Source organism: Homo sapiens, chromosome 4 (assembly GCF_000001405.40).
Source record: "Homo sapiens chromosome 4, GRCh38.p14 Primary Assembly".
NCBI lineage: Eukaryota > Metazoa > Chordata > Mammalia > Primates > Hominidae > Homo > Homo sapiens.
The window spans coordinates 117,045,063-117,189,241 of NC_000004.12; the positions used below are offsets into that span (position 1 = coordinate 117,045,063).

The 144,179-nt window shown below is 35.3% G+C and overlaps 1 protein-coding gene and 2 long non-coding RNA genes across 3 annotated transcripts, besides 1 other annotated feature; 2 read left to right on the forward strand and 1 right to left on the reverse strand.

Annotated features, from left to right (window-relative positions):
• The first annotated feature begins 5,873 nt into the window (after positions 1-5,873).
• Positions 5,874-28,004, forward strand: LOC105377387 (uncharacterized). Its single transcript, XR_939101.2, has 4 exons — positions 5,874-5,954; positions 6,335-6,379; positions 27,221-27,261; positions 27,923-28,004. It is a non-coding gene; the product is annotated as an uncharacterized LOC105377387 (long non-coding RNA).
• A 7,186-nt stretch (positions 28,005-35,190) lies between these two features.
• Positions 35,191-60,469, forward strand: LOC105377388 (uncharacterized). The gene is made up of 3 exons (XR_939103.3): positions 35,191-37,761; positions 41,263-41,414; positions 60,263-60,469. It is a non-coding gene; the product is annotated as an uncharacterized LOC105377388 (long non-coding RNA).
• TRAM1L1 (translocation associated membrane protein 1 like 1) lies at positions 38,492-40,514 on the reverse strand. The gene has a single exon (NM_152402.3). The coding sequence runs from the start codon at positions 40,329-40,331 to the stop codon at positions 39,222-39,224; it is 1,110 nt and encodes a 369-aa protein (NP_689615.2). The 5' UTR covers positions 40,332-40,514; the 3' UTR covers positions 38,492-39,221.
• Positions 78,782-79,290: an enhancer, noted in NCBI's record as "NANOG hESC enhancer chr4:118045000-118045508 (GRCh37/hg19 assembly coordinates)". NCBI's record gives its function as "activates a minimal SCP1, AML or CMV promoter by ChIP-STARR-seq in primed H9 embryonic stem cells {active_cell/tissue: H9 hESC(primed)}" and the evidence as "EXISTENCE:reporter gene assay evidence [ECO:0000049][PMID:30033119]".

Here is a 144,179-nt window from a genome sequence, read left to right on the forward strand (position 1 = left end):
GATATTTCTTTGTGGTTTTGTTTTGCATTTTTCTAATGATTAGTGATGTTGAGCATATTTTCATATGCTTGTTCGCTATTTGTATATTGTCTTTAAGAAAATGTCTATTCAACCCTGTCTATTTTTAATAGGGTTATTTGTTTTTTATTGTTGAGTTGTAGAAATTTTTTAATATATTCTATATATCAGGACCTTATCAAATGCACGATTAGCAAATATTTTCTCCAATTCCATATGTTGCCTTTTCACTCTGATGATTGTTTCCTTTGAGCAAAGAAGATTTTTTAAAATTTGGTGCAGTCCCATTTATCTATTTTTGTATGTTACCTGTGCTTTTGGTACAATACTTAAAAAATATTGCTAAATCCAATGTTATGAAGTTTTTCTTCTCTGTTTTCTTCTTGGGATTTTATAGTTTGGTCTTATGTTTAGGTCTTTAATTCACTTTTAGTTAATTTTTGCATGGTGTAAGGATCTAATTTCATTATTTTGTATGTGGATATCCAGAATTCCCAACACTATTTGTTCAAGAGAATGCCTTTTCCCTATTGTGTGGTCTTAGCATATTCAACCCTTATTGAAGATCCTTTGTCCATATATAAAAGAGTTTATGCCTGCTATTCTCTTTCATTTCTCTATATGTCTGCTTTTTATGCCAGTACCACACTGTTTTTATTACTACAGCTTTGTAATATGCTTTGGAATAAGGAATTGTGAGATTTTTAAACTTGGTTTTCTTTCCTTAAAGATTGTTTTGGCTATTCAAGATCCCTTCAAATTTCATGTGAATTTTAGGATTTTCCCCTTAATCTGCAAAAAAAAAAAAAAAAAAAAAAAAAAAAAAGAATGCTATTGGGATTTGATAGGAATTGGATTGAATCAGTGGATGCTTTGGCTACTATGAACATTTTAATAGTAATCCTTCTGATATATTAACATGGTCAAAATAGTCAAAATTCTTAACCTATTCTGCAACTACTACAAAATGAATGGTATTTCAGACACTCCTAAGACTAGTCATTCTCAAATTTTATGTAATTGTAAAATACTTACATGGAACCACAGTTACATTTGGCTAAGTAAAAGAAACTTTGGAAACCTATCCAGTTTTTATCCATAAAATATGCATATTTGTTATTTAATTACAGTTTTAAAAACTTCTCAGCATGATAAACAAAGCCAATGTGAAAAGATCTCAACACACACACACACACACACACACACACACACCTGTGTTTCTTTCCCTCTCTGCATATAATGTCTATAGGTATGTGCTATATGTTATATGTCTCATATATATACACGTACATTATATATGCACAGATACATATTTTTTAAGTGCAACTTTTAAAAACCTCGTTGTTCAGCTTTAAAATAAGAAAATTTATCACCTTCAGAAGCAAAATAGCACTCAGAAAAGCCAAGGTCATCAATGAGAACTGAGGTAGGAGGACACAAATGATTATAGGAATCAAATATAAGCCTTGGAGATCAGTTTTAATGACCACACGGACATGAGATAGACACTAAGGCTCATCACTGTAAAGCTACAGATAACTTGTGGATAAATGAAAAGCCACCAAGGAAATGTCTGGACTTTAGTCTTGTTTCATATGTATTTTCTAGCATTGTAAATAATACTGCTACATAAGTTTCCTAGGGCTGCCATGACACAATACCACAAATTAGGGGCTTACAACAACAGAAATCTATTCTCACATGGTTCTGGAGACCAGAAATTCAAAATCAAGTGTTGGTAGAGTTTGTTTCTTCTGTAAGCTCTGAGAAAAAAAAAAAAAAATTGTTCCATGATTTTCTCTCAGATTCTGGTGGTTTCCCAAGAATGCTTGGCTTGTAGATGTATCCCTATAGTCTCTATCTTCATCTTCACATCAGATTCTCCTCTTAGTGTCTCTATATCTGAAATCTGTGTTTTATGAACACACAGGTCATTTAATTTAGAACCCACACTAAATCCAAATAATTTCATCTTGAGATCCTTAATCCTATCTGCATATATGCTATTTTCAAATAAGGTCACAATCACAGGTTCTGGGAATTAGGACTTGGACATGTATTTTTGGAGTCACTAATCAACCAACTACTGCTACCAACATAATTTTGGAAAAGAAATTCAAATTAAATCAGTCTAGATTAAGTGAAACTTTCAGATCCTGGTAACGGCAAACTGAAAACCTTCCCTGGACAAGCCAGGTTGTTCTGGATGCCAATGAAAAAAAAAAAATAAACACAAACTCATAATTATAACCCACGTGAGAGATAGAAAATGACTAGCTCCACACATTTAATAAAAGAAAGATTGTGTTTCAAATAGTCAGATAAAAAATGTGTTCTACTGTCAAAGTGTACCCTCTTCTAATTGTCAACTGAAATGAATAGGGTAAGAGGGGCACATTAATCTCTCTTTATCATTCTTCTTTTCTTTCTGTTATTTTAATTCCCTGTTCCATTTCTGCCCCTCTCTTCCTGCTTCTCCTTGTCCTCCTTTTTTCCTCTTCCTCATTTGCCTCTCTCTCCTTTATTAATTTTCATAATGCAATAAATAATCTGAGATTAGCACTATATGATTAAAGATATATAACAATTAATGGCAGTGTACGATTCTAATAGTTTGGCTCCTTTCTTTCCTCTTAGAATATTGTAAGATTGGATTCCTTTTGAATGAATTATTGCTGCATAATATCTTACTGACATCAAGAGAAGTTAGAACTTCTAAAATAATACTAAGATTTAAACTTGTCTCAATATTTAAAGGTTTTTCATGGTTTTTGCTATAATATTCTGATCAATGTCCATCCTATGTATCTTTGACACAATATCATTTAATTTGGATTTAGGTATTTATAGTACTGGTCATTTTTGTTTAGATGTGTTTTTCCCTAGGTTATGGCAATGATTTATTTTCCCAAGATATAAAATAGTATATTTTACTCAATTTTTACCTCATAGCTATTTATGGATTTATAGTCAAGTGTTTTATTTCACAACTTCTGTCTGAGTTTCTATAAATTTGAAATTCTATTATTTTAAAAATGGATATGCATACACATACACACATACGCACACATTCTCTAATCTTACTCCACAAGCTACAAATCTGTTGTAAAGTGCTGGTGAAAAAAATAAATTTATGATTATGACTTTCAGAGGATATTATTCAAAACTCTAAACATCAGAATTCTTTCATAAAATTGGAAGCAGGGTTTTTCAAGGAAACTCCCTAGTCTCTGTGCCACAGCTGCTGCCTTTCTGGTGTTAACCCTTAAGCCAGTGCCTTCCTGATTTTCCCAAATAAACAATTATCTTCTACAAATTACTTCTCTTTAAAATAGCTAGAATTTTTTGTTATCTGCTGCCAATTGTCATTTGCTATACTATCTGCTATTAGTAGCAATTTGAGTCTATGGACCTTCTAGGCCCTTTTGTCAGAAATTAGAGTTTATCCAATCATATAGTGTTTGAAAGTGATGAAGCTATGTAGTTAGTGTTAAAACGTGAGACTCAGGTTGTATATAATACACAGTACAAATATTATTTATATCATTACCTGTGTTTGTTATAAATAAAATCTCTTTTATGGCAGGCTAAAGTACACTAAATGGAGACAACCATCACAAAATAAAAGTATTGTAGGATTAAATGGCTTCTTTAACTGCCATAGAGCTCTGAAAAAAGAAAGCACCTGCTTAGGACTTAAAATGCCTGGCTCAGAGCATGAAGACTTATGTCTGCCTTTAAAAAAGGTCACTTAAAGTCACATAGCTGGCGTACCAAATTAGATATAGAATTTCATTTCCTGGGCTGCTGTGCTACAAAATAGATCAAATTCAAATTCATAGCCATGATAAAATTATGGGAAGCTAAGAGCATTGATTGGCAGAGTATGACGCTCCTGGGGGGCAGAATCAGTGTCTTCCTGTTATGTGAGCTTGGCCCTCTGTTTCATCAGGATCTTCTTGTGACATCACAAGAGAAAGGCTTTTTGCAAGGTAATACCAACTTTCCTTATGGCACTTTACCAGTTACTAGAATCAGAGGATTCATTTCAAACCGAGGAATAAGTTATATAACAAAAAGATTACAAGATTTTGCTGATTTATACTGGTGAAGCTGGCACAGGGATCAGATTTTAATGAAATCAAATGAAAGAGGGGAGAATGTATTTTAAGTAGGCTTGGACTAGTACATTTGTTTTTGTTTTTGTTTATTTTGATTGTTTCATTAAATGATTCCTGAACCCAAAAGTGGCCTACATGTAAAATGATATGACAAAACTTCTTTTTTATAATACAGAAGAAGGTATCCAAAGGCCTGGGTAGATAGGAAGGCTAGAGAATATATCTATTACATATGGCTGCTCACACATCACTTAAATACATGTTTTCCTCACTGCAATAATGCTTTCCCTAAATCTCTATCCATAAACTTAACTTTTAAAAAATCATTATATTAGCCAACACTGATTTTGATTAAGAAATACATCCGGGAACAGCGCAGTGGCTCACCTCTGTAATCCCAGCTACTCGGAAGGCTGAGGCAGGAGAATCACTTGAACCCGGGAGGCAGAGGTTGTAGTGAGCTGAGATTGCACCCCTGCGCTCCAGCCTGGGTGACAGAGTGAGACCTCTCAAAAAAAAAAAAAAGTACATTTGATTAAGAAAGTCATTTTACATCAGTATTTAGACAGTAGGCTCAAGCTTATTTTACATCAATATTTAGACAAAGCGCTCAAGCTTATGAAATTCACTAGGATTTATCATGTATGCCCCAAGAAGAAGTCACTGTCCTGATACACGGGAGATATGGCCTGCTATTATGAAAACATCCATACTTACGCTGTTACATGGTAGGCCACACTTAAAATACTGGCGTTCAGACATACAGGTTGGATTATATTTATACCAAATGCCTATTGCTTTGGAAAGCTAATGCCATTTCCACTCTCAAAAACCATATGAGAATTGAAAAGTTTTTTGATTTTTTTTCCAGAATCCAACTTCTGCTAGCTTCTAGACATTATTAATTTATTAGAAAGAAAACAAAAAAGAACACATTGTCATTCTGTTTTATATAGTATATGGATTATATTTAAATTTTACTATGAGGTTTAAAAGTGCTTAGCTAAGAAAATGTTAAGAATACATAAATAACTTAAAAAGGAACAAAATAATGTTCAGAATAATTCTATCACTTAGCCGTAGAGCATATGGCTAGAGGCTTTAGTTTCATTCTTCAGTAAAAATATACAAGTCTGCTATTAAATAATTTCCCTATTTCTCAAAGTTTTAAAGTTTATCAGGTATATTCACATATTTAATGACCAAAAGTAATTAAAAGTTTATAATTCTTCAAAAGTTAATTGAAAGAAACAAATATATTTAAATAACTATTTTTATTCATTGTTCAGACTGAATGATAATAATTTTACCATGATTTGAGTATGTTGTTCTATGTTATATAATCTTTAGCAGAAAAAAAATTTCCCCATAGGAAAGTATTGAAAATTAAGTTACATTATGTTAGTGTTACGCTTTTCTCTAAAATATCTGGTCTCAGTTTTTTTGGAAATAAGTACTAAGCATATATATACCCAACTAGATGAACTATTGATCTGTTCCACTGTGGAAACTCCTTATACGTTTGTTGTTACTGTTAATTTTAGTTTTCTCTATTGTTGTCTAAGTGAACACTCAATTGTCAAAGCCTTTGTTCAGAGTAACACAAAGGCCAATAGGTTGATACATGACACAGAGATTTTTAACACAGATATTTTAAATTATCTGTGCTACACAAAGTTGGCTCGTATAATAAGTGTGTTTTCTCCCATCCTGAATTAATCATTGCCTTATTTTGATAGCACCTAGCACTATTACTGTATAGAGAAATGCTCATGGGAAAAAAATCAAGATTCAATAATGCGGTGATTTATCAAGGTAAAGACATTGTGAATAATTTATCTTTGTAGCATTTCCCAGTGTTTTCACTTTGCCTGACACATAATAAATTACTGACTAATTTTTTTTGAATGTTTATGCGAGCGATGTTGTGAAAAATAAGGTTTCTCTCTCCATATTTGTGACTACATAAAGTTAACAATTGATTAATATGATTAATTTTCAACTTGATTCAAGCAACAGTGTCTGGCCTGCATAGGCGCTGAATAATTCACGTTAAAATACAGCTTATAATTCACAGAACTATACTGTTTTATTATCTTTGCCCAAATATTAATGTAAAAAGTCTTCTTCCCTAAATATTTCAATTAATCTTCTAAGAAACCCACATGACCCTTACTCTACTCTAATTTCCACAGACTGTGAAAATATACCAAAAGTTGAAGAGCAGCTGAATTCCAACTGTGAGTATTTATTCGCCCAAATGAGTGATTAGATATTTAAAGTAAGCTGAGGAAATAAAATTAAGAATGCAGTCTGAAACACGAAAGTTATCTTGTGAAATTGAATATCAATGATATAAAAACTAATGAGATTTGCAAGAACCTCCCTGTCATTTTTAGGCATACATTAATGACACGGAAATATTAAAGTAGAAAAATGGTAGGGCATAATTAGGAAATATTTTTATTTAAAGAGAGCCATGAAAAATAAAGAAGATTATATATCAGTAGAGTAATTTTATGCAGAATCCATTTCATTTATGTAACACAATTTGGTTTTATCTTTTGCTTGGCCTGTATTACATCGGACAGATTAGGCATTTATAATTATCAGTGCAGATTGTTACAAAGTAAGGACTGAATATTAGATTTTAGATTAGGAATAATAAAGTATGAAAATAAAGGATGCTCAAAAAAGTAAATATTTACTTTCTTTGGGTGGTGACGTAGACACAATGATTTTAATACATCATGTTTTTAGGAAAGGGAATAGAGGAAATCGGTAAATTTTATAAAATAATAAATACTACTGTAGCTAATTTTTTTCTTAACATATGAAAGTGTTGGTGATACTCTGTATTGTGCTTTTAGCACGTTGGCAGATACTCTTATTTAGAGATTAAACCTATTTTGATCTACAGTAATCCAGTACTTAGACACATGCACCTTCTAAAATGACTACAATGCAGAACTATTGGTCAAATCAATTTATTTAGCTAGAAACCACTCCGTCAATCACTCCATGATTTTAAAATCATGTAGACAAAGAAAGTGATATAATTCTTGCTTTAATTTTGTAAAGTAAAGCAAATTTATAAATTTTATTAATAATTAGTTTAAACTTTTAAGTTTCTGATTTACAATTACATTTAGGTTTGGAATAGATGTTTCTTTTCTTTTTCTTTTTTTTAAGATGAAGTCTCGCTCTGTTGCCAGGCTGGCTGGAGTGCAGTGGCACGACCTCCACTCACTGCAACCTCCGCCTCCCAGGTTCAAGCGATTCTCCTGCCTCAGCCTCCTGAGTAGCTGGGACTACAGGTGTGCACCACTACGCCCAGCTAATTTTTGTATTTTTAGTAGAGACAGGTTTTCACCATGTTGGCCAGGATGGTCTCAATCTCTTGACCTTGTGATTTGCTCACTTCGGCCTCCCAAAGTGCTGGGATTACAGGCATAAGCCGCAGAGCCTGGCCTGGAATAGATGTTTCTTATAGCTGCCATTTGCTGGGTCACGAGTTTCTAAATTTAAAACATGAGATAGGTGTGGAGGTGTATCGTATTCCCCAAGACTCTAGTTTGAACATTCTTTTAATCTCCAAATAGAAGTGTTAATTCTATAAGAAGCTTTCAAATACACAGTTTTTTCATATAAAGAGTTGAAATGAAAAGAAGTATGACTACACAAGGGCATTTTACAGTTGACTAAGCAGTTCATTTAACCCAAACTGTTTATACAAGAAATAGATTTTAACCAAGAAAAATGTACATTAAATAAAATAATAATTTCCACATTATCTTTATTATAGGTCATATAAAGAGCATACGTTCTGAGGACTAACTCTGGAAAATATTTCCATTGTATTTGTTTCTATAGATTTAATGTTGTGATCTATTTCTTCTCTTTCTTCAGACACATACCTAAAACCTATGTTCCCTCTCCCAAAGTACACAATCCCTCACCAATTCACCCAATAATTTCCAAGTATCATATTTAGCTAAATATTTTAGGTAACATAGGACTGCTGTGATAGTTAAAACTAGATCAATTCTCATGTCTTCTACATAGTTCACATGTATTATTTATAAGAAAAATATTTCCTGCTCCAGTGACTATTTAGTACAGTATTCTCTCCACCCAGAATTGTTTTCCTAAGTTTTCTAGAGAAATTTCTCCTTCTTTAAAACTAAAGTTAAAAGTTACCTGTCCTGAGAAACTTATCTGCACATCTCCAAGCACAGGAAATACCTCCCTCGCCTAATTTTTGTTCTCTTAACACCCAAATGGTCATTGGCGTAAGTGTACAGTCACAACTGTGATAAGTTTATGTCAAAGTTATTGTCATCTTTGTGTCCACAGCACCTAGAAGTCCCTGACTCTAAATACTTAATAACATTTGAGATAAATTTTTTAAAATAATATGTTTATAATAAATGGTATGTCTCCTCCTACAATAAATTCTGTTATAAAATAACTTCCATTTCCACACAAGAACTGGGAAACTGAATTTCTATGTGGGTTTGGGAAAAGAAGGAATACCAGATAGTATCTCTTGTGGAAACCACTGTTAGCCATATTTTTGTCAGCTGTACCAAGGAATATTCCGGACATGCTAAGTTTGGATGCAGCCAAATATGTTCATGTCCCAAGGATATCAATTTTGTTTGTGAATGCGGCTGTGGTACTGTCTTTTTATTGGTTCCTTTATCCTTGTTAGGCAATACCTGCACCATTCCCCTCACGTTGCAATCTTAGCAGATATGTTCAGTTCAAACAAGGCTTCTTATTGAGGCATATGGGCATAGGCATAACTTTACTGATGTAATATTGATTATTTACTTATTAATTCTCTGCTTATGATAGTTCCTTAATAAATTCACTCTATTTTACCATCAAAACTGATCTCAGTATTCAATGCCAACATCTATAAAATTTATGACAACAATTTCATTCTGATATCCCTGCCTGACTAGCTTCTAATTTCAATACACAATTAGCCCCAGCTAGATTCTTTTACAATATCTTTTGTGTTATTTAATTATCTTGCATAATTTCTAATATTTTACATTCTGTTAACTTAATGTCTAACAATTCTAACTTTCCTTTAAAGCCTCATACTCTTGATTAATCTAAATTTCAGCTGGTCTTTGTTGTTTTTCTGAAGTTTCCTCATACTTCAACTAGATTTCTCACTGGCCTCTGACCAAGAGTTATGCATGTATTCTCTAAGACTTGTTTTATGTTGTTCACCTGACAAGAAATTTCTGTTGATTATGCATCCTAGTTAAACAATCATCCTTTGATTCTCTACAGAACTCATTATGTATACCACTAGATACTTATAATTTACTATCTACTACAACTTATTTCCTTCTTAGGCATACAAGATTTATCTTTAAATTGGATTTTAAATAGAATAGAGTCTTATAACTGTTATACACGTTAAATCTATCATAGATTTTGTACAAAATTGGTATTAGTAATATCAGTTTATTCCATAAAAATTATTTTCAGTTCCCTTTATTACATATCTATAAATTATTCTTTCTCTTGTACTAAAATTTATGTTTCTAAAACCCACTGATTTCTGAAAAATATTTCTCATGAAAAATACCAAAAATGCACATTTAAATTGATTTTATTTCATATTTTCAGATTAATAACTGCTGTAGCCAAAATTGGAACATTAGAATACAATAGTAGTTGTTATAAGCTTATGACAATCCAAATATGTGTTACTCTCTGTTGTAGTAGTTTTCTTATACTTTTTGACCCATAGAGATGGTTAAAATTACATCGATTTTCTACCCCTCCTTGTTAGTATTTGGTTTACAATGTACTTTGTAGTTTATCTATTTCATTCCGGTCTCACCTTGTGACTGGCTTTGACCTGTAGAAAGTAGAAGTTATACATAGCATGCAAATTTGTAGTCTTACCCTCAAAAGACATTGCCACATCAATGTAAGCAAACCTGGGCTGAGTGATGGGAGACCATATGAAACTAAGCCACATTATCCCAATCGAGGCATCTTAAACCAGCCAACTCACAGTGAGCAAGCCTAGCTGAGATCAGTTGAATCTGCAGAGATCAACAAAACGGTGGAGTAATATGGACTGGGGAGCTCCTCCAGGGAGAACTGGGTCCCACTGAAGGAACATGCACTGTCCGCAGAGGGGAGGATCTATGAATACCTTCACAGCAGGATTTCAGAACTGAGAGGAAGAAGTGAATGCTGTGTGCCTCCTATCTATCCTCTTTCTAATGGAACTATTTCTTTCTCTACTGTATATTGAAAATGTGGCAGTTATGTAACTTCTTATGCTCCTAGGCCTCTGGATCAAGAAGATTCATATCTGAGGAGGCACATTCACATTTGCTATAAATAGATTCTGACATTGGAGCCAGACTGGGGACAGGAGTTGGGTTGGGGTGAGCCTATTTTGCATATGAGAAGGGACATGAAAAAGTGGTGCCAGTTGGACTATGGTAAGTTAAAAAATGGCCTCCTTTGCCATCTATTCAGTTATCCACTCTTTTTTATGATGTGACTTTACAACTTTCTCATTAAAAATTGGTCTGCACTTCCTTACCTTTTAAATGTGCGTTGGCCATGTGGTTTGACTAAGAGGTTTAATTGGAAGTAAAATTGTACCAGGTGTGACACTACTTTTTCTAAGACTTTGCACACTTCTGCTCTCTCTCAGCAGCTTTTCACTAGCATGAGATCTAGTCTTTTAGAAAATGAGACCACATAGATCCAACTTCTGTCCCAGCAGAGGTTGTTTTCGACCAGCCAGTCCCAACGCAACTAGCCAGTAGACAGCAGATATAACTGGCATTAGCTATGACTGGCTCTGGTTACCAGAACCACCTACACACCCTTTACACTCCTAACTCAATAAATCTTATTATTTTAAGCCACAAAGTTTGTGGTTAGTTTGTTACATGCCAACAGATAACTGATAACTTTTCTATAATTAAAATTATTAAATGTTTACTAAGCCCTTGATAAGAGAAAGTTGTTTACTAATTCTTTTTCCCAGTGTTTTAATCAATATACATATTTTTCATTAAGTATTGGTAGACTCTGGGTACTCCAGTTTCCTACTGCAGCCCAAAGATGTGCATGTTAGGTTAAGTGGTGTGTCTAAATGGTCTCAGTCTGAGTGTGTGTGTGTGTGTGTGTGTGTGTGTGTGTGCATCCTGCCATGGAATGGCTTTCTGTCTAGGAGTGGTTTCTACCTTGCACGCTGAATGCTGTAATAGGCTCCAGCCACCAATGTCCTCAAATTGGAACAACTGGGTAAATAATTATCTTACTTGTTTCCATTAATCTTTTTAAAATATATGTATAACTCATATTTATTCCAATGTTTAATATTTAAAATGTTTGATCTTTATTTAGAAGCTTGGTGATGTTTCTGTGACCAGGAATACGCTACAGGAATTAACTCTTGTTTATATCAATTAGCCTATGGTAAACTTGGTTTGTTTATATCTTCTTTCACTTAGAGTAACAGTTTCCAAGAACATACCAAGATTGTTAGTGAGGGCTGGGCGCAGTGGCTCAGGCCTGTAATCCCAGCACTTTGAGAGGCCGAGGCAGGCTGATCATTTGAGGTCAGGAGTTCAAGATCAGCCTGGCCAACAGGGTAAAACCCCATCTCTATTAGAAATACAAAAATTAGCCAGGCAGGTGGCATCACGTGCCTGTAATCCCAGCGACTCAGGAGGCTGAGGCAGGAGAATTGCTTGAACCAAGGAGGCAGAGGTTGCAGTGAGCCGAGATCGTACCATGCACTCCAGCCTGGGCGACAGAGCCAGACTCCGTCTTAAAAAAAAAGAAGAAGAAAAAAGAAAAAGAAAAAAAAAAAAGAAACATTAGTGAGGACTTCTTGTATATTTCCACAAAATCAATTCAAATCTTAAAAAAATCTACCTACATAAAGAGCTCTCAAAATTCCTGCCACTAAGAAATATTAGGAAAATATAAACTACAGACTGTATCTCTATAGAGATAAATTATATTTTTTAAAAATTACCATTATTTTTGGGAGAAATAAAAGTAATAGGTCTGTTTCCAACTGTTAGAAAGTCAAGGAGCTGGGCCAGGCACGGCGGCTCACACCTGCAATCCCAGCACTTTGGGAGGCTGAGGTGGGCTGATCACCTAAGGTCCAGAGGTCAAGATCAGCCTGGCCAACATGATGAAACCCCATCTCTACTAAAAATACAAAAATTAGCAGAGTGTGGTAGCAGGTGCTTGTAATCCCGGCTACTTGGGAGGCTGAGGCAGGAGAATCACTTGAACTGGGAAGGTGGAGGTTGCAGTGAGCCAAAATCCACCACTGCACTCCAGCCTGGGTGACTGAGACTCTGTCTCAAAAAAAAAAAAGTCGAGGTTGAAATCCAATCCAATAGATAGATATATTTAGGAATCAGATAATATTATAAACTTCTAAATCAACAAGTGCCATTTAGTTTTCAAAAAGGTGAGTTAGGAACAGACGACAATTGGGACCAGAAGGAAGGTTTTCAGGCATGTATGAGTGGAAATGAGCAAACCAGGTACCATGAATAGTGAGTTGACTGTCTTGCCTTGTGTGTACAAAGAAGGTTGGCTGACACTGATGAGGAACATTGACAGAAAGCAGAGGCCCTCATCATCACAGCAAACAACATGCAGAGATATTGTTTCAAAGAACAAGAATCTGAAACTGTATTCAAAAATATAAACTTATTTTAAAATAAATCTCTCAAGTTGATCCTTAAATTATTTTAAACCATATTTTAACAAAAGAAATTTGCATTTTTATACTAAATACACTTTTGTATTTTCACGTGAAGTTGATAAATACCCAATATATATGAACCAAAATGAATTTAACTGAATCTACTTGCTTTTATTCTAGAGGTTATAAAATTTTTAGTACTTTTCATTAATAAAATGATTTATCAACTAGTTAAAAATTGACTTTTTGGAAAAACTCTTAATTTTGCAAGGATACTTTTGTAGTATCAAGACAATTTTCTGTTTTCCAAGCTGTAATTTTTTCTGACAGTTTTAGAAAATAGAAACAGAACATGGGGTAATATTCTATATGGATTTGATTACTATAATATGTTATATAGTCTAATTTCATTTTTTGAGCCCAAACATAATTACTATTCTTTAATTTTTGTGTTTAAAAACTGCATTATTTAATTAATTATAAAAATAAAGGCATTTGTCTTTGCATATCATCAAGAATTATTAAATATATGTATGTTTTTATTTTAATTCATAAAGATTTAAAATGTATTTGAAATAATTTAGGCATTTCACGACTTTTCAAGGAAAATGTTAATAAAGAGAAAAAAATTATGAAAACTATGTTCCCTTTTTCTGTTAGGAACATCTATTGAAACCCTTAGTGATTCAATAACACAGAAAACGACCAGTGGTCTGAGGTGAATCTATGTTATTTATGTATTTATTTATTTATTTTTGAGACAATTTATCCCTCTGTCACCTAGGCTGGGTGATCATGACTCAATACAGCCTCGACCTCCCAGGCTCAAGCGATCCTCCCACCTCAGCCTCCTAAGTAGCTGGGACTACAGGTGTGCACTACCATGCCCAGCTAATTTTTGTACTTTTTGTAGCAACAGGGCTTCACCACATTAGCGAGGCTGGTCTTGAACTTCTGGGCTCAAGTAATCTACCATCCTCGGCTTCCCAACTGTTGGGATTACAGGCATGAGCCACCACACCTGGCCCTGAGGTGAATCTATAACAAGCCCAGGCCTAGCTGTGAATTGAAGAACACCAAAGTAGAAGTGAACAAAATCAAATGAAGTTTCAAAAGACAAATTATTATTGATAAATAAATAGCTAAAAGAGGAAAGACAATAAGGCAATTGTAGCTCAGTAATTTGTTAGAAATATTGATGAAAAATTGTCATGCAATCCATACTATTTTTTGGTTTAAGTAAATTGGGTATAATTTAGCTATGTGCTTTTCTTTGAATACAGAGAAAAATTAGTGGCATCTGCATCTCCCTTCCTAGGTATACTCAATATTAGGCTTATCTAAATAGGAAGAGAGTGGCTATAGCTAATGAAGGAGAATTTTCAGCTGAAAAAGAAATGACCCTACAATTATCAAAACTTTATTTTCTAATCTCTACTAATTCTAACCCTGGCCATGGGGACTTACATGATTTAATTACCTGCCACAGCTTGCCATGGTTCTCAGGCAGAAGCATCTGCAAGTACACAAGCTTGGACACTAGTAAGAGTTATCAAACTATGATCAAAAACCTGTGGTTAAATGTCACAATTCTTTTTTTTTTTTTTTTTTAAGACGGAGTTTCGCTCTGTCGCCCAGGCTGGAGTACAGCGGCGTGATCTCTGCTCACTGCAAGCTCTGCCTCCCGGGTTCAAACCATTCTCCTGCCTCAGCCTCCCGAGTAGCTGGGACTACAGGCGCCTGCCACCACGCCCGGCTAATTTTTTGTATTTTTAGTAGAGACGGAGTTTCATCGAGTTAGTCAGGATGGTCTCGATCCCCTAGCCTCGTGATCCACCCGCCTCGGCCTCCCAAAATGCTGGGATTGCAGGCGTGAGCCACCGCGCCCGGCCGTCACAATTCATTTCTACTCTGCATTGTCTGAGAGAGAAAAAATAACTAGAGAGAGAGAAAAAATAAATAGTAATGAATATTCTGCATTATAGAAGCAGAAAGCAAAACAAAGAACAAGAAGTGTGAAATGATCCAGGTCATTATCTGTCCCAATATCTCACTCATTGCCAAAGTTATTTTTCAAACATCCACCTGCAGTTGGGCATCAATTTTATTTGTGGCTAGATTAGAGATGGATATCTAATCATCTCACAGGGCTATTCATTTACAATTTGTGTAGTTCCACTAACAAGAAGTTTCTCCTTTCACTTGAGTGGCAGCAAACACAGGTTAAAGGCAAGGATCCTAAAGACAATCTTCCCAGACTTTGTGGGTTTAAATCAAGGTGTTACCATTTATTAGCATCATACTATGTGTATCACATTACCTTTCTGTATATCAAGTCATTCATCCATAAAAGCGGGAAAAGAATAATGCCTTTTGGGGGAAACTAGTATGAAGAATAAATGTGACATACCACCTAAATCCTGAAGCGCAATTTTTGGATAACAATCCATGTAAGAAACTTTTTTGTTATGAATTATTCTAAAATAATGTTTAGTCACTTGTCCTAAAATATCCTATGCCCAATCTGACTGTCACTGGAAAGGCTTTCTAATATTTATTCCTTTACTTTTACAAGGGAAAATAATTCTATGTTTTCGAGTTTTCTTTGTAAGATTCATTTCCTACCTTCATCACTCTGTTTACCTTCTAGACACAAAACATTTGCTACTGTGTCTTCTAAAATATGGTGCCCAGAACAAAAAGAACGAAAAGTCATTTCAGATACGCTCTCACAGGAGTACAGAATTTAAAGGGACATTTTTTTTTCATAGCCATAAAATACTGATGGTTTGTATTAAGTTGTTTTGTTTTGTTTTGATTCACATGAACTGTAGTTAAGCTAAGTCACTTATTGATGGTTGACTGTGTTTGCTGTGCAAACAGAATAAGGTAGGAGTTTCTAGTTGTCCATACGAGGTGCCATTATTTTAGCATGGATCAGGTTTCCTGCTGAACAAATTTTTTAAAAATTCTACTTCTATAACCATGCTAACATTTGCTCCATTTGGTAGCATAGGTTGATGAATACCTTTTGTACTTTGAAATATTTAATGAATATAGGGTCAAGTCTGAATGTCAAGGAACATCACTAGAGACAACCCAACAGACTAACATTGATGTTTTGATTGATGTGCTTTGGATATGGTTGTTATAGCAGGTATTAATTTATCTCACTTATATGAAACCTGCTTCAGGTTTCTACCTTGTAAACAAAATATTTTTTGAGAAACTTTGCCAAACATCTGACAAAAATAGATACATTTTGTCTACATTATGTTTCCCAAATATCTAACCTAAAATGCTATTATAAAAAAGAACTAGAGTAATCAAAGAGGAGTAATTCATATTCATAATAAATCCATAATTATAACTCAGCAATAACTGATAAGTTCACAAGCATTGGTTAGATATGGCACATGGATTCACGTAAGGGAATGTATATACTTTCTTAATATCTCATATCTATTCCTTTTTCTCATTCTCATCTGCCATTGCCCTAGTTTAGGATATACTGTTTTTACCTGAGCAATTGGAATAACTTCCTAATAAATCTCATCCCCATTCTTGTTTTCCCAAAATCCACCCTTCACACAATAGCTGAGGTGATCATCCTGTAATGTCTATTGGTAAAGCTATTTCTGTTTATAGTTTTTCAGTGAATTCCTATAAGCTCAATTACTATAACATGGAGCCAAAGGCACTTCATGTTCTGTTAGATACCAACTTCTGTAGTGTTGTCATTTGCCAGTTCCTCAGGTTTCTCTTCTTCAGCTACACAAAACTCTCTATTTTGGTGGAATGACTACCACTGGGAAAGCATGTCACATTTCACTACTCTTCTCTTTCTCTACCTATTTTCTGCCCCACAACTTATACAAACATTTGTTGGATAGTCAAACAAGCTCCCTAACATGTGTGTGTGTGTGCATGTACTTAAGTCATATTTCTCTTATTCCTGTCATATTTATGTGCATACTTTATATGTGTACTTTTTTCACATGTGGCACTTACCTGCATATCCCTGATTATCTCTTTACCATATTTGAAGTACCCTGAAAGCAAACATATTTTTTTCTCCAGCAGTGTTAAGTATATTACAAGATGCCAAAAAATTATTTGAAAAGAATAAAGAGTAAAACCTTACACACACACACAGACACACAAAAACACACACACAAAAAAAAACCTGAAGATTTATCACAATATATGATGATATAGTTTGGCTGTGTCCCCACCCAAATCTCATTATGAATTGTAACTCCCACAATTCCCATGTGCCATGGGAGGAACCCAGTGGGAGGTGATTGAATTATGGGGGCAGGTCTTTTCTGCACTATTCTCATGATAATGAATGAGTCTCATGAGATCTGATGGTTTTAAAATGGGAGTTTCCCTGCACAAGGTCTCTCTTTTTGCCTGCTGCCATCTATGTAAGATGTGACTTGATCCTACTTGCCTTCCACCATAATTGTGAGGCCTCCCCAGCCACATGGAACTGTAAGTCCATTAAACCTCTTTCTTTTGTAAATTGCCCAGTCTCAGGTATGTCTTTTTCAGCAAAATGAAAACAGACTAATACATGTGATATCTAAATATTTGCTGAATAAAAGTAAACAAGGTATGGTTTTACTCATCTGTCATAGAAATACATCCCTTCACACAAATGCCAACGATGCCTTTTTGAATTTATTTACCTCCTTGTTTACATAAGAGTTGATGAACTCATTAGTGACCACCTGGTAACAGTAATGTTCACAATTTATTTCACTGAAGTTGTATTTTGAATCTTTTGCATATGCAACATCTCTATTATTTCCCTGTCAGTATGCCTTTTCTTATTTCCATACAACCCAATAATAATTGTGAGAAAAACCAATCCTCCAGCTATTCAATTTCAGGTCCTAATCTAGCCTTTCCCTTCTTCTGAGTGTCCTCAATCACATAACACTAAACCTCATTTTTGACACTGTGACACATCAAGTTTTAATATATTCACATTGTTTTTGAAGACCGTGCTTAGACCCCTCAGTTAGAATAATATTTGCTCCTGGGACAACGTTCTCAGAAAGCAACTTATTTTCTCACCAAATACTCATCTGGCCAAGGATTTTTCTAGATCTATACTATCCTTCCAGATTATAGCCATTTTTATACTTCATTGTAAAATTATGTTCTTGAAGGTTCATACCATGCAGAAATGTTTTCACAATCACCTGGTGTAGCAAGGAATGCTCGTGTTTACCATTATTCATGCTTCTCCTTTGAACACACATAACCAACCTATATTTCCCAGCTTTCTGATAATTGTGTGGGGCCATTGGAGTTCCAGCCAATGGGAAATTTATGGACCTAAATTGTACTACTCCTAGGACTAGCCTCGAAAACATCTTGCTTGACCCTTCTCACTCTGTCTCTCCCCTCATCTCCCAGCCAAATGCGACAAATCCTGCAAAAAGCCAAGAGTGTGGAAGGATCTGGAGTACCTAAATCACCTTGAACACAATCTGCTACACACTCTTTTGGACTGTGATGTGAATTTAAAAAAGAGCTTTTTTGTTGTTAATGAATGAGATTTGGGTATTTTAAGAATAGCAATTGTTATCTGCTTTGATTAATACATCTTCCAAATATCAGGTGTAGTCTTACATTTCAAGGAGAATGTGACAAATGGCTCATTTTTTTCTCTGTATTTGTACAATTCCCATTACTTTTGAGTGACTTTATTGCACTCAGAATTTCTTAATATTTTCTGTAACTTATTTCTCATCATTTATCTTCAGTAAATCACTCCTGAGGTCACAAGCAGGATTTACAATCCTGTGAACTGAACTATATACTAAGTCCTTCTCTCTAATAACAAACACTTTGGTCTTTTAATCCCTCATATGTATGTTTTTCATATCATGCTTCTTGGCTTTACTTTCTTGATGAAATCCATCATCATGTTTGGCCATTTCTTGTCATTCTTATTTTCAAGGCCCCTGTTCTTCTGCCTTTCTTCTACTTTCTTCGAAACGCAACTCCAAGCTAGACCTATCTAATCACAGACATTTTCCAGCTTCTGGGCTGCTGAGCTTCCCTGGAGAAAAATCCCATAACTCTGACAAGTGGGACAGATTTATAGTTTCCAATTTTAGCTGGGGCCTCAAAATTGCTTGTCAATCCTTTTACTCAATGACTTTTGGTTTGATAGCCCTGACCTACATAATGATGTGAGCACAACTCTCCCTTCTACAGTATCTCGTGCTTATTTCTGGGCATTTCAGAGGAGTCCTTTGTACAAACCCACTTCAAATTTATGAACTGCAGTCCCCCCAGTGTATTAGCCTAGTCTCCTTCTCCTACTCCAGCCACCACTTGCCCATTCGTGCTTTGCACAGTTGCCTGTGGAAGCCTCACCACTGCCAATTGCAATCCTGAAATGCCAGCATCACTGCCAGGGATGCTGTCACCTAGAGCTGAGTACTTCACTTCCTTATAGTGTCACAATGATGTAGAGTTCACTGTCTAGACAGGTTTAAAAAAAAAGTTTCCTTTTAACTTATTATCACATGTGGTCATCTGAACAGCAAAGTTGCTGGGCTGAGGGCCAGAGACTTGCAAAGTTTTCTTATGGAATCCTGAAAAGTGTGGTCCTCATCCCTTAGTCATAGGTGCTCATTCAACAAATAATTTCCTAGTGACTATACAAGTTGATATCAAAGTAGATATTTTTAATTCTTACTTTATGTCTCCAACACACACACAGTGCAAGAGTACAACAGCTCAGTAAAAATAGTAAGTACAATAAAATGTTAAAATAGCTGTGATAAAATTTGCTGTAATATAAAATGGGGTCACAAGAACGGGAGTGAGTAATTAAATTTGAGTTGGAATCAAAAGTTTCTTAGAGGAAATGATATATGAGTAGTTTGCATTTGCCTATGAAAGTGGCTAGCTCTTTACAAAATTATTGCAAGCATCATAGTTGATGGAACAAACTTACTTTTACAAGTTCAAAAAGGTAAACTATAATGGCTTATCTATTTCCCATGTAGATGTATGTATATGTAATCATATACATATATGGAATAGAAGGCTAAAGTTTCATATTAAACATAAATTATCTTTGTCATTCTGTTCTTATCCTTACCATGCCATGGACTGGTCCTAGCACATTTATGCAGTAAGTATAATCTGACTATAGTTTTTCTAGTTCTCCCAGTGTGGCACTCTGTCTAATCTCCCCATTTTTCACCTTACTTGAAATTAAACTTTACTATTTTAATTAAAAACATTTAGAGAAAACCTATTTATGTGCAAAGTGCTGTGCTGTACGCTGTAGTTGAGAAGGAAAAAGGTGTTCGTGTTGACAGGCAAGGCTTGATCTTTGCCCTCAATGAGGGCAACACAAAGGAGAAAAACTAAAATTTTATCTGAGACAGACCTCTCCTATTTGCTTTTCCAAAAAGAAGACACTAGAGGGTTTTTTGGTAATAATTTTTTAAAGTTTTGTCTTTGCCAAAAAAATGATACTCCCTCTCTGCTTGGATAAAGTGATTGAAACTAGATATAAGTAGAAATTAATAAAACACATGAAAAACACATTGTCTGAGTAGGGGATACAGCCCTGGATTTGTTATTCACAATAAGAGCTATGTGATTTCTGCCATTTAGACCAATATTACTTCAAGTATTCCAATATAAGATAAAGCAAAATTTACCAAGAAGGGATATTAAGGAGGGCTATCAAGGAACACAATTTAGATCATTAGGAAGGGGGAACATTTTTGTTGTTTGCTTTTCAGTAATTGTTTTTTATGTTTATTTAACTTTCATTTTTTAAAGAAATGTTAACTGTTTTGTTTTACTTATAAAAGTACTTTATGGAGTACATAGTGATGTTTCAATACATAGAATGCATAGAGATCAGATTAGAGTAATTAACATCCATCATCACAAACATTTATCATTTATTTGTATTGGGAATATTCAATATCCTATATCTAACTATTATTTAAAACTATATATTATTGCTAATCATAATCCTATAGTGCTATAAAACACTAGAAATTATTCCCTGTAGCTTGCTGTAATTTTGTTGATTGTTTTTTATTAGGATAATGGGTCAGCTCTGCCTTGAGACTGCACACACAGATTGCAAGTACTTAGAGGCTATATAGCTGCTTGATTCCCATAACAGTTAGAGATTTTCAGTGTTTGTCATTAAAGTCTGTGCATTACATCTTTTAGTGAGGTCACCTTTATGGATATTGTCAAGTAAATAGAGTCACACTAAGTAACAGGAGACAAAAGAGTTTAATAAGGAGTTAGGACTTACACACATGTGGAAAGAGCAGGGGCTGTGGGGGTCATGATGGCTGTCACTGAAAGGTCAGAGAAACAGAGAAGACATCAGCCTGAAAAACAGAATAAAATGGTTTTTGAAAGTTTCTTTGGAAAAGGTCACAATTCCCAATTATCTTCATAATATCCTATACACTGTCTCAGCTTGCAGCAGGACAGCTGAAAATGGCAGGAAAATCCTGAGTAGCTGCCATGGTTGGTCACTGGGATCTCATCAAAGTATAATGATTTCTCCTTACTTCTGCTTGTCATGTCAAATATGAGGGCCATTCATTTGTAAATGCTCATCTGGATCCAATAAATAAAGAGATGTGGTACTGAGTATGGTAATAATGCAAAGTTTACTAACATTCTAACAAAAAAGAGTGGTTACTTTATATTTGCTACGCTAAGACATTGCTACCCACATTCTTTTTGTGCTAATAAATAATCTGATGATATTTTCATAATCTGAAAGGAAAAACAATAGGTATATTATGTATATTCTACTCAACAGAAATAGTTGTGGCTCTGTTCATATAAGACAAAAGAGGCTTTAAGGGGAAAAATTCTTACTGGCTCTCTATACGAAAACTACATAATGATTAAAGCTTCAATTTACTAGGAATACATAACAATTTTAAATTAGCATGCCCCTGTGACTATAACTTTATAATTTCTCTTTGAGTCAGGGTTCTCCAATTGCAAGTGACAGAAAGAATCTCTAACTTAAGCAGACAAGAAAACTTTTGGTAATATCGGTTTTGATGAGCTCACAATGTTGAGAGAGAATATATTAAATTTTGCATAATGTCTTACAAGCTGACTAATTTAAAATTTAGAAAACAATAAAAGATATTGCTTTCTTTATTTCCTAATATAATCTAATATACTGATGGTGATATATTGAAATCTGCAATGTATCTAATGATTTTCATCAGCTTATCACATTTAAATAATGTCAAAACATTTTTACCGGACTGGTAACAGGGCGAAAATATATTGATTCTATCACTAATTACAATATGTTAAGAATTTATTTGTTTTTCTTTAAAATCATAATATATTATCATTTCTAATTCTTAAATATAGTAGATAGGCAGGGCATGGTGGCTCACAACTGTAAGCCCAGCACTTTGGGGGCCTGAGGTGGGCAGATCACCTGAGATCAGGAGTTTGAGACCTGCCTAGACAACATGGTGAAACCCCGTCTCTACTAAAAATACAAAAATTAGCCAGGCGTGGTGGGATGCACCTGTATTCCCAGCTACTCTGGAGGCTGAGGCAGAAGAATCCCTTGAACCTGAGAGGCGGAGGTTACAGTGAGCCAAGATTGCACCACTGCACTCCAGATGAAATGACAGAGCAAGACTCTGTCTCAAAAAAAAGGATATATATATACATATAAGTATATGTGTGTATATATATATACACTATATGTGTATACTATATATATTATAAGTATGTATATACTATGTATATGTATATACTGTATATACTATATATACTATAAGTATATATATACAATAAGTGTATATATGTATATATATACTATAAAAAGTATATATTATATATATTAAAGTTTTACTTTTGAATAAAAGAAATAATCTACAAGGCACAATTCAACAATGCTTTTATAATATATTTATTGTTTATGTATGTATGTGCATATGCCTGAGTGACCACATTTGTTTGTCTGTGTGCATGCACACACACACATGAAATATACTTTGTTCAAGTTGATAACTAATCATGTGGATAGGAATTCTGTTTTCACATCAATCTAATTTTCTTATTAAATACCATTATTTTCTCCTCCTGGGCCAAGTACAATGTTTTAAACTAGTAAAATGTCTTATTTTTAGTATTGTCAATACTCCCAGTGGTAGAGCAGTGTCGCTTTCTTAAAATATTTCTACCTTCTGGGCAACAGAATTTTTTTTCAGCACTAAATAAGACAAAATCAGTTTTGTAGCTGCTACCTGTTTTATTGTGTGTAGGCCTGTGTTAAGATACTTCATAAACTGTCAAATCCAGATTGGCACTGGAAACACTGTAACGCTTGATATTTGATGAGAAGCTGTCAACTTGCCTCTCCCTGTCAAATTGCCAGATGCTTCTTCATGACCAGTTTAGGCTAAGAGATTACTGGTAGTCAGAGCTCCATACACAAAGATCTTAATGCTATATGATTTGTGAGAGGAGTGGGGTAGAAAAGGTGTGAGACAAGTTATACGTTGTTGGAAAATGGAATTTAATATGCTTAATTATTAAGTTTGTTTTTAGGAACTTGTAGATGAATCAATAATTCAGAAATTACATTGAGAATTAAGCATGAAAAGGCATGGTAAAAATCCCTCTGAGTAATCATATCCATAAAAACAAATAGTCTTTGAACCTTAGGCTATAGCTTTAAGGGAAGTTATTATTCTGTTATTTGCTAGGATAATATTTTATCTCAGTATTTCTTGTTTCTAATTTAATTTATGTTTCACTAAATACCCAGCTAGATATATATGTGGGTGTGTGTAGCTAGACACAGAAAGGAATTGACAGAACACTTTGGCTCTATTTTCAGTGCTATAAAAAGATAAAAGGCAGGGTGCAATGGCTCAAGTCTGTAATCCCAGCACTCTGGGAAGTGGGTGGGTCACTTGAGGCCAGGAGTTCGAGACCAGTCTGGCCGACATGGCAAAACCCTGTCTTTATTAAAAATACAAAAATTATCTGGGTGTGGTGGTATACACCTGTGGTCCCATACACCTGTGGTCCCAGCTACTCAAGTGGCTGAGGCAGGAGAATTGCTTGAACCTGGGAGGCAGAGGTTGCAGTGAGCCGAGATTGCCCCACTGCACTCCAGCCTAGATGATAGGGCAAAACCCTGTCTGGAAAAAATAATAATAATAAAAATAAAAAAGAGATAAAAAAATAACAATAAACCTCATTCTATGTGGTCATGTGTTACTTGGAAAATTATATAGTTACTTAAAAAATTGAGGAATTTACGTAAATGTTTGAAGCTTCCCACTCTGCCCCTAATAAAACAAAACACAAATGGAAGGCACAATATTCCATTATTCCCAATCAGGAAGCCCAAGGGATTAGATACTCCTTCCCTGAACTGGTTAAAAGCTGGGACACAACAAAGTGCTCCTATTCTGAACCTCTTAACATTAAACAAGTAATTCAAAGGTAAATACTGAAGTATATAATTTGTTCACCAGGACAAATTTAGTGAAAGTCTTGGGGGCATTTGATGGCCACAACACCTGTGTCCAGCAGCACTGTGGGTGCCAGCTATGCCCACTGTGGCACTATAACCTGATTACATCCTAGTTTCAGATCTTAACGTCTAGAATTCTCATCTATTCTCTAGTAGTCCTGCTTCTCTCTCAACATTGTGAGCTAATCAATACAGATATTACCAAAAATTTTCTTGTCTACTTAAGTTAGAGATTCTTTCTGTCACTTGCAATTGGAGAACCCTGACTCAAAGACAGATTATAAAGCTATAGTCACAGGGGCATGCTAATTTAAAATTGTTATGTATTTCTAGTAAATTGAAGCTTTAATCATTATATAGTTTTCATATAGAGAGACAGTATAAATTTTTTTCCTTAAACTCTTTTTTGCCTTATATAAACAGAGCCACAACTTATTTCTATTGAGTAGAATATACATAATATACTTCTTGTTTTTCCTTTGGAGTTCAACATTTTGGTTTCTTATATTTACATGTGTTTCTTGAAAACCATATATAGCTGGAGCATTTAGACCATTTAGATTTAAACTGATTACTGATGTTTTCTTTTATTTATAGCTTTAATTTTTGCTTTCAATTGGTTGTTCTTGTTTTATTTTTATGTTTCTATCTTTTCCTTTTTTGAGTATTTGAATATTTTTTAAATTCCATCTTTAGTTTTCCTTCTAAATGAATAATTGCCTTTAGAATTATTTAGTAAAGTTCTGCTTTAGACAGACTCTGAAAAATCTCTTCTATATACCCATCCTTAATATTTTTATAGCCCATGCAAAAGCACACCTTGAAGTTTCCTGTAGAGTCTTTCAAAGTGACTTGAGCCTATTGCTGCACAGAATTCTGGGATTCTAGCTCTATGGACTATAACAGGAGACAATAGGTCATGGGCACTGATGGGCATACCTCAAAGGCCCTATGGATTTTCAGACTTGTCAGGGAGACACTAGAGAAGAGCCCAGGAAGAGACCCTGAAGCCAGGGGATTGGGGCTGGAGCTGCACTTCCCTTAGAGTGACCTAATAGTAGCACTATGTTTCCATTACAAATATTTTTACCATATGTAGATTCTCACATTGACAATTCTCTCAGCATGCAGATTTACATTACACAGCCTTCTTGCCTCCATTATCCCTGCTGAGAATCATCTCTCCTCTCAGACTGTCCATTTTCTGTTCTTAATTTCTCCCTTTGCTCTATAAATTGTTAAGACTTTCTCTTTGCATTTAATTTCCTGACTAGTTTTTATATTACTGGACAAATGTCTACATGTCCAGTTTCAGATTGATTGTGTTTCAGATTTATTTGATTGGTTGAATATGAGGATTGGTGGCGTTTGACACTTCTGGAATCTTCCAGTTATCTTTTAAAATATGGCATTTGCCCCATTTTCTCTCCTCCCTCTCTGAAATCCCAAACACCTATCAGACATTTTCATTCTATCCTTGATCTTTCCTGTTTCCTTGTGCTCTTATGGCATTTTTTTTTCTGACAGATCTATTGTATTGAAGATCTTTTTAAATCTTCTTAATTTGCTCTTTGACTAGTTCATTGAGTTTTACATTTTTCTAGTTGTATATTTTTTTCTTGAATTTCTATTTTTTATCCAAGTCTGCTAGGTGACATTTTAGTTTCCTGAAGATACATTCAAGTTTGTGGTCTTTCTTTTAATATACTAGTTACTAGTTTTAAATTTTCTAGTTACATTTAGAATAAGAAATATTTAATATTAGTAATATATAAAGTTTTTTGTCATTCACCATATCTTCATAATACATGTTATCTTTGTATCACAGAACAGATGCATTGTATCACAGAGAAGAAATTTCCAATGAATAGAAAATATTGGTTTTATTGCTTTACTTAGGTCATTCATAGGAATGCTTCTCAGAAATTTGAAAGACTCTTTCCTAGGCCTTTTCAAAATTTTCTGTAAAGAAAATGTCTGTCATTAGAGATAGGTCTTTTAATTTTTCCCTCTCCATATTCATTCTTCGAAATTTGACCTTACAACTTGACTTCAATTATTGTTTATATTTTGATGACTTTCCAAAATATATGTATCCATCTGAGTTCTTCCTTAAGGCCTGTATATGCTATTATCATTGATAAATATCATTGTGGTGTTTTTGTTGTTTTAAAAGCATTTCAATTTTATTTATTTATTTTTTAGACTTTTAAGTTCAGGGGTACATGTGCAGGTTAGTTACATAGGTAAACTTGTGTCATAGGGGTTTGCTGTACAGACTATCTCATCACCCAGATATTAATCCTAGTGCCCATTGGTTATTTTTCCTGATCATTTTCCTCCTTCCACCCTTCACCCTCCAAAAGGTCTCGGTGTGTGTTGTTCCCCTCTAGGTATCCATGTGTTCTCATAATTTAGCTCCCAATTTTAATTAAGAACATGTGGTATTTGGTTTTCTGTTCCTGCATTATTTTGCTAAGGATAATGACCTCCAGCTCCATCCATGTCCCTGCAAAGGACATAATCTCTTTCTATTTTATGGCTGCATAGTATTTCTTGGTGTATATGTACCACATTTTTTTTATTCAGTCTATCATTGATGGACATTTAGGTAGATTTTATGTCTTTGCTATTGTAAATAGTGTTGCAATGAACATACACATGCATGTGTCTTTATACTAGAATAATTTATATTCCTTTGGGGATATATCCAGTTATAGGATGGCTGGGTCAAATGGTATTTCTGCAAAAACTCAATTGATTTGAGTTCACAATTTTTCTTCCCCTGTATTCTCTTCTCAGAAACAGTACCATATGCTGCTAATTTGCTCATAGCTGAGTTGGTAAGTCATAAATCCATAACACCCATTTATCTCACTGTTCATATCCAGAAGCAACAAATTCTATTGAGACTAACACTAATCATAATTTTTGCACCTATACTCTTCATTCTTCTTCTTGTTACCTCAGTGTGGATTACAATAATTTTTCCTGCATTGTTATATGAAATAGAGTTTGAATAGACTAATTTTCTCTGACTCCTTCCAATAGATTCTCCATGCCACTACAAATATTTTTTAATAAAAATTATCATGTCATTCTCCTGGCAAAATATTTCACTGAATACTTACTGATCTTAGATGAAGTGCAAACTTTTTAGTATGTTATTCAAGGTCGTTCTTTCCTCCCTCACTTGTTCTCTATATCCTAACAATATTTCATGCCCAAACCCATGTCCTCCCTCAATTTTTGGTCTGTATGTGTGCACTTCTCCATCTAGACAATGTGCATCCATCGTTTAAACTTTCTAACCCCTAATTCTCCCACTGTTATTACAGTTGTCAGTTGTTTGAGGAAGATTTCCTTAAACCAATAAGGCTAGACTGATTTCCCTCATAGAATGAATAATACAACTAATAATAGAATGAAAAATCCAACCAATAATCCTATTGCTTAGCCTAGTGCGTTATATATGCTTCATAATTAGTCTTTTTCCTTCCCCAGGCCATAAACACAGTGAGAGGAGGAACTGCCATTTTCCCTTTTAGCTGCGGACCTAAACATAGTGCTGGAAACAGTAGGCATTTAATTACCATTTGCTGAATGGAGAGTTGAATAAACCTTTAATTTGCAGTATAATTAATAAAATGTATGATATGTGATTTTAAACATTACCATACTAGATGTAATGAAATGTAATGCATATAATGAAGCATAAGATTCTTGTACTTAAGTAGTTTATAGTCTATTTCGCCATAAATGATTAAAACCCCTTAAAGATAATAAACAATAAGCTGTTTACTGTTGCCAATAGATATTGCAGAGAATAATTTACATAGGTGATCATTGGAGCCATTTACTCTAATAATTCTCAGAAATTCTATCACACCGCTCTCCTTCTAAACCACCATTTCTTGCCTGTAAATAATGCCATTTCTATGATAAATAAGAATAGACTTATCCAACTTGAAAAATAAACAGGCATTTTAAAAATAAACATATTTAGCCTATAACATTTTCAGTTTCAGTCATATGTTTACAGTTTAGTGAGGGAGATAGTGTTCAAAATATACAATTTAAAACAAGACAGAGTAATTTAGAGTAATTGCAAGAATGGGCATAATTATAACATAGTAGCAGAGGCCAGGTCTAGCTTGAAGAACTATGATATGTTTTGATATATTTGGAAAAATTGATGATCTTATAATAATGTATAGAATCTGATAAATAACAAATATATTTCTAATTGTCCAATACTGCCATTTGAATTTAGTGGGGATTTTGGAGATCTTCAAGCATATAAAATGTCTAATGACTTTATTATATATTTTGGAGTTGATAAAACAGATTTTAGAGAAAACTAGTGAAAATGGGAGACAATTAAATGTTAATATTGGAGAATAATTTTATTTCATAAATCTTTACATGTAGATTAATTTCAGCAAAACCTTATATAGCAGTCAGGATTTGCTATGTGCTCTTTTCTTTCAATAGTTTTAAATATAGTGGGGAAAAATAAAAAATAAGGAAATCTTAATAACTTCAAGAAATTAAGGTTAGTCTCATAATCAACAGGCAATTAAAGTTTAGAAATGAAAATATTCTGCAAATGAAAAACATGCATTTCGTAACCCCAATATAAATACAGCGAAAAATTTCTTTTTTAAGAGTATTCTAATTAGGTAAATGTATTTAAGCAAAGGTGCATGAGAATAACCAAAAAGACACCACTCTGCCACTATTATTGAAACTAGAGCAATTTGTTTAAATGATTTCAGGGTCAATATTGAGGTTGCTCTTTTATGTAAAACAATTCCCAACACATAGCAACTATCTTTCTTTTTAGAATAATGTAGAATACATTATTAGGCCACTAATGTCAACATTCAGAAAATAAAGACATGGGTAACGCCATTCTCCATGTCGGTAGGCAGTGAGAAAGCCAATGATTTTCTTCTTAACAACCCTGAAAACAGATGTGAATAAATAGTATTTCCCCAGAAAGCAAAATCATGTCTAAGAACTTCACAAGAAACATGTTACTGGCCAGCAGTGCTGCACATTTAAAATGCTGCTGAGTAAGTTGGAGGTCATCCTGATAACATTGCCTGGTAAAGAACAAGTTGGCACTTTGCTATAGATTTCCCTGCCAGAACCTATTCCTGTTTTACACCTTCATTTGACCCAGGATGGGTTATTGTATCCAAGATCTAAAACTAGGATCAAATATATTTCTTTAATAATGTTACCTTCCAAACAGGGACTCAGATGAAGGACCTATTGAAGGGCTTGGTTACTCACGTAAGTACCGTCACGCAGAAAGATAACGAGTAATATACTTAAGAGATGTTCCCATCAGGGCACCTTGGATTAATTCAGACAGTTGTCACAGAATGTCATACAAAACATGTTGTCAATCAAACTTAAAGTTTTTTAAGAGTACCTATATATTGATAAATTAAACTTTTGTTTATATTCTTCAAAATGGTTTCCATGTGATAGATCATACTGAATTGTGTTTATTATAATTTATTTAGTGGATTGTTTTCTCTAAGCCTCATCAACCACATTAATCTCATAGGAATTTCATTAGTATTTAACTCCAACAGGTGTAACTTTAGGAGTTACCAATTTTTTTGAGTTTCTTCCTCCCTCTAGTATCCAATATCACATGCCCTCCCAAGTGGGTCCCAGCAGTTCTTCCCACTACTATTCCCACTTCACTGCAGGTCACTTGGTGTTCCCCTTGAGTGAATGAAGGCTGTGCCATTACCACCACCTTCACCCAGACCATGAGCTTCTCTGGGTAGGTGGCGAGCTCTGGCTAATCTGCTGCCCTCAGCGCTGCCATTCATGTCCTAATGGCTGCTGGGGACTCACACTATGCCAATGGTGAGCACATGAACTGCTGTCTTCTGAACAGCTACTCAAGGATCTGATGAAGTCAGGATGTGTGTTACTTGTGCCAGAGCTGCTCACTTTGCACTCTCTTTGGACCTTTTACAGAGGCCAATGCATGCTCTATCAACATATTTGTCTTTCCAAGGTTACTTGACTCTGCTCTTCTAAGTAGCTTCTCAATATTGCACTATGGCTGTTTACAGTCAAAATTGTGTCATTGGCCATTGGACTACGAATTGTCACTTGTCATGTTACTTATCACTGTGTCCCCAGTGTTTATCACCAGGTCTGGGATATACTAATCAATCAATAAATATTTAAGGAATTGAACATAATTTGCTTTGTCTGCTGAGACTTTTAAAGGTGGTCAATGTCTCTCAGCCTTTATGGGATACTCTTTTACAGAGATATCAGAGTTGAAGTGTTTAGACCCAGAGAGCTTATTAGGACGGTCCCTTCACTTTACATAAAGCTTTGTTATTACCAGGATTGGAAATATATATTTTACCTGGAGCGACGGCTCCTTGTGACCCGAATGCACTGGTACTGGTTACCTAAGAAACCTTCCCAGAGGTGCACTACAGCCTTCCCTTACCATGATATTGTTATTTTTCAGACCCCTTTCTCCTTCTCTCCACCAATCCACATGATTTTATCAGGCATATTGTGGATATTTGAAGCTCAGCTATGCATAAATTTTGGGTTGTTTTATTTGAGTATTCTATTATGTATGTATGAGATAAAGGTATGACGACTTTCAATCTCTTTGCAAATATTAAAAATCACATTAAAATATTTGTTTTTGTTAACACACAGTAATACTAAAACTTCAGCCTCCAAAATGTAGTGAAGTCAAACATTTTAAGCAGTATTAAAGAATCTTAAAATCCTTTCAAAAGTTTTACCATGGATTTGCATTATTGGCATGGATAATTAAATTGATTAAAAACATCATCAGATTTCTTAAACTGTCATTAGTTCTGTTTAGTCCCATGGTAATGGTAATTAAAGTGGAAAGATAGAAACTTCAATTAGAAAGAAAAGCTCAGGGCTCCTGTTTTCTCAAGATCTAATGAACACCTGGTGCCTCTGTAATCTATTAAAGCATTGGAATTTTTTGAAAAGTAGAGATGGAGGAAAAAAAACATCAGGAAGATTTCTTTGTTCAAAAATCCTTCAAATATCTATTGTATGCAGATGTCCCAAAGGCTGTGGGAAAATGTGCCAACTCAAGATTTATTTCATATAATTAAAAAAAATGTTTTTTTCAAATTAGGAAATCATGTCTTATACCCATTTCTTCAGTGGGCTCATGCAATGTGGCCTGGATCTTGCAGTTATTCTCCCTCTCCTTTGTGTCATCTCATCTCTTTTTCAGTATGCAAATATATAAATATTCTCTATTATCTTCCATTCTAAGAACAGTCACAACAACAAAACAAACTCTTTTAACTCCATGCTTAACTTTGTTTAGTACATAAGAGAATTCATTACTCTTTTCCATTTTTCGGCTACATTTTCACAGAGACATTTGTTGAGAAAGTATTCATAATATCATACAGCATATCCTAGCCTCCTATTTTTTCCTCAATTCATTCCAACAGGACTTTCATCCCTAACACTCCACTGAAACTGAGCTCACCGTCTCTCCAGTGACCTACCTGTTTTTCAGTCCAGCCATTCAAAATTTCTAATCAAGGAATTTGAACTCTCAATAGTAGCGGGCAGCATTTATATCTTCATGCTCATAGTGGGCAGCATTTATATCTTCAGGCTCATAATACACTTTCTTGTGGGTTCTGTGACACTGTTTACCTTTGTGTTTTGCCTACCTCACCAGCTGTCACCTAGGTTTGGGTTCTGTGAGACCCATATACATTTAGTCTTGGTTTTTCTCCTACTACATCAGCCATTACTGAGTTTCCCTTGTTGGCTCTTATTCTACTCCTTCATTTCTATCTGTAGGAATGTTTCAAGGCTAAGCAGTGGACTTTCTTCTTCTCCCTAGGTATACCCTCTCTTTAGATTACTTTGTTCAATGCCCCTACTTAAATATTGCATTTATACTGATGACTCCCAAATTTATGTCCTTAGCTTTGACCACACCCCTGAGCTCTAAGTGTATATTAGGATGTCTAAAAGACATGACAGATACTACTGACCATAAAAATTCCCTATTTCCATTCCCACCAAGAAGCATGTCCGTCTCTCAATCTCCTGTGCCTTTTCAAATAGCATCATTCCCCTTGTTCTTCAGCATTACAAAAGTGCCATTAAGGATGTGGAACAACTGGTATATATTTAATTCATGTGTAACATTCAAAATGGCATTCTGATTCATATAATGAAGATTATAATAGTAGCTTCATATTTAGAAGACATATTAACTTAATTCTTAGAAAAAGCACTCAAGTTTCAAAGAAATTGACAAAGCACAAATGTCATTAGGATGCCACACATGACATGCAGCCATTTCTAAATAAAAACCTGGTGTAGTCTGCCCCCAAATCATAAAGTAAATAATCAGTCGACACATTTTTATTGAGTGCTTCCACTGGACTAGACTTGTGCTTCATGATATTTTTACCTTAGTGATTTAAAAAGGCATGACTTCAGCCCTCAAGTGGACACAGGAGATAGGCAATAAACAAGTAATAAATTAACAATTACTACTTAAAATCGGGAAAGGGTGATAGATTTAAGGAAAGTCAATATTTAATATGTGAAGGAAAGCTTCTCTAAGTTTTTTTCTGCTTGTTTCAGCTGAGTTCAACAAATTCTGAGAAAGTATGATCCATAGACATTGTGCAAGGTAATGAGAATGTAATGATGTATAATGCATATTATCTGACACCAAGAGGATAATAGTCTACTATCCATAAGTATTAAAGTGATGGTTGATGCTTTTTGATTTTCCTAAATAAATGCTTAATTCACTTACTGTGAAATCTAATTTTGAATATCAGAATTTAATTTTTATTCTTACTGTAATTTACCTAGACCATGGTTTCAAATATGTTAAATATAACACCTACTTTGGAATTAATATATATCAAAAATTTTTATATGATGTCTTTTTTCTATAATTATGTAAGAAAAGTAGTCCATAGTTACTATGAATTTTATAACTCTTTAAAATAAGTGTTTACTCAGAACATAATTTATGTACATTTTAATTATAGTCCTATATACTGTAATGTACATTATTTAGTCTTTGAGAATTCATACATTTGGAAAATAGATTCACTATACTTGAATTTTCTATTGCCTCCTACCTGGACATGAGAGAAAAATCAATGTCATACATTTGTACAATGTGTGAAAATCTACAGGGGAGGAAGAGACTAATAGATGTGGCACAGAGGAATTTTAGGGTAAATGACTCTGAATGATACAGTAATAGTAGTTACATGTCATTATACACCTGTGAAAATCCATAGAATACAATACATGTGAACCCTAGTGTAAACTATAGACACTGGTTGATAATGATGTGTAAATATAGGTTCACCAATCACAATAAATGTACCACTCTGAGGTGGAATATTGATAGTGAGGAAAGCGGTGTATGCGTGAGGTCGGGTATGTGTGAGGTATGAGAACTCTCTGTATTTTGCAGTCAGTCTTGCTGTGAACTTAACACTACCCTAAAAACAAAATCCATTAAAATGAAACAAATATGTAGGGGGAAAACCTATAAATGTGTGTACATATGTGGATATGTATATATTTATGCATAAACAGAGACACACATAACTGTTAAATTGTATATTAAGACTATATACACATATGTGGTATAAACATATCAACATGTTTGTATAAACACACACTCACAAAGAAACTTTATGACACTGTATCTGTATATATTATTAATCCTCATGGCAGCTTTTTGAGATACATACCTTTGTCACTTTAATGGCATATAATCCAAGACAGAATGTTGACATTCTCTGCCAAAGTTCACTTAGCTCTAAGGGCCACAGCAGGGGTTTGCCCCGATCTCTATTGTTAACCATTATTTGTAATCACCTTATTACCTTCCTCTGCTGAATTTGTGTCATTATACTTGAAAACATCTTTTTAAAATTGTCTTAAAGCTTACAAGTTATATTTCAATATTTGTGTTGAGGACTCTGGCAACCTTGTATTTAACTGGCTGTTTTTATTTGAGGATTGAGTTAAGAGGACAGCTGCTTTTCTGTAGTTAAAGCAATAAGGGCATGAAGAGAATGAGATATTAAATTTATTTTGGGATGTAAATATTTTTCAGTGTGTGATGGCTTACGAGAAATCCCACATGGGCGCTAGTAAATGATCTATATTTTTGCAAACTTTCCTCAAGCCATGAGATTCTGCAATGCTGACATGATTTGATTTGGTGAATGATGCGGGTGGTGTTGAAATTGAGCCTTTTCTTACATTTACCTTAAGGAGTTAACTTGCCCTTTGTTTAAAATTGAAATTTTTCCTGATTCAGTGAGTAACCACATCCCTTAACAGTGACACTCCTAGGCTGGCTAGAAGATACACACATCATTACTGTGAATTTAGTTTAACCATTTTCATTTTTAAATTAACATGAACCTTTAACCACCTATCACAACCCACTGTCTTTTCCTCATCTATGTAAGTGTCTACTGGAATGGTCAGTTTACACATTAATGTATTTTTTTAGATTTTAAAATGAAAAATTTAGCTGACATAATGCTGCAACACAAAATGCAAGGTCACCTGTCAAGAAAAAGGAAAACCCAGGTAAATAATCTCATGAGCAGAATTCTTAATGTTTGGCTTATTCCACATTTATTTAATACTTAAAACTGCCAGAGTGGGTGCAGGTCCTAAAAAGAACTCGGTAATAGGGATTTAGATAGAAAATTTTGACAGTTACATGACTGTATAAGAATGTTCCAATTCAATGTTTTAGAAATGTATAATTTTTGCATGAAGGATGTATGAGGTTTTTTTCTACATAAATTGGAGTAATTGGCAGGTACCACTCTGTCTTATTTAGTGCGGGTAGTTTCTCACGAAAGGTAGATTTGATTGAAAGATGGCAGTGAACAAATTTTTTTTCTCTATTTCCATAGAAATTCCTACCAGTTTTTAACTGATTAACCTGTTTTTGATAGTTAATCAGTTACTTGAACTTTCACAGAGTTAACTAATGCCTGCTTTAATGCCTTAAATCATAATAAAAATTTGTTTCCATGTGGTCCATCTTGACACAGACCAAATCATCACACTGAGATTTATCATAACATAATGAAGCCTAAAACTTGTTTGTCCCTTACAAGATATGTAAGTTGCATGACACATTCATACTATTTGTTTTTTTAAAACTGGGATACACTGTTAACTAAATGCTACTGAATTCTCTGGTCAGATAGTTTGGTGTTAGTAAGAAGTAATTACCTGGCCGGGCACGGTGGCTCACGCCTGTAATCCCAGCACTTTCGGAGGCCAAGGCAGGCGAATCACTAGGTCAAGAGATTGAGACCATCCAGGCCAACATGGTGAAACCCAGTCTCTACTAAAAACACAACAATTAGCCTGGCATGGTGGCGCGTGCCTGTAGTCCCAGCTACGTGGGAGGCTGAGGCAGGAGAATCGTTTGAACCCAGGAGGCGGAGGTTGCAGTGAACCAAGATCACGCCACTGCACTCCAGCCTGGTGAGAGAGTGAGACTCCATCTCAAAAAAAAAAAAATAAAAATAAAAATAAAAGTAATTACCTCTGTATACTCAACAACGCTGTCTATTTTGTCCAGATTACAAAGGTCTGCTCTCCCATTGGAGGGCATTCTCTGCCATAGTGCAAAGGCCCAAGTACTAGCCTATTTCATATGCCACGTTCTCAAACACGGCTTTCCACAAGAACTTCCTCTAAGCAACTGTTCCAATATGACAAGTCCTGCATAAAGCATTGGTAAAAAGTATTTTGTTACTCTATACAAATTATTCTCACTTAGTCTAGTTAAGTGAAAACTTAATCTTTACCTTTATTTTTCCAACTTAAAGGAATATCAGAATATTTTGTCTTCAAGCAAGCTTTAAATTATTAATTTAATAACTCTAATCTTCTTGAATCTATTCCAAGTTAATACAGTATTGGTTATGCATAATTCTGCTAACCGATCAACAAATATTGATGAAAGATAGATGAAAAAGTATTTTATGTTTTTTTCTAATTAAAATCAATGGAGAATTATACTTATCAGTAAGAGAATAATAAGTCCTAAAACTTTTTTGTCCCTTAAAAGATATATAGGTTGCATGACACATTGATACTATTTGTTTAAAAACAAATGGTATACACTGTTAATTAAATGCTAGCAGAATCATTTTTCAAAAATAAACATATACTTTGACCCCATGCTGGAAAAACCTATACTTGTAGACTTATTTAAAATATAAGGCTAAACTTTGAAGGCAATAAATCAGAAAATCTTTAAATATAAATATTAGATACACCTTTATGATTTCTGCAGTTTTGGTGTTGGGAGGGGCAGATAATCAGCTATTTGAGCCTTCACAGGGTTACTTAATGCCTGCTTTAATAACTCAAATCATAATGAAAATTTATGTTTCCATGTGGTCCATTTTGACACAGACCAAATCATCACACTGAGATATATCATGGCATGAATGTTTTGAGAATAAATTTTTAAAAATACCTAATTTGTATTGAGCTAAATTTCATTTGTAATGTTGCTTTCATAATTTATTTGGCATTTATTTTCTGACGATATTTATTGAGTAGGAATACCATTGTGAGTAGTTGAGATGTAGCCAGCATCTTTCCCTTTATTCTTCTCAATAACCTTGCTTCCTCTTGTGAACTAATATCTTACACACACACACACACAAAACAGGCTTTGCCTTTTTACATGGGTGAAGCATGAAACCTGACTTACATCCATCAGCCCAGTATACTCCTTTATCAAATGACTTTACTAAAGGTAACTCCCATTGTCTTGGGAATTTTAGAAATTAGTTTTTTTCTCTTTCTCTCCATCACAGGGTTAAAGAAACAAAGCCTAGAATAGCTTTCATTATTTGCTGCCATGAAGAACATAAAGCTAAGGGGTTAGAGCCAAGAAAAATCCTAGGGAAACTGATCTAAATCCTAATCACATCTATTGCTAAGCCAAATTTAACTCTTGGCATTGTTAATCATGTAACATAATAATTTTTCTGTAATTTATTTTTCCAGTTTGAGTCAGATCTGCACTTATTTGTAAAGAAGTATACAATATATAGGGCATTTCTTACCAGGAGTGGGGTTACAGGTAATGGGCTAGAATGGTTTTAAAAAAAGAACTCTCTGTCATACGAGAAGGTAAAAATCTTTGTTTTTCAGTTGCATAAAGTTGGTTTACTTTGGACCTTACAACATGTGCTACCAATATTACAGTATTCAGTAACTGAAAACAAAAATAGGTAAGATGATGGATTCTATATTTAAAAAATGAAATCTTGCTTTGATATTTACTTCTGAAAGCAGACAGAAAGGAATGTTTTACCAAGAGTGGCTCTTCTGTCTGTGATCTGTAATAAAAGCATTAAACTTGATTTTGAGGGCCCTCCATGCTTGGGAGAGTTGAATTACTTAAACCAAAGAGAGGGCTGGCTATAAAATATTTAGAGATGAGAGACATAGTAGGAGAAAATATAACGGAATAGGAAATATATGGCCTTCCCCTAGCATATTTGTAAAGTACTGTCTTACTGAAAAATTATATAAACACATTATGGAAATAAAACTGAAATAAGGATTGAGAGGCAATACGTATAAATACTCACCCACTAATTCCCATTGTTTCCATTGGCTTCTGCAAAGATACAGATTATACATACATGTGTATGTAAATAATCTTCAAAATATGTCTTATACAGATAAATGTTCCCCAATTAAAGATGAAGACAAATAATCACAACATTATTTTTCAAAAGCCTTTCATGTGACTATCTGATTTTCAACTTATTGAAGGTTGATGCATAACATGCTTTCCAAATGTAATTAGCTGACTTTTTTTATACACATGCCAAGTATTATTTTTCAACCTGGTATACAAACAATATTTTTCTAAGATGCTGTGGTTACTGATCTTACAAGGCCTCATTAGGAATCATTTTTAATAAACATTTTTAAAAAAGACTAAGTTCAATGTCCTTTTTAAAGTAATATTTAATTTCATGAATTCCCATTTACAAGTGGAATGGACAGGAATGATTTTAATATTTTTATATTAATTAATGATATTTTGATGCAATATATATGGCAGCAAACCTCCATATGTGTTACCCATTAGTACTGTGTTTTTTTAAATGGGGATGAAGCACTAATAATCACTACCTGTAAAATAAAGAACATTTATTATTTTGGTGAGTCTAGCAATCTTTTCTGAGTTGTAAGTTCTTAAAAAATAAATTCTAACAATTACAGAATACTGATTTGACTTCCACCTTTTTCGTACTTTTATTTTACCCCAAAGCAAGCATTAAACACATAATCTTGCTAGGAGAGACCATCTTGTTAGTATTATGAAACACTGGTGGGAGTAAGAACCAGTATCATTGATATGCAAAATTGTGCAGTTATCTCTGCAAATCATTAGGAAAATGTTGAAAGGTTAAAAATCAAAACAAAATATAGTGGTGATCCCCAAAACTATTTTGACATTATTTTGACGATGAGTAATTTAGTCTCAACCAAAATCTTTTTTTCCCATTCATAATAATCCTCCTCCCCTCAAATGTCTTTAAAAAATACATGAAACAGTTCAATAACAAAAACCGAAGAGCACGAACTATTTTCAAAAACAGAAAAATCTCTAGTGCAGAAAGAAACCTCAAAGAGCAGATTCCTTTGCAGACATTAATCAATGCGCTTGCAAAGATTATGAAGATTTCTCTTTCCTCTTTGGCGGACAGTCTACTCTATTTGAAGTTTCCACTCCCACTCCGTTTTCTGTTCTTTTTTTAGAAGATCTCGACCGTTTCTTTTTCATACATGAGGCCTGAATATTAGAATCTTCTACCCACCTCTGAAGCCAGAGAGTAATTAAGTTCCATGTTACGTAGGCTTGGATCGTGCAACTGGACGACAGAACAGCAATTTTAGCTGCCAACACATTTACATTTCCAGTAAGGGCATCAGGATTCCGATTCTGCGATCCAGCCAGGTGAAACCCAACAGTGAGTACGGAAACAATTAAAGTCACAAGTCTACCCAAGATAAACACAATGGCCCACAGAGATATGCCTTTCTGGTACTTTTCATCACTAAAGTAAAACAGGCCGCACATGTGGGAAAGTAATTCAACAAAATAATGCAGTACCAAAAGAAGAAGTCCCAAATGATTCAAGTACAAGAGATAAGCTCCAGTAATGTGGAAGAGGTGAAGACCAATGTAGACAAGTTGACGAGGGATGTCTTGTTTTTTGGTTTTCTGGAAGTAGAGTTCAGGAAAAGCATGAAACCAGTAAGCCAACTGGGATATGTAGAAAAACTTCATTTGAAATGTCATCATGCTATGGGGACGAGCCTTCCATATAAGAGTTGGGTCTGACAGGCAGTTTTCAGAGATTAAAATGAATGTGCCCCAAATACAAGAAAAAAAGTAGAACACACTAAACTGACCAGACTCGTTAAACTTGTTTTGTTTCGCTTTGGTGAACTGCATTCTCTTGTTAATTTTATCCAACACATATTCCTGAATTGTGGCATGAATAATGATTGCCACCAGCATGTAGAAGAAAACCGTGGCCAAATCTTTGACACCATAATAATAGAGGGACTTTGAGCCCGTGGCTTGTTCCTCTGCTGCAGGGACAGCAACACTGTGCTGAAGAGTGAGAAACACGATGGATGCTTCTGCTGTTCCCTCGAACACAAGCCCCAGCAGGAAGAACATCCCCACGCAGGAGACGATGTCCGCATGATTCTGCAGGATGAATTCCTGGCTGAGAACGGGGGGGTTCTTGGTGCTCTTCTTACGGAGCCCCATGGTGGCGCTTCCCGGATACTCACCGGCGAGCCGCAGCTGCCTCCCCCTGGCTGCTCCTCACAGCGCCGCCGCCACGGTAGCAGCTCCGGGGGCTCCACTTCCCATCCCGAAGTCAGTCCCGGGTCGCAGCGGCCGCCCAGAAAAAAAATAAATCAAAGGCGAGGGCCGAGCTGAGCTGAGCATGCGCACCAGGGGGACGGCGGAGGCAGGGAAGGAAATCGAGCGCCGCGCCCCTACCCGGCGCCAGGCCCGGGGTTGCGAGCGGTGATCTTCAACGTTGATCGTCGCATCTTCAAACTCGCTGCCACCGCCAAGATGCTCCTGAATTCTTTTTTTTAGTGGCATCTTCATTAGTAATCATGATAAACCTATAGAGCTCTGGTTATTCTTCAGATCATTAATTATAACAACAATAGCATAATAATAACAGCAAACTCCCAGTACTAATTACCAGTTGCTGTGCTAAGCATTTTATTTATATTTATGAATTTAACTTTCCTGAAACACCCAGTGAGGTAGATACTGTGATAATCTCCCCTCCCCCACCCCTTTTCAAGAGACAAAACACTGAGGCACAGAGAGGTTAAGTAATATGGCCAAATTCACCTCCCTAGTAAGGGTTAGAGCAAAGATTTAAATCCAGTCCGGCTCCAGAGCGCCTGTTTTTCACTATTACGCTGTATTGTCTCTTATTGTAAATCAATTATACCTGGAAATATTTACTAGGTCAACAAGATAGCATATTAAAACTAGTTCCCCTATTTGCAATAATAATAATGTTTGAAATGATAACGTCTAGCCAGTATTTTGAAAGACTGGCACTTAGAGGGAGAGATGTATTAGTTCATGGAAAGGTCTCTTTTTGGCTACAAAGCTCAAAACTTAATTTCTTCATTATAACAGAAAAGAACCTCATATGTCATTTGTGTAGGTTTTGCATATATGGAGGAATTGTGAATTGAAGTTTCCCAAGACTTCACGTAGGATTTGGAAACTTTCAAGACTGGAACAGCCAGAAAGTAGAATCCTCATTGAACACTTGCAACATTCAGACAAGATCCAAGGAAAGCTACACTGTTTTAAGTAAGGCTAAACTTGCCCTAAGGATAAAGCTAATTCATGCTTATAAACACAAAGTTTATAAGAAGCCTTGAAAAGGTTAAGGTACTCTAGGACTGTCTACCAGAATGCCTACTTATGGCCTCTAGGTGCATTGTTGGCATTAGCATGAAAGGGTGGCTTAATGCTCCAAAAGTGGGATTTCTAGCAAGCAAGACAGAAAGTAAATGGCCTTTTATGACCTAGTATTAGAAGTTATATTATATAATTTTCAATACCAAGGTAGGCACAAGCCTGTTTTACTTCAAGGTGGAGTGAGGATGGAGGGGAGGGTGTGGACCATACACATCAACTTTTAATGAGAAATGTACCTAGTATTTGCTAATTTTTTAAAAATAGCCACATCCTTTCCGTTGGGAATAAATTTTGTTTCCTCTGACATGAAATATACACTTTTTCCTTCCAATGCAAACAATAGTCTCATATCAATATAGCATCAGGTTCAGGCTTCTTACACAGGATATTTTTGTAAGCTAAATCAGATCCAGGAGCAGATAAAGGAAAGTCCTATCCTTTGTTGTACTTACTCTTGGTCTGAAGACTTGTGAACTAAAAGAATAAAGTTTTTGGCTCCCACACACCCAAAGCGTAGGAAAAATGCAACAGACACTTCCATCTACGAGTGAGAAAATGGATGCACACAGCAGTCAATAATCAATAATAACTATAAGATACATCCAGGTAAAGTTCCTAGATTTTGGTTTGAGTCCAATCTTCCTTTCTAGGAAATGGTGAAAGATTTTTTTCCCTAAAACATGGATTAAATATTATAAGTTGATTTGTTTCTGTATGTTGGCTTGCATATATTAAAAGATAAAAGACACTAGAAGCCAAATAGTGTTAACGTAATACTGTTTATCTTTGTCTTTGTCATGTAATAGTCATTGATTATAGAATTAATTCTGGAGTATTAATTACACATTAATACTTCAAGGAATTAACGTTGAATAAACAAGTTTACAGGTGGAATCAACAGAACAACATATGAATCAGTTTCTGATTATCCTCAATCTTTCTTGGTCTCATGTATTCAGACGATTGCCAGGCATTGGTCGAATTATCTATTTAAAATGCTATATTGATTTTGTTATAAGAAACATTTGATTTAAAAATATCAATAAAAGTTCTCACGATAGTTAAGGTACTGTATTTCAAATAGGTGTTAATAATTAGTTCTTGCTGTTAGCTATGCAATACAACCTTTTGATGTCTGTATTTTATAACTCAATATTATTTATATGAATAGCTTAGCTATAAAAAGCTCTTTTAAATTAGTTATGTGTCTTTTAAAATAATTACCTTAAAATATAAACTGACATTGATTCTGATTTTGCTAAAATAGTAAAGTACAGAAGAAACATTATAATATAGAGGTAGCCTCACTTTTCAATATTTTTATATCTAAGAATAATATATATGTGTATATCTCTATAATACCAACCTTTTAATAATTTAAATTTGGATTATTCAATTACTTGAATTGAACATTAATATTCCAGAATTCAGTTGCATTTGAAGAAGCAAGAAATGTTGCTTTGAACTTCAAAATATCAGACCCAAGTCTGATTTTTAAATCGATGTTTATAATTAACATTTATAATTGACTGAGCTCACCAAATGCTTAGCTCAATTAAGCAAAAAAATACAGTTTATCTTGTGCATGAAATTACAAAGTCTCTTGGGATTTGATTGACTTAAAGTTTTAAATAATTTAATTAAAGATATATTTATTATTTTAAAGTCATTTTTGTAATTGATAAGACATGTTAAAACATGAGCTTTTAGAAGAACACACCCTATGCAATATGGCTAAATATTTATCGTAATAAGGAAAACTCAACATAATATTTACAGCTTTTAGAATACTTATTTGCCCATGGATTTATTAGTAACATACCAAGAAAAAATATGAAGCACTATCTAAGGATAAACTCCTGGAACAGGTTAATAGTGTCAGTCTCCCACTAAAATGTAAGAATTCATAAAATTAAAATCAATATTTAGTAATTTATTTTTTCAATTGCCCCTTTTATGGGTGAAAATAAACCTTATACCCATCCTCATGGAGCTTACATAATAATCAGGGAGAACTAGAGGACACAAACAGTACAAATATGTGTTTGCAAATAGCCAGTGAAAATTGCTGGGAAGAAAATGTGGATAAGAAGATGAAGCATAAATGATGATAACTATTTTAGGTAGAGTGGGCAGGGACAGCCTCTCTAAATAGGTGATATTTGAATAGAGATGTACATGAAGTTAAAGTAAACTATACAAATGTCTGGAGGGAAACATCCTAGGACGTAGTTCAAACGTTACCAGGCAAGAGCAAGAATGATTGTCGCATGAACAGCAAAGGGGCCAGGATGACAAGAATGTAGTAAGGGAGAGGGATGATTGATAAAGTAACAGAGATCATTAGGGGGCATTTCTTATAATGCCTGTAGGCCAGGGTTAAGGAATTTAAAGTTTGGTCTAAGGTCTAAACATTGTAAGTATTGTGTTAATGGATTACTTCAGCTTTTGTGAGATATACTATTTGTGGAAGCTGCAAAACTACAAAAAGGCCGTTGTATAAATTGTAATTTGCAAACATTACACTGAACTGTTGTATTTTTTATTGTATTTTTTAAAACAGTCTCTCTCTCGTCTCTCTTTGTTTATATAAAATATTTCTTTGGTTGCTGCCTGTGAAGTAACTGATGTGGAATATTCCTCTGATTCTACTACTCTTCCAAAATTTCAGTTGTATAATATATATGGCATGACATATGACAGAAAAACCACCTTATACATTTTTTTTACATGAAAAAACAATGCTGCTGTGTTTCTATTTGGTGTCTAGTAGGAACGTTAAATTGCAGCTTGATGATGTCTTCAAAAAATCTACTTCCTCCTTGATGGAATCACTGCCTCCCTAATGATTCATATGGAATTTCAAATTTTTCTTAACTCACTAAGGGTGTATATATACACTTACACAAAAAATGAAAACCAAATGAAAAATAAAGAAAAGATCATTTTAGCATTATTTTTGTAATATCCTTATATATCAGTGCTAATATAGATGAAAACATCAATAGTATTTTAACTCTTTTATCAACTTTCTGACCAAAACAATCCAACTTTAATAAACTACCCATACAGATAAAAATTATTTTAATTCTCATTGGAAATGCCTGTATTCCCTAGTTTTACAGAGAAAAAATGATTCTTACAGTTATTTGAATCCTTGACAGATTCTCCCTCAAGGTGTGATGATGTAGACCTACCTAAGGGTCACACAACACCAGAGCTATTTTAGTGTTTCCCTAAAGGTAAACTTCCATTGAAATTTTTTACTTCTAACATACTTGTATTTTAATCTTTGAATCTGTGCTTTAAAACATATGCTCAGAGACTAATAATCCTTATACATAGCTAGTTTATATGATTCATTTAGATAGTCTGGAAATAAAGCATGTGTTTCTCTTTAATTGCTTGGAAATTAATAAGTATTAGAAATATTAAAAATTAAATTATAATTGCCCAAATATTTTTGGCACACTTTAAACAGATGAGTATTTTATACTGTCCTTTCTCTATTTTTTTTGTGACAGAGTCTCGCTCTGTCACCAGGTTGGAGTGCAGTGGCGCAATCTCAGCTAACTGCAACCTCTGCCTCCCGAGTTCCAGCGATTCTCCTGCCTCAACCTCCCTAGGAGCTGGGACTACAGGTGCGCACCACCATGCTCAGCTAATTTTTGTATTTTTAGTAGAGACTGGGTCTCACCATGTTGGCCAGGATGGTCCCGATCTCTTGATCTCTTGATCCACCCCCCTCGGCCTCCCAAAGTGCTGGGATTGCAGGCATGAGCCACAGTGCCTGGCCTATACTATCCTTTCTCTTAATGTTAAAGACCTTTATCATTGGCTGGGCGCAATGGCTCACATGTGTAATCCCAGCATTTTAGGAGGCTGAGACAGGAGGATTCCTTGAAGCCAGGAGTTTGACACCAGCCTAGGCAAGAAAGCAAGCCCCCATCACAATAAAAAATAAAGTTTTAACAAAACCTTTATTATTCACTGGGAAGCTTATTATTTTCAACTTTTCCATTCTTTTGTTTAACACTTGTGGACTATTACTGAATTTTCTCCTCTACAAACTCTTCTGTATGATGCAATAAAAACTCATTTAGGAAAAGTCTTCTCATGCAAATTTCCCAAGGCAAGCAAGATTACCAAATGGATTATCAATGACCTTGGATGGAAAGATACATTAAAATTAATATATTCTTGGATTTTTAAAATGTATTGTTATGAAATAAAATTGATTCCTGTCTGCATATCACATGGAGGAATTGACTACACCTCATCTCTTCACACAAATTTCTCAATTGTATTTTCTCAAGATTTAGCTGACATAGTTTTATGTGCTTATTCTGTCCAATGACAAGGAAGCAGGAAATGATCAAGTGAAACCAAACTCCAAGGAGCCTTAGGGAAGTATCTATACATTTGCTATAGACAGAAGGGAATGGGAGTTAGCAATTATTAAGAGCTTACTCTGGCCTGCTACTCTGCTCTGGTCTTTATATATGTATGAAGTCATTTAATTCCCATAACAATTTTTGAGGTAGGAATTATTTACTCCACTCTTAAAAAATGATGAAACCGAGGCCCATTGAGGATAGCAAATAGCCAGAGTGAAAAAGTAGATAGCAAAGCAGGAGTCCCACTTGGTCTGTTTAAATGAGGATGGAACATATTGTTGCTATAATATCAGTCAGCCAACTGTGACTATGAAGAGAATATCACATGGGAAAGGGCAGGTAATAGGATGTCAGTGGTTAAGGCTGCTTAGAAGTAAGAGACTTCAGAGTTACTGGGGAGATGGCAGAGGCACTCATCTCCTACATCATTTGGATCCAAAACCAGACTGTGAGCAGAGAGTGATCTTCCCTGTGGCACCTTCTCTGTGTGTAATGTGAACGTGAAGGCAAAACTGGAGAGAGGAGAATGCAGAGGAAGCTGATTTCCCTTGAGCTCTGGTACCAAGTGACTGGGAGGGAGCCACAATTCTGAATACAGCAGGGAGAACTTATGTATCTTGATTGGAAATAAAAGCTGAATAATACCATAGTACCAATCAACTTATTGAAATAAGCCTGAATAACATTATCTCTTTGATATTTATCAGTATGATAGTAAAATGCTTTTCATATTAAAAAGTGATATTTTTCTTTATGTTTAGGCTTTTCAGTAACTATTAATAATTTTTAGAACAGATTGTTGACAAAGTCTGGTCATATTTGTATTTCCTCAAAATTAACAACTGAATTGAATGTCAGATTTATTCATCTTGCATAGATGAATTCATCATCCCCATTGCATAGAATAGTGCCTGGCACAAGGTCCTTAGTACATGTTGTTGAGTAAATGATATATGAGTGATGTGTCTAAGAATGTTATTTGCACCTGTCTTTATAATAAAATCCCTGAATAAATAAATATAATTAATTGGCATCATATTAATTATCAAAACAGGCACAACAGAATATGCTAGTCAGTACAATTTTAGTAGTACTGTTATAAATTGGGTGGAATATTAGATAGAGGAACTTATTAATAAAACTTTTGCCTAGTACGCAAATCTCCTCCATAGCCCCTGCTATAGGCAGTGAGCTTTGAATTACTTCTCATGGCAGGAAATCATTACTTAACTAGTAGGTCATTACGCTTTACATCTAGTGATTTTGAAGCTTTCTCACACTGTGTCAAAATTATCCTCCGAAAATACATATCTTAAATGTATTTTAGCCCATATTAATATGTATTTTAGTAACATAAATTAATATCATTAATAATTACACTTGAATCATTTGAATACTGCTTCTTAACTTTATTATTATAAAATAAACATTTCCCTAAAATGTTTGTATCTTGTTTTAGTTCATCTTTTGCTCACAAATACCATTTATTTTTATGTTCACTATAGAAAGTTATAGTCATACATCTAGAAAATATCTTAAAAGTTTTCAAGTACTCTAAAGAGATAAACACTAATAAAATCACATATATAATATACATAACATATTAATAGGTCTATATAATAAGATATGAAATTTGAATCTTTTTAATTCTGCTTCTTAACTTTAATATTGTAAAATAAACATTTTTCTGTTATGTTAACATACACACTGTAATAATGGAAAATACTTATAATATGAATGTACACTTTTCATGTTATTTAATGTTTATTTTCTTGTTTTCTATTATGAGCTGTACTGCAAAACTCTGTATAAATTTTTCCTACATTAATGATTACTTTTCTTTTAAATGTTTGTAAAATATTTCTAGCCTGCAAAAAATTGGACAGAATAAGGTTTGAATGTTTGTGTTCCTCCAAAATTTATGTAGAAATGTAATTTCCATTGTGGGAGGTATTAAGAAGTGAGGTCTTTTGGGAAATAATTAAGTTATGAGGGATCTGCTTTTGTGAGTGGGATTAATGACCTTAAAAAAGAGTCTTTAGAGAGCTGTCTGAGGCTTCTGTCCCTTCAACTATGAGAGGCTATAGTGCTTTTGCCCTCTGAAGGACACAGCAACAAGGCTCTACCTTGGAAGCAAGGAACAAGACTTTACCAGATACTACATTTGCTGGCACCTTGACCTTGGATTTCTCAGCCTCCAGAACTATGAGCAATAAGCGTTCATTATTTATTAATTATCCAGTTGAAGGTATTTTGTTTTAGTAGCAGGAATGGACTAAGGCAATATATAATAAACACTTATGTTCCCAACTCACAGATTTTTTTTAACATTTGATATGTATTAGTGATCATTTGTTTGAGGAGCTATGACATGGACTCAGTTTGAATCCTTCCTAACATAATCAATGAATAGTGTTTTTGATATTTTTAAGTGTCACATATATAATATACTATATTTTACAATTTTTCTTAACATTTATTTATAAAAATAAAAATATATCAGTTCATTCTCATTTTAACTGAAATATATGATGTATGTAATTACTTCAAGTCCAAGAATTGACAACTGTTTCCATGAAACCACTTTACTGTATGGTTTGGTTACAGTTAGCCAACAGATGTATGTGAGTGAGAAGAAATCACTCCTCTCAGTATATTGTAGTAGTCAGACATGATGACAGACAAATATGGAAGTGCCCAGAAGTATTCAACATCCAGCTTTTTTCTTCCCAATTACTATTCCCACCAACCAATAGCATTTTTGAGTCAACCCTCAAGCATTTCACTGCAATTTTCATAGTGATGACAGCTGCCACATATCTCCCTATGAGCTCTCTGTTGATTTTGGCAGTCAGACTGAAAATAAACAAACCAACAAAAGTCTGGAATTTTCCTGTAAGTTCCAACCAACCAACTTACACAAATGTTTTTGTTGGTGATTTTCTCTGATCCTCCACATCCCTTATATACTCTATGCCTTAAGTTCTCCAGATATTTCTATATTTATGTAAGCTCCAATTTCTGTTGCAAATAATCTGTTCCAATCAAACATTTAATTTGCTCTATTTTTTTTTAGACACTGACTGATATGCCACTTATAGCTGAATATGTACCATTTATGGATGTCCTTTCTATATTGTCTCATCCTGGTTGCCATATATAGGCACAATCTTATAAAAATAGATCATTTTTTATAATAAACCATAATGGAAAAAATCACGTTTTTACCAAAATTATAATGTGGATAAATTCATTAACTTTTTTTATTTTTAGTGAGTCTAAATTATTAAAAAGCAACAAATGTTATGACATCTCCTCGCCTTTCTTCCTATTATTATGAGCACCTTATGCAGTGATTTCATAATTTTAATTCATATCATTGTCTAACAGAGTATATGTCCGCTACATAAACACATCATGCAGATACCAGCCAAACTGCTGAAATGATGCATCATTCAACATTGCTTAATAACTAAGAAAACAATTGTATTTTTAATTGCTTAATAACTAAGAAAAAAATTGTATTTTTAAATTAGAATGTGCAATAATGGTCTTTTAAAGACCCCAAAATAAAGAATTTTTGAAAACCCAACATATATTCTTGAATTGAGATGCAATTCGAATGCCATAAAATTCTCCTTTAAAGTCTTTAATTCAGTGGATTTTAGTATGATTACAGAGGTGTGTAACCATCACCACTACCTAATTTTAAAATATATTCATCATCACCCCCTTCAAAACCCCATCATCACCCCCTTCAAAACCCCATACACAATGGCAGTCCTCTTCATTTGCCACTCCCATCAGCCCCTTATAATCATAACCCATAAACATATTATTTATATCCTGAGTGGCTGCATTTGGTATTTGGTCATCTTAATAACAAAGGAAGGAAAAGAATTCAATAATTTATGTATATATAGACGTTGGACACTTTATAGAATCATATAATATAGATTAGACAATAGGTAAAAATACAGAAAAAGTAGCAGGATAGTAGTTGAGATTTACCAGCTTTGGCTCTGAAAATAAAATTTTGAATACTAACATCTATATACCATGATTACTGGGTGTGATTGCTTGCAAAATTGGCAACAAATGTCTTCATGTCCTTCCATCAAGAAGCAGAGTTAACTTCTCACAACACTTGATTCTGAGACGCCCTTGCTTTGGTGACTAAAATGCAATGACGGGATGACATTCAAGTTCTAATACTGGACCACAAGAAGATTTGTATGCCTCTTCTTGTTCTTCTGGAATTTTGTGGCTCCATGTGAACAAGCCCGATCTAGCCTACTAGAGGGAGAGAGATCATGTGGAGAAGAACTGAAGCACTCCAGACAGTCCTCAGTTGACATAACAACTGAGTGCAGATGCACGAGTGAGCACCGAGAGAGTGGTCATTATTTAGCTATTAAAAAAAAAAGGATGTTATAAACATCGTTTAACACGTATCTTGAGAAACCTAAACTTGTAGATTTCTAAAGAGCATATCTGAGAGTGGAAGTGTAAGATCTGAGATAATATATTTGTGTAGCTTTAGTAGATAATGCCAAACTATTTTCTGGCTAGGCATGGTGGCTCATGCCTGTAATCCCAGCACTTTGGGAGGCTGAGGCAGGTGGATCACCTGAAGTCAGGAGTTCGAGACCAGCCTGGCCAACTTGGTGAAACCCCTTCTCTACTAAAAATACAAAATTAACCAGGCTTGGTGGCACACGCCTATAATCCCAGCTATTTGGGATGCTGAGGCAGGAGAATCACTTGAACCCGGGAGGTGGATGTTGCAGTGAGCCGAGATCACAACGTTGTACTCCAGCTCGGCAGAAAGTGAAACTCCATCTCAAAAAAAAAAACAAAACGAAACAAAAAACAACAAAAAAAAAAACCTTTTTCCAAAGTGGTTAGAATAAAGTTTGGTTACCTTGTCCACATTCTCACCAGTAGTAAGTAGAACCAAACATTTTAAAATCTAGCCATTCTTTGATGTTACTTAGTGATTTCTCATTGTCATTTTTATTTTATTTCACATCAGAATAAGTTTTACCAATTAGATCACAATGTACTCAGAAAAACGTAGAAATAACAGAATTCCATTTTCACATCCTACAACTTTAAATGCTTACTTCACTTAGTGATCTTTTCTATATCCTTCCTTTCTGTATTTGAGAGCATGTGATAGTTTATTTCTACTGGCAGACATATATGATGAGTATAACTAGAGTTAAAAAGCTGCATATACACACACATGCAGAGGTACACAGGTGCATTCATTCATAAATACATAGCATACACTCATAAATATGTAGTATTAGTAGTTAGCTTTATTATTTTATTTATTCCTTTGTCTATGCAAACATATTTATTGAATATTTTTTTCTGCCAAAGATTCTGTATACCCTGACATAAATTCTCCTTCTATACTGAGATTACATTCTGGTAAGTGTCATGGACTATCAAACGCTATCACTATGTATTGAGGAAAATAGTATAAGGAATGAGAGTATGATAAAAGATTATTTAATAGCTAGTTTGGAAAAGAGAGTTATTGATAGAAGTGCCGTTTCACCTGGGAGCTAACTGAAGGATTGATGTTACCCATTGTATTTTTCCTATTGCTTCTGTAAAAAAGTTACCACACACTTGGTGGCTTACAGAAACAGAAAGTAAATTATCTCACAATTTTCGAGGTCATAAAACTAAAATAGGTTTCACCGAGCTAAAATCAACGCGGTGGCAAGATTGTATTCCTTCTAGAGGCTCTAGGAGAAAATCCATCCCTCTTTGTTTTCCAGTTTAAAGATTAGTTCACCTGAATTTCTTGGTTTGTGGCCTTTTCCTTCAACTGCCAAGCCAGCAATCATATACCACTCTAAACTCTGCTTTCGTTGCCACATTTTCTCTGACTCTTTTGTCTCCCTCTTTCATCTTTTAAATATTCTAATGATTACATTGGGCCCACCAGGTTAATACAGGATACTCTGCCCATATCAAGGAACTTAGTTTAATCCACTTGCACAGTCTCTTTTGCTATGTAAAGTAACATCCACAGGTTTGAGAGATGAGGTTGCTGACATCCTAGATGTGGGGGCATTATTTTGCATGCCACACCCATGCTGGGGAGGAGCAATCATTCAAAGAGAAGTGTTCCAGTCACAGAAAACAGTCTCTGTTTCCTTAAGGGATCTGACAGAATTAACATAGCTAAAGCAGGAAGCAAGACATCTTACTAAGAGCAATAGTTATCAATCACAAATACTAAATATTTAGAGATATGTTTGAAATTACTTCAAAATGCCAAATATTTTACACATTTTTAAAGCTGGATTCAGAAATAGGATATGGAAATGGAGGACATTTGTGTATCTGTGCCTTTACAGTGGAGGAAGATCACAAGTGGAAGCAGTTATCTATAAATTAAAACATAAAATAGATGTTTTGTCTTCAAAAACTTGGAAGACTTTTAATTTTCCTCCAGTCCTATGTCTAATTTTTTATAATTAATTAATTAATTAATTTAGAGATAGGATCTCACTCTGTCACCCAGGCTGGAGCACAGTTGTGCAATCATAGCTCACTGCAACCTCAAATACTAGAGCTCTTCAGCCTCTGGAGTAGCAGATGGAACCACAGGTGCACGCCACCACACCCGGTTAACCATGTTTAATTTTAAACAGTTCAAAAAGCCATATTTTTATTTTTAATGTCAAATAATTTATGTGGTGATATACACTGTTGTTTTGCTTTATGTATCTAGAGAGTTTATTCAATTTATCTTTTACAGATATAAAGACAGAATCATGTAGGTGTTATAAAATTATGCTACAAATGACGAAAATAGCACATGTTAATGGGATTTGGAAGTTGGAAATAGTGTTTTCTGTGCACCATAATCTGTTTATTTAGAACATATAAATATGCAGTGCTTTTAAGAATATACCCTCCTGTGTCCCTTATAAAATTTCTCTTTTCACAAGTTAGTATATTTTGAAAAAAGTTTATGACTAATATGATATTTCTCAATACTTCCAAGAATATAAAGCAGAGAAAACAGTTAAATAAAGTATATTTTCTGGTGAGAAGAGGTAAAAAGCAAGTCAATGTATTTTCTCAATGATGGCTTATATGACAAATACTAGCATAATGACAGAAAAAAATTGTCATAAAAGGAAATTGATTGAAGGTATGTTCAAATACATTACGAAAGTTTATGATTTGTTGAGTATTAGATATTTACAAAATATAATTTTAGAATTTGGCTTATGTTGATTTCCATAACTTCATATATTGAACAAAGCTCCATTGGAAAACTATTAAAATGGCCATTGCTATTACATACATTTTTGCTCTTGCTGAATTCTGTTTGATTATGCCAATATTCACGGCAATAAGTGACATGGACTTGTGACCTCTTTTCTGGTTAAAACAGAGGATAAGCAAAACCGCTTTCAGTATGTTAAATCCAACAGTAAATCTTGGAGCCTGAAACAGAGAAAAATGCAATCTTTTTATGTAGTGGCTTTATGAAAAATCAATGACTGATCTCCAAAGTAATTGATTCATATCACTTTTTCTCTATAAATCCAGACTGTGGATGGTAATTATTTTTAAATTTTTTAAAATTTTTCTCATATAGAGCAGCACAAAAGACAACTACCTTGAAAACTAAAGTCTGCAAAATGTTGGCAAGGGCAAAGAAGACTGTGCACCACTTATTTCTGACAAGAAAAATGATTCTAATGTCCCTAACATACCACCTTTCTCCTTTCTATAGAATGCATCAATCTATGAATGTCACTTTTGCGGCAGTCATGATTTGTATTCTTCCTGGCAGCTCTCCTACTTTACAGGCCCTAAAATAAGTTTGGTTATAGCCTACAACTGCAGGAGAGCAAAAATCCATTTCCTGTATCCATTTCCGTGGCTCACACCCATTCGATGTTGTTGTCTTTCTGATACTTGCCACCAAAGTTATTGATGATGTTACAAAATGGACAGACTGAGAATTAGACGCTTTTCACAAGATCTGATAATTAAGTAATAATAAGGAACCAAATCTGTAAAAGCAAAGCAAAAATATTTTACAATACAGGCCCCAAAGACAAAAGAAATCCTTATCATTTTCTGTTATAAAACAGACCTATAATTTGCAAATAATGCAAGTGAAGGTGCTTTAATCTTGTATTATATCTGTTTATGGCTTTTATCCTAAATTAATTCATGCTTTTTAAAGTAATATGTAAATGTGAAATTACACAAGTGCAATCTAATTTTAATGCTAATTAATCTTCTATCCAACACATTCTTATTTACTAGCTAGTTAAATTTGCCACAAATTTTGGATAACAACGGGATCATTAAATAGTTTATTTTGGAAATTTTGATCTTTTCAAGTATCTCTCTTTTCTACCAATTTCTACAATTGTGTCTTGTAGCACAAGATACAATTTTTTTCCTGAAGTAGAATAACTGTGCTTCCAATAAGGAAAATATTTGAGTATTAAATAAATATTTCTAAAAGATATATTACGATAGGCAACATTAATAGATAGACAATTAAGGTCAATTAATATTGTAATGATATTGGAAATAAATTTTCAGCAGGTACAAGACTTTGTTTACTCAACATGGGATCACAATAGTGTATCAACTGTGAGCGGGAGAAAGGCAATAGGTGCTTAACTGGAGAGATGTGCTAAAACATGGATTCGGTGCATAAACAAAAACAAGGATTTAATTTCTGGTTAAGATGAAAAAGATGAGAACTAGACGATGGGCAAAAATTAATGCATGTATTATTCAATTTTAAGAATTGCTATAAAATAGTATAATCAGAAAACATGGCATTGGTGAAATAGACATACTGATGAATAGGACAGAACAGAGACTGCAGAAAGAAAAGACCTACATGAGTAGAGTCAATTGATTTCAACACATATATGGAGAAAACTCAATGAAGAATGGATTCTTTCAAGAAGTGGTGCTGGGACATTTGAACATCTTGTGCAAAGAAGAAAAAAAAAAAAAAAAGAATCTAGACCAGACCTTACACCTTTCACAAAAACTAATCCAAAATGAATTTAAGACATAATACAAGATAAAAAGGATAAAACCTCAGGAAGAGGACACAGAAGAAAATTTATATGACTTTAAGCATGTTGATGAGATTTTAGATAAAACTTAAAAGCACAATCTGTGAAAGAAAAAGTAATAATTTGGCTTATTGAAATTAAAAACTTATCTGCAAAAGGCACTGTAAAGATAAAAAGGAGGAAATATTTGACATTTCTGATAAAGGGCTTCTTATCTAGAATACAAAAAAAAAAGAAAAAACCCTTAAGTTAACAATGTAAAAATGTGCAAAAAAATAAAATCTGAACAGACACCTTATCAAAGAAGACATAAAAATGATAAGTAAATACATGAAAAGATAATCAATATCATTTGTCATTAGGGAAATGCAAATTAAAACAACTAAGAGACACCACTACATGTCTATGAGTGGCTAAAACCCAAAACCTGACGATTCAATTACTGGTAAGGGTGGGAGCAACAGGAACTCTCATTCATTGCTGGTTGGAATTAAAAATAGTGAGACCATTTGAGAAGACAGTTTGCCAGTTGCACATGAAGCTAAACATATATTTAGCATACTCAACAATGGCATTCTTTTTTTTTTTTTTTTTTTTTTGACGGAGTCTCGCTCTGTCGCCCACGCTGGAGTGCAGTGGCACAATCTCGGCTCACTGCAAGCTGCGCCTCCCGGGTTCACGCCATTCTCCTGCCTCAGCCTCCCGAGTAGCTGGGACTACAGGGGCCCGCCACCATGCCCGGCTAATTTTTTTGTATTTTTAGTAGAGACGGGGTTTCATCATGTTAGCCAGGATGGTCTCGATCTCCTGACCTCGTGATCCGCCTGCCTTGGCCTCCCAAAGTGCTGGGATTACAGACGTGAGCCACCGCATCCGGCCCAACAATGGCATTCTTAAGCATTTAGCCAACTGATTTGAAAACTGAGTTTTATACTAAAACCTACACACTGAAGTTTATAGAAGTTTTCTTCTTCATAATTATCAAAAACTGAAAACAGCAAAGATATTTAATAGGTGAAAAGACAAACTGTGGTACATCCATAGAATAAAATATAACTTAGCAATTAAAAGGAATGGGCTAGGGCTATCAACCTAAACAACTTGGATGAATCTTGAATGGATATTATTAGTGAAAAAAGTAAGTCTGTAAAGGCAACATACTCTATAATTCCATTCATATGACATTCTAGAAAAAGCTAAACTATTTATGGAAACAGAACAAAGATTGCCAGTAATCTTGTGAGATAAAGGAGAGCTGAATATATGGAGCACAGGGAATTTTATAAGGCTATGAAAGTATTCTGTTTGATACTGTATTGGTTAAGATGGATAGTGATAACAGTGGATACACAACACTGTGTATTTGTCAGAACACATAGAGCCTTAAAACACAAAGAGTGAATGTTATGTATGCAAATTTTAAAACATCAGTTAAGAGATGTGGGGACTCTAGAATGTAGACTGTGATGAAAAAATTTACTACGAATGTATAGCATAACATAATTGATGATGATGGGTGAGAAAAAGCTGAACTAAGTAATTTTGGAAATGAATGGGGTATGTAAAAATAAAGACAAAAGGAAGTGTATCTAGGTACTGCATGCTAGTAGTTAAAAGTATTTTCCATTGGAGTAAAGTATAACAATTCCAAAACCACACTAATGAATGCTGAGCTTTAGCAGCTAAGTGTGTGGTTGGGTTCCAGTGAGAGCCAGGTTTTTCACTCTTAGATTGGTAATTTATAGATAAGCAAGAAGAGAAGTCCGGAATGATACATATATTAATGGATTAGAATTGGAGTCATCAATATAAACTCATATTTACTTTAACATAAATAGGTTAATAGTCAGTTTGGGCTGCTATAACAGAATATCATGGATTGAGTGTCCAAAACAAACATTTGTTTCTCACAGATCTGGAGGCTGGAAGTTCAATATCAAGATGCCACTATAGTCAACTTCTTGGTGAGGGTCCTCCTCCTGGTTCACAAAACAGCTGCTTCCTCCCTGTACCATCACTTGACAAAGAGAGAAAGTTCTGTCCTTTCATCTCCCTACAGGTCCACTAATCTGATCATGGAGCCTCCATACTCATGATCTAATCTAACCCTAGTTTCTTCCCAAAAGCCCTACCTCCAAATACCATCACATTGGGAGTTAAGGTTTTAACATATGAATTTTGGGGGATGCAAGCATTCAATCCAGAGCACAGATGTACAAACACAGATGATATATAATCTATATATTATATGTAACCCACACATCATATGTACATACATGTCTAACATAAACACGCATATACAATCTGTATATGTGTACATTATAAATGTTTATAAATGTGTTTAATCCACTTAATTTGTATACATACACATTATAAATATGTTTATAAGATATATACACATTTCCTGGCTGTATCAGCTGTAAGGTCCTAGAAGCAATGAGAACAAAGTAGCAACGAATACACACAACACTCATATTATGGTTTCCAACACTGTTCTCTTACAAAAAGAATCAGTGCTCCTTGGAAAAATGGATGATTCTAAGACTAGGACAGGAAATATACAAGATGAGTATGGAGCACATTTTTTACCAAATGTAAACAGGCGCTCAAAACAAAAAAAAACTATTTAAAAAACAATGAGTATATGTCAAAAGAACATCATAGCTAAATGAAAGAGATCCCAATGGCCACAGGTAGAAGAATTTGAATAAGAAAAAAAAGTCATAGTGTGATAACCCAAATTATAAAGTAAATATCTGAGAGTCCAAAGGATATAAAGAAACCATTTAATAAGGGAATAAAAAGTGACTAATTCTGTTGGAAGCAACTTTATCTCAGCTTATTTAACATAAAGAGAGCCAAGTCTCTTGGGATTAATGTTAAACTCCCTGTTAACTAGAAAAGGGGCTGGTAAACTAGCCTCTCCAGCCACCTGTTTTGTACACTTTAAGGTGGTTGGTTGCATTTTTAAATGGTTAAGGGCAAAAGAATACCCTGTGGGATGTGGAATTTAAATTTGTGTCCAGTTTTATTGGGAAAAAAATACACAGATGGGGAACATATGCAAATCCCCTATGCAGAAAAAGTCAAATAATTTATGCAGATACTTCCCCTCAAGGGGGTAGAGTATAACTCTCCACTCCTTAAGGAGTGTGGGCTACACAAGTGACTTCCTTTAAAAAAAAAATACTGAATGAAAAGAGGAGTGAAGAGTAACTTTTCATTGAAGAAATGTGGCAAAAACTCCCTCAGCCTCTGGATCAAGCTGAACATCATCACTGATAAGTCATGTGGATATGTACCCTTGTAATGGTGTGAGGAAATTACAATTTACCTCTGAGGTTTTCCTTCCCAAAATCCACAATCCCCCATCTAATCTTAGAAAAATATCAGACAAATATAAACAGAGGGACATTCTACATAAAAACTGGCTAGTATTTCTAAAAACACTTGTTGGAGCTCAGAAAATAATACTGCAAAATGAAAGTCTCAGAGGCAGCCTCAGAAGCAAGTTTCTCCCTAATCTTCTCCTGACCTCCACATTCTTTCCTGAGGCAAACTATAGAAACTAGAGTCTCTTTTCCCCAAGACAAGAGTCCATAACCCATTTCCCCAAAGCAAGCCAGAAACCCTAAAAATATTACTCTGACTTTGCCCCTCTTTTCTGCATAAAAATTGACCATAAATAAATTATCTGACCTATCTCATTTGATTGTAGGTCATAAAACCCCAATTTCAGAGAGGGTCCTGCCTCATACCCAGCAGGAAGGAATGCTGCACAGAGAGGCAAAGAAGACTCTAAACAGAGAAGCCTTGCTGTGCTTCGTCACTCAGTCTGTTAGCATTAGACCATATACTTTTTGTTCAATCATATTTCTACAGGTCCATTCATACTTTGTTGAACTTAAGCATAAAATGAGCATTTTCTGCTGTATCTTTGGATCTTCATTTTGAAGGCTCCCATGTCATGTAGAACTATGGTCAATTAAATTTGTTATACTTGTTTCTTGGTAACCTTTCTTTGTTATAGAGGTGTCAGCTGTGACCCTTATGATAGGGAGGAAAGGAATCAACCCCCTTTTACCCTGAGGCTGTCAAGCAATGGAAGCCTGAGAAACATTCACAGCTCAGAGGGGTCTAAGGAAACATAATGACTACAAATAATCTGGTATTATAGATAGAACTAAAATATGGATGTTAGACAAAAATGTAAAGAAATCTAAGTAAAGTACTGACTTCAGTTCATAATATTGTATCACTGTTGACTTGTTAGTTGTGACTAATGTAACATAGGAATGTAAGATATTAACAGTAGGGTAAACTAGATGTGGAATATTCTGGCTGTCTCTGTACTCTTCCAGAAACTTTTGTGTAAACGTAAAAATATTCTTAAATAATAGAGTTTATTTAAAAAGAGTGGTAATGTTGACTCAAATGTTTATGTTTGGAATTTTACCTGTGTGAAACATGGATAAAAAAAATGATTAGTGGAAACTTGTGGCTGGGGAACCAGTTGCCTTTTTGGAAGAGAGAAGAGAACAGTGAACGTTAGAGACTGTTGTCGAAAAGCATGTATTAGCTTTCATTTTTATTGTATTATTATCGCTATTTGATATCATCTCGGAATCCTGAATCTGTTAGTGAAACTGCAGGAATAAAATTTTATTATTTTACCGTGGTGTTAGAAGTTTTTATCTGTTGAATCTTTTAGCGGTGAATTCAGGTGTTATAATATACAAACATACTTTGATAGTATTGCGCTAAAAATAAGAATACTAACCATTTGAAACTGTGGTGATTTTGCCTAGTCAGATATGATTAGTGTGCACTCTGCTGTCCTCTGCTCCTAGCTTCCCTAATTGGATAGCAGCCTCTGGTATGCCACATGACACAATGTGCAGAAACCTAAAAGTGACTTTTTTTCATATTTGTCCTTTTCATAGTAAACTGAAATAGTAGGAAATAAAGTATTTTTGTTTACTGTAAGTTTGGTTTGAAGTTACAGTATTTATACTTGCAAACTATAGAATGTAAGCTGATTCTACTCTGTGGCCTATTTTTTACAGCCTTTATGTTAAAAATGTTTATTACAGTAGTGTTGCCCCCAAATTCATATCTATATGATAGCTATTTATATGACCTTATTTGACAATAGAGTCTTTGCACATGGAATTATCAAGTTAAAATGAGGACACACTGGATTGGCATAGGCTCTAAATCCAATCACTGGTCACTTCTTCTGACACAGATGCATGGAGTCATGGGAGAAGTCCATGTGAAGAAGAAGCAGAGATTGGAATGATGTATTTACAAGCCAAGGAATGACAATTGCCAGCAGCCACCAGAAGCAAGAGGCAAGGAAGTGTTCTTCCCTAGAGCTTTGGGAAAGAGCATGCCCAGTCGACACCTCGATTTGGACTTTAGCCTCAAGAGTATGAGAACAGATTTATATTGTTTTAAGTCACCCAGTTTGTGGCAATTTGTTACAGAAGCCCTAAGAAACTAATAAATACATACTTTAAAAGTTTATAAAAAACAAAGAAAATGTGAAAGATATCACATGTGGCCCACAAAGCCTACAATACTTACTGAGTTATCCCTTTAAGAAAAATGTGTCCACCCTTGCTTTAGAGCCTTGCCTTAACAATTTTAATGTTTGGATGTAGAGTAGCCTTGAATCTAGTGATAATTTGTCCCTATTGCTGAGGTTTGCAACTTCTTGAATCTTCCTTCAATGCCCCAGGTGATGAATTAGCACTCTCTGCTCTAGTTGGGTAAGTATCTCTCCTGACACCTTGTGAGATCTTTGCACTGCCTTATGGAGTCTTGCCTGACACACATATGGCTTAGCATTCAGCTGACTCAGTAGGGATCCCTGTTCATTTTTTCACCATTGCATCTTTCTCTCCGGAGCTCTGCCTTGCAACTTATAGCCACCTCAGCCTCCCTGAATTCTAATCTCCTCAACTGGGGGATCACCATGCAGATCACTGTGTTGTGTTGGGGATTCTCACCTCTGCTCCCTAACTCTGGAGTGTGTCATCCAGCAGGGTAAGAGAAGGCTTACAGAAGTCTTGTGCCGCTTGTTGTCCAAGGTCTGCAAATATTTTTCTCACATAATTTTTCCAGCATTCTAGTTGCAAATAGCAGAAATGTAAGTCCTGGCTCTGTTACTCTAACATGGTTAGAAATGGAAGCCCTTTATCTTTTATTTTTATTCTTATAAATGTTGACCAGTACGTTTAAGTGTAATAAGAAGAATTAAGCATATGATTCACATCCTAAACCTAGAATGTTATAGGACTTCTTCCTTGTCTAATGCCAGAAGTGCCCATTTTTAATTATGTGGAAGTCATTCACAACCTGATCCCAAGTTCCTGTATAAGATAAAAGCTGACTTTCTAGGGAATGCCTTAAACCTGACTATTGAAACCAACTTTCATAACAGCTCACAGGTGCTAATGGCTAAGTCTTCCATCCACATACAAACTGATATGTAATATTTAAACTCAAAAATACTTGATCAACATTATGTTTTTGCTTGTTTGCTTCTTTGACACCTTAGGATATTTAAAAACAAAAATATCTTGTTTTCTACATGCTCAAATTGCTGATATTTGAACACAGTTCCAAATTAGCCTAATCAGTGGAGTGTATAAATGGATTTAGGGAGTTATGTGCAGTTATTCAGGTCCCCAAAACAAATTGATTATTAAAATACCAAAATCCTTTCATAATATTACTTTAGCTTCTGGAGGTCTTACTATACCAGTCTGCTTCTCTGTAGAACTATAAATGACTTCTTGCCATTCAAGGAAGGAATTTAAAAATAAGCAATGTAATACTTACTAAATAAATAGAAAAGAGAAATCTAACAGTTCTTGAACTATGTTGCATAACCTTGCATGAATGATTATATTTACAAGATATATATATATATATCTTGTATATAAGATATACAAAGTTTATATATATATATCTTGTATATATAAGATATACAAGATATATATATCTTATATATGTAAGATATACAAAGCTTATCTTCACAACTATATTATCATAAATTATCAAGTTTCTCAGGGAAACACAATTTTCTCCAATTTTTCTTCTTAAAATAAAGGTTTAAATTTTCTCATAGCATTATTTTATACTTTTTAAGACCCTGGAAAAATAAAAAGCAGAAATATGTATTTTTATTTTAAGTTTTAAATGCATCTACAGTTAATCTTCAGTGTAGCTCCTTATTGTCTCTGCCCCTCTCCATCTCTCTCTCTCTAGCTCACTCTCTCTCCAGACATATGCTCCCAACACACACTCAAAACATTATGTCTCAAAGAAAGCAGATAAGAATAGCTAACATGTAATGACAAGTAACTATATACCAGAAAATGACTTAATTTCCTTACAAATCTCATTTTATTTAAGACTCAAATAATCATCACTCTTATTCCCATGGAAAAAGTAATTAAGCTTTGGGAAGTTTTCCATTTTAGTAAAGGCAAGCTGAATCAGCATTTGAAGACAGCTCCATATTCTCATATGCAGTATTTTATTATATAATTGTTTGGAATTCAAGAAGAGTTTAGTGGCTAACATATTTGCTCTTCAAGACTGCAAGATGGTTCGTCTGACATGTTTTTATTTTCATGCATTTAGGTTTCCCTATTTTCTTTTTTTTTTTTGTTAAGCTGTTGCATTCTATTAAACATCATACAGTTTTCTTTGTGGATAACCTGTTTCTGATTATATCCTTAGAACAAATTACTAAATTTTTAGAAATCGTGTAAGGAATTATGGTACAGTGCCATAGCGTCTTCCAATTTCTAAATCCTTCTTAATGGTGCATCTAACTGGAAATATTTTACTATGTTTAAAATGTGAGTCAGGGACAAACATGCATTCTATTAATAGCTTTTTGTGTTTTCCTGTAAGCTTACTTTAAATTTTCATGTTATTATTAATTAAAATTGTGTATACCATTTAAAATTTAGGAAAGAGACTCCATGGCAGATATAATGATGCAGAATCTCCTTGGGTAGAACTTAAGTATCTAAGAAAAAATAAATTCCTGGGTAATTGTGATGTACATGAAAGTTGAAGATCTACTGATTCATGCTGATGCCCCAATGCCTTAATTGGACTCCATCCACTTTCAATAGATGTAAAACACAATGATTTGATATAACTTGCAAACACTTTCTGTATGCCTTGTATTCATCAGGGTGATTCTACTTATTTTCCGGTTCAAGCAAATGCTCCCTTGTCAATTTAGATACATTGAATTAACTTAAGCTCAATAATGACAGTAAGGTAATTACACAAACATCACAATTCCAACTAGTGCCAATGTGAAAATACTGCAGTTGAAGATGTTTGCTATTAATCTTATACTTTTGTGAATGCTATATTATTTATCAATAACAACTGAAGAATAAAGCGAAGTCATAAAAAATAGAAAAATTGTTAGTAGTTCATACAACGATTCACGCTAAATAAAATATGAATTCCAAAGATTGCTTAGGACATTTTCAAATGAAAGCTAGGCAAAAGGATTATATATGTTCAAACCAGAATAGCTAGTGTTTACACAAGATGGGTATTTATTTTTAAAAATAATAGTATTAATAACATATATAAAACATGATATTTATTTATGCAAACTGTATGTACAGAATTGTGCAATCATCACCACAAATAATTTTAAAACATTTCCATTACCCCCCAAAAGAAGTCTTTTGCCCATCTGCAGTTATCATTCCCACCTCACCCTCAAACCGTGTATCTATGTTATGTCTTTATTGAATTGGCTTTTCAGAAAATTTCTTAAAAATGAAATCATAAAACATGTATTATTTTTTGCCTGGCTTATTTCACTATTTATGTTTTTTAGTTCAGCTATGTTGTAGCTTCTATTAATACTTCATTCTTTTTGTTGCTACATAGTATTCTATTATATGGCTATATCACATTTTATTTATCTATCATCAGCTCAGGGGTATTTGGGTTGTTTATTAGAAGATAAAATAATTATTTCTGTAAAAACATTCTACCAAATTTAGCAAAAGACTACTAGATATAATTAAAGGTATCAAGATGGCAAGAATAAACCTCAATGCACAAAAATATATGTTTTTCCTATATAAAATTCATTAAAAATTAAAATTTAAGACAAAATATTACTTAATCTGGTATCAGAAAATGTTAAGTACTTGGGTTTAAATTTAACAAAATATGTCTAAACCTGTAAACTGTAATCTGCATAATCTTGCTGTGAGAAAGGGAGATGCCATGTTCATAGATCAAAAAAGTCAATATTGTTAGTGTCATTTTTCTTGAAATTGATCTACAGATTTAAGGCAATCACCATCAAAATCCCATTAGATTTTGTTTGTGGAAATTTAACCTTTGATTATAAATTTTTTAGCATATGTGAAAGACCTAGAATAATTTTGAAAATGAAGAAAACAGAAACCTTAAAGTACCTGATTTCAAGGCTTACTGTGAAGATATACATAGTCATTTAATTTTCCACAAAAGTGGCTTTAATATTTCATGGAGATATTTTTTAAAAGGAATATTTTTTGCCTTGTTTATTAACAAAGTGTATTAGACTACTTGATAGCCATATGAAAAATAAAAATTATAAAAATAAAAACTGGACCTTTATCTCACACCATACAAAGAAAAAATAGAATCAAAATTTATCATAGGCTTATTAATTTAGAAGCTTAAAATAAACAGCCTAAATTAAAAAATATTTATAGGAGAACACCTTTGTAGTTTTAGACTAGGGAAAAATATTGTGAATAAAGCACAATAGGATTAACTACGAAAAAATACAATAAGTTGTATTTCATCAAAATTTTCTGTTCTTCAACAAACACCATTAAGAAAATGAAAAGGCAAAAACTGATAGAATATAGTATACTGATATTTGACAATTAAATTATATTGAGAATATATAAAGAACTCTAGTAAGTTAATTACAAAAAAAACAAATTAAGCAATGTGATTTGGTGTAAAAAGAAAAGATTTAAACAAACAAACAAACAAAGACATAGAAATGGGCCGTGAGTCCATGGGAAGATGCTCAACACCACTAATCAGCAGATAATTCAAAATTAGAAGTATGATTAGATTCCACTAAATACCTCATGAAACATCAGACATTTTAAAGAACAAAATTCTAACACTGGCAAGGATATAATGAGAGGAAAACTTTCATACATTTCTGGTGAGATTGTAAAATAATACAACCATTTTGGAAAACTTTTCATGGCTTTCTTATTAAAGTTAACTAGAAAGTTACCATAGTATTAAGCAATTCCTTCACCAAGCATTTACTCAGAAGATATAACACATGTAGTCACAAAAGGGACTGACATATATGAATATTTATAGCAGCAATTCGTAATAGCAATATATTGACTATAACATCTATTAGTTGAATGCATAAACAAATTGTGCTATATGAACAAGTTTAAATTTTGTTTAGTAGTAAAATTAACAAAAAATACAAACAACAACATGGATTTATTTCTAAAATTATCATGCTGCACATAAGAAGCCACAGACAGAGAATACATACTTCATAATTCCATTTCTATTAATCTATAGAAAAGGCATCTATTCTGAAAAATGGGCATGGTGTCTTTCAACAAGACAGGGGTTGCCTGGGGTGGTTAGCTGTGAGAATTGAAGAAGAATTACTAGGGAATTTTTATTTGTGCTACAAATGTTCTGTATCTTGACTGTGGTGGTTGTTAAAAATACGTGGTGCGAGTATTTGCAAAACCTTTAACTGACCACAGACTTTTTAGAGCTGTAAATGTTTTTATTTTAAAATGCTTTCACTTAAAATGATTAGCTTTTATTGTACTGAATTTGATCACCATAATGTTCATTTAAAAAATTAAATTGAGAGATAAATCCAAAGCTCTTACAATGGTTCTATTATTAATTAATTATTATTAATTAATCAGGTAGCATTAATAAATTGCTTAACATTTTAGAATTTTCACAAATTAAAGAGAATAATTAAAACTAGGTAATATTAGCATGAAGGGTTGTTGAATTTTGTCAAAGGCCTTTTCTGCATCTATTGAGATAATCATGTGGTTTTTGTCTTTGGTTTTGTTTATATGTTGGATTACCTGTATAGATTTTCATATGTTGAACCAGCCTTGCATTCCAGGGATGAAGCCCACTTGATCATGGTGGATAAGCTTTTTGATGTGTTGCTGTATTTGGTTTGCCAGGATTTTATTGAGGATTTTTGCATCAATGTTCATCAAGGATATTGGTCTAAAATTCTCTTTTTTTTGTTGTGTCTCTGCCAGGCTTTGGTATCAGGATGATGCTGGCCTCATAAAATGAGTTAGGTAGTATTCCCTCTTTTTCTATTGATTGGAATAGTTTCAGAAGGAATGGTACCAGCTCCTTCTTGTACCTCTGGTGGAAATCGGCTGTGAATCCATCTGGTCCTGGACTTTTTTTGGTTGGTAAGCTATTAATTATTGCCTCAATTTCAGAGCCTGTTATTGGTCTATTCAGAGATTCAACTTCTTCCTGGTTTAGTCTTGGGAGAGTGTATGTGTCAAGGAATTTATCCATTTCTTCTAGATTTTCTAGTTTATTTACTTAGAGGTGTTTATAGTATTCTCTGATGGTAGTTTGTATTTCTGTGGGATCAGTGGTGATAACCCTTTGTCATTTGAAATAGGAACACTTTTACACTGTTGTTGGGACTGTGAACTAGTTCAACCATTGTGGAAGTCGGTGTGGCGATTCCTCAGGGATCTAGAACTAGAAATACCATTTGACCCAGCCATCCCATTACTGGGTATATACCCAAAGGACTGTAAATCATGCTGCTATAAAGACACATGCACACGTATGTTTATTGCGGCACTATTCACAATAGCAAAGACTTGGAACCAACCCAAATGTCCAACAATGATAGACTGGATTAAGAAAATGTGGCACATATACACCATGGAATACTATGCAGACATAAAAAAGGATGAGTTCATGTCCTTTATAGGGACATGGATGAAGCTGGAAACCATCATTCTCAGCAAACTATCACAAGGACAAAAAACCAAACACCGCATGTTCTCACTCATAGGTGGGAATTGAACAATGAGAACACATGAACACAGGAAGGGGAACATCACACACCAGGGACTGTTGTGGGGTGGGAGAAGGGAGGAGGGATAGCATTAGGAGATATACCTAATGCTAAATGATGAGTTAATGGGTGCAGCACACCAACCTGGCACATGTATACATATGTAACAAACCTGTACGTTGTGCACATGTACCCTAAAACTTAAAGTATAATACTACTACTAATAATAATAATAACAAACTAGGTAATATTTGAAATGTATGTCACTTCCAATTAATACAACTATATGTCTTAAAATAGTGAAATAAATTAAGATAAAAAATATAATAATGGAAATGGTTGACTTTAATATTTTTAAAAGTATTCTATGTAAAAACAATTATGGGATAATTATTACCTCTTATTTGAGTTCTATACTAAAATTGGGTGGGGTAAATCTTGTGTGCTTCAAAGCAATAATTTCAGAGATAATACATAAATTTTGCATAGAAGATCACTTTTGCTACTTGGAAATCCATATAAATTGGGTAGAATAAGTAGTGTTTTCAGAAGAATGTAAATGAACGATACATGTTTTTGTGAATTGGAGATATGCTTATTTGATGATACAATGGTTACACCAGCTTTATGCAAAATATGAAGGACATGTTCTGGGTGTTCATTTCACTTACAGAAAATGTTTATTTCATTAATAAGAAGCTTAAATATAAACATGCAAATCATAAAATCTAGCCTCATACTTTGAATTCAAAATTTATAGTCCTGCAGACATTTTGGTAATTGTATTAGTCTGTTTTCATGCTGCCAATACATACATACCTGAGACTGGGTAATTTACCAAAGAAAGAGGTTTAATTGGACTTACAGTTCCATATGGCTTGGGAGGCTACACAATCATGTTGGAAGACCAGAAGGAGCAAGTCCTATCTCACATGGATGGCAGCAGGCAAAAAGAGAATGAGGACGATGCAAGAGCAGAAACACCTGACAAAACCATCAGATCTTGTGAGACTTATTCAGTATCATGACAACAGTATGGAGAAAACCTCCCTCATGATTCAATGATCCCACCAGGTCCCTCCCACAACAGGTAGGAATTACGGGAGGACAAATAATATGAGATTTGGGTGTGGACACAGCCAAACCATATCATTCCACCCATGGCACCTCCCAAATTTCATGTCCTCACATTTCAAAAACAATCATGCCTTCCCAACAGTCCCCCAAAGACTTAACTCATTTCAGCGTTAACTCAAAAGTCCACAGTCCGAAGTCTTATCTGATATAAGGCAAGTTCTTTCCACCTATTGTTACTGGGGGGTCCTTGCTCCCAGAACTCCCAAGATAGTGGCAGGCTGCTTCCAAGATGGCAGCAGGCCACTTCCAAGATGGTGGCAAGCCTCGTGTTCTCTGATCTGGGGTTCTTGGCCTCACGGATTCCAAAGACTGGAATCTTGGGCCATGCGGTGAGCGTTGTAGCTCTATTAGAAGCCGTGAGTCATGGAAGAGAACTGTGGAACCCAGTGACTAGTGTTCAGCTCGATTAGGACGAACCCATGCACTTAGCTGTGCAGGAACAATGGCAAGCCTCTAGCCCAATCAGGAGTGTCAATGGGCCCCTCGCTGGATCAGGAGCACAGCAGACACCCTGCCCGATCTGGAGGGATAGAAGTCAGCGGCAGGTCTGAGATGGCTTCAAACAGCAGTGGTGGATGATGAGTGAAAGCTCAGCTTGAGCCATAACATACATGGTCCAGAACAGTGCAGTTGCAAGATTTAATAGAGTGAAATAGGGTGAAAAAAGAGCTCCCATACAAAGGGAGGGGACTCAAAGGGGGTTGCCTTTGCCGGCTCAAATGCCTGGGTTTATATCCCGATCATTGTCCCTCCTGCTGTGCTCTCAGGAAATAGATGATTGGCTATTTCTTTACCTCCTGTTTTTGTCTAATTAGCATTTTAGTGAGCTCTCTTTACTATCTGATTGGTCAGGTATGATCTAAATTGCAAGCCCCATGTTTAAAGGTGGAAGAGGTCACCTTCCCAGCTAGGCTTAGGGATTCTTAGTTGGCCTAGGAAATCCAGCTACTCCTGTCTCTCACTATGAACCTGTAAAATCAAGGCAAGCTAGTTATTTCCTAGATACAATGAGGGTACAGACATTGGGTAAATACAACCATTCCAAATGGGAGACATTGGCCAAAACAAAGGGGCTATGGGGCCCATGCAAGCCCAAAATCCAATGGGGCAGTCAAATCTTAAAGCTCCAAAATGAGCTCATTTGATTCCTTGTTTCACAGCCAGGTCACACTGATGCAAGTGATGGGTTCTTGTGGTCTTGGGCAACTCTGACCCTGTGGCTTTGAAGGGTACAGCCTCCCTCCCAGCTGCTTTCACAGGCTGGCATTGAGTGTCTGCAGCTTTTCCAGCTGCACGCTGCAAGCTGACAGTGGATCTACCATTCTGGGGTCTGCAGGATGGTGGCCCTCTTCTCACAGCTCCACTAGGTGGTGCCCCATAGGGACTCTGTGTTGGGGCTCCAACCCTACATTTCCCTTCGGCACTGCCCTAGCAGAGGTTCTCCATGAGAGCCCCACCCCTGCAGCAAACTTCTACCTGGGCATGCAGGTATTTCCATAAATCCTCTGAAATCTAGGCAAAGGTTCTCAAACCTCAATTCTTGACTTCTGTGCATCTGCAGGCTCAACACCACATAGAAGCTGCCAAGGCTGTGGCTTCCACCCTCTGAAGCCACAGCCTGAGCTCTACATTGGCCCCTTTCAGCCATGGATAGAGAGGCTGGGACACAGTGTATCAATTCCCTAGGCTGCACACAGCTCTGGGACCCTGGGCCCAGCCCATGAAGGCACTTTTTTTTTTTTCCCCTAGGCCTCCAGACCTGCGATGGGAGGAGCTGCCGTGTTGACCGCTGACATGCCCTGGTGACATTTTCTCCATTGTCTTGGGGATTAACATTTGGTTTCTCATTACTTGTGCAAATTTCTGCAGGCTGCTTGAATTTCTCCTCAGAAAATGGGATTATCTTTTCTATCACATCGTCAGGCTGCAAATTTTTCAAACATATATGTTCTTTTTCCCTTTTAAAAATGAATGCTTTTAACAGCACCCAAAGCACATCTTGCATGCTTTGCTGCTTACAAATTTCTTATGCCAGATACTCTAAATCATCTCTCTCAAGTTCAAAGTTCCACAAGTCTCTAGGGCAGGGGCAAAATGCCCCCAGTCTCTTTGCTAAAACATAGCAAGAGTCATCTTCACTCCAGTTCCCAACAAGTTGCTCATCTCTATCTGAGACCACCTCAGCCTGGACCTTATTTTCCATATTGCTATCAGCATTTTGGGCAAAGCCATTTAACAAGTCTCTAGGAAGTTCCAAACTTTCCAACATTTTCCCGTCTTCTTCTGAGCCCTCCAAATTGTTACAACCTCTACCCTTTATCCAGTTCCAAAGTCACTTCCACATTTTTGGGTATCTTTTCAACAATGCACCACTCTACTGGTACCAATTTACTGTATTAGTCTGTTTTCAAGTTGCTGATAAAGACATACCCAAGACCGGGCAATTTTAAAAAGAAAGAGGTGTAATTGGATTTTCAGTTGCACATGGCTGGAGAAGCCTCACAATCATGGCAGAAGGCAAGAAGCAGCAAGTCCCGTCTTACATGAATGGTAGCAGGCAAAGAGAGAATGAGGGAGAGGCAAATGCAGAAACCCCTGATAATACTATCAGATCTTGTGAGACTTATTCAGTACCACAAGAACAGTATGGGGGAAAGTGCTCCCATGATTTAGTGATCTCACACTGGGTCCCTACCTCTGAAAACACATGGGAATTATGGCAACACAATTAAAGATGAGATTTGGGTGGGGACACAGAGCCAAATCATGTAAGTAATATACACAAAATAGTTCTTCAAAGTATTTAGTTTTATCTGATAAGTCATAGCCATCACTCATTCAATGCAAAAATTTTACCTTTCCTCCCTTAACAAATACTACCCATATCAGAAACAAAAAATGTATGGTAGTTTCCCAATTTATTCCTTTTATTTTTATGATTATAAATAAACCAAACTGGCAAAAAGGACAATAACATGTTAGAAATATGATAGGTAACAAAGTTTTCTGAGAAACCATGTTTACCATATGTTTCATTAACATCTTTCTGGTAATCTAATATCTCCTTTTGATACATAAGGATTGAACATCTTCCCCATGGGAAGACTAAGGGCTGATGCCTCAAACAAGCCTTGTTTTAATTGGCCAAAGGCCCTTTTAGCTTCTGGTTTCCAAATTAGGGAGTGGGTTTTAGCTGCCTGAGTTTCGTTTATTAGGTGATGTAAGAGACAAGCTATTTCACCATACCCGGATATCTATATCCATAAGCTGTAGAACCCTGTAATGCCCAAGAATCCCCTCAGTTCCTTGAGGGCTTTGGGGAGGAGAAAGGAGGACTCAGGCTTGAACATTTCTTTGCTTAGTCTCCTGGTCCCCTCTGACAAGACTAGGCCTAGGTTCTTCACTGAAGGCTGACAGAGCTGAGTCTTAGATTTGAGACCTTATTTCCTCTGTTAGCTGCAAAATTAAGAAGAACCCTACTGTGCTCCTGAGAGACTTCCTCAGTTGGGGCACAAAGGAGAATGTCATCTACACGTTGTAAAACTACCCTGAGGATAAAGGAACTCAGAGAGATCTTTTGACAATGCCTGCCCAAACAGGTGGGGGCTATCTCAGAATCCCTGAAGTAACACCATCCAGGTTAGCTGGGTTGTCTAGTTGAAGGGATCCACTAATGCAAACAAATACCAGGAGTCTGGTGTAACAGTATTCAAAATAAGGCATCCTTTCAGTCCAGGACTGTGAATGATTTTAGTTCCCTCGTGTATTTGAGTTAACAGGGTATAGGGACTGGGAACTGCCAGGTGTATTGGAACCACAGCCTCATTAAGGAGGCAGAAGTCCTAGACCAGTCTCCAGTCCTCACTGGGTTTTTGTAACCCCAATATCGGGGTATTATAAGGGCTGTTGCAGGATTTAAGGAGGCCCTGCATCCTCAAGTTATCAATGCTAGCTCCTAGCCCTTTCTTAACTTCTGGTTTTAGGGGATATGTTTCTGTTTAGCTAAGGAGATAGGATCCTTAAGATGGACCCAAACTGGTATAGTGATTGTGGCTCAGCCAATTTTCCCTGAAGTTGCCCAAACTTCTGGGTTAATATTGGTCTCCAATAGAGGGAAACAAAGAGTCGTTCCTGAAGCCAAAAAGATGGTGGTTCCTACATGAGCTAAGATATCTCTGCATAGCAAAGGAGTTGGGCTTTTGGGCATGATTAAAAAGGCGTGAGTAAACCAGAGGTCTCCTCAACTACAACTAAGGGGTTGGAAAAATTTCAGATTAAAGGTTTTCCGGAGATGCCCTGCATGTTCATGCTGAGAGAAGTGGGGGGCCCAGATTGTAGAAGTGAACTGAAAGGCCCGCTCCAGTGTCCAGGAGGAGGTCCACATTCCTCCCTTCAACTTCCAGAATCACCCAGGGCTCCTGGATGGTAATGGTGGTCTGAACCACCAGATCCAGGGAGAGGAGCCCTGGGACCCATCAGTTCTGCTGGGCAGTTTGGGAGACTGGCTCTGGACCCAGCGGCCTGCATCTCCAGGGACAGTCCACCCTCCAGTGGTCCTATCACAAATTGGGCAAGTTAAAGGTGGCTTCCTCATGTGGCCTGTGCAGTGCTTCCTAAAGTGCCCTGGCTTGCCACTTTGTAGCAGTTAACAGGTGCATCTTGGGGATTCTGGGGTTTGTAAGCCTGCAAGCCAGCCATTAGAGCCTCTTCCTTTTTCTTCTGTCTCCCCTCTCTCTCAGGCTTCCTTCCAATCCTTATTGTAAAAGACTGAGGTGGCTACTTTCAGGAGGTTCTCCAAAGCACTATCTGGTCCTATGACTTGCTTCTGCAGCTTCCTCCTGATATCCAGGTTTGCCTGAGTAATAAAAGTATCCTTTAGGATTAGTTGTCCCTCAACTGAATCCAGAGGTAGAAAGGTGTGGTTTACCAAAGCCCTTCTTAGCCTTCCCAAGGAGGCCATGGTGTTCTCGTCTGATCCCCAGTCTATCATGGATAGTTTGGAATAATTGAGAGACTTAGTTCTAGTCCTTTGTATGCACTCTAGTATGTACACCTGAAAGTGTTTTCTTTCCCATTCTCCCATTTTATCATTGGGGTCTCATTTAGGGTGTCCTTCAATGGTACTGCTATTCTTCCAACTGGATAAGGCCCATTTCCTTTCCTGGCACAATATGATATATAAAGCTCATCCCCAAAATTTTCTGCTGCTTGCAGGGTGGCCTGCTTTAGCAGTAGTCAGGGTTTGATTCAAAAGTAACATAACATCCTTCCAGGAGATTCAAACACCTATGTTGAACTCTGTAAATCCTCTATATACCTGTCAGGGTCAGCATGTTACAGCTCTCTCGTTCCCACCACCTGCAGCACAGCAAATGGTGAAGGGGTATGTTTCAGCCTATTTGTGTTACAGCTCATTTAGTAATTCCATCCTGCTCCAGCCCATGGCTCCTGGGCTGGCCTGGCCCTGCTGCTACTTCTGTTCATGTGAGGTGGCCACCCAATGCTAGCAGAGGACGGGAGGGCTATGGTGTTACAGCTCTGGCTCAGAGAAGTCCAATGTCTGCACCTCCAGAAACGTTGCCACTCTTCACTCCCACAGTCCAGTGAATGGTAGCATGTCACTGCCTGCAGCTCAGTGAGCTGGCCAGGAATATGTTACAGCCTTTTTCATGCCCTCTTTTCAGCAGGTCCCAAGTTCTTGTCCCACGTCCAGGAAACAGAAAGTAATACAAACTAGTGGAGGGTGAGCAAGGCAGAGAAGAACTTTATTTAGCAATAGAACAGCTCTCAGTGGAGAGGAGACCTGAAGTGGGTAGGTCCTATCTGCAGGCAGGTAGTCTCAATGTGTGTCTGAGTGTGGCTGAGTCCAGGGTTTTTATGGGCTCAGAATGGAGGACGTGGATGCTGATTGGTCCATGAGTGGGCCCAGAAAATGCACCATTCGACTGGCCAAAAGGCATCAGGGAAGTTCTCACTCCAGGTCGTGGACTCCATGTCTGACAGCATCCTACTTGTATATGAGATGAAACTCAGTGGTGAATGTTAAAAATGTATTCAATTAATATGTGCAACTATTATATATCAATAAAAAAAGTTAAATGAAAAAATATGAATGGTATAAAATAATTAGGAATTAAACAAATCTGATTTAATTGAGTAATTATTCTAATACAGGTTGAGCATTCTTAATCTGAAAATCCGAAATCTGAAGTCTTCCAAAATCAAAAACTTTTTGAGTGCTGACATGAAAATACAAGTGGAAAATTCCACACCTGACCTCATATGATGAATTCCAATCAAAATGCAGTTGAACAACACCATATGCAACACCGTTTATTCAGTGTCCCTAGTAGAAAGAACAGCTTCCCATCCCCCTTCTTTTGCAATATATCTTCTCTGCACATACCCAGACTCCCCTGTGTGAGCCCACAGAGTATAATAACATGATACATGTGCAGGCTGGATGTACCATTGGTGCATTTTCCATAATGCCTCACATGTGTCCAAGACCTACATGCACTATTCACTGTGTTTTGTTTTTTCTGTTTCTCTGCTCTGGGGTATAAAGGTATGGTTGAAAATGTCAAAACGGGCTGCAGATATCCCTATGGGTAACAGTGATAAAGAAAAAAAGGAAGCATTTTTGTTTATCTACATCACGGAAAGTCAAGCTGTTGAAGAAACTGAACAGTAGTGTAAGCATGAAACATCTCACAGAAAAGTATAATGTTGGAATGACCATCATATATGACCTGAAGAAACAGAGGATAAACTGTTGAATTTCTTTGCTAAAAGTGATGAACAGAAGTCAGTGAAAAATAGAAAAACACTGCATAAAACTAAAACTGGAGATCTTGAGAGTGTATTGAAAGAATGAATTGGTCAGCATCACAGTGGACACCAGCACTTGATGGTAAGCTGATTATAAAACAAGCAAATATCTAATTGAAGAGAAATTTGAATATTCATCAGACTGGTTGAAGAAATGTAAGAAAAAACATGGCATTAAATTTTGAAAGATTTGGGATAATAAAACATCTACTGATCCTGAAGCAGCAGAGAAATTCATTGATGAGTTTGCTAAGGTCATCACTGATGAAAATCTGACACTAGAACAAGTCAATAAAACTGATGAAACACCACTTTTTTGGTGTTATTGTCTCAGAAAGATACTGATTACAGCTGATGAGAAAAAGCCAACAGAAATGAAGAATGCCAAAAATAGAATAACTATGCTGGGATGTGCTAATGCAACAGGCATGCATGAGGGTAAACGTGCTGTGATAGGCAAAAGCTTGGGTCCTCAAAATTTTCAGAGAATAAGTTTCTTTTTTTGTTTTTTACACCTCCTAGGTTCAAGCGATTCTCCTGCCTCAGCCTCCCAAGTAGCTGGGATTACAGGTGTGCACCATGCCCAGTTAATTTTTGTATTCTTAGTAGTGATGGGGTTTCACCATGTTGGTCAGGCTGGTCTTGAACTCCTGACCTCAAGTGACCTACCCACCTCGGCCTCCCAAAGTGCTGGGATTACAGGCATGAGCCAAGGTGCCCAGCCAAGTTTCTTGACAGTCCATTGTTATGCTAACAAAAAGGCAAGATCACTAGAGAAATTTTGTCTGATTAGTTTCACAAACATTTGATAACAGTCTTGTGCTTACTGCAGGAAAGTTAGATTAAATAACTGTAAGGTTCTGTTATTACTTCTCATCAAAAATAATGTTTATGCCATGCACCTTCTTTCAAATTCAGCCATGTGACCAGGGTATCATTAGATTGATTAAATAAGGAAACACTTTCTTGAACAACATGATAGCATCAGTGAACAGAGGCATGGTGTGGAAAGTTTTTGAAATTTTTTTTTTTTTTGAGACAGAGTCTAGCTCTGTCACCCAGGCTGGAGTGCCGTGGCATGATCTTGGCTCACTGCAACCACCGCCTCCCAGGTTCAAGCAATTCTCCTGCCTCAGCCTCCCGAGTAGCCGGGACTACAGACGCCCACCACCACACCCAGCTAATTTTTGTATTTTTAGTTGAAACTGGGTATCACCATATTGACCAGGCTGGACTGGAACTCCTGACCTTGTGATCTGCCCACCTTGGCCTCCCAAAGTGCTGGGATTATAGGTGTAAGCCACCACTCCTGGCCTTGGAATGATTTTAACAAGACAAATGTGATATATTCTGTTGGCAATGCTTAGAACACAGTGATTAAAAACACAATTGTTCATGTCTTGCTCAACCTCTGACCTGTGACTAAATTCAGTGATAATTATGAACAAGGTAGTGACTTTTTAGGATTTCATACATCAAGTGAGAGTAAAAATGATGTCTGACCTTTTATATATGCAAAAAATATAGCTTCAGAATCCATCAGTAAGCTTGAAGATGTGGATATCAAAAAAAATTTTAACATTAGAAATTAAGCTCCAGTGGTTTATTCATTGACTAATCAAAAATAGTCAAAATGATTATGAATCAAGGTGATCATGATAATAGCCATGATGAAGACGATGATGTTAAAACTGCGGTAAAAGTATAAATGACGTCAAAACGTGTAATGGGCTCCTTAAGAAATAGAGCTGCATGCATTCATATCAAAACAAAAATATGTCAATTTATAAATCAAAGAGAGACTTCTAAGGAAAACTGTTATTAATGAGGCAGATGATTCTGGAAGAAACATTTTAAAAAGCCATCCAGGAGCATGGATCCTCATGCCTAGAAGACTCACTTTCTGGTCCCTCGACTTCATCTGATGTTTTTTCTCACCTAAAAAATTAAAATAATATATAACGTACATAAACCTTTTAAATTAAAACACTGCATTATACGTAGGAACTAAAAGCCTGGCTTGTTTGTTGTTGCTGTTAACAGCTGATCTAAGTATTCTGGTGATGCTGCTGTGTTGCTTAGCTACCCGGAAGACAAATTTTCACTTTATTAATTGTATGCCTTTTTTTAACTGTTAATTACTTATCTGTAAATAAGTATATGAAAATGATCACTCATGAATAGCACATAAGTTCAAAGTCAGGAATGATGTTGATGCTTAAAAAAACCACAGATTGTCTACATGGGTGGTGAATATAGTGAAACCTTTGCTCTCTGATGGTTCTATGTACACAAGCTTTATTTCATGCACACAATTACTAAAACTTTTATATAAAATTACCTCTAGGCTATATGCATAAGAAATATAAATGAGCTTTATATTTAGGCTTAGATCTCACCTCTAAGATTCTCATTATGTACATGAAAATATTCTGAAAACCAAAAAATCTGAAATACAAAACACTTCTGGTCTCAAGCATTTCAGGTAAAGGATACTCAAACTGTACCATTAAAAACAAATATAACATTAATTTGTTGTACACTTGGAGTGATGTAGCCTATATCCTACCTACAGTGAATATTTTAGCCATATATAAGATATTAAAAATGTATTTCTTGAAATTATTATTTAAATTATAGAGGCAAGTGTATTTTACTTTGGATGAAACAGGGAGATTTATCTTTATTATCTTAAATAGGCTTTTCCTAGTTTTGTAATTTCAACTTTTTTCTAAAGTTATTTATGAGTAATTCACTGTGTTTATGCATTTAAAAATCTTTGACTTATAGAATCTTGGCTTCCTGGAATTTTTTTTTTTTTTTTTTTTTTTTTTTTTTTTTTTTTTTTGAGAAAGAGTCTCATGCTGTTGCCCAGGCTGGAGTGCAGTGGCTCAATCTCGGCTCACTGCAAGCTCCGCCTCCCAGGTTCACGCCATTCTCCTGCCTCAGCCTCCCAAGTAGCTGGGACTACAGGCACCTGCCACCATACCTGGCTAATTTTTTGTAGTTTTTTAGTAGAGATGGGGTTTCGGTGTTAGCCAGGATGGTCTCTATCTCCTGACCTCGTGATCTGCTCGCTTCAGCCTCCCAAAGTGCTGGGATTACAGGAGTGAGCCACTGTGCCCGGCCCTATTTTTTTTTTACTGACCACATTTTAGAAGTTTTATTTTTCTTCTGCAATTCTGGTAGGCCTTTCCTAATTAGCTATATCAGAAGTCATAGTAAACCTATAATATGGAAAGAAGATAAAAATATTAACTAACTGTTGTGAGAAGTCAGGGATGCCAAACAGAGGGACCAGCTGAAGCCATGGCAGAAGAACGTGGATTGAGAAGATTTTATGGACATTTATTAGTTCCCCAAATTAATACTTGTGTAATTTCTTATGACTGTCTTTACTGAGTCTCTAAACATAAATTGTAAAGATTTCATGGACACTTATCACTTCCCCAATCAATACCCTTGTGATTTCCTATGCCTGTCTTTACTTTAATCTCTTAATCCTGTCAGCCGAGGAGGATGTATGTCACCTCAGGACCATGTGATAATTGCATTAACTGCACAAATTGTAGAGCATGTGTGTTTAAACAATATGAAATCTGGGCACCTTGAAAAAAGAACAAGATAACAGCAATGTTTAGGAAACAAGAGAGATAACCTTAAACTCTGACCGCCAGTGAGCCGGGCAGAACAGAGCCATATTTCTCTTCTTTCAAAAGCAAATGGAAGAAGTATCGCTGAATTCTTTTTCTCAGCATGGAACATCCCTGAGAAAGAGAATAAGCGCCTGGAGGTATCAGCTTATAAACAGCCCACCTGGGTGTGGCCTGTCTCTTATGGTTGAGACTGCAGGGGTGAAATAGACTCCAGTCTCCCATAGCGCTCCCAGGCTTATTAGGAAGAGGAAATTCCCGCCTAATAAATTTTGGTCAAACCGGTTGATCTCAAAACCCTGTCTCCTGATAAGATGTTATCAATGACAATGGTGCCCGAAACTTCATTAGCAATTTTAATTTCACCTCGGTCCTGTGGTCCTGTGATCTCGCCCTGCCTCCACTTGCCTTGTGATAGTCTATTACCCTGTTAAGTACTTGATGTCTGTGACCCACACCTATTTGCACACTCCCTCCCCTTTTGAAACTCCCTAATAAAAACTTGCTGGTTTTTGTAGCTTGTGGGGCATCATGAATCCTAACAAAGTGTGATGTCTCCCCCAGACACCCAGCTTTAAAATTTCTCTCTTTTGTACTCTGTCCCTTTATTTCTCAAGCTGGCTGACACTTAGGGAAATAGAAAAGAACCTACATGATTATCGGGGCAGGTCCCCCTATAAATAACTGATAATTAGAACAAAATATGCTCTGTTTCAAAAATACTTAGGAACTATTTGTTTTATATGGCTGCTATAAAAATTATCATAAATTAGTGGCTTAAAACAGCAGAAATCTATTATGTTACAGTCTGGAGGCCAGAGTCTGAGATCAAGGTGTTGGCAGGTTTGTGCTCTTTTGAGCAACTCCAGGGAGAATCTTTCCCATTCCTCCCTCCTAGCTTAGCTTCTGGTGACTACCTTCAATTCTTGGCATTCGTTGTCTCATAGCTCCACCACGCCAATCACTACCCTCTTTATATAATCTTCTCCTCTATGTCTTCTCTTCTTCCTGTCTTAAATTTCTCTCTGCCTTCTCTTACAAGGACTCCTATCATATTTTGGTCCACCTGGATAATCCATTATTGTCTCAACTCAACATCCTTAACTTAATCACGTCTGCAGAGAATGCTTTTCCAAATAAGAAAACTCACAGGTTTAGGTGATTTGACAGAGATATCTTATAGGAAACCGTTTTTTTCTGCCTACCACAGGGAGTAATCTTCAATTGTGTGATATTAATTAATGTCATCCTCCCAAATTAAGGGCTTGTAAGGTAAATGGATGTGCTTTAGTCAAGAATAGGCCAAGGAAAACATCCTGCATGACTCAGTGGGATTGGAGTGCAGGTGCACAATTCCATGCATTATATAATCACAGCTATGTAGCCATAACATGGGGAGAATCCTCACTTGGCTTGGAGCCACTGTTGTTTGTAAAAGGTATAACTACCCTGCTGATACTGTACATGCTGCATGCGCCCAGAGAGAAAAAGTTAATCTGCTGACCGTGTGAGGGAGAGCTATCCATCCTGCAGGTGGACAGTGGGGAGCCAATAGCCAGCAAGTGTGCCAGGGAATGCAACTTTAAGTGTGGGAGCAGCAGGCGCTGCAGAGCTGGCTGCTAAGAGAGGCTGCAGTTGGAGCAGGCAGCCAAGATAAAGATGGACAGTTTGAGAGAGCTGCTGAATAAAACCATATTTCACCTGCCTACAGCCCCCCACTGAGTGTTCTTTCAGCTATTTGCCACCCATCCATCCACTCCCCCAGACCTCAGCAGCTGCTGGAACCTTGACACTTGGCATGACAGCACTGAATACACTTCAACTACCACTGGAAGAATGGTAATTATTTTTTACTATTTGGGGAAACTGCTGAAGCTGCAGGCCACTAAGGAGCTTATTTCACTGATAAATGACTGTCCTAGACAATTAAGTACCTGCAATACAGACTGCAGAGAGCCCCTTCACTGCCAGATGGCTCCTTAATGTTCAAGCAACATGGTGAAAAATGAAAATAGAAGAGCTTCTTTGGAGGCAAGTTGTTTCCAAGATACTTTTTGTTCCTGTTCTTAATGACTTTTGTCTTCACAAGTTTTCCTTTTTAAACCAACAACAACAACAAAAAAGAATTAAAAGCTTTTCTACAAACTTAGCATGTCTTTAAAAATAAATTATGAAACTATTAAGTTTAGCATTTATACTTGGGAACAGATATTAACATTGTTTTTAAATATGTTTTAAAATATTTGAAAATTCTAAAAATAAGTTATATGAGTTGAATTAAGCAGCTATATATAAATGTTTAACATTTATAAATAATATCTTGATATAAAACACAAATTTAGCACTATTGTCACTCTGAAACACTGGTGTGTTTTATGCAATACAAATACTTGAATAATTCTGAATTGCACACAACTTGTTGAAATGTTTTAAATGGAGAGAAACATTGTCATTTAGTTCCAAATTTTCAAATAAAAATTTTAAGAAGATAAATTCAATATTTTACTGATTTATCACAGAATCGATTTGGGCATAAGCAGATGTATATTCCTTCCTACTTTTGCCTCATCTACCTGTGAGCACAAGTGTCTAGTAATACAGATCACACATAATTAAAATGTTGTTTTAGTTACTTGTTTTCTTAATTTAACAAATACACATTTTTTTCAGGTTAGAGTGCTGTGATTTGACTTCAAGTGAAAGCCAGGGCTTCAAGGCCCTTGCAGTTTAAATCAAACTTGTGTCAAATTTGGTCAGGTGATTTTACACACAGAAAATAATACAGAGTTTGCATTATGTTCATCTCATAAATCAAGTGTTGGAAAATTATAGTTTGCAGAAAATATTTTACCTACAATCCGTTTTTTGTAAATTACAGACACACCTATGTGTTTATGTATTATCTGGAACTGCTCTCTCACTACAGTGGCAGAATTGAGTAGTTGTAACTGGGTCATAAGGTTTGGCTCTCTGTCACCACCCAATTTTTACTTTGAATTGTAATCTCCATAATCCCCACATGTCAAGAGCAAGACCAGGTGGAGGTAATTGGATCATAGGAGCAGTTTCCCTATGATGTTCTCATGATAGTGACTGAGTGTCAGGGATCTGATGGTTTTATAAGCATCTGGCATTTCCTCAGCTTGCACTCTCTCTGTCCAACCACTCTGTGAAGAAGCTGTCTGCTTCTCTTTTGCTTCCTGCCATGATTTAAGATTCCTGAGACCTTCCCAGTAATGTGGAACTGTGAGTCAATTAAACTTCTTTCCTTCATAAATTAACCAGTCTCTAGTATTTCTTCATAGCAGTGTGAGAACAAACTAATACTGTAATTTAGTGCACCAGTACCAAGGTAGTGGGGTGCTGCTATAAAGATATCCAAACATGTGGAAGTGACTTTGGAACTGTGTAACAGGCAGAGGTTGGAAAAGTTTAGAGGGCTCAGAAGAAAACAGAAAAATGTGGGAAAGTTTGGGACTTCCTAAAGACTTTGAGGGTTCAGAAGACAGGAAGATGTGGGAATGTTTGGAACTTCCTAGAGACTCACTGAATGGCTTGGACCAAAATGCTGATAGTGACATGGACAATGAAGGCCAGGCTGAGGTAGTCTCAGATGGAGATGAGAAACTTGGGACCTGGAGTAAACACCACTCTTGTTATGCTTTAGCAAAGAGACTGGTGGCATTTCCCCCTGCTCTAGAGATCTGTAGAACTTTGAACTTGAGAGAGATGATTTAAGGTATCTGGTGGAAGAAATTTCTAAATGGCAAAGCATTCAATAGGAAGCAGAGCATAAAGGCTTGGAAAATGTGTAGCCTAATTATGATATAGAAAATAAAAACTCATTTTCTGGGGAGAAATTCAAGCCCACCACAGAAATAATATGCATAAGTAACGAGGTGTCAAGTGTTAATCAGCAAGACAATGGGGAAAATTTCTCCAGGGCATTTCAAAGAACTTCATGGCAGCCCCTCCCATCACAGGCCCAGAAGCCTAAAGGGGAAAAATTGTTTCATGGGCTGGGCTCAGGGCCCCCCTGCTCTATGCAACCTGGGGACATTGTGTCCAGCATCCCAGCTACTTCAGCTCCAGCCATGGCTAAAAGGGGCCAAGGTACAGCTTGGACCATTGCTTCAGAGGGTGCAAGTCCCAAGCCTTGGTAGCATACCCATGGTGTTGGGCCTGTGGGTGCACAGAAGTCAAGAATTGAGATTGGAGAACCCCTGTCTAGATTGCAGAGGATGTATGGAAGTGCCTGGATGTCCAGGCAGAAGTTTGCAGTAGAGGTGGAGCCCTCATGAACTTCTGATGGGCAGTGCAGAAGGGAAGTGTGGGGTTGGGATCCCACACAGAGTTTCAACTGGGGAACTGCCTAGTGAAGCTGTGAGAAGAGGACCACCATCCTTCAGAACCCAAAATATTAAATTCACTGATGGCTTGCATCATGTACCTGGAGCAGCCACAGACACTCTATGCCACCCATGAGAGCAGTCAGGAGGGGTGTTGTATCCTGCCAAGCCACAGGTGTAGTGCTGCTCAAGACCATGGGAGCCCATCTCTTGCTTCACCATGACCTGGATGTGAGACACGGAGTCAAAGGAAATCATTTTGGAACTTTAAGGTTTAATGACTGCCCTATTGGATTTCAGACTTGCATAGGGCCTATAGCCCCAGTGTTTTGGCCAGTTTCTCCCATTTGGAATGGGTGTACTTACCCAATGTCTGTACCTCATTGTATCTAGGAAGTAACTAACTTGCTTTTGATTTTACAGGCTCATAGGTGGAAGGTATTAATTTTTTCTCAAATTAGACTTTGAAGTTGGACTTTTGGGTTAGTGCTGGAATGAGTTTAAGACTTTGGAAGACTGTTGGAAGGGTATGATTGTGTTTTATAATGTGAGGACATGGGATTTGGGAGGGGCCAGGAGTGGAATGATATTGTTTGACTCTGTGTCACCACCTAAATCTCACCTTGAGTTGTAATTATCATAATCCCCACATGTTAAGGGAGGGACCCAGTAGGGTAATTAAATCATGGGGTGCTTGTGCCCAACTTCTCCTCGTGATAATGAGTGAGTCTCATGTGATCTGATCATTTTATTGCATCTGACATTTCCCCTGCTTGCACTCACTCCATCCTGCTGCCATGTGAAGAATGTTCCTGTTTTTCCTTTGCCTTCTGCCATAATTGAAAGTTTCCTGAGGCCTCCCAGCAATGTGGAATTGTGAGTGAATTAAACCTTTCTTTTATAAATTATCGAGTCTTGAGTATTTCTTCATAGTGGTGTGAGAAGGGACTGATATACTGTAACAGTATGACCAGCAAAACCTAAAATCTTTACTAACTAGCCCTTTACAGAAAAAAGTTGGCTGGCTCTTGATCTGAATTATCTTTGTATAATATAGTGCAATTGGCATTCAGATTATAAAAGTTTTTTTGTTTATTTTTTATTTTTTTATTTTTTTATTATTATTATACTTTAAGTTTTAGGGTACATGTGCACAATGTGCAGGTTAGTTACATATGTATACATGTGCCATGCTGGTGCGCTGCACCCACTAACTTGTCATCTAGCATTAGGTATATCTCCTAATGCTATCCCTCCCCCCTCCCCCCACCCCACAACAGTCCCCAGAGTGTGATGTTCCCCTTCCTGTGTCCATGTGTTCTCATTGTTCAATTCCTATCTATGAGTGAGAACATGCGGTGTTTGGTTTTTTTGTCCTTGCGATAGTTTACTGAGAATGATGATTTCCAATTTCATCCATGTCCCTACAAAGGACATGAACTCACCATTTTTTATGGCGCATTGTATTTCATGGTGTATATGTGCCACATTTTCTTAATCCAGTCTATCATTGTTGGACATTTAGGTTGGTTCCAAGTCTTTGCTATTGTGAATAGTTCTGCAATAAACATACGTGTGCATGTGTCTTTATAGCAGCATGATTTATAGTCCTTTGGGTATATACCCAGTAATGGGATGGCTGGGTCAAATGGTATTTCTAGTTCTAGATCCCTGAGGAATTGCCACACTGACTTCCACAATGGTTGAACTAGTTTACAGTCCCACCAACAGTGTAAAAGTGTTCCTATTTCTCCACATCCTCTCCAGCACCTGTTATTTCCTGACTTTTTAATGATTGCCATTCTAACTGGTGTGAGATGATATCTCATTGTGGTTTTGATTTCTCTGATGGCGAGTGATGATGAGCATTTTTTCATGTGTCTTTTGGCTGCATAAATGTCTTCTTTTGAGAAGTGTCTGTTCATATCCTTTGCCCACTTTTTGATGGGGTCGTTTGTTTTTTTCTTGTAAATTTGTTTGAGTTCATTGTAGATTCTGGATATTAGCCCTTTGTCAGATGAGTAGGTTGTGAAAATTTTCTCCCATTTTGTAGGTTGCCTGTTCACTCTGATGGTCGTTTCTTTTGCTGTGCAGAAGCTCTTGAGTTTAATTAGATCCCATTTGTCAATTTTGGCTTTTGTTGCCATTGCTTTTGGTGTTTTAGACATGAAGTCCTTGCCCATGCCTATCTCTTGAATGGTAATGCCTAGGTTTTCTTCTAGGGTTTTTATGGTTTTAGGTCTAATGTTTAAGTTTTTAATCCATCTTGAATTAATTTTTGTATAAGGTGTAAGGAAGGGATCCAGTTTCAGCTTTCTCCATATGGCTAGCCAGTTTTCCCAGCACCATTTATTAAATAGGGAATCCTTTCCCTATTGCTTATTTTTCTCAGGTTTATCAAAGATCAGATAGTTGTAGATATGCGGCATTATTTCTGAGGGCTCTGTTCTGTTCCATTGATCTATATCTCTGTTTTGGTACCAGTACCATGCTGTTTTGGTTACTGTAGCCTTCCAAAGACTGTTTTGTTATTCTTCTAGATATGAAAGACTCATGGTGTTTAGGTACTTTATAAATTAAGATCAGGGAGATATTAAACAGATTAAAATATATTTTTTAAGTCCTAGGACAAAGAAATACTGAAAAGCATAATCTCCCCCTTTCCCATTGCTTTTGGGTAATTTATGTATAACGTTTTGAATTGCACATAATAAAATTTTTATTAATATGGAAAACACTTTTCTTAATTAAAATAAACTCATAATTCTTTCAGAATAACTTCTTCTACTTTTTAAAGAGATTTGCTTCATTATCTTCTTATTTAAATTATCTTCAATGCCACACCATTTAATTGAGGTATATGTTTGTGTGTGTGTGCAAGTTCTGACTTAAAATTGTGTATTCATCACATGTATTTGTATTTGATTAACGCAATGAATCTTGTTCATGGCAATGTTACCATCTACAAGAGAAAAATAATAAATATTCATCCAAGTGTATATTTCATAATATTATTTATAAACTATGCTGTACTTTCATACACTTAGTGACTTTTAATTTTGTCAAGTTATCATTTTGCTCATGAAGGACATTGTACAGTGTACTTCAAATGATAGTAGTATCATTTATTCTTTAATTTTATATTGTATTCCCATTAAAAGTGTTCTAATAAGAGAACATTTTTAATTCTCATACAATTTTATCTTTGCTTTTTATTTTTAAATACATTTTAATTAAAGTGTAATAAATAGAAAATATTTGCACAAATTATAAGTCTGTATCTTGGTCAATTTTTGCAAAATGAACATATCCTGTCCACAAGCCCCAGATCAAGAAAGAGAACATTGCTAGTACACTGCACTCCCTTTGTATTGTAGTTTTATATAAAAGAAAAACAAATTTCTGTATTCTTATGTATCTGATTTTTTTTCACTCAATATTATGCTTGTGAAAGTTATGTTTGGTAGTGTGTGTAGCATACATTTTTTTTTATTTCTGTACCACATAGTATTCCATCGTATGAGTCTACCTCAATTCATTGGTCCATTCAATTTCTTTCTAATTTAGACTATTTACAAATCATAATTTTAAAAATATTATTGTTCTTTTGATAAATCTATGTAAAGATTTCTATTTGCTATATACTTATGACTATAACGGTTGGCAATTGTGATTGCTATGTTTAGCTATGGTAGGTACTACCCATTTTCCATAGTGGTTCTACCAACATGTACACCAAACAGTGATCTATGGGATACTCTGCTGCTTCACATGCTTGTCAATGCTTGATGTTGTATATTTTTTTCATTTTTACATTTACACTTTCCCTGATGACTATATTTTCATGTTTATGGTCATTTAGATGCCCTCTTTTGTGAAAGCCTATTTAAATATTTTGCCTCTGTAATTCCAGCCTGATTAATGGAAAGGCAATTTTTTTACTTTTCAGCCAAAGCTAGTATTTACTTTCTAATATTCACTAGATTGAGCAAGTTCCTTTTATAATATTTTGATTTGAATTCAATGAATTTGTGTTAAATAATATTGCTAGCTTGCTTAGACTTAAATTCCACTTCTGCTACTTACTACATGTGTTGACTTAAGCAACTTATTTAAGCCCTTAATGCTTTTGTATTTTCTCAGTGAAGTGAGAATTATTGTAGCATATTTATCATGGCAGTGTTATGATAATTTATATATAGTATTTAACTATAATAGTACTCATCATATGGGAAATACTATATAAGTGACTGCTATTAGAATTGTTATCTTTCTCTTCTCTATTATAGCTATTATAACCTTGTAATTGGAAAAAAAAACAGCTTATCTGACAACTCATTAAGGCCCCAATTATCAACTTGTCTCTTCTAATGCCAAATTTGTGTAATCTACTATTTATAGTTGATCCCTTTTCTCAGTCTCTTTTCAAACCTATCTTTGACTTTCACTGTCTTTGGCATTTTTCACCCTGTGTTGCTTTGTTTGATATGAAGAATTTGCAAACTGTCCTTATGTTTCTAATATGCGTACCTATTCCCTAAGACACCTATCTTCTCACCCAATTCTTGCTGATTGCCCTTCCAGATAATATACTTTGCCACATATCTTTTATAAATTTAAAGAGCCTGGACTGTTGAAAATATATTTCCTGATTATTACTATTTACATATTAATGTTTTATAGGATTTTGAAAAAGAAAAATAAATAACATAAATTATTGTCATGAACAAAGTATAATTAACATTCTGCTTTCGATAAAATTGGAAGTTACCATTTCATATGACTTTTTAAATTAACATAATTTTTAAAAGAAGTTTTATGTTTATGAAATAAAGGCAGAAATTACAGACAGTTTTCTATATCTATTTTCTAAATAACATAAGAAATGATTGTCTTCAACAAAAGGATACTTGGGTGGCATTCTACTTTTACTGCTTTGTATGAGCACCTGTTTTTACTTAACAGACTTTTATAAAAGAAGTTCACATTTACCGAAAAAATGGGTAGAAAGTACAGAAAGTTTTCTATTATCTCCTTCTCCTATCCATATTTTATTACAATGGAATTAGCAAAAATCAATTATTATCAGGGACATTTTAGTTTCAGGACTGCTGAAAGTATAGCCTCTCTTCTTAAAGTCCCATAAAATAAAGTAGAATTTTTATAAAGTATATTAATACTAAACATGAAGATATACTAATAGAAATTATTCAAAAATAAGGATAAAGACTTTTTTAAGAATCAAAGAAAACAAAGCAAGAACACAGCATCACTTAGTTATGAGACAACTTCAAACAAATCTACATATATGTAATTAGTTTTCATTTAATCAGAAAATTTACTGGAATAAATAATAGTGAAAATATTTCAAAAGTGGAGAAAAACTATATATGCACTGATCCATGAAGTTCATCAAAACCAAGTACAAAAATGTTTTTAAAAAACTACACCATGATACAAAATAATCAAATTGCTCAAAATTATTGATAGATTGCCTTAAAAACAGCCAGAGAAGATGGACACATTACATAAAGGGAAACAAAGATAAGGCTGACAGCCGAATTCTTTTTCAAAACAATGAAAGCAATAAGAGAGTGGAGAAAAATATTTAAAAAAAACACTTATCAATCTAGAATTCTATACTCAGTAAAAAGATCGTTCAACAACAAAATCAACATCTTTAAAATATAGGATGCTAAAATAATACTCTTTCAGCAGACTAACATTATGTGAAATGTCAAAGGAAATCCATCATACAGTAACAAATGATACCATGTAGAAATATGGATCAAAAAAATAGGGAGCAATAAGGTGTTATTGGAACACACACACACACACACACACACACACACACATATGTATATGAGCAGCAAACATAATAAAAATGAGCCCACTAGAGATGGTACTTTAACACATTATTTTAAGTAATGTTAAAAAAACAAAGTTTTAAGAACAGAGTGGAAGAAATACTGACCCAGAATATATTCAAAGAGAGGAAGCTATGATCAATAAGCAGTACCAGGTACCCGGAAGAACACAAAACATGTACAAGGGTGGTTAATTTTTAGGCTGGAAAAGTATTTAGAGCTGAAAATAGAGTTGTTTCCCAGAAAATTTTGTGCATAAAACAGTAAACCCCCTCTATAACTTCAGGTCACAGAAAATCCATCAATCACCAACATAATACAGACAGAATTATTTTTAGTCACAGAAAACAACGTAAGAAGACAGTTCTTTCAGGAAGGTACGGTTTTCTAAGCGTGTTATTAAGGACTCAGAATGCTGTATTTTTTCTAAAGTACTTGTCATTTTACACTTTTCCCTTGTGGCCTCATGGTGGCAATGCAGCTTCAGGAACAACAGTTGTTGTCCAGGCAGAAAGAAAGAATGGGGAAAAAGGTGCCTAGTTTCTTTTAATCATCTAGAAAAGGCTCCCACAGAGATTTCTTCCTACATCACATGGCAAGATCTGTGATATGTGGCCAGTGCTAGCTGAAAGGAATGCTTAGACGTCAAATACTTTCACTTTCTAGAATCCATGTAGCAGGAAAGTAAAGGAGAAAGGAGTTGAGAATGACTTTGTTTGACTTTGTGTTTATAAAAGCTACAGAATAAAATGGTAAACCTGAAACAAAGAAGCCAAAAATATGACCAGAGAGAAAGCTGATAATTCAAAAGAAATGGAAAGTTCATTTAAAAATTACTTCATAATATTTTAAAAGATATTCCACAATCTTGTAATCAATTGGATCAATGCATGTAAAAAATTATAAAAGTCATATTTTGTAAATAATAATTATAATAATAGAATTTGTAAGTGTTCTGAAAATCCATAATGGTATCATTTTTGCAGAAAGCAATTTGAAGGTAAAGACACGCTAAAGCATGTAATTATGAGTGGTATTCAATCTGTAGCTCCAAATATCTGCTAACTTAGAAGAAGTAAAGTTAAAAATATCTTTTTATCTCTCTCACACACACTCACACATGCACGCACACACATGCACACCACTATTACCACAATCACACAATGACATAAACCACATATTATGATTGAGGAAAAATTCCTGCTAGTGTAGATCTCTGTATTCCAATCCCCATAAGAAATACCTGCCAGTAGCTGAACAGATAGAAACTGCCTTATTTTTAAAATATTGGTGAAGAGGAAAAGCAAAATGACAGAATAAGACCTTTCAGTGTTCATTTCCTTATAGAAACATCAATTTTAACAACTATCCATGAATAAAACTATCTTCACCAGAGCCTCAGAAACAGCTAAGAGATCACAGTACCTGGTATTGGCATAATTATAAGAAAAGTCACGTTGAAGAAGGTAGAAGGGACAAAGCTATCTTGCATGGATCATTGCTTGCCCCACTCCAAACAGCACAGCAATGAGAAAGACCCATTCCACTTGGGGGAAAGAGAAGAAAGTGAGTGCAGGACTTTGATTTGAACTCAGTGCCAGGCCAATCACAATGAAATCCAACACCAGGCAGAAGCTGCCAGCTCCTGACCCAAGACACATGTCTGTGGACAGAAATCCTATCCCTGCCTCAGTTCCAGGTAGAGAATGGTGGCCTTGTTGAAATAGACTCTTTCTGGCTCACATTACTGCTGGCCATCTGCTGCAGTCTCAAACCACAAATAAACCTCAGCATCAGGCATTTGGTGACAACATGGGCCTTGAACATTACTCTGTGCTGCTTTGGTCTCAGTAACTGTGGGATTCAGGTGGGCCTAGCATTATAGTGGTTGTGGCAGCCATGAGAATGCCCACCCCATTCTTCTCCAACCCCAGTCAGAATAGCAAAGAAAGAGACATTGTTCACATGGGAGAATGAGTGGCACAAAATCTTGCCTTGGAGTTTAAAGCCTGGACTACATGGGAAAGCCCAGCACCAGACAGAGATCTTCAGCACCTGAGTACAAACCAGAGACCATGGGTAAACCCTCTGGACCTGCACTGACCTCAGATGGAAACTCAGACCAAGCAGGATAGACAACATTCTTTAGGGACTTAGGATGTCATCTTGTACTAAACCAGCAGGAGTGACCAGGGGCTCAGAGAAAATAATAAGCACCCTGCTTACAATTTCTGAAAAGACAGGCATAAAAAAAAGCCAGACTGTGAGAACTGAAACAAATACCTAATTCTCCAGTTCACAGATGTTGTTGTTCAACCACAATCATTAAGACCATTGAGAGAACTATGAGTTTACTGAATAAAATGATGCACAAAAGATCCACCCTAAAGCAATCAATATGTATGATCTGCCAGGAAAAGAAATAAAAATACCTCTTTTAAGGAAAATCACCAAACTTCAAGAAAACACAAAGAAACAATTCAGTGGTTTATCAGAGAAACTTAACAAAGAGATTGAAATAATCAAACAGAAACCTTGGAGCTGAAAACTACAATAAAAAATTAAAAAATGCAATAGTGGGGGAATCAACAGTAGAATCAATTAAACAGTAGAAAAAATGGTGAGCTCAAAGATAGGCTGTTTGAAAATACACAGCCAGGGGAAAAATAAAAGAAAATTCAAAGGAACAAAGAACGCTTATGGGAACTATGAGACAACATCAGGAGTAAATACTCAGGTTATCGGGGTTAAAGAGGGACTGAGGAATTCCAAAGGTCTGGAAAGATTATTCAAATAGGCAGTATCAGAAAACTTTGCAAAACCAATAGAGAAAAATAAAAGTATCCAGGTAGACTAAGATCAAAGGTTACCAATCGTTTTTATTTATTTATTTACTTATTTTTAATTTTTTTATTATACTTTAAGTAAGACAACGAAAATAGGAAAAAAAAAAACTACAAAAATGTCCTAAAAATCAAGTAAGAAATCCCTGTAGTAAAGCCTTGCTTACTGATAGTTAAACAGAAGTGGATTAAATTATCTATTTAAAAGAGAGAGTGACTTAATAGATTAAAAAAGAAGATTCAAACCTATGTTGGTAACAAGAAACTCATCTCATCTTTAAAGAAACATATTGACAAAGCCAACAGATGAGAAAAGATAGTCCATGCAAATGTAAAGTGAAAGAGTAGTATATGTCATACTAATATCACATAAAATAGACTTTCTTTTTTGAGCCAGGGTTTTGTTCTGTCATTCAGGCTGGAGCGCAGTGACGTAATAATGACTCACTGCAACCATGAACTCCTGGGCTAAAGTTATCCTCCCACATCATCAGCCTCTTGAGTAGCTAAAAATACAGTCACACTCCACTAAGCCTGACTAATTTTTATGTTTTTAGTAGAGACAAGATCTCTCTATGTTGCCCAGGCTAGTCTCAACCTCTTCTGCTCAAATGATCCTCTCACCTCAGTCTCCCAAAGTGCAATCATAGGTGTAAGTCACTGTGCCTGAACTCAAAAAAATAAACTTTAAATCTAAAGCAGTTAAAAGAGACAAAGAAGGTCATTGTATAACTATCAAAGGGTCAATTCAACAAGATAATATAATATAATATAATATTATAATATATATAATATAATATAAGATAAGGTCATTGTATAACTATCAAAGGGTCAGTTCAACAAGATAATATAGTAATTGTAAATATATATGCACCCAACATCAGAACACCTAAATATATAAAGCAAATGGTAGGGGACACCCCACTTTCAGTAATGGACAAATTATCTAGATAGGAAATCAACAGAGATACAGTAGAGTTAGACTGCATTTTAGATCCAATTAACCTAATAGATATCTACAGAATATTCCAACCAACAGCTGCAGAATATATATTATTCTGAACAGCACACAGAACATTCTTCAGGAGAAATCATATGGTAGGCCACAAAGCACATCTCAAACATTTTCAAAAATTTGATTTAATATCCAATATTTTTTTTCTCACCACAATGCAATAAAACTAGAAATCAATAATAAAAAAAATCTCAGGACACTATATATATATGTATATATATATGTATATATATATGTATATATATATATACATGAAAATTGAGAAATACAATACACTCCTAAACAACAAGTGGTTCAGTGAAGAAATTAAAAAGAAAATTTAAAAATTTCTTGAGACATATAATAATGGAAATGCAACATAAAATAACCAATGAGATACAGCCAAAGCAGTACTAGGAGGAAAGTTATTAGCCATTAATGACAAAATCAGAAAAAAAAAAAAAAGGAAGATCTCAAATAAACAATCTAATAGTGTACCTCAAAGAACTAGAAAAACAAAAAGAAATCAAACCCAAAATTAGTAGAAGGAAAAATAAATAAAATGGATATAAAATGTATACAATCAATCAAGCTAATAGTTGGTTTTTGAATGGACAACAAAATTGACAAAGTTTTGGCTCAGCTAAGCAAGAAAAAAGAGAGAAGACCCAAATAAATGAAATCAGAGACAAAAAAGAAGACATTACATTAGATACTACAGAGACACAAAGTATCATTAGGTACCATTATTAACAACTGTACACCAAAACAACTGAATGACCAAAAAATAGATAAATCCCTGGACACATAAAACTTACCAAGATTAAATAATGAAGAAACAGGAAACCTGAACAGACTAATAATGAATAATGGCAGTGAATCAATAATAGAGTCTCTAATTGTATCAGTTTGTTTTCATGCTGCTGATAAAGACATATCCGAGACCAGGCAAATTACAAAAGAAAGAGGTTTAATTGAACTCACAGTTCCATGTGGCTGGGGAAGCCTCACAATCATGGCAGAAGGCAAGGAGGAGCAAGTCAAGTCTTACATGGATGGCAGCAGGCAAAGAGAGAGAGCTTGTGCAGGGGAGCCCTTCTTTTTAAAACAATCAGATCTCGTGAGACTTATTCACTATCACGAGAACAGCATGGGAAAGACTTGCCCCCATGATTCAATTACCTCTCACCAGGTCCCTTCCACAGCAAGTGGGAACTCAAGATGAGATTTAGGTGGGGACACAACAAAACCATGTCACTTATCCAAGAAATGTTCATGACCAGATGGCTTCACTGCTTCACTTCCAGTGCTTCTCAAATTCTTCCATAAATTGAATAGGAGGGAATTTTTCCGAGCTCATTCTATGAGGCCAGCATTACTTTGCTAGCAAAACCAGATAAAGACACAACAAAAACAGAAAACTACAGACCAATATCCCTGAGGAAAAATTCTCAACAAAATACTATCAAACCAAATCCAACAGTATATCAAAAGCATTACTCACCATAATCAAGTGAAATTTGTACCAGAGATGCACTAATGGTTCAACATATGCAAATCAATAAATGTGATACATCACATCAACAGAATAAAGGACAAAATTATATGATCATTACAATACACACAGAAAATTTTGATAAAATTCAACATTCTTTCATAATAAAAACTCTCAACAAATTAGATATAGAAGGGATAGACCTTCAAAATAATAAAGACCTTGTATAACAAAATCACACCTAATATCACAATGAACTAAGAAAAGCTGAAAACTTCCTTTTTAACATCTGGAACAAGACTATTCAACATAGTCCTGGAAGTCTTGACCAGAGTAATAAGGCAATGAAATAGAAAAGGAGGAAGTCAAATTGTTCTTGCTTTCAGATGGCATAATCTTATATATAGAATACCCCAAATATTATACCAAGAACTATTAAAATTAATAGAAAAATTCAGTAAAGTTAGAGGATATGAAATCAATATGCAAATATCAGCAGTATTTCTATAAATCAATAGTGTAATATCTGAAAAAGATTTAAAGACAATAATTTCCTTTACAATAGCTACAAAAAAAGACTAAAAATATTTAGCCAAGGAAGCGAAATATTTGTACAATAAAAACTATAAGACATTAATGAATGAAATTGAAAAAATACAAAAAGGGAAAGACATCCCATGTTAATTGACTGGCAAAATTAATGTTGTTAAAATATCCATTTACCCAAAGTGATCTACAAATGTAATGCAATCTCTATCAAAATACCAGTTGCATTCTTCAAGGAAGTAAACAGAACAACCCTAAAATTTGTATAAAACTGTGAAAGATCTAACAGTCATGGCAATCTTGAGAAAAACAAAAACAAAAATAAAACCCCCATGGAGGTATCACCATTCCTGACATCAAAATATAATAGAAAGCTGTAGTAATCAAAACAACATGGTACTGGCATAAAATAGATACAAAGAGCAATGGAAAATAACAGAAAGCCCAGAAATAAATCCATGCATCTACAGCCAACTGATTTTCAACAAAGTTTCCAAGTACACACAGCAGGGAAAAGACATACTCTTCAATAATGATGCTGGGAAAACTGGATATTAACATGCAGAAGTACGAAATTAGACCTTTACTCTTATCATACACAAAAAGTAACTCAAAATAAAATAAAGATTTAAATGTGGGAATCTAAACTACAAAACGGCTAGAAGAAAACATAAGGGAGAAGCTCCATGACATTAGTGCAGGCAAAGATGTTTTTGGACAAAACCACTAAACCACAGGCAACAATGACAAATACAGACAAATAGGATTACATCAAACTGCAAAGATTCTGCACAGCAGAGGGAAAAATCACCAGGACGAAGACACAACCCATAGAATGAGAGAACATATTTGCAAATTATACCTCTATTAACAGGTTAACATCCAAAATATACATTCGATTCTCAAATAAAATGGGCTCGTACTACACATACACTTAGACGTGGATTTTTTCTTCTACTTCTGTCACCTCTGATACAACAAAACCAACAACCTCTCATCATCCTTCTCCTGCTTAGCCTACTCGATGCGAACACAAGGAGAATGAATAATTTTTGGTGGTCTACTTCCTTTTAAAGCATAGTACATACATTTTTTCTTCCTTATAATTTTCTTAATAATATTTTCTTTTTGGAGCTTGTTTTATTATGAAATTCAGCATATAATACATATAACATATAAAATATGTGCTAACTCTTTATGTTATTAGAAAGGCTTTCAGTCAACAATGGGCTATTAGTAGTTAAGTTTTGGGGGCATCAAAAGTCATACATGTGCTGGGTTTTGGCTTCCCTAGCCACCATGTTGTGCAAGAGTCAAATGCATAAAGAAATCAAGTCCAACAACTCTACAACAAGAAAACAAATAACCCTAATAAAATATGGAAAATATGAACAAAATATCTGAATAGACATTTCTCAAAAGTATAAAATTGTAGCCAAATGATGCTTGAAAAATTCTCAACATCATTAATTATAAAGGAAATGCAAGTCAAAACTATAAAAGAGTGTAACCTTACTCCTGTTAGAATGGCTATCATGAAAAATCAAAAGATAGCAAGTGTTGGCAAGGGTGTGGAGAAAAGGGAGTCATTACACAGCAATGGTTGGACTGTAAATTAGTACAGTCATTCTGGAAAATAGCGAGGAGTTTCCACAAAAGATTAAAAATAGAACTACTGTATGTTCCCAGCAATTTAACTACTGAGTATATGTCCAAAGGAAATGAAATCAGTGTGTCAAGAGGGTATTTGTATTCATGTTTACTGCAGCACTATTCACAATAACCAAGATCTGCAATCAACTTGTTCATCAACCGATAAGTGGATAAAGAAAATGTGATGTGGTGTATGTCTACACATATACACAATAGACTACTATTCAGCCACAAGAAATTCTAAAATCCTGTCATTTGTGGCAATATGCACAAACTCGGAGGACATTATGCTAAGCGAAATAAGCTAGGCACAGAAAGACAAATACCACATGATCTCACTCATATATGCAATCTAAAAAGTTGTTCTCATAGAAGTAGAGAGTAAAGTAATGATTACCAGAGGGTAAGGAGGGTGGGTGGAGGAGGAGAAAGATTGGTCAATAGGTACAAAGCTATGGTTAGATGGGAGGAATAAGTCATGGTGTTCTATTTCACAATAGAATAGAGTTAACAATAATGTATTGCATATTTCAAAATACCTAGGAGAGGTTTTTGAATGTTCTTGTTAAGAGAAATGATAAATGTTTCAGGTGATGGATATGGTAATTACCCTTATTTTATTATTATACAATGTATACATGTGTCAAAACTTCACGATACCTCATAAATATGTGCAATTAGGATGTCTCAATTGCAAATTCAAAAAAGTATCAATAAACCAAAAAGAACCATTCCATAATCATGTAAATTATAAAGCATGATTTAGAAAGAAAAAAGAAACAATACAATCAAATTGATGGTGAAGAAAGCTTTGCATAAAATACAATACTAAATAAATTGCAAGCCAAAATTAAAATATACAGCTTTGAAATTGAAGATTTTATTCAAATATTACCAAATTCAAAGCACAGATATAAGAGCTCAGGGAAGATATAATAGGCTAACAGATGAAGCAGACTCTTAGGTGAAGAAAATCAGAAAATAAATTAAAAATAAAATAAAACCAATAAAGAAATAGCAACATTTCTAGCAATAGTAAACATATAGTTTAACTTATATATATGTGTATATATACACAGATATATGTGTGTATATGTGTGTGTAGTTTATATATGTATATATACATATATGTGTGTACGTGTGTATTAATATAGTATGTATACACACATATGTATATATATGTTTGTATATGTATACACATACATACACACATATATACACACACATATATATACACACATATAATGAGTTTTGCTAAAAACATAGTAAGTCATAAAAAATTAAAATAAATTATCAAATTGTGATAAAACATTGAAAAATAATAAATACGGAGGACAAATAAAGATGAATGTACATTTCTAATTAATCCAAGTTAAGAAGAAATAAAACAAATGTTTCTGTAAAATATTCAAACAGCTTTTGATGTTAATCAATATGTTGAAAGAGTTCATCTTATAGTGTAAAATATATGGATTTTATAACCTTGAGACAAGTCTTCACAAAATTTCTTGGACTTCAAGTTATCCAAAGCAGCCATAAACAGTGCTCATAATCCACTACCACACACCAGGAAACCTCATTTTGATTGTACAAGTGCCTTTTCTGATTAATTGGTGCCTGTGCCATTCTGATATTTTTAGCATTTGTACATAAAGAGGGAAGAACATCAGGAATAAGAATTCTCTACTGCAATGACAGATACTTCAAAACAGTGGAGTTATATAATCTAAGGTCAAAGAAAGTTTAGAATGAAAAACACAATAAATCTAAGAAAAACAAGAGAGATAAATCACTAAGTTAGAAAACAATGGATAGGATATGAAAACAGAAAAATGGTAACAACAAAATAAGCTCAAGAATTTGGTCTTTGAATGTTCTAACATATAGCTATAATATTAGCTCATTTAATAAGAAAAAGAGAAACATGTATATACCAGTGAACTAATATTGGAGAAATAATATTCAGTGAAAGTTTTAAAACAAATTTTAAAACATAACTTTGCATAGTTTTATATGAATATATTTATAAAGGAGGTTTTCTAGAAAATATATACAGAGACAATTAAACAAAGAAGCAATAGACTTAAATGAATTTTTCTTATAGGAGAAATAGAAACAAAACTTTCAAAAGTTCCCTTTCATAGAAAGTATAAATTCTTCAATTTCATTTTTAACTTCCACCAAAACTGTAAGTAACTCATCACTCCAATGCTATTTCAAATGTCAGATCACAGAGAATAAGAACAATAAAAGGTCTTTGAAATACATTTTAGGTCTCCATCAAACTAATGACCACAGAACTGCAATGCTATTTCTCTGTCACAGAAAACTACAGTACAGACCAATCTCCCTTCTCCATATTTGAGAACTGTAACTATTATTCAATATTAATATTTCTCAATAAAATTTGTCATCATAATAAAAATAAACAAAAATATGGCTATTTATCAATTTAGGCTAAAGATGAGTTGAATAGAATTAACATCCATTAAAAAAGTTTGATATTTTACTCTTATTTTTCTCTCAGAACCCACATTCAAGATCTCCACAAATCCTGTCAGCTGTCAATTTTGACATCCCTCAATAACTGAACAATTTTTATTATATCCAACGCTTTTACTCTAGTCCAATTTATTATCACAACTTTTCTTGTTATTCCAAAAGCTCCTATAACCTTATCTTCTTATTTCTAATCTTGCATTCCTGGGGTCTATTGTCAAAATAGCATCCATATCAGAGCTTCACTCTGCTGAAATCTTCCAGTGGTATTTCATGTCACTCAGCATAACATCCAACACCCTTACTATGAATCAAAATGGCTGAAATGATCTATAACTCAAAAAGGCTGAAATCCCGAATGGAATTACTATCCTTACAAAAGAGGTCCAAGAGAGACCCTGTGCCCGTTTTGCCATGTGAGGACACACAGGGAGAAGCTTCTGTCTATGAATCAGAAAGCAGGCCCTCACCAGACACCAAATTTGGAGACATCTCTATCTCTCTGTTCTTACCTTGTACTAGTCTCCCCCATGCCTGTTGTGCCTCAGCTCTCCTGATCCTTGGGTTTTGATCATGTGTCCCTCCACCACGAGTTCTTCTCCCTGATATCCACATTTTCACGCCCTCAGTTTTCTTTTTCTCTAAAAGCACCATTAGGATTTCTCTATTTCTTTTTATAAAATAACAAACTTTCAATCACTGTGTTCATTTTCTGTTTTGTTCACTGCCGTATCTCCAGTACCTTACAAACAGAATAAAATACACTGATGTTCAATAACCATTTTTGATGAATAAGCAAATGAATATGAAAAAATGAGCAATATCTTTATGTATTGATATGCAATCTTGCCTTTACTATATTGTTAGATGCAAAAATATTTTGTAGAAAAACAAGTGCAATATGAGCTGATTTGGATAAAAATATACATACTATGTCAGTGTATAAAGTATAATGTCAATTTTATGTATATGTATATTGAATAAGTTTATGTGTACCTAAAAACATAGGCATATCTTTATATAACTGAAAGGAAGGAATGAAGGAAAAAAGGAAGGCGAAAAGATCTGGTGAGATCTAACCCAATCCAAACTGTAAACAGTAGTGGCCACTGGTAGATATGATTTAATGTTTGTATGTATGGGTGTGTATAGGCTGTGGTGGCAGGATATTATGAGATTTTTACTTTTCAATTTATATCATTATCTATTGTTTTACTACCATTCTCTACAATTTTCTACTTATTCTCTACCATTCTTGATTGCCTTTTAGTTTTCAAAAACAATTAATATTGTATTTTTAACACAGTTAAAATATAACAGTCTTTGTTGAGAGCTGCTATGGTCTCAATATTTGTGTTCCCCCCAAAATTCATAAATTGAAATTCTCATCCCCAAGGTGATGGTGTTAGGAGGTGGGGCCTTTGGGAGTTGATAAGGTCATGAGGGTGGAGCCCTCCTGAATGGTATTACTATCCTGACAAAAGAGTCCGAAGAGAGACCCCATGCCCCTTTTTGCCATGTGAGGAGAGAGAGAGAAGTTTCTGCCTATGAATAAGAAGGCAGGCCCTCACCAGACACCAAATTTGGAGACATCTTGATCGTGGACTTCCCAGCATCCAGAACTGTGAGAAGTAAATTTCTGGTGCTTATAAGATATCCAGACTATGGTATGTCTAGCAGGAAAAATGAACTAAGATAAGAGTCAATGTTTCAAGTTAAAGTTAACATTAGATACTACGTTGGTTCTTATTTTAAAATAGATATTCTGTATTACATTGGTAAATACTATATTTTATTATGAAAAATTATTTTTAAAAACAGAAATTGCTGTTGAATTTTGTCAAACATCTTTGGTTTGTTTCACAATTATGCCAAATATTTATCAAAATACACTATATCTTCTTAGGACAGAGACTTACTAATGTTAGATGTAGATTAAATAATGCTGGTTACTATTTCTGTTTAAAGAATGATCTAAAAGTTGTACTCTTCATTTCTGTGTTTCTCATCATCCTGAAGCAGCTGGATTGATAGAATGGTGGAATGAAGGCCAACTAAGTGACAAAGTTTGTAGGGCTGGGGCAAAGTTTTCCAGAAAGCTGTGTATACTCTCACTCAGAGTCCAATATATGGTACTGTTTTTCCCATAGCCAGGATTCACAAGTTCAGGAATCAAAGGGTAGAAGTGGAAGTGACACCACTCGTTATCATCCATAGTGACCCACTAGCAAAATTTTTCCTTGCTGTTCCTGCGTTCAGCTTGCCTAGAGGTCTTAGGTCCAGAGGGAGGAATGCCGCCACCAGAAGACACAACAATGATTCCATTAAACTGGAAGTCAAGATTGGCACCTGGAAACTTTGGGCTCCTCCTACCTCCAAGTCAACAGGCTAAGAAGGGAAATACAGTGTTGGCAGGGGTGATTGACTCCGATTAACAAGATGAAACCAGTCTACTACTTCACAGTGGAGGTAAGGAAAAGTATCCATGGAATACAGGAGATATCTTAGGGCATCCCTTAGTATAACCACTCCCTGTGATAAAGGTCAATGGGAAACTACAACAACCCAATCCAGGCAGGACTACATATGGCCCAGACCCTTCAGGAATGAAGGTCTGGGTCACTCCACTAGGTAAAAAACCATGACCAGGTGAGGTGCTTGCTGAAGGCAAAGGGAATACAGAATTGTCAGTAGAAGAAGATAGTTATCAATACCAGCTATGACTATGTGAACAGCTGCAAAAACAGGGACTGGAATTGTCATGAGTATTTCTCCCTTATTTTGTTAAGAATATGTGTGTGCATGTTTACAGTTGTACTAAGAAAATATCTTCATTTTATTTCCTTTCTTTTTCTTTTATCATGTGAGATAAGATTTATTGACTTCATATCAGCATTTAAGTGTTGTTAGATGTATGTAATACAATTTAGGTTAGAGATTAGTTCGCTTCCAGTTGTATGAAGGATAGATGTGTTATGCTAGGCTAATTTTGACCACATTATTTTACTTATTTGGGCACTAAGTATGATTTCAGGAGAGGTGTATTGGTTCAAGTTGACAAGGGGTGGACTCGTGATGGTTAATATTAAGTGTCAGATAGATTGGATTGAAGGATGCTTAGATAGCTGGTCAAGTATTATTTCTGGATGTGTCTGTGCAGGTGTTGCCAGAGGAGATTAATGCTTGGGTGAATGGACTCAGAGAGGTATACTCATCCCCAATGTGGGTCGGCACCATCCAATTGGCTGCCAGCAAGGCTAGAACAAAGCGAGTGGAAGAAGGTGGGGTAAGCTGATTTGCCGAGTCTTCTGGCTTTCATCTTTCTCCCATGCTAGATGCTTCCTGCCCTTGAATATCAGACCCCAGATTCTTCTGCCTTTGGACACTTGGACTTATGCCAGTGGTGTTTGCCAGGAGCTCTTGGGCCTTCTGCAACAGAATGAAGGCTGCATTGTTGGCTTCTCTACTTTTGAGGCTTTGGAACTCGGAATGAGCCACTACTGGCTTGCTGGCTCCTCAGCTTGCAGGTGTCCTCTTGTGGGACTTCACCTTGTGATAATTTGAGTCAATTTTCTTTAATAAATTCCCTTTCATATATGCATATATCCTATTAGTTCTGTTCCTCTGGGGAAACCTAATACACTCTATAACTCACCAGAAACATATTTTTAATGGTTCAGTCTCTCCAGAGGGAGATTTTCTTCCAGGCAAGATAATGCTTGTAAAATTACTTTCATTTTTAAAAGCTAGTTCTGATATCAACACTTTTAAAAGACCAATTCTAAGTGTGGATACAACTTAGAGATCAAACCACTGTAAACATAGGTTAGGCAAGAATTGTGCTTTACAGCATGTAGACTTTAATTGAAATAAAATTTTCTCCAGAAAAGAATTTTCAGTTTCTTTCCTGTTTTCTTCCTATTTTTATTTTAGGTTATTTTAAAAGTAAAAGACAATAGACATGTGCAGGTTTGTTACCTGGGTATATTGTGTGTTGCTGAGGTTTAGGTTATAAATGATCTCATCTCCTAGGTACTGAGCTTAAGTACCTACTGAACTAAGTACCTAATATTTAGTTTTGCAATTCTTGTCCTCATCCTCTGGTAATATCCAGATTCTATTGTTGTTATCTTTATAGCAATGTGTTCCACTGTTTAGTTCCCATCTCTATAAGTGAGAACAGACAGTATTTGGTTTTCCATCCCTGTGTTGATTCACAGAAGGCCTCCAGCTGCATACATGTTACTGCAATGAACATAATTTCATTATATTTTATGGCTGTGTAGTATTCCATCGTGTACATGTGACACATTTTCTTTATCCAGTCTACTGTTGATGAGCATTTAGATGATTCTATATTTTTACTCTTGTTAATAGTGTTGTGATAAGCATACATGTGCATGTGTCTTTATGGTAGAAAAATTTACATTCCTTTGGAAAATATCCAGTAATGGGATTGCTGGGTTGAACGTTTAATCTGTTTTAAGTTCTTTGATAAATCACCACAGTGCTTTCCACAATGATTGGACTAATTTACATTCCCACCAGCAGTATATAAGCACTCCCTCTCTCTGTAACCTCACCAGCATCTATTGTTTTTTGACTGTTTAATAATAGCCATTCTGACTGGTGCAAGATGGTATCTCATTGTGGTTTTGATTGGCATTTCTCTAATGTTTAGTGATGTTGAGCATTTTTTCATATGCTTTCTGGCTGCATATATGATTTTTATTTTTTAAGTTTCTTTTCATGTCCTTTGCCCACTTTTTAATAGGGTTGTTTGTTTTTTGCTTGTGAATTTGTTTAAGTTCCTTGTAGATGCTAGATATTACACCTTTGTCATGTGCATAGTTTGCAGATGTTTTCTCCCATTCTGTAGGTTGTGTGTTTACTCTGTTAATAGTTTATTTTCTGTGCAGAATCTCTTTAGTTTAATTATGACACATTTGTTGATATTTTTCTTTTTGCAATTGTTTTTGACATCTTTGTCATGAAGTCTTTGCTTGAGCCTATGTCCAGAAAGGTGTTTCCTAGGTTATTTTCCAGGGTTTTTATAGTTTTAGGTTTTATATTTAATTATTTAATCCATCTTGAATTGATTTTATATCTAGTGTAAGGAAGGGGTCCAGTTTTAATCTTCTGCATATGGCTAGCCAGTTATCCCAGCACTGTTTATTGAATACGGAGTCCTTTCCCCATTGCTTGTTTTTGTTAATTTTTTTGAAGATCAGATAGTCATAGATGTGCAGCATTATTTCTGGTCTCTCTATTCTGTTCCATTAGTCCATGGGTCTGTTTTTGTACTGGGATCATACTGTTTTGATTACTGTAGCCTTGTAGTTTTTTAATGAAGTTGTTTTTTGCTTGTTGATTTGTGTTGGTTCCTTATAGATTCTTGATATTAGATTTTTGTTGGATAAGTAATTTGTTAATGTTTTTCTTCCATAATGTAGGCTGTCTATTTTCTCTGAGAATAGTTTATTTTGCTCTGTGGAAGATGTTCAGAACAATAAGGTTCCATCTGTCAGTTGTTTATTTTGTTGCAATTCCTTTTGAGGACTTAGTCATAAATTTTCCCAAGACCAATGTCTAGAAGGTGTTTCCTAAACTTTCCTTTAAGGTTATAATAGTTTGTGGTCTTCCATTTAAATATTTAATCCATCTTGAGTTAATTTTTGTATAAGGTGAAATGTAGAGGTCCAGTTTCATTCTTCTGCATAAGGCTAGCCAGCTATCCCAGCAACATTTATTGAATATAGAATCCTTTCCCCATTGCTTATTTTTGTCAAGCTTGCTGAAGATCAGATAGCTGTAGGTGTCTAGCTTTTTTTTCTGGGTTATTTATTATGTTCCATTGGTCTATGTGTTTGTTTATGTACCAGTACAATGCTGTTTTGGTTACTGTAGCCTTGTAATATAGTTTGAAGATAAGTAGTGTGATGCTTCTGGCTCTGTTATTTTTGCTTAGGATTACTTTAACTATTTTGGCTTTTTTTTGGTTCCATGAACATTTTAGAATAGCTTTTTCTAGCTGTGTGGAAACCACAGTTGATAGGTTAAAAGGAATAGTGTTGAATCTGCAGATTGATTTAGGCAATGTATTAGTCAATTCTCACACTGCTAAAAATCACATACCCAAGACTGGGTAATTTATAAAGAAAGTAAGGTTTAATTGACTTGCAGTTCCACATGGCTGGGGAGGCCTTACAATAATGGCGGAAGGTGAAAGAGGAGCAAAGGCACATCTTACATGGTGGCAGGCTAGAGCGTGTGCAGGGAAATTTTTCTTTATAAAACCGTAAGCTCTCATAAGACTTATTCATAAGTCTCATAAGACTATCATGAGAATAGCAGGGGTAAATCTGCCCCATGATTCAATCACCTCCCATGGGGTCCCTCCCACAACATGTGGGGAATTATGGGAGCTACATTTCAAGATGATATTTGGGTGGGGAAAGAGCCAAACCATATCATTCTATCCCTGACCCCTCCCAAATCTCATGTCCTCACATTTCAACACAATCATGACTTCCCAACAGTCCCCCAAAATCTCAACTCATCTCTGCATTAACTCAGAAGTCCACAGTCCAAAGTCTTATCTGAGACAAGGCAAGTCCTTTCCACCTATGAGCCTGTTAAATCAAAAGAAAGTTAGTTACTTCCTAGATACAATGAGGGTAAAGGAATTGAGTAAATGCAACTGTTCCAAATGGGAGAAATTGGCCAAAACAAAGGGGCTACAGGCCCCATGCAAGTCTAAAACCCAATAGGGCAGTCATTAAACATTAATGTTCTAAAATTATCTTTTTTGACTCCACTTCTCACAGCCAGGTCATTCTGATGCAAGAGGTGGGTACCCATGGTCTTGAGCAGCTCTGCCTCTGTGGTTTTGCAGGGTAGAGCCCCCTCCTGGCTGCTTTCATAGGCTGGCATTGAGTGTCTGTGACTTTTCCAGGCTTACAGTGCAAACTGTTGGTGAATCTACGATTCTGAGTTCTGGAGTATGGCAATCCTCTTCTCACAGTTCCACTAGGTAGTGCCCCAGTCAGGACTCTGTGTGGGTGTTCCCATCCAACATTTTTCTTCCACACTGCCCTAGCAGAGGTTGTTCATGAGGGCTGTGTCTGTGTAGCAAACTTCTGCCTGGACATTCAGGCATTTCCATACATTCTCTGAAATCTAGCCAGATGCTTCCAAACCTCAATTCTTAACTTCTGTGTACCCATAGGCCCAACACAAATTGTAAGCCACCAAGGCTTGGGGCTTGCACTGTTTGAAGCAACAGCTGAGCTCTACATTGACCCTTTAAGCCACTGCTGGGAGGCAGGGCACCAAGTCACGAGACTGCACAAAGCTGTAAGGCCATGGGCCTGGCCCATGAAAACATTTTTTTCCTCCTAGACCTCCAGCCTTGTGATGGGAAGGACTGCCATGAAGAAAAGCCCTGGAGACATCTTCCCCATTGTCTTGGTGATTGACATTTGCTTCTTTGTTACTTATGCAAATTTCTGCTGTGGGTTTGAATTTTTCCTCAGAAAAATGGATTTTAATTTTCTATCACATTGTCAGGCTGCAAATTTTCTGAACTTTTATGCTCTCCTTCCCTTTTACACATAAGTTCCAATTCCAAGTCATGTCTTTGTGAAATAATGAAACAATACTTTTAAGAGCAGCCAAGTCACATCTTCAATGCTTTATTGCTTAGAAATTTCTTCTGCCAGATACCCTAAATTATCTATCTCAAGTTCAGATTTGCACAGATCCTAGGGCAGGGGCAATATATCACCAGTCTCTTTGCTAAAGCACAGCAAGAATCACCTTCCCACCAGTTCACAATAAGCTCCTCATCTCCATCTAAGACCACCTCAGCCTGGACTTTATTGTCCATATCACTATCACATTTTGGTCAAAGCCATTCAACAAGTATCTAGGAAGTTCCAAACTTTCCCAAATCTTCCTGTCTTCTGAGGCCTCCAAGTCTCCAGGTATTTCCAAACTTTCCTATATTTTCTTATCTTCTTCTGAGCCCTCCAAAATGTTCCAACCTCTCTTTGTTTCCCAGTTTCAAAGTCACTTTCACATTTTTGAATATCTTTATATAGGTGTCCCACTACCCAGTACCAATTTACTGTATTAGTCTGTTCTTATGTTGCTAATGAAAACATACTCGAGACTGGGTAATTTATAAAGAAAATGAGGTTTAATGGGCTCACAGTTCCACATGAGTGTGGAAGCTTCACAGTCATGGCAGATGGTGAAGGAGCAAAGGCACGTCTTACATGGTGGTGGGCAAGGACGTGTACAGGGTAACTGCTCTATATACAACTATCAGATCTTGTGAGACTTATTCACTATCATGAGATCGGCACAGAAAAACCCACCCTCATGATTCAATCACCTCCCACTGGGTCCCTCCCATGACACATGAGGATTATGGGAGCTACAATTCAACACGAGATTTGGGTGGGGACACAGCCATACCATATCAGGCAGTATGGCTAAGTATATTGATTCTTCCAATCCATGAGCATGGAATGTTTTTTCATTTCTTTGTGTCGTTTGTAATTTCTTTTAGCAGTGTTTTGTAGTTCTCCTCATAGATATATTTCACCTCCTTGGTTATATGTATTCCTAAGTACTTTATTTTATTTTTAGGCTATTTTAAATGGAATTGCATTCTTGATTTGGCTCTCAGCTTGAACGTTATTGATGTATAGAAATGCCATTGATTTTTGTACATTTGTTTTGTGTCCTGAGACTTTACTAATGTTGTTCATCAGTACCAGGAGACTTTCAGCAATCTTTAGAATTTTCTAGGTATAGAGTAATACCACTCACAAAGAGAGATAGTTTAACTTTCTCTTTTTCTATTTGGGATGCAGGGTGTTGATCAAGCAAGTCTGCCTACAGGTCCCCCAGTTGCAGGCACAAGCAACAGTGCTGAAGGAGAATCCAGTTGGTTCTCAAACACCCAGAAGAGTGCCTAGGCATGGAGCTGGGAAACTTCCTTTGCTCCAAATTCTCTGTATGGGAATGGCCGATGGACTAAGTTTCTATTTCAGGAGAGTGGGTGTTCCAGATTCCTGGATATCTTCCTGTGTATCAGAGAGGACCTCCCTACAACAGGATTTCTGCACAGGAAAGCTGGGGTGGCTCAGGCTGCCGATCCAGACGAGCTGGTGTTCCAAATGCCTTTAGATCTGCCTGGGTATGCAGAAAAGAGGGCATTACTGAACCAGGATATTTGCACAGGAAGGATGAGGCAGGTCAGGTTGCTGATCCCAGTGAGCCAGTGCTTCAACTACGTGGATATTTGCCTTGGCATGGAGAAAAGAGTGCCTTGCTGCACCATGATGTGTGCCCAGGAAGGTAGGATGACTTAGGCTGCTAAACAAGGCAAGCAGGTACCCTGAATGCCTGGAGATCTGCCTGGGTGTTGAGTAAAGAGGGCATCCCAGTACCAGGTCCTCTGCACAGCAATGGTGGGGCCGCTAAGGCTGCTGATCCAGATAAGGTTATATTCCAAATACCTGAAAATCTGCCTGGGCATGAAGTACAGAGAATATCCCTGCACCTAGATTTTTGTATAGAAAAGGTTGGGTGGCACTTTGGGGGGCCAAGGCAGAGGGAGCACTTTAGGTCAGGAGTTGGAGACTAACCTGGCCATCATGGCAGAACCCCATCTCTATTAAAAATATAAAAATTAGTTAGGTATAGTGGTGTGTGCCTGTAGTACCAGCTACTAGGGAGGCTGAGGTAAGAGAATCGCTTGAACCCAGGAGGCAGAGGTTGCAGTGAGCTGAGGTCACACCACTGCCCTCCATTCTGGGTGATAGAGCAAGATTACATCTAAAAAAAAAAAAAAGAAGCAAGGAAGGAAGGAAAGAAGGAAGGAAGGAAGGAAGGAAGGAAGGAAGGAAGGAAGGAAGGAAGGAAGGATGGAAGGAAGGAAGGCAGGAAGGCTGCTGATCTAGAGAAGCAAGTGCTCCTAGTTCTTGGAGATCTGCCTGGGCATGGAATAGCTAGGGCCCCCCTTGTAGTAGGATCTCTTCACAAGAGGAATAGGGCAACTTATGCTGCTGAACCAGGCAAAGAGGTGCTCTGAATACCTGGAGATCTGCCTGAGCATGGAGTGGATAAGGCCCTGCTGCAACACAACCTCAGGTGAGCAGGCCAGTGTGCGCAGAAATGGCACACACAGACCGGTTCTGGGTCAACAAGCCAGTCATGACTGCGAGTCTTGCTGCCCAGGAGAAACTGCAGCTGTAGCAGCTCTCCGGCCACCCCAAGCTTATGTTGCGGGAGATCAGAATTCCAGCACCTACTGCTTAGCAATTTTCTACTGTTCTGGCTGGGGAGGCCCCTCTTGTGTTTTACAGCAGGTGTGCCAATCTCTGGCCCAAGACTGAAATTCCTGAGGTCACCAAAGAATGGCTGGCTTTGTATACATCTGGATTAAAAATGGCATCCTGCTGTCAGTCCTGGGTCTTGGAAAGTGTCTGTAGCTTTATCCAGTGTCTTTCTCTTACAGAGTTTCTAAGCCTATCCGTAAGTTAGCTCCAGGGCTTGAGAGATATAAAATATTCTCTCTTGGTCTGGGCGCATTGGATCTCCACTAAAGGTGAGTCACAGAGGGGAGATCTCTGCCTCTCTCACATTCATGGGCTTTATTCACTTTTATCAGCCAGACACTGTAATGTGGGCTGTTTGCAGGCACTCTCCTCTCTGGGATCAGGAGTGTCCTTCATGATTTCTTGTGGATTCTTGTTTTCCTTCTTGAATTAAAGCTCACAGAATTGATCTTCATGCACTATCTTGCTATTTCCAAGTGGCTGAGGCATGCTAAAAGCCTCTAATCCACCATATGGGAAAAGGAAATCCAGTTTATTAAATACAGATTCCATGTATATTTGTTTGCATTAATTTGTTAAAATCAGCAACTAGAACTGACACATTTTTGTGATAGTAATAGATGCAGCAGCAGAAATGATACTTTCAAATGAAAACTTGAAGATGACATTGTGTTATATTGTCATTTATGTGTCAAATATATATTCCTACACCGTCTGAATAATAGATAATGAAGCAAAATATATACCAAAGTAGTCAAAGTGGCATGTTAGTCAGAAAAGTATTACATTATAAATATATCACTTTCAAAATCCACTTATTCAAATATTTACTGAACATCACTATTATTATAGGGAAGAAACTATCCATTTTTTTATTCGTCCTTCTGAAAAAAAGAACTGTAATTTGGATGGAAGCCGCAATGTGGCCAGCTGAAAAAAGCATTTCCTAGTCTCTGTTCATGGTGATAAAGTAATGCAGATATGACTACTGATATAGATTTAAACAGAAACCATTAAATAGTGATTCATTCTCCCAAAAGCTCCATAAAAGTAGGTAGTAGGAAGGTGGAAGAGTCAGTTGGCATGCATTATTTTTTAATTTTTCTTCCTCCTTCTTCCCACTTGGAATACAATTATGTTACTAGAAGACGGTAGACTTTTATGGTCATGAGGACAAGAGCCAAGCCTTAGAAATTATGAGGCAGACATCTGATACTATCATGACACTTACTTGAACAAGCCTTGGGAAGCTTACCTACATGATGGCATGTTCTCCTGGTCTTTAGGGAGTTTAAGCCACTCCAGAATGATTCTCTAATATGTGAAACTGAACCAGTCCTAAATAGATATGACCTGTAAAGCATTTGCAATAGTTATTGCTCTCTAAAGCTTAAAAAAATGTTAGCTTTTAATAAGTTTTGCAAATGTCCATACAGATGAACTCAGAAGGTCCATACGCTCTCTTTTCTGAATCATCTGTCTGTATAAAATAACAGGAGTGATTTTTCCATACAGCAAAGATGATAAAACAAGTTAGTAAAGAAATAAGGTCAAATAATATTTATTTATAATTGTCATATGGTTTAATAATGACAGTACAATTACGTATACTTTTTTGGTAGTACAATTAAAACCCAAATAGTCCTAATCTCAAAAATTCTAATAGTCTACTTTAGGATTTTCTTTTTTCACTCAGACATATAGGCTACATTTTTTTCTCTATGTAATGTTTAGTTTGTATGATTTTTTAATCAACCAATCCTTAACTATGTATTTTCTATTTTACAACTACAGACATGTGGATAATGGGTTAATGTGAAAGTTACTAACTGTTAGTTCCTTGGATGAATGTCTTGGTACAATTGCCCTGGTAGGCCTTCATTATACTAATGCCAGAGACAAATGGACGTGTGCATTTCGACTATCTTAGTAATATGCCAATTACCACAGTAAAGAAAGTCTGTGTTGATCCGATTCAGTCATCAGGACAGCAAGACTTTTGTGCTCTGTCAATTTTCTTTTGGTATATTAACCCTGCTTTTTTAACTTTTAAACTAATTCTGGTTCATTTTATCATCTCGTGCAACCAGGGGCTTGCTTTTGTTAGCAAATATTCTAGCATTCTTTTGGAGACTATTGCCAAAAGTAGTCCACAAAAGCAGACATCAGACAATTTTACAAAAGTAGAACATCAGAAAGTATTTGCAGGTATTGGAATTAGGAGAAACTCTGTTAAATGTCATTGATATTTTATTTGCTTTTAGAAATGAATTTATCAAACTGGTAAATAATTATACAGTTAAAATGCTGACAGCGTTGTGTCAGGGTAACACATAAGGATTCTCTTTGATAATGATTTTTTTTTGGTCTGATAAGAAAAACTCAAAAAGCCGTCATACACTGTTACTTTGCTAAAGGTTTAAAAATAAGAACTCTGGATCACTCAATGGCTTCATGAGGCAAAAAGCAGAGACAGGGTTATCTTTGTCATTCAGGCAGTTGAAAGTGCAGAGTAATCAAGCAGGTACAGAGGCACACAGTTCTGCCTAATTTTACCACTAATCCTTTTCAGTAATCTCCTGAATAATTCCCCTCGTTTACATTGCTCAAAGTACCCAGGGACCTAATGCTTCTGAGCCTGAAAACACATATGCCTGACACTTTAGAAGGAAGGAAACTGCAGTCTCTGATTTGCTTTTATGTGCCTTAAGCCTCATTTTCCCTACAATGTTTGCAATAGGCAGTATATGTGATAAAAATTGCAAAGGATTTGATTGTATAATAAATCGCAACATTTCAGGAAATTAAATATTATTTAAGAAATAAAAATTAAATGCAGAGGTAAAAACATGGAATGCTTTTGTTGCTAAAGTTCATGTGACCTTGAATACAGATGTATACGGAATAGGTCAAGAGTTCAGATTAAAGAGCTTAATGCAGACCATTTTTATTGTAATACAACATTTACTTAAAGAAAGTAAACTGAAGTAACAAAATTCAAAACTTGCAAAGCCAGAGGCTTTCCCTTTTGTATAAATGTATAAAGCATCTACAGATAATTTTGTTTAACAAAGAGATGTCAGGAATGAAACCAGGAAGCTAAGCTGAGCAACAAAACAGGTGTTAAATAGCTGACTAGTCATATTAAAATGATTGTGTCCACTTGATTTTAAAATTCTGCAATAAAAATTTTCATTAAAAATTTCATTCTGTATATGATGTTTTATCATTTATCCAAAAAATATGTATTTTTAGGTAATAAAGATGAACTCTGTGTGTGTATGTGAATTTCTGAAAGGTGTTATTTAATTCAATTGGTGCCCATTCAACATCATCTCTGTGAGTAGGTTTTAATCATTCTTGTTATCTGTTTGTGCACACAATCTTATGTTTATTGGATAAAAATTCAAAATGGCTGGGTATCATCTTTTTCAGTCTTCCTCCCATCTCCCATTTTTGTCTCCATTATCCTTTTTGCCAGTGATTCTCTTCTCTTCATTGTATATGCTAATAAGGAGTACTTTGCATTTACATATGATTTAAGGGTTTACACATATGAGCTTGTTTTCATAAAAATAAAAATTTTCTTTTCCTCATATGCTATCGTCAATTTTAGGGTATGCTGTCCTCAAAAGTGCGAATGGGTGAGTTGAATCTCAGTAGAGACAGTTCTTCCTGCAATGTACTACAATACATTGTATTTGACATTTAGTCGGACACTGCATATATGTTCTTGTATTTGAGGAAGGCAAGAAACATCTTTTTATTGTACATTTATTTTGGTGGTTTTCACACTGTGCAGAAGCTTGAATATTAGCTCCTTTTCTTTATCTATTTTAATAATAACAAAAATTCAACCAGTAGAACTCTGAAATGCTGTGGAGACCATAAAATTAATCAGTAGAATTATATTTGCCTATAACTTCATTAGTTCAGTTCTCTAAAAGGAGACTACTAGCACCTGATCATCTTTTCTGAATAATCCTTGTTTTATTATTTAACTTGCTAAAATGAAGGTTTTCACTGTACTGTCATTGCAGTGATGTGATTGATGGTAATGTATGTGGACTACACTGTGTTTCAGAAGAATAATTTCTTTGTTTTCAAATTTGTTTATTTACTTATGTTCTGTTGGCTGATAACATTGCTTTGTGTACAACATGATGTTTTCAAGTATATGTATGCATAAAATGGAATCATTAAATCAAGTTAATTAAAATGTTCATTACCTCATGGTTATTGTGGTGAGAACATTTAACATTCACTCTCCTAGTTGGCAGTTGTCAGGAAAAAAATAAATCATTAATTATTATAGTCACAATGCTGAAAAATAAGAGAGCAATTTTAATGTCATTCAGCATGGGAGTGTAGGGAAAAGTGATGGCTCTCCTTTGGTTTATGAAAAATCATAAACTAAGTTAGAGTTTAAAATGTATGCAGTTGATGAAGTTTAAAAATCACATGATAAATATTTCTTCAATCAATAGCACTGTTCATTCACTAGCTAAATGTAATCTACTGGCATGTGTTCAAAGTATATTTTCAGAATATAAAAGTATATGATGCAAAACATATATACTGTAAACAGCCATAAGCAATACAAAATTCATGACTTTTTATATGTTACACTACTATGATCAAGTTACTCCCTAAAAGTAATACTTTTTTCATTAGAACACTTAAATATACATTTTTGATATTTTCTTGATAAACAATGTTCAAAGTGATTGACTTATTATCATACATTTTTTTGTAGTATATATGCTTAGCTTACTCATCAATGATTTTATATTTATAGTTGGCATAGATGCTTACCATTGAGTCAAACATTTAGGGTTTGTTTCTCTATTACCTTACTAATTATCTCTCTAACTTAGATTAGTTATCAATGAAATATTAAAGATATGTCTGCAGTCAAGCCCTCTAAGAGCGTAAATGTATTTTTATTTTTTTAGTTAAAACTAGATAGACAAGTATAATTAACTCCTCACCTTTGTAAAGGTACCTTCAGGTATTATTTAAATTATAAAATTTATTTAGAGCCTCGACAATGTTAAGGTGGCATGCTTATTCCACTAGTATAAAGAAAATGGCAAATACATATATTTTGCTATTAAAATGTACTTGGCATTTAGTAAGACAGTGCATATATATCCATGTAGTTGAGGAAGGCAAAAAACATCTTTTTATTGTACATTTATTTTGATGTTTACACTTTGCAGAAGCTTGACTATTAGCTCCTTTTCTTTACCTATTATTATTATTTATTTTTCAGATGGAGTCTCACACTGTCGCCAGGCTGGAGTACAGTGGCGCCATCTCGGCTCACTGAACCCTCCACCTACCGGGTTCAAGTGATTCTACTGCCGCAGTCTCCAGAGTAGCTGGGACTACAGGCATGCACTACCACACCCAGCTAATTTTTTGTATTTTTAGTTGAGATGGGGTTTCACCATGATGGCCAGGATGGTCTCGATCTCTTGACCTCATGATCTGCCTGCCTCAGCCTCCCAAAGTGCTGGGATTACGGGCATGAGCCACTGTGCTAGGCCTACCTATTTTAAAAATAACAAGAATTCATCCAATGGAACGCTGAAATGCCTGTGGAGGATACAAGATTAATCAGCAGGATTATATTTGCCTATGATTCCATTAATTCAATTCCAGACCCTACTTATGGGTCTAATGTCCTTTATTAGGCAATGTAGGAGATTCCTATACTTCTAATAAAGTAATCTTTTTCCATTTAAATAGTCTTTGCTTTTTATCAGGCAGTATGTATTTCCACAAAGTTAATTCAATGAAATACACCTAAAGCTGAGAGTCTTATCTCGTTAATGAATGAAAAATAGAAATCAATTATTCTGAGATGAGATTCTTCCTATAATTTTTATTAGTTGTTGTGAAATGGTACATGGGTTTGTCTTGAAGATATGATGATGTATTAATTCTTAATATTGAATTAAATGCTTCTGAAGTAGAGATGACTCTCTTTGTCATGGAGTTACAGTTGTTTGATTAAATTGCATTGAATTTTGAATGTTAATGTTATATATTAACTTAAATGAGATTTTCCAATATAAATACTCTGTGAACCTCCAGCCTTGTGTTTCTTTCTTTTTTTTTTTTTTTTTTTTTTTTTTTTTGCAGGTGTGTGAGACAATGGCTTTATTTATTATTATTATTTTATTTATTTATTTGTTTTGAGACAGAGTCTCACTCTGTCGCCCAGGCTGGAGTGCAGTGGTGCAATCTCGGCTCACTGTAAGCTCTGCCTCCCGGGTTCATGCCATTCTCCTGCCTCAGCCTCCCAAGTAGCTGGGACTACAGGCGCCCACCACCATGCCCCGCTATTTTTTTGTATTTTTAGTAGAGACGGAGTGTCCTCGTGTTAGCCAGGATGGTCTCGATCTTCTGACCTCGTGATCTGCCTGCCTCAGCCTCCCAAAGTGCTGGGATTACAGGTGTGAGCCACTGCGCCCGACCTCTTATTATTATTATTATTATTATTATTATTATTTTACCTCAGGAGAATGTTTGGGCAATACTTTTACATTGTATTAATACCTTACATATGAGGACATTCTTATATGTTGTCTTATTTATTTCTTAATGACCACAGTGACAACACAACTATCCCCTCTGCTCTCAGTCAAACTAAGGCAAAAATCAAAGTTAGTGACAATCTTCCCCACCCTCCAGAACAGATCTTGCCCCTGAATAAATAACTAGAAACAAAAGATGTGAAGAGGAGGTTCAAGAAGTAGATATAGTATGCTTGTTAGAATGAAATTAAAGCAAATGACTAGCAATAATAAATGAAGCAAGCAGAAAAAGGACTAGAAAAATTTTAAAGACAGGCAAGAAAATTTTTTAAAGTTGTATTTATGGTAACTATTATTATTAACTGTATTGTCAGTTATCTGAAAGTATACTTTGCCTATATTCAAAAGACAATATAATGCATAATCGAGTTTTTCTTTTGTTCAAAAACTAAGGTTAGTTCTGTTTTTTAACATTTCTATTATCCAGTGCTTAATTTATCTCTCCATTTCACTGAGAAATTTTATTTTAAAAAATGATACTACAAATGTCTTTTAGGGTCTTAGTTTCACTATGTCTTTCAGATCTTTAATTGAGCCTGATCAAGTGAATTAAATGACACCTTCATGATGTAGCAGTGTAAATTCAGCTTCAAAAATATCTAACTGATTCTGACTCTAGTATTTAGTCAATTAGAATGTGTTTAGTAACTGCTAGATTTTGGGCAGTTTACTAAACTGGAAAAGACAAGAGTACTTAATGCTGTGTAAACATGAAGCTTTACTTGACTCACTCTATTGCCTATTAAGAACGTTATCCAAATTAGCAGTCATAGTAATCAAATACAAGATGATACACTATTGAACTAAATGCCTTGGATTTGGCAATGGAAATAATGTTGTATGTCTAGAAACTTGTGCCTGACCACAGATTACAGCGTATAAAAGAGTATACAGAGAATGGCATGGTAGCTGCAGTGACTTCTGACACTAACTACCAGGGGACTCTGCAGGTTAAGGGTACAGTCCCCAACAAGACTATTTTTACTTCAGATACCAGCTGCAAGCTCAGGGGTTCCCAAGCCTCTGATGAACTCACTACAAATCTGGGGCTCCTCATTGACTTCTCAAGTAGAAAAATTCACTAGAAACTGTCAGAACTCAGGAAACTGCTATTGATACAAAAGTGGGGCAGGCAAGTGCTGGGAGTAGAAGGGCGGGTCCCTGGCGAGGGCTCCACCCCCCAGACCTGTGCCCACTGACCTAGATGAAGACAGGCACTCCTGCCTTTGCGCCCAAATGTTGCATTTCCCAAGACCACCCTGGCCTGCCACACCCCCAACCTGTGCCTATGCAAACCCCCAGACCCTAGGAGGCAGACAAACAAGTGACTGGAAGTGGAGCAGAACACATTGGCAGAAGACACAAGTGGCTGGACGTCAAGAGGACGTTGAGGAGAGCATGCCGGTGGAAGAGCACATGACAGACGCCAGCAGGCCTGCAGGCCATCAACCAGCAGAACAAGGCAGAGTTTGGCCGGGACAGTTGAAGGAGAGCCCCAGCCACGGACAACGGGGAAACTATTCCCCTTCTGGCTCCCCATCTGCTGAGAGCTACTTCCACTCAATAAAACTTTGCACTCATTCTCCAAGCCCACGTGTGATCCGATTCTTTCCCGTACACCAAGGCAAGAACCCCAGGATACAGAAAGCCCTCTGTCCTTGAGACAAGGCAGAGGTCTAACTGAGCTGACTAACACAAGCCACCTATGGATGGCTAAACTGAAAGAGCACTCTGTAACACACGCCCCTTGGAGGGCTTCAGCCGTAAACATTCACCCCTAGACACAGCTGTGGGGTTGGAGCCCCACAGCCTCCCCGTCTATATGCTCCCCTAGAGGTTTGAGCAGTGGAGCACTGAAGAAGCGAGCCACACCCCATCATACACCCTGCAAGGGGAACAAGGAAACCTTTCCTGTTTCACTATATTGATGATGATATTTTTATTATAGCAAAAAGGATACATATCAGGACCAGTCAAAAAAATGTAAACAATGAGGTTGGAAGGGGTCCAATTGCAAAGCTTTCATGTCCTCTCGCTTCAGAGACAGGACACATCATCCCTCCAGTATATTAATGTGTAACAATTTACAGAATATTGTTAACCAGCAAAGCTCATCCGAGCATCATTTTGATTACATAAGCATGATTAATCAGCCAAATGACTGAACTCAATCTCCAGCCCCCATCACCTTCCTGGAAGGCAAACTTATAGTATAGTATAAAATCCCCAACTGTTAATTACATACTAGTCTTTTGGACATGGCTAGGCCCCATCCTGAGACATCTTGTTTGCACAAACTACCGAGAGACCCACTGTTAGTCATCTCACTGGCTTATGCCAGTGTGGTCCCAGGGTCTCATCATGAAGAACAGAGACACTTCTATCACTGGGGAAATTACAAGGATTTAGAAGCTCCCTCCCAGGAACCAGGAAGAAAGGCCAGTCAAGTTCTTTGTTATATGGCAGTAGCAGAGAAGACCCAGCCTACTCTCACTATAGTGATGAATGGGTCTGGCTCTATGCTTATCGAATTTAAAAAATGATATAAAGATGGACTTTGTTTCTACCATTATATTAAATTATTTTATCAGTGTTACTTTTATAATAATAGTTAAATTACATTTGGCAGAAACATAATATGGGGTATATTGGTGTATATTAAAAGTATTTTTCTAATATGTGTATATATATAATATTATATATATATAATTTTTTTTTCAAAAAATCCGGTTGAAACAGTGTAATTACTTTCAAGAAACAAAACTGACTTCAATAATTTAAAAACTATCCTCGGGACCCTTGAGTCTCTTAAAGTTTCTGATTTTATTTTACTTTTAATTACACCCATCTTCAATAGATTGTGCTGAAAACTTTTGATAGACTTAGAAAACTAGGTAATATTTATGCTTATAGCTTTTTAAACAAAGAAAAAAAATTAGTGATCCAGTGACATTTTTCATGAAACTATTAAAGGGTAAAAGAAAAAAGATAAAAAGAAAAATTCATATCTAGAAATAAATAGAAACCTTTACTTTCAGAAAAAGGGTTGTAACATTTTAGGGTATGAAAGAAAAATGTTTTCATAAAAAACATAATCTTAAGAAAAGAGCAGTCTCTAATAATAATGCAACATGCTCTATAAAGCATTCTAATTCATTTTTTCTTCTATTTTAAAAAAGAAAAACTTTACAAAAAATAGGATGCCTCTGTGATTTGGAAATCTTCAATTAAGACTTGAGATTTGAAGCAAGGTAGATATATGTAAGTACCTTTCAGAATTTTTATCTTAAAGTATATTTCAAATTGCATAAGACTTATAGAAGATTACTTCTATAATAAATGCTTACTGCTTGTGAAGTGATGAAGATATTAAAAAAAACCTTTAGGCAAATTAAATTTAGCAGAGTTTAATTGAGTGGAGAACAATTCTCCAATCCAGCAGCCAAGAGAGCCAGAAGAGTTTCAGAGTGACTCTAGGGCCACCACATGGTCAGATCACAGAAAAAGGAAAGTGACATACCAAAAATGGAAGTAAGCTACAGAGACAGCTGGATTGGTTACAGCTCAGCATTTGCCTTTTTCAAACACGATTTCAAGAGTTGCTCACCTGTGATTGGACAAAACTCTATTATAGATACAAGAGTAGGTTACAGCCTATTGACACATCCAATTAGGTTACATTTTACTATATATGGAGAAATTTTTAGGCCACACTTAAATAGGTAGGGAGGAAGCGTTAGACTTAATTTAAGAAAGGCTATTTGAAAATACAGAGTTTACATTTTGTTTCAGCCAAGGTTTTCCAGAGAAACAGAACCAATAGGATGTGTGTATACACAGAATAATCTTTATCATAAAAAATTGGCTCATGTAATTATGGAGGGTGATGAGTCTCAAATCTCCTATGTAGGCCACCAGGCTGAAGACCCAGGAGAGCCAATGCTGCAGTTCCAGTCTGAAGGTTGACAAGCAGAGACCAAGAAGAGTTGATGGTGCAGATAAAGTCTGAGAGCATTCTGTTGGAGAATCTCCTCTTGCTCTAGGAAACCAGTCATTTGTTCTATTCAAATTTTCAACTGATTGGTTGAGGCCCACCCACATTATGGAGGACAGTCTCCTTACTCAAAGTCCATTGAATTATGTTAACCCTATCCAAAAATACCCTTCAAATTGGTACATAAAATTATCTGTCACATCCTCAGAATACTGAACCAGATTTGGTTATCAGAATAAATATCTTAACAAAAATATTAACATGTTTACCTTAACAGATCATTTCAGCTGTTAATATTTCAGCAACTAAGTCTACATAGCAGATACACTGGCATGTGTCGTGTGTGTGTGTGTGTGTGTGTGTGTGTGTGTGTGATTGTAGATTAACAGTAGATTCTCCAAGGAGTAAGAAAATGAAAAGGAATGAGGATTTTGTTTTAAAGCTTTCTGTTCTGGTTTGATTTGTATTTTCACAAGGAATATAATCATTTTTAAAAATTAGTGCACAAGTAAAGTTAAAAATAAATGCAATAGTCCTTTAGGAATTGACTCACTACAAAAAATAAATTATTATGTATACTATTTTGGAATTTATCTGCAACATCTAAATAGATTTCATTTGATTATCAACTCCAACAAAATACAATTAAGAAAAGTGTGGTGTGGACAAGGAAATACTATATCTGGAGCCAAAAGCCCTGAAGTTATGCCTGGGTTCAATTATTTTGAAACCATATAAATTCTCTGAACTTCAGGTTTCAAATATGTAGACACAGAAATAATAATTACAACTGATTTGCTACATGATAATCAATAAATTCGTGTTATATTAAACCACTCTGTAAATGGTGAAAACACATATTAGCTAATTTGGTCCAAGTTTTTTTACCATAATCAACAAAACTAATAAGTAGAGCAGCTAGGAAAAAAATTTAGTTGGCCTAATCTTTTATTTAGTGCTCTTTTCCAAGTATCACACTGTTCTTGAAGATAGACTATGTCATCTGTCAAATATGCTACCAAATATACTAATTTATTGTTAAGAATCTATACCACTAGCAGCAGTAGTGGTGGTAGTTGTGTACGTGGTGGTAAGGAAATCCCATTCTACAAAGTGAGAGATGCTACTGTCGGATCTAATACCTAAACACTAGTCTCAACCAAAATCCATTTTAAAAACAACACATAATACACGCATCCTACTTGAAAGTCATACCTGGGACATTATTTGCTACATGTGCATATGTTGGAGGGTGGGAAATGGGACAGTTATATCATTCATTAAGCAAGCTGAGAAAACCTGCACTGGAAGTAAGCATCAAACATCTTTAACTCTCCATACACCTGCATTCTGGTGGAGTAAGACTGTTTTGGCAGTTTGTTAATGACGAGGTTAAAAATATGCACATAAGGAGAATAAATAAAATGCACCTATATAAGTAAAAAATAGTTTTTGGAAAAGATCATAATGTGGCACTCTAGCAATAAAATTGTTATTCCAGAAACTCCAGATTATAGATAATTTCTCTATGAAAAATAAATCTTGAAGGAAACACATGTGCTCATTACAGCTTTTAAAATGTCTAAAGCAGTTGGTCATATACTGGGTCTTTACAACCTAAATTAGTTATAACAAGACTAATACATAATAGTATTTTTATTATATCTACAATTTTTATTATATCTACAATTAGTAAAATTGTAGATATAAGAGTCAGGTACATAAATAAAAAGATAACCTGTTTAGTATCTGGATGCTTTATGCTCTCTGTCTGTAAAATAATGATAGTAACTATTTGCCTCATAGCAATATTTTAAGCATTAAGGGAGATAATATATTTAAGCTCTTTAAAGCAATCCCTGACACACTCAATAAATATCACCTATTGTTATTACTATTATATTTAAACTGATAACAGGGTGTTGTGGTTGAGTCATTTATTTATGCTTCCCAGTCAACATTTGATAATAATGAGTTAAGCTATTTAACTACCTGTATCTCCTTTAACTCATGAAGATAATACTCTTCCACCATTTCTGAAACAATAGCGCTTGAATAGTGTTAGAAAAATTATAATTCTTCAGTAAGAAACCAATTAGAACCAATTAATTAATCTATTCTCTAAACAAAGAAAGTAAAATGTTTCAAGGTCTCTATGTTTCACTCCAACCACAGCTTTCAAAAACTACACAGTATTCAATGAATTTGTCATTAGGCATTATTTTCATTTTGGGAGGCTTAAAATATGGATAAAAAGAAACAGTTTTTATAATTGAAGTTGTATGTTGTCTTTTCTCCTAAACTTTTAAATAGGGAGAGCTGTACATACATATTTTTGTGTTAACCATAGACTAAAGTTAAAAATGTTTTTATCTGGTAAACTATATACCATAGGAGATGAAAATCTATAATAACTAGAAAGTAAAATTCCAAACAGAACAAATGACTATAGGTAAAAGAATTGCTTGCTATTCTTTATTTTTCTCCTTTTTTGATATAATTTTATCTTGCTTAGCTTTAATATTCTTTTATTTTATATATGTATAAATAAACTCAAATATAGTCTTGCTGACATGTGTATGGATATACATATATTTATTTATTCAAATACATGTAGCATATGAAAAAACTTAGAATGTTAAAGTACTCTTTAACTTTTTAACCCATTCTTCCCACACATACAATGCTACAATATTTTCAAAATCATAGTTAACAGCTTTCTATATAAACTTCCTGACAAATTTTTGCTAACTGACTCTATTTGTCTTGTAGGTATTTTCAGCATTTATTTACTTAATGGAACAGCAAACAGAATTTCCCTATGTATTCAGAGGAAAATAAATATGTTGCCTCTAAAGGCAGATGCATACTTGACATTGGACAGAGAACACCCCAACCATGCCAACAGAAGCATCCCTGAAAATTAGAAGGACAAAAAGAGTGGGTAGCACAGGTGAGCTTGCAGCATTATGTGGTTTTCATAATCCATCTGGCATTCTGAGAAAGAGAAAATATAGATTTGGAGCAATTGCATATCAAATTAATCATTACAGTTTGTTATGAGATTGAGTATCGCATATATCAACTTGTTCCAGTTTTGTAAGCCCCTTAATAGCACTTTTAAATAGAGCAATTAATTTTTTTCTTCATTAACTTTAATTATGATTAGAAGCCTAGAAATATTGGAGCAACTTCAAAAAAACAAGCCTGCTTATTAACTGGGTTTTCTCAAGTTCTCACAAATCACAGTGACACCAACAGCATCAGTGTGGGGCTCATTAAAAAGAAAAATAAGTAAACCATAGAAATTAGATAAGGTATGTTAGTTTAAGGTTTCAATCATTCATTGCAACAATGAAGCAAAGGAAAGATAATAGCTGATTATATACTTTCCTACTACTCTTAATATATAATTTTATGTAATGAGATATATTAAGTACAGATCTTGAAGGTATGTTTAAGTGGCAACCAGAACGTGTTCATAGGGCACACCCTATTAATAACAATGGAATTTCCACAATAATAATGGCAACAAATATGCTACTTTGCTTTTATTAAGTGCTATAAAATTGACTAACACATTTATATCTCTGTATCAAGAAGATTTTGACTAGTTATTGCGTACAAATATTATTAGACTTAATTTTCTTTTATAGCTCTGATTGTTTTCTACTGATGAGTGAAGTAAGCAAATTATAAAGTGACATAGAATTATCTATTCTGAATTAGCAGCATTATTTCTTTGAGAAATCATGTTTGATATCAGCATGCATGTGTTACAACAATCAACCTTTTCTGTGAAATTAGGAAACTAAGGTATTTCACTTACGAAATAATAAAATATATTGCATTTTCTATACATTGTCTGAAGTTTTCCCATTTAGCTAGTTACATCTGAATTGATCAGAATATTTGGCAAAAAAATAAAAATTACTAGCTTTGAAAAAAAGAGGAAAAGCAGAGAGGAAATAAATTCATAGAAGAAAAAAATATACATAGTGAATGGTTGTTTGATGATTGTTTATACAAATTTACTATATATAATAACATCTTTTTTTCTTTCTTGAGACGGAGTCTTGCTCTGTTGCCCAGGAGGGAGTACAGTGGCATGGTTTCAGCTCACTGCAGCCTCTGCCTCCTGGGTTCAAGTGATTCTCCCACCTTAGCCTTCTGAGTAGCTGGGACTACAGGCACGCTAATTTTTGTATTTTTAGTAGAGACAGGTTTTTGTCATGTTGGCCAGGCTGCTCTCAAACTCCTGTTCTCAAGTGATCTCTGCCTGCCTCGGCCTCCCAAAGTTCTGGATGACAGACATGAGCCACTACCCGGCCAACTACATATAATAATATCTTAATATCTGAAAAATAACACTTTCATTTAAAAATAGGAAATCAGAATTTTTCCTTTTTTCTTTTTTTTTTTTTTTTTTTGAGACAGAGTTTCACTCTTATTGCCTGGGCGAAGTGCAATGGCATGATCTCGGCTCACTGCAACCTCTACCTCCTGAGTTCAAGCGATTCTCCTGCTTTAGCCTCCTGAGTAGCTGGGATTACAGGTGCCCACCACCACGCCCAGCTAATTTTTTTGTATTTTTAGTAGAGACAGGGTTTCATCATGTTGGCCAGGCTGGTCTCAAACTCCTGACCTCAGGTGATCCACCCACCTCGGCCTCCCAAAGTGCTGAGATTACAGGCCTGAGCCACAGCACCAGGCTAGAATTTTCCAATTTTAAATTACAAGATATAAAATGTGTGGCCCCTTATTATTATAATACTAAATATTTTCAAAAGTTCATTATATAGGCAAATACATATTCCATACATTTTGAAATTTAAGAAAATATTGTCTTTCTTATAGTGATAAATATATAATTTACTATTATCCCCTCATATTTTCATGTTATAGTAAAATTCAATATAGATTTATAATGGTAGATATGAAATGGTTGGTATAATACAAATGGTAGGTAGGAAATGGTAGGTATAACATTAAAATTGATCTTTTTTCCTAGTATTTTTTGTTTTTTTTCCTTCAAAACTCTGATTAAGATGGCTTTTTCATCAAATTGACAAATGTTTTTATTATTTAAAGTGGTGAATAAACTTGATATTGCTTACAAACATAAGCTCTCTAGAACTAGACCTTATACATGACAGTTTCACAATTTGATTTTATTGAAATTTAATGGAAATAGTAACAGTAGAATCAGTAATTCTAAATTATTTTTACCTGCCTTGTTTTTATAACTCAACATAGATTTGGGCCAGGACCAGTAAAAAGAAAAAAAATACTCTCTTGTTCAAAGGCTTTACTAATAACTTCTTAAATTTCAATAATTAACTCTAGACCCATACTCTAATTATATGCACAAGTTCTGAATAATTATGTCAATGTATTAATAGTTAAAACTGTCTTATCTGTAAAAAAGGGAATTTAATAGTATCTTTTTCATAAATAGTACTCCAATTATTATATGCATAGGTGAATTATTTATAAAAATGTTATACTCTTTTTCATAGGGTGGGCACAATGCATAATCCATCCTTATTCTTCTTAAAGTGATAATTTAATTCTTTTCTTTAGCTGTTGTTAAGGAGTGGTAACCGAATTACTCACTCTACCTTGCTCACAATTTATTCTCAATTATGAGTATATTAACATAAATGAAATTGCTACTTTATTTTGCCTACATATCCCATTTGAGAGGACCAAAGTCTTCAAGTTTAGGCAAATTTAGCTGTAACATAAAGTATGATTGTTATGCTCAGTAGAGCATTAAAAAGAGACATACTATTTAAATGTGAAATGCTCAGTGTTCTTTATTCCACACAGAACTTCAAAGAAACGAACACTGATACATAAAAAATCTAGCAACTGCTAATACAGAAGACATTATTTTCTTTTATCTTCAAAAGGTTGTTATATAGCTAGTTACACAGAACTATAGTATAAAAAGAAATGTTAGACATAAAGATACATTCTATGTTTCTCTGTATTTACTCCATTATAAATATATACATATATGTTTTTAATTTTTAAATATACCTTGCCAACACCCTTCACCTGAATATCCCCAGGAATACATCTCTAGTTGATTAGCTGGGTTGTATGACTCACTATAGTAAGGAAAAACACTCACCATGGGAAGCAATGGGTCTCAGTAAGAGGTTATTAGAAAGAATCTCATATAGGCCTGGGACTTTGGTTGGGTAATTTTGGGGAAGGCCTAAGGAGCAGGGATTTACTCTAGATCAGGTGTTGTCAGAAAGTAGGGAGAATTCTATGATCGTTTGTTAATAAATCTTATTAACAGGGAGGGTAGATTAGAGCCTGGATAATGCTGGAATTACTAAAGGAGCAGTTGTCACTTGATAGGATTTGGATCTGTGTCTCCATCAAATCTCATGTCGAATCATAATCCCCAGTGTTGGAGGTGCAGCCTGGTGGGAGGTGATTGGATCATGGAACCAGAGTTCTCTTGAATGGTTTAGTACCATTCCTGCTTGGTACTGTCCTTGTGACAGTGAGTGAGTTCTTGTGAGATCTGCTTGTTTATAAATGTGTAGCACCTTCCCCCTCACTCTTTCTCTTGCTCCTGCTCCTGCTGTTTAATACATGTCTGCTCCCACTTCTCCTTCCGCCATGATTGTAAATTTCCTGAGGCCTCCCGAGAGGCTGAGCAGATGCCAGCATCATGCTTCGTGTACAGCCTGTAGAACCATGAGCCAATTAAACCCACTTTCTTTATATATTACCAAGTCTCAGGTATTTCTTTATAGCAACGTAAGAACAAACTAATATATCACTCATTTTTTGCTGAGAAATCACTATTGGTATTTTGAGGTTTTCACAGTGGTGCTGTTTTTGTCTCACTTTACCATGCAGTATTGAGGTTGATGTTACGTAAGATGGTTTATTTCCAACTGGAGAACAACATAGACTAGCAATGAACGTCATACCAATTCCTGAATGTCAGCAAAATTCTTTCTTCTGTTTTAGCTTAGTATTACCATTCAGAGGTTATTCTGATAGCTAAAAAGATACACAGAAATATAGATGAATAGAAAATAGGTGAATGAAAAGACTTATTCTATCTCTTTCTATTATTTATGTATATGTATTTGTAGATATGTGTGTAGCTGTGTATGCAAAATACATCTAGTATTGCTAAAACTTTTGCACATAACTATGTGCCCTTTAAACTATGTGTTTAATATCTAAAAATTTATTCATATCCATCAAATATTTATTAAATAATTACTATGTTCAGGTGCTGGAGGACAGCAGTGGAACAAAATAGGATTTTTCTTTCATAGAGCTCATATTCTAGTTGAGGGAAGAAACACAGACAAATCTAAAATCCTACAAGGAAATACATAATATTACAGATAATGATAAGTTATATAAAGAAAAAATAAAGAAGAACAAAGAAGAGAAAGGTTCTGGGAAGGAATTAGTATGCTATTGTGTCTGGGTGGTCAGGGAAGACCTCATTGCATTATTGCAAGGATCTGAAAGAATTAAGAAAACCAATCACATGGATTTGTGGACAAAATATTCCAGGCAACGGGAGCAGCAAATTCAAGTGCCCTTAGAGAGAATGTTCATGTCCTATCAAGCAGCATTGATTACACCAGTAAGGTGTAGGGGGGTGAGATAGAAAGACAAAAATAGTGATTAAGTCATTAAGGTAGTGGTCATGTCAGATTTTGTTGGATTTTTCAGTCAATTTTATATCTGGTTGTAATATAATTGGGCTTAGCTTTTAGAATCATCACTCTGGTGACTAGTAGAGAAAAGAATGTGAGATTTGGTTAAAGATGAAATGAGGAGAATTGTTGAAAGCAATTACAATAATCTAGGGTAGAAATATTGTGATGTAGACCAGAGTGGAAGAAGTAGAAGAAGTACAAATGTCGCTTCATTCTGAATCTGTTCCAAGGTAGAATCTTTATGGATGACAAATCTTAGCTCCAGCAGGCACCATAAGGAGGATAGGGAGGCATGGGTCATGAGATCAGATTAAGAAATTTGCAAAAATATGCAGAGACATTTGTCTAAGAGGTGAGGGTTTACCTGGGTTTCTTGGGATTCTTGTCATTATTGATGTAATTAGGTAAAAGGGTCAGATAGAAATCATTCTCAGTTTCCAGCGCAGTGTGGTGAGGCTTTAAGGTTGCAAAGGCATAGTGAGCTGAGATTTTCCTCAGATGGTGAAAGCAGAAATATCAAATCAGTCTTCAAAATGTGTAGAGACAAAGGCAAATACTTATATACAAATATATTCATTTCAATATTTGAATAAGAGCAACCTAAGTCTGAAAAGTTTCTGATAAATTTTGTTATGTAGTTCCATGTAAAAAGGCATGTTCACATGTATATTTAATTATTATAAAAAGTCAAATGAAAAGGAAAGAGAGAAAAGCCATCTGAAAATTATAGTTAAAATTATGTGTATAAAAATGGATGGAAGTGGACCAAATATTAATTTTGGTAATTGTTTGCTGATATAATATTACTAGTTTCATTTTCTTATTTAAAATGTTTTTTCTATTTTCTTACAAAGAACTGTATTCTTTGTAAGAAAGAAATTCTTACAAATAATCCTATTGTATTTACAATTAGATAAACTATTGTTAATACACGCTCATTACATATGGAGCAAGTACCTAAACTGTATAAATAATGAATGAATTTTTAGATAGGAAAACAAGTTAGCAGAATAGTAATGATGGAAATAATAGAATGTAGTAGGTGGAAAATAGACTTTGAGGGAAAATAGTTATTGTAAAGGTAATGTTTGAGGTTTCATTTATCTGTGTATGTTTTCAGCATGTATTCACTGAGCATCCACTGTGCACTTCTCTTCTAGAAGGGAGGCTACTCTGGAGAATGAGAGAGAAAAGTCCCACATCCTCACAGAGCCTAGTCTTTGGAAACAGGCCCAAAGAATAAAACAGATAAACAGAGATAAAACAGCAATAAGTACTACAAAAAATGCAAACAAACAAAAAACCCTAAGCAATGTAATAGATAGCGTCTGGTGGACCAATTTGATTAAGTATTTGGGGAAAACCTTCCTTAGGTTGATAGATTGTTGTGAAATTTAAATACTAGGAAAGATTAACTTTTAAAATTTACAATTGTAGTTATGCTCTCAATTTGACTATCTCAAAACATTATGCTTAAGTAATGTCAATATGAATAAAACAAATTATTGTGTATATTTTTATTTTTGCTATTACATTACATCATGCAAATAATACCATGGATTGCAATTCAGCCCCAAAACAGAATGAGATAATATCTTTTGCAGGGACATGGATGGAGCTGGAGACCATTACCCTTAGCCAACTAACACAGGAACAGAAAACCACGTAACTCATGTTCTCACTCATAAGTGGCAGCTAAATGATGAGAACACATGGGCACATAGCGGGGGAATAACACACACTGGGGCGTTGCAGAGGGTGGAAGGTGGAAGGAGAGAGGGGAGGGAATCAGGAAAAAATAACTAATGGGTACTAGACTTAATACCTGGGTGAGGAAATAATCTGTACAACACACTCCTGTGATACGGGTTTACCTATGTAACAAAATTGCACTTGTACCCCTGAACTTAAAAAAGTAAAAAAAAAAAAAATCTAATTATATTTGATACCTATTGGGGAACTGGTTGATTTATAGTTATTTGTTTATATTTTCATTTGGTGAATAGGATGTTTTACTTATTACTTTATCCTTCCTTTTGGTTACAGCATTATGCCATTGGATAGTCAGGTAATATATTAACAAAGATTTCTCTCAGCATTTTAGTGATAATTCAGGATTTTTTTTCCTTAACATTGGCTATTATTCTTAAAACTCTCAACGCATTCTCGATAGGGTTGCTTGCTTATTTCTTGTAAGTTTGTTAAAGTTCTTTGTAGATTCTGGATATTAGCCCTTTGTCAGAAGTATACATTGCAAAAATTTCCTCCCATTCTGTTGGTTGCCTGTTCACTCTGATGATAGTTTCTTTTGCGGTGCAAAAAGTGGGCAAAGGATATAAACAGACACTTCTCAGAATAAGACATTTATGTGGCCAATAAACATATGAAAAAAAAACTCATCATCACTGGTCATTAGAGAAATGAAAATCAAAACCACAATGAGATACCATCTCATGCCAGTTAGAATGGCGATCATTAAAAAGTAAGGCAACAACATTGGCTGGAGAGGATGTGGAGACATAAGAACGCTTTTACATTGTTGATGGGAGTGTAAATTAGGTTCAAACATTGTGGAAGACAGTGGGGCAATTCCTCAAGGATCTAAACCAGAAATACCATTTGACCCAACAATCCCATTACTGGGTATACACCCAAAGGATTATAAATCATTCTACTATAAAGACACAAGCACACGTATGTTTACTGCAGCACTGTTCACAGTTGCAAAGACTTGGAACTAACCCAAATGCCCATCAAAGATAGACTGGATAAAGAAAATGTGGCACATATACACCATGGAATACTATGCAGCCAGGAAGAAGGATGAGTTCAGGTCCTTTGCAGGGACATGGATGAAGCTAGAAACCATCATTCTCAGCAAACAAACACAGAAACAGAAAACCAAACACCACATTTTCTCACTCATAAGTGGGAGCTGAACAATGAGAACACAAGGACACAGGGAGGGGAACATCACACACTGGGGCCTGTTGGGGAGTGGGGGGTTAGGCGGGGAATAGCATTAGGAGAAATATCTAATGTAGATGATGGATTGATAGGTTTAGCAAACCACCATGGCAAATATATACCTATATAACAAACCTTCACATTCTGCACGTATATCCCAAAACTTAAAGTAAAAAAATACATAAATAAATAAAATAAAGGTAAAAAAATCTCTCAACACAAAGCTAAAGAGTTATACTCATTATAATAAAATCTGAAAAAAATTATTTAAACCAATATCACAAAAACTTGCATTAAAACAGAAGAATCTCGACCTATTTCCATCTGAATTTTTTACACTCAGAAAAACATATTGTTTGTCCTTGGTTTTTCTCTTGCTTGCCAGATCACAAATATATTTGATTGCTGGAAGATAAAATATGCATATAAATAATTTTCATATATGACTATAATAAACATGTTTATAACACACTTAGTTTTCTGTTGTACATGATTAATATATATACTTTCATATATATATTTTTTAAGGTAAAACAAAAAAGATAAGCTCTTTCCTCTGATTTATTTGTATGAAATGATTTCTTGTATTTGTAATTGTAATTTTAAATATTTGTTTTTATATTACATGAATTTACAACTTACATTTAACAACACAATTATACACTTAATTTTTAAGTAACACTGCTTATAATTTTTATTATCCTTTTATATATATTATTTTTTACTTTTATTTTTAGTTCAGGGGTACAGGTGCAGGCTTGTTACCTAGGTAAATTTGTTTCATGGGGGTTTGTTGTACAGATTATTTCATCACCCAGATATCAAGCCTAGTATCTATTAGTTATTTTTCCTGATTCTCTCCCTCCTCCCACCCTCCACCCTTCTATAGGCCCCAGAGTGTGTTGTTCCCCTCTATGTGTCCATGTGTTCTCATCATTTAGCTCCCACTTATAAGTGAGAACAAGCGATATTTGGTTTTCTGATCCTATGTTGCAGTTTGCTAAGGATAATGGCCTCCAGTTCCATCCATGTTCATCAGAGGACATGATCTCATACTTTTTTATGGCAACATAGTACTCCACAGTGTATATGTACCACAATTCCTTTAGTGTATAATTGATAGACATTTAGGTTGATTGCAGGTTTTTGCTATTGTGAACAGTATTGCAATGAACATACCTGTGCATGTTTATAACACAATGGTTTATATTCCTTTTGGTATATACCCAGTAATGGGATTGCTGGGTCAAATGGTATTTCTTTCTGTCTTTTGATTTTTGAGGAATCGTTACCCATCTTCCACAATGATTGCACTACTTTACACTCCCTCCAACAGTGTATAAGTGTTGCTTTTTCTTCACAATGGCACCAGCCTCTGTTATTTTTGACTTTTTAATAATACTCATTCTCACTGGTGCAAGATGGTATATCCTTATGGTTTTTATTGGAATTTATCTAATGATTGGTGATGTTGCATCACCATTTTTGCATATGCTTAATGGCTGCATATATGATGTCTTCTTTCGAAAAGTTTTTTCATGTTCTTTGCTCACTTTTTTTATGGTGGTTTTTTTTTTTTTTTTGTAAATTTAAGTTCCTTATAGATAATAGATGTTAAATTTCTGTCAGATGCATAGTTTTGCAAAAGCTTTCTCCCATCTGTAGGTTGTCTTTTTACTTTGTTGGTAGTTTCTTTTGCTGTGAAGAAGCTCTTTAGTTTAATTAGGTCTCATTTGTCAATTTTTGCTTTTGTTGTAATCGTTTTCATCATCTTTGTCATGAAATCTTTGCCAATGCCTATGTCCTGAATGCTATTGCCTAGGTTGTCTTCCAGAATTTGTGTACTTTTGGGCTTTACATGTAAGTCCTTAATCCATCATGAGTTAAATTTTGTATATGGTGTAAGGAAGAGGTCCAGTTTTGATCTTCTACATATGGCTAGCCAGTTATCCAGCACTGCTTATTGAATAGAAAATCTTTTCCCCGATTGCTTGTTTTTGTCAAGTTTGTCAAAGATCAGATAGTAGTAGGTGTGCAGTCTCATTTCTAGGTTCTGTATTCTGTTCCTTTGGTCTATGTGTCTGTTTTGTACCAGTACCATGCTGTTTTGGTTACTGTAGCCCTGTAAAATAGTTTGAATTCAGGAGCTAACTTCCAGCTTTCTTCTTTTTGCTTAGGATTCACTTGACTATTTGGGCTCATTTTTGGTTCTATATGAATTTTAAAATTTATTTTCTAGTTCTATGAAGATTGTCAATGATAGTTTAATAGGCATAGCATTGAAGCTGTAAATTACTTTGGGAAGTATGGTCATTTTAACTATATTGATTCTTCCTACCTATGACCATGTAATGTTTTTACATTTGTTTGTGACATCTCTGATTCCTTTGAGAAGTGGTTTGTAGTTCTCCTTGTAGAAATCTTTCATCTTCCTAGTTAGCTGCATTCCTAGGTGTTTTATTCCTAAAAATTTTATTCCTGAAAATTTTATTCTTTTTGTAGGAACTGTGAATGGGAGTTTGTTCTTGATTTGACTCTCAGATTGACTCTTGTTGGCGTATAGGAATGCTAATAATTTTTCCACGTTGATTTTGTATCCTGAGACTTTGCTGAAGTTGTCAGCTTGGAATAAAAAGTAATTCAGATATAAAAAAATTGGGGCTGAAAAATTTGAAACATAAATATTCAGATTTATTACAGCATTTATTATATTATTACCTATATTCCATTAGTTTGATATATGAAAAAGCAAATTCACATAATTAAAACTCTTGAAGGAATTCATATTAAAGAAATACTTCTTTTATACTTTTCTAACCATTTGGTTGAATTCACACAAGAAGATTTGTAAAAATATGACATGATTGAGGAATCAGAGTACCTCTAGGAGAGGGATAGAACTCTGTTATAAATATTTAATTCATAAGTAAAATTATTTCAATTTTAATATTAACTTTAATAAAATGAAAATATCTTAGCCTCCACTTGTGGAAAAAGGCACCAAATATTTTGAGAATATCTAAATTATTATCATCTGTTACAAAATGAGTAAATAAACCATGTTGTACATTCTATGAGCTTTTTAATGCTTTGATATATTAAATCTTAAACCAACTCAATTGCTTCACTTGCTGATCTGTACATTCTATTGTATTGAACTATAGAAAATAATTATTAAGCACAGCATAAACTTTTACTTAATTTATATTTAAACTTTTTTTTGTTTTTTACATTTAGTTGACATTTACTCCTCTGATTAACTTTGTTATTAATTAAAATGGAGTAAGTTTGCTTTGCTGATATTCTGGATAGGACACACAGAATGCTGATAAAATTTGAGACAGTAGCAACAGCTAAATGTTGACAGCATTGAAGATTTTGTGTTACTTTGCACCAGAATGACAGTACTTTTTGTCCTTTCCTTTCAGAAACACAGTAATGGACAGAAACAGTGTCCAAAAGAGATGCAGTCAGCTAGGGATAAATAAAATATGACTGGTGAGAACTCAGCAGAATTTCTTCATAAAAACTGTAAAAATGGTGACTTAATATTTTTTGAATGGTGTCCTTTCACAGACAAAGCAGAACTGACAGATTAATAGTAGGTATTTTGTTGAATGAGACATTTTGAAACTTCTAAATTTATTCTCGACTTTGATTGATGCTGAGGTATGTAATTTGGTTACCTATTTTGTATCGTTTGACTCTAAAAATGCTTTAAACATGTATAGATAGAAGGCTCTAGGAGCACTTTTAAAGTATTTGCATTGTACACTTTACACACATAATGTGGATAGTTTCTCATGACATGATTGTCTGTAGATAGAAGGCTGTATGAGCACTTTTCTAAAAGCTGATGATACAAACAGAAAAAAAAATGATGATGGAAACCAACAAAAATATACCTGAGCTGAACAGGACTTATTAATTCATCGGGAGAACCTTGGCATGAGAAACAAAAGACATAACTAATGGACTAAAGAATCAATGGGAGAGAGAAAATAAAAATATCTAAACAGTATAAGTGCAGTTAGGAGACAGGTTATGAGGCATAATTGCTAATATCTTATCAGTTGTTCATGCCCTAAGTTAAAGAAGAAAATTATTTTTTCTCAGATATGTCCATTAAGAAGTGCAGAAATATTCTGGAGTCAGAGTGAAAAAGAAAAACCTAGCCATGTTCTTTGATGGATATTTTGTAGTAGAATTCAATTTACATTTATGACTCTTCATACAGTTTTTAAAACTCTACAAAACAATCATAAAGTATCTTCATCATATAGTTCCTCTTTTTTAAATTATACTTTAAGTTCTAGGATCCATGTGCAGAACATGCAGGTTTGTTAAATAGGTATACACGTGCCATGATGGTTTGCTGCACCAGGAGATGGCATCCCATTGTGGTTTTGATTTGCATTTGTCTAATGACTAGTGTTGATGAGTTTTTTTTATATGTTTATTGGCCACATAAATGTCTTCTTTTGAGAAGTGTCCGTTCATATCCTTTGCCCATTTTTTGATGGGTTTGTTTGTTCTTCTTGTAAATTTGTTTAGGTTCTTTGTAGATTCTGGATATTAGCCCTTTGTCAGATGGATGATTGCAAAAATTTTCTCCTATTCTGTAGGTTGCCTGTTCATTCTGATGATAGTTTCTTTTGCTGTGCAGAAGCTCTTTAGTTTAATTAGATCCCATTTGTCAATTTTGGCTTTTATTGTGATTCCTTTGGTTGTTTTGATCATGAAGTCTTTGCCCATGCTGATGTCCTGAATGATATTGCCTAGGTTGGCTTCCAGAATTTTTTATGGTTTTAAATCTCACATTTAAGTCTTTAATCTATCTTGAGTTATTTTTTGTATAGCATGTAAGGGAGGTGTCCAGCTTCAGCTTTCTGCATATGGCTAGCCAGTTTTCCCAACACCATTTGGTAAATAGGTCAGTAAATAGGGAATTCTTTCCCCATTGCTTGCTTTTGTCAGGTTTGTCAAAGATCAGATGGTTTTAGATGTGTGGCGTTATTTCTGAGGCCTCTGTTCTGTTCCATTGGTCTATATATCTGTTTTGGTAGCAGTACCATGCTGTTTTGGTTACTGTAGCCTTGTAGTATAGTTTGAAGTCAGGTAGCATGATGCCTCCAGCTTTGTTGTTTTGGCTTAGGATTGTCTTGGCAATGCGGGCTTTTTTGGTTCCATGTGAAATTTAAAGTAGGTTTGTTCTAATTGTGTGAAGAAAGTCAACGGTAGCTTGAAGGGGATAGCATTGAATCTATCAATTACTTTGGGCAGTATGACCATTTTCACAATATTGATTCTTATTATCCATGAGCTTGGAATGTTTTTCCATTTGTTTGTGTCCTCTATTATTTCCTTGAGCAGTGGCTTGTAGTTCTATTGAAGATGTCCTTCACATCCCTTGTAAGTTGTATTCTTAGGTATTTTCTTCTCTTTGCAGCATTTGTGAATGGGAGTTCACTCATGATTTAGCTGTTTGTCTATTATTGGTGTATAGGAATGTTTGTGATTTATGCACACCGATTTTGTATCCTGAGACTTTGCTGAAGTTGTTTATCAGCTTAAGGACATTTTGGGCTGAGATGATGGGGTTTTCTAAATATACAATTGTGTCATCTGCAAACGGAGACAATTTGATTTCCTCTCTTCCTATCTGAATACCTTTATTTCTTTCTCTTACCTGATTGCCCTGGCCAGAACTTCTAATACTATGTTGAATAGGAGTGGTGAGAGAGGGCATCCTTGTCTTGTGCTGGTTTTCAAAGGGAATGCTTCCAGCTTTTGCCCATTCATTATGGTATTGGCTGTGGGTTTGTCATAAATAGCTCTTATTATTTTAAGATACGTCCCATCAATACCTAATTTATTGAGAGTTTTTAGCTCTTATTATTTTGAGATAAGTTTCATCAATATCTTGTTTATGGAGAGTTTTTAGCATGAAGGGGTGTTGAATTTTATGGAAGGCCTTTTCTGCATCTATTGAAATAATCATGTGATTTTTATCATTGGTTCTGTTTTTGTGACAGATTATGTTTATTGGTTTGCATTTCTTGAACCAGACTTGCATATCAGGAATGAAGCTGACTTGATGGTGGTGGATAAGCTTTTTGATGTGCCACTGATTTCGATTTGCCAGTATTTTATTAAGAATTTTCGCATTGATGTTCATGGGGGATATTAGCCTGAAATTTTCTATTTTTGTTGTGTCTCTGTGAGGTTTTAGTATCAGGATCATGCTGGCCTCCTAAAATGAGTTAGGGAGGAGTCCCTCTTTTTCTATTGTTTGGAATAGTTTCAGAAAGCATGATACCAGCTCTTCTTTGTAACTCTGGTATAATTTGGCTGTGAATCTGTCTGGTCCTGTACTTTTTTTGGTTGGTAAGCTATTAATTGCTGCCACAATTTCAGAGCCTGTTATTGGTCTATTCAGGGATTCGGCTTCTTCGTGGTTTAGTCTTGGGATGGTGTATGTGTCCAGGAATTTATTCATTTCTTCTAGATTTTCTAGTTTATTTGCTTAGAGGAGTTCATAGTATTCTCTGATGGTAGTTTGTATTTCTGTGGAATCAGTGGTGATATCTCCTTTATTATTTTTTATTTTGTCTATTTGATTCTTCTTTTTTTCTTCTTTATTAGTCTGGCTAGGGGTCTGTTTTGTTAATCTTTTCAAAAAACCAGCTCCCAGATTCTTTGATTTTTTGAAGGGTTTTTGTGTCTCTATCTCCTTCGGTTCTTCTCTAATCCTAGTTATTTCTTGTCTGCTGCTAGTTTTTGAATTTGTTTGCTCTTACTTCTCTAGTTCTTTTAATTGTGATGTTAGGGTGTCGATATTAGATTTCCCTCATTCTCCTATGGGCATTTAGTGCTATAAATTTCCCTCTAAACACTACTTTAGCTGTGTCCCAGAGATTCTGGTGCATGTCTTTTTGCTCTCATTGGTTTCAAATAACTACTTTATTTCTGCCTTAATTTTGTTATTTACCCAGTAGCCACTCCGGGGTAGGTTGTTCAGTTTTCATGTAGTTGTGTGGTTTTGAGTGACAACGTACCAGTATCTCTGAGACACAGCTGAAGCAGTGTTTGTTTGAACAACCCTTCAAAAAAAAATCAGTGAAATCAGGAGCTGCGTTTTTGAAAAGATTAACTAAATAGATGGACCACTAGCCAGAATAATAAGAAAAGAGAGAAGAATCAAATAGATACAATAAAAAGTGACAAAGGGGATACCACCACTGATCTCACAGAAATATAAACTACCGAGAGAGAATACTATAAATACCTCTATGAAAATAAACTAGAAAATCTAGAAGAAATGGATAAATTCTTGGACAGTTACGCTCTGCCAAGACTAAACCAGGAAGAAGTCGAATGCCTAAATAGACCAATAACAAGATCTGAAATTGTAGCTGTGGGGAAAAGCAAGAGAGATCAGATTGTTACTGTGTCTGTGTAGAAAGAAGTAGACATGGGAGACTCCATTTTGTTCTGTACTAAGAAAAATTCTTCTGCCTTGGGATTCTGTGACCTTACCCCCAACCCCGTGCTCTCTGAAATATGTGCTGTGTCAAACTCAGGGTTAAATGGATTAAGGGTTGTGCAAGATGTGCTTTGTTAAACAGAAGCTTGAAGGCAGCATGCTCCTTAAGAGTCATCACCACTCCCTAATCTCAAGTACCCAGGGACACAAACACTGCGGAAGGCCGCAGGGACCTCTGCCTAGGAAAGCCAGGTATTGTCCAAGGTTTCTCCCCATGTGATAGTCTGAAATATGGCCTCGTGGGAAGGGAAAGACCTGACCGTCCCCTAGCCCGACACCCGTAAAGGGTCTGTGCTGAGGAGGATTAGTAAAAGAGGAAGGAATGCCTCTTGCAGTTGAGACAAGAGGAAGGCATCTGTCTCCTGCCCGTCCCTGGGCAATGGAATGTCTCGGTATAAAACCCGATTGTATGTTCCATCTACTGAGATAGGGAAAAACCGCCTTAGGGCTGGAGGTGGGACATGCGGGCAACAATACTGCTTTGTAAAGCATTGAGATGTTTACGTGTATGCATATCTAAAAGCACAGCACTTAATCCTTTACCTTGTCTATGATGCAAAGACCTTTGTTCACGTGTTTGTCTGTTGACCCTCTCCCCACAATTGTCTTGTGACCCTGACACATCCCTCTCTCGGAGAAACACCCACGAATGATCAATAAATACTAAGGGAACTCAGAGGCTGGCGGGATCTTCCATATGCTAAACGCTGGTTCCCCGGGTCCCCTTATTTCTTTCTCTATACTTTGTCTCTGTGTCTTTTTCTTTTCCAAGTCTCTCGTTCCATCTTACGAGAAACACCCACAGGTGTGGAGGGGCAACCCACCCCTTCATGTAGCAGTAATTAATAGCCTACCAACCAAAAAAAACCCAGGGCCAGAGAGATACAGAGCTGAATTATACCAGAGGCACCAAAAGGAGGTGGTAACCTGCCTTCTGAGACTATTCCAAACAATAGAAAAAGAGGGACTCCTCCCTAACTCATTTTAGGAGTCTAGCATGATCCTGATACCAAAACCTGACAGAGACACCACAAAAATAGAAAATTTCAGGCCAACACCTCTGATGAACATTGATGCGACAATCCTCAATAAAATACTGGCAAGCTGAGTCCAGCAGCACATCAAAAATCTTATCTTCCACGATCAAGTCAGCTTCATCCCTGGGATGCAAGTCTGGTTCCACAAACACAAATCAATAAACGTAATCCATCACAAAAACTGAATCAATGATAAAAACTACATGATTATCTCAATAGATGCAAAAAAGGCCTTTCATAAAATTCAACACCTGTTCATGCTAAAAACTCTCCATAAACAAGGTACTGATGAAACTTACCTCAAAGTAGTAAGAGCTATTTAAGACAAACCCACAGCCAATATCATACTGAATGGGTAAAAGCTGGAAGCATTCCCTTTGAAAACCAGCACAAGACAAGAATGCCCTCCCTCACCACTCCTATTCAACATAGAATTGGAAGTTCTGGCCAGGGCAATCAGGTAAGAGAAAGAAATAAAGGTATTCAGATAGGAAGAGAGGAAATCAAATTGTCTCTGTTTGCAGATGACATGACTGTATATTTAGAAAACCCCATCATCTCAGCCCAAAATGTCCTTAAGCTGATAAACAACTTTAGCAAAGTCTCAGGATACAAAATCGGTGTGCATAAATCACAAACATTCCTATACACCAATAATAGACAAACAGCTAAATCATGAGTGAACTCCCATTCACAAATGCTACAAAGAGAAGAAAATACCTAAGAATACAACTTACAAGGGATGTGAAGGACATCTTCAATAGAACTACAAGCCACTGCTCAAGGAAATAAGAGAGGACACAAACAAATGGAAAAACATTCCAAGCTCATGGATAATAAGAATCAATATTGTGAAAATGGTCATACTGCCCAAAGTAATTGATAGATTCAATGCTATCCCCTTCAAGCTACCATTGACTTTCTTCACACAATTAGAAAAAACCTACTTTAAATGTCATATGGAACCAAAAGAGAGCCCACATTGCCTAGACAATCATAAGCAAAAAGAACAAAGCTGGTGTCACCATGCTATCTGACTTTAAGCTATACTATAAGGCTACAGTAACCAAAACAGCGTGATACTGCTACCAAAATAGATATATAGACCAATGGAACAGAACAGACCTCAGAAATAATCCCACACATCTACAACCATCTGATCTTTGACAAATCTGACAAAAACAAACAATGGAGAAAGGATTCCCTATTTACTAAATGGCATTGGGAAAACTGGCTAGCCATATGCAGAAAAGTGAGATTTCTTTTTCTATTTAATTTCTTAAAAATTATTGCTTACCATTAAGCAAAAACAATAAGACTCAAAGTGCAGTATCTTATGTTAACACTGTTTGGATTCCTTGGAAAAGAATATAGCTATAAACTAAAATGAATGGTAAAATGGACATCATTCGTTATATAAGATAAAATAGCATTTCTTTTTGAAGTACCTTGAGAGTAACAAAGTATTATGTTGATTTCTCTTGAATTAATCACTAATAGTTTCAGTTTTATAGCATTTTAAAGAGTAATATGATTAATGAGCTATTTTAACACTGAAAAGTACTTTAACAAAGTATTAGACTATATCCGAAGACAATTTAGTAAGTAATATCTCTACATTTTAAGGGCATATGATTTAAGACATATGCTAGTACTTAGTTTTAGTATTTAGTGTTTTGTATTATCTGAACCAACAGACACAATAAAATCTTAATTGTGTATTAAATAAAATTATTTAATATTTGCAGCAGCTTGAATGGTTTGTGTCCCCTGAAAAATTCATGTTGGAAGTTAAACCCCAATGTAATAGCATTAAGAGGGAGAGACATTAGGAGGTGATTAGGTCATGAGGGAAGAGTCTTCATCAATGATATCAGTCACCTTAAAAAAGGGCTGGAGGAAACTAGTCAGCCCATTTTTGTCCTTCCACCTTCCACCATGTGAAGACATAGTTTTCATACATTCTGCCATGTAATGATGCAGTAAGAAAGTCCTCACCAGACACTACTGGTGTCTTGATCTTGGATCTCTCAGCCTCCAGAACTATAAAAACTAATTTCTGTTTTATATAAATTACTCAAAGTATTTTGCTATAGCCACACATTAAACTGAGACAATATTTACAAACAATATGCATATCTTTTTGTAAAAACTATGTTTCTTAAAACCTAAAGAATGTTTTTCTGGAAAGAGTTTCAAAAAAAGTTTGATTTTGGAGAAAAACTGATAAGAAAATGTTTTTCTAATTTTTATTGATGTTTAGGCATCTGCATGTATTTGAAAGTTTTGTACATGAGTCTTCCAATATTTCATGTCGATAGCTAATGCACACATAATCTTGATAGTGCTACTATGTCACCTTGGAATACATTTTATTAATAATAATTGAAGTAATAGTTGTTGGTAACAGTTTTTAAAGTTTTATTTTGTGCTAGATATGATATTAAAGTCTTTACATATATTGACCAAATTTATTTTAAAACAATCTTGTTAAGAAGAGACACTCATAGCCTAGTTATAAAATAAAAAACCTGAAAATAAGAAATAGTAGATCAGCGACTGATGCAGGCTGAGACAATTTAGGTATCAGGCTTGAGAAATAAGCCTCAATCTGTTTTTCAACAACATTTTAACTATATTGATAGTAATAAAATCCATGATTTACTGTGTATTAATATATAAAATGTTTCTTAAAGCAAATTAGTTGGCATACTCAAGTAACATAGTAATTCAGAACTATAAAAAATATTAATTACCATATAATAAATATATTCCTTGATTACTAAAAGGCCTCCTTTAAACCTAATGTTTTATTACAACACTGATACATGAATATTGAGTGAAATAACTGATATGTGAATAGTCAGTGAAATAAGACTCATTCTACCTGAGACAACTTTAAAGTCACACATGGATTGTGCTGATTGTGAGAAAAAATATACTTTTAAAAATTCAGATTATATGTGTTTCCATACATTCCAATCATTAGAATTTGCATACTGCATAAAGACTCACAGATCATGTCTAATCTTTCCTACAGGAGAGTGAAGACCATTATTCTGTTCCTGTGATTCTTCAAGTGTAAAGCTTGATAGAGACTGAATTGATTTGGTTAAATTGTTGCAGTCAAATCTAAAATGAACATGTGTCAGATAATTTACTTAAGTCATTAATAATGAATAAATTAATAGTTGTTACAACTTAAAAAGCATTTGAAAAGCTTAGGATATATAGGCAATTTAACCAATATATTTTAGGAGATTACTGGTTGGATACAAAACTAGTGAATGTGCAAAAGTGCAAGAAACCACAATATCTGGCTTTCACTGTTATTTGAATCTCTACCAGACAAAAATCCACATGTTAACTTCTGCTCAAGAATTTAAAATTACTTTACTAATAAAATGTCATACTCTGAACTTCAGTGGACAATAACTTCTTATAAATATGTCTAACATTTAGAATAAGTTTTAACACTAAACTAAACATTTTTTAAAACTTAAAAGATCTCATTTCATTTCCATTTCAGCTAATCTTCCCATGCCTTAAACTTATGTTCCTTCCATCTCCAAAATTTTAAAATTCAGCCTATGTATGAACCATTTCTTATGGGTTTCTTTCTCTTATTTCCACTACATTTAAACTTGATATTTGTATACAGCCAACCCTATTGTTTACAAGGTGGAAACTAGCTCTTGACTTTATTTACCTCTAACCTTAACCTAAATCTTTGATTTATTTTGAAACCTCTTTGTTGCCAGAATCTTCCCCTTTCTAACACACTGCCCTTTTTAACACAATCCAACACATCCCAGCATGCCCCTATTTTTCTTATGTGTTTCTACTTCTTTGTGGCTGAAGATTGCTAATGACAATTTCATTCTGGTGTTATTACTCTTAGCCATTTCTTCAGCCTCCAATCTTCCTTTAATTTAATTTTATTCTTATATCAGTAATGCCTACAGCTTGCTTGGGGGCATATTGCATTAAGAGGAAGATAATATGTGGTTAGCATACACATGCATGATAGTCTACCTTCCAGGAGAGTCCGGCCCAACAAACCAAATGCTTGTTTTCCTTTGGTCTGGAATGAAATGATGATCTGATGACATTGTAGTCATTGTCTACTAACTGGAAGAGCCAAATTAGCTAGAAATAGGGAGATGCCGGGAATAGGATGAGGGTACCGAGTAGTATTTAAAACTCATATTTATTCCTCCATTAAGAATCTATTTTCACAGAACTACCCTGATTCTATCTTTAGCCTTGTCTTGTTTGCAATTATTATCATTTATAAAGACAAAATAAAGACAATCTCAAAAACGTTGATGTTTCTTTTGACAGACTTCAACAACCCTTTCTTTTTGAGGCTCTCTGTAAGCATATTATACTCTCGTTTACTTTGATTTGATATATTTATATCACCTATTTATTTGTTGTTTTAGAACAAAATGCGAACTAATGTTGTTGTAATTTGGAAAAAAATATTAATTACAACTCTGAAAACTCATTGGTTAAATATAAAGTAAAAATTAGATTATTTCGTGCTATGCTTTGCATTTGGGTAGGCACTTAAATCCATCCTTCATCATTGCCAAACATTACTGCAAGCAGTATCTATTTTCATAAGGTTTAAACTTTTTCAAGCACAAAATTCACAATGTATAAATTAAAAAGTGCTTATTAACAGACACATTGACAAACATTCCTTAAATACTATCACAGAAATTTTTAAAATACATAGTTGAGGTATTCTTGTTAATATGTATTTCTCAATAGAAAACTGATCAGAGAAAGAATCTGCCTTCTCAGAGTAAAGTGTTGCTTTCTATTTTTATTTATGTCTGAAGAAGAAACACTGGAGAAGTCTTCCTATTAAATGAAACTCACCAAGTGTGATAATAACTGACATTCAATAATAGTAAAAGTTTAAACATTTTTCATATTGAATTCCT

What these genes read in the sequence shown, in the direction of transcription:
- TRAM1L1 (NM_152402.3), bottom strand. Translation starts at nt 40,331, where the DNA reads ATGGGGCTCCGTAAGAAGAGCACCAAGAACCCCCCCGTTCTCAGCCAG.